Source organism: Pseudophryne corroboree, chromosome 2 (genome assembly GCF_028390025.1).
Source record: "Pseudophryne corroboree isolate aPseCor3 chromosome 2, aPseCor3.hap2, whole genome shotgun sequence".
Classification (NCBI taxonomy): Eukaryota; Metazoa; Chordata; class Amphibia; order Anura; family Myobatrachidae; genus Pseudophryne; species Pseudophryne corroboree.
The window spans coordinates 635456425-635600603 of NC_086445.1; the positions used below are offsets into that span (position 1 = coordinate 635456425).

Consider the following 144179-nt stretch of genomic DNA (forward strand, 5'->3'; position numbering starts at 1 on the left):
TAGAAGTTCTAGTCTGATACTTTGCACCATTGGTTCCAGTCAGATACCTTGCACCATCGCTACCAGTCTGATACCTTGCACCATTGGTTCCAGTCTGACACCTTGCACCATCGGTTCTGGGTTAATACCTTGTACCATCGGTATCAATTCCTGTGCCATCGGTTCCAGTGCGATTATCTAAACCATTAATTTCAGTCGGAACATCTGAGCCACTGGCCTCAGTACTGTTGGAGAGACCCTAACAGTCACACTGGGAGACCCAGCCAGTGGGCCTTGACCTGCACACTGGACACAGTGAAGCCCATAGTCCCTTGCGGGGGTCTCTGGAGAAGATTGCCTCTGTGTTTTGACTCCACGCCTCTGGTTTGGTATTAGCCGACTCCCCAGTGCTTGTTGGGAATCTCAGACCCAGAGTACTTCCTATGCCAATCCTCTCTTGGCTCCTGTTACTGAATCATCTACCAGTCTTTTTCAGCATCACAGCTGTGAATCTCCTTGTGCCAGCACATGCGCAGGAACTATAGAAGACCCTCTAGATTTCAGTCCTCAGATTCCACCACTGGCCCACTAGAGTCACAGTCAGGAACACAAAGCTGGGACCGGTGATGTCTCTGGGATGGGCTAAGACTCAGTGTATGGGCTAGGACCGGCTGTAGATATAGATACCGGGTTTGGACCAGCTATAGGTACAGATACTGGACTGGCACTGACTTTGATTCAGATGCTGGGCTGGGGCCAGCTTTGCTTCAGAATCCGGGCTGGGACTGGCTATATTTATACTGCTAGCAGGTTGGGACCGGCTTAGCTTCAGATAAACAGGTACAGGAATTGAAATTGCTGATAAGCTCAGATATTATAGGAGACTGTACTCTGACTGGATATAGATGTGCCTGGAAAGAACTAGAGTAATTACAGGATACTGAAAGATGTAGTCCGTGCTACTGGTTGCAGATGCTATGGCTGGAAGTAGAGGTAATATGCTTGCTGAATCTTATGACTGCTGGAAGGGGATTCAGGGCTTAACTGCTCACCAGGATCAAGGATCCCTGCAGCAGATTGGGGAATGCACTGCACCAGCACTTACTAGTAGGACTGTGATAAACACTGCAATCAGGATCCTGAAACTCATATGAACTCACAAGTGGATAATTAGCTGAGAGGGAGGCCTAGCAATCAGAGACACATGATTTTGCTGAATTGTGGAAGCTGCAGTCAAATGGTTTTGTATGCACAGCAGATTACTGAAGTCAGGGAACTATGGATGAATTCAGTAAAGAAATGCAAATGTAAGCTGAGTGGAACTCTGAAGACAATCATTAGCAGGTATCACAGGCGGCAATGCAGGAGTCTGTGGGAACAGGAGTGTGTATTCTACTACACTCTGGAGCCAGATACAACAGTACAGCTTACTGCAAGGAAGAGCTTGGAAAACAGGTTAATACTCAGGGATGAGACTTGTTGCTCTGGCCCTGAATGAATGACAAGAGAGGTATTGATAGGAGTTGCAGGTATATGATTGATTGCTGGTGTCAGCTGAGGTAAGGAGCACTCTAACTGGAAGAATGTAGTCAGCTGACATGTTCCAACATGGCGATGACTGTGCATTTGTTCTCAAACAAGGAAAAACCGGAAATCCTGACCTGCAGGACAGGTGGCAGAGGTAAGTCCCAAGACAAGTTACTTAGGACATGAATGAAGAAATTCAAGATTGTGACACACTCACCCTGGCAATCACAATAAGTACGGTATAACACATTTACCCTTATCATGCCACTCGCACTCAGTGTCTCTACCACTCTGGCACAGGGACCGTACCACTTTAGTCAGTCACTCAAACTCATTCTTTATCTCAATAAATAATTTTTATCACTGTCTATCACATCAATGTCCTGCCACATTTATACTCACACTCACATGGCACGCTCTGACTCTGAGCATTAAAGGCCTATGCACAAGACCCGAACATGTCAGGTAAGTGACAGTCTGCAGCTATTTGGGTGGCAAAGAAGCAACAACAACGAAGAGTATTTTTCAAAAAGGAGGCTTGACAGCCTCGTTTTTGCAGCACACCTGGGCCAGTGTCTTCATCTTCCTACACAGCTTCATTGCCCCAGCAGCATGAAAACTCCGGGGGTCTTTAGCAACCCGAGGATTTGTACTGTAGTAGCCTTTGCTAATTATGTATATTTTAGCACAACTGCTGCATACAAAGATGTGAGTAGCTGTGCAATACTGTCCATCTTTGAATCAGGCCTTAAATTTGATAATTTCTTGGGCTCTCTTCTGACGGGTTGGTGCTGAAGTGCCATTGGTCAGAATACCAATGGTGACATCCCGATGGTTAGAATCCTGACAGGGGTCGGGTAAATATGCTAACCCTCTCCCCTAACCCTCCTTTACCACAGCCTAAACCCAAGCCCTCCCCACAGCCTAACCCTAACCCTCTCCAGCGGTGTCTAAACCTAACCCCACCATCCCACAGACTAAACCTAACCTAACCCTCCCCCCTACTGCAGCCTAATCCTAACCCTTCTCGTGGGTGCCTAAACCTAACCTCCCCTCCACGCATCCTAAACCTAACCCTCCCCCCGCAACCTAAACCTCACAAATATTTAATAATTAAAAACAATTACATTTCAAATAAATTAACAATATAAATTTAATAAATATTAACAAGCCAATATTATTAGTAACCGAAAGGAGTAATAATACTTTATGATGAAGGTACATGCATGCTGCTCTTGTAGTGCCACAAATGTGAAATATAACAGGTGCCTCCATAATTAATGAATTAATTAATTAATATGTATACTTGTAGGTTTCAAATATATTTTGGGGAGCTTCTATATTTCACTCCATGTGATTAAACAGTGTTTTATTTATTTTTTGTAACATATTCATATTAGTTTTAAAAATAAAAAAGTATACATAAGCAATACTAAATAATCAATAAATGTAATATTAAAAATGTACATAACCACCATACTTTTGACCAGACCTCAGGTATACTAATATCACACATAGATGAGACCTGACAAAAAATTTGGGAGCAACTGAATTTGTTGATTACTAATTTCACTTATTTATACATATTTATATTTTTTTACCAGCTGTTACATTCTCATCAGCAACCTTGCCTTCAGACCTAAAAATAGTGCTACGCTAATTATATTGAGCTAGCATCAAGGTATGTAGATACTAGATTGCCTACTTATCTGTGACTCAACAGGTGCTTACTATATTTGTTTTATTCATTTTCACACTTTATTTTCCTATTTGGAATGTAAACAAGATAATGGGGCTAATTCAGGTTGGATGGCAAATCGCAATCCAATCGGAATTATTCGGATTGCCCCACGGTCGCATGCGCAGCACCTGTCCTGCGCATACGCCTGCACTTTCTGCGGGGGTAAAGGGGGCGCAGAAAAATGAGTTTTATGGTAAGAAATTACCTTTGTTAAAACTCTTTCTGCGAGGTACACTGGGCTCCACAAGGAATAGACATAGGGGTGTAGAGTAGGATCTTGATCCGAGGCACCAACAAGCTCAAAACTTTGACTGTTCCCAGAATGCACAGCGCTGCCTCCTCTATAACCCCGCCTCCCTGCACAGGAGCTCAGTTTTTAGTTAACCAGCCCAATGCAGTAGCAGGAAAAGAGAGGACAACGGTTAGTAGCCACATACACCACACTCTCACGACAGGAGAAGTGTCAGCGGCTAATGCCATACCAACCCAAAGAAGCTAAGTGCGTCAGGGTGGGCGCCTTGTGGAGCCCAGTGTACCTCGCAGAAAGAGTTTTAACAAAGGTAAGTTCTCACCATAAAACTCGGTTTCTGCTGCGGGGTACACTGGGCTCTACAAGGAATAGACATAGGGGATGTCCTAAAGCAGTTCCTTATGGGAGGGGACGCACTGTAGTCAGGCCCGGCGACAGGGGGGGTCAAAGGGGACACTGGTATGGGGCCCCAAGGATCAGGGGGGCCCCGAGCATCAGGGGCACAAAAAATGTGTAGGCAGCGCCTAAGAAAGCTGTGGCTCCCGTGCACTCTGGGACGCCCATACGTCAATTAACAGACAATTACTTCCCAATACAAACAACACCCCCGCCGCATACCCTATCACTTGGTCTGAGCTGGTCCCGTGCTGTGTTGCCAGTGTTGCGGCGTCACTACGCATGAACCCGCGCCAGCCCGTCCCTGCTGCTGCCGCTGACTCCGAGGAGCTGAGCGGCACAGCACTGCCAGGCACACTGACTGGGAATATCAGACAGCAGCCGACTGCAGCTTTACCAATGTGATGTCCCTATAGACAAGGTCAGTCCCTCCTGGGTCCTTGCAATCTCCCTCACCGTTGTGACAATCTGTGGGTCCAGTGGCGGATCTTGCCACGGGCAAGCAGGACTTTTGCCCGGGGCGCCGCCTTCCGGAGGGCGCCGGCGCCATCCGGAGGGCGCCGCACCATGGCAAGATCCTCCACTGTCAGTGTGCGCCCCCGCTGTGCCCCCCCTCCCGCTGTGAGAAGGGAACCAGACGCTAAGCGTCTGGTTTCCCTTCGTGGCGCTGGTCCTCCCCCGCTCTGAAGGGAATCAGACGCTAAGCGTCTAGTTTCCCTTCATGGAGAGGACCTTTGGTGTGCGGTGCGCGATGATGTCATCGCGCACCGCACAGCATTGTGGCATAGACGCTAGGGGTCATAATTGACCTCTAGCGCTTATGCTGTGCTATGGGAGAGACGTCATGACTGACGTCTCTCCCATAGATCCGAGGAGAAGAGCGGCGCCGGTCTGCAGGGTCTGGAAACAGGAGCGGGGTACAGTAAGTATACTTTTTTTTTTTTCCCCAGCGGCGCTACAAATGGGGGGCGTGACTGACCACGCCCCCATGTTAAGCCACGCCCCTAAATTTTGCCCGGGGCGCCGAAAGGGCAAGAACCGGCCCTGTGTGGGTCTGTGTCTATATATGTACGTTTTTGTCTGTGTAGTAAATGTACAAATCTGGAGAGGCTGTTTGAAGGACTGCCGCGCCCCTGAGAGCCGCAGTGGTGAAATCTACAGAGAGTCACTCACCTCCCTAACACAAGCAAATACACAAAATTTGAGAGATCACGTCTGCGCTCGTTGATATATATAAATAATAAAAAATAAAACGTATACAGTTACTGAACAGTAGTGTTAAAAGTGAGTAGGAAAGTCACGTAATGTCGTTTGAAACGTGTGGACCTTTTTGTGTGGTTAAGATAAATAACTGTCCTTAGTCACGTCCGCAACGAGAAGTCTTTCACTTTAGAGAAGTCTCAATTGGTCATTCTCCGAGTTTTCCCCTGTATAAGTGCCAAGGTATCGGGAACGTTCTTCTCCTCAGTAATTGAAGACAAAAGGGACAGAAAAAAAGTTCGCTAATGGTATAGTAGATGTATGAGAGGATGGAGACGTCTAAATATAAAATCTTTAACGAAATGGTAGCTGTTGGTTGCGTACCCGTACTCACGTAGAAAGACGTGATATGCCCTCGCGTAAAGGTATCTTTGGTATTCTTATGGATTTGTCCTCCTTCTCCAACCAGGATCCCTTATGATTCTTATCCTCAGGAGTAGAAGAAGAACAATTGATAGTGTAGTGAGTTGGGGGGTATAACCGCTCGAAGGTAAAGTACTATTCTAAAATTGCAATTTCACAGTGGGGGAGTGCATACCGTACTCACATCCATAATGGGGTGTGAAAAACGCATAAAGGTATCTTTAGCTTGGTATGTTGTCACACACGGTCACACTCACATACGTTAAGTAAATGAGGGGTGGGCGTACCCAACTCACACTGCTCAATGCGAAGACTTGTATGTAATGGTATCTTTGAGTGGTCCTGCAGGGTCTAAATAGTCCTTATTCTAGGGTCCGTTCCCCTCGTATGATACATGAAGAGAAATGAGGCAAGGTGTCATGGGATGACACATATACAATTTATTTGCACAAACGGTTTTTAAAACAACATATAAAAATAAATAAAAACAGCCAATGGACTTCAGGTAAAATAAGGGGGGTAAGCACAGGTGGAGAGATGTTGATATCCGGATTATTCTCACCTTAGTCAATACCGTCCCGAATCGGTCCCTGGTAGTCCTAGGCCCTCACACCAACGCGTTTCGACTGAAGAAGTCTTTCTCAAGGTGTGTGCTGAGGGCTCAGGTACCATTATTTATACCCCCTGACAGGAAGTCATGTGATAGGGGTGTGGTTCTGGATTAACCCACTGCATAATAATTCTCTTAAAAGTGACTAAAATCCATAATAGAAAATAGTGGGTAATGATGGAACAGCATAAATGAGCATAAAATGAATTTGTGCAGAGAAAAAACGGTGAGAATAGATTTAAAAAAGAATCGAATGGAAGCGCCGCGTCACTTCCGGTCTATGGAACGCATGTGGTTCCGGAAGTGACGTGGGGAGAAAATCCTGAATGGTGAAATGAATACATTGGATGGAGGCAGACGAGTACAGGGAGGTGTACTTGGACGCTGGGTGATAAAAGAATCATACCCAGCGTCCGGAGAGAAGCGCCTATGGTAGCGGCGGGTGGCGATGGTGGAACGCATGGACCGGAAATGACGTCATGCGTTCCACCGTAGACTTCCGCTTACGCGAGTGTGTATCTGGACGGGGGATGAGGTGGTGGAGCGCATGGACCGGAAGTTACGGTCATGCGTTTCACCCAGATATTAAAGTTAATAGGAGGTGGTGGAAAAAGCTTTCCTGGTGACGTGGGTGGAACGCATATAGCCCGGAAGTGACGGGCGGTCCTGAAACAGAAGTTCAATGAATTGAGTAATATGTATTATACATAAAGTGGCTGATGCATAATAATAAATTGAATGCTGCAGAACAATGCAACATTATAGTACAAATCAGATTTAAAGTACAGCTGGGTATTTAACAGTGGTGTATCTTTCACAGATATAATTGATGAAGCTTTAAACTGGTACTTAAGTAACGTCATAAAAAGTTCAGATGTTGGGTGGCTGATGCATATTAATAAATTCAGATAGTATAGAACAATGAAACATTATAGTACAAAGCAAATTTAGAGTTCAATTGGGTATTTAACAGTGGTGTATCTTGCATGGATATATTTAATGGATCTTAGAACTAGTACTTAAATCAGGTCACAAATAGTTCAGGCTTGGGGGTAGGGGCACATGGGATATATTAATGATAGTACTAAGATTGGATTATTAGGGGTGTGCCGTCTACACTGGATGCAAGAATGAGACCGGGGTGTTGTAATGAGTCCCTGATGGGTGGTGGAAGGAGGCCAATATGGTCGAATGGTGGCTTATATGGTTGAAGGGATGATCCTGGAGCTTACAGAAACCATTTGGTCTCAAATTCCAGGTTTAGGCCTTGAGGTTTTAAGGTGCCCAAATTGAAGATGCTTCGCATTTCGGTTTGGGCAAGTCTTTCTTCTGTGTTTCCCTTTCTCCAGTTCCCTGTCACCGCCTGGATGCCACAGAATGAAGTTATCTCTGATGGTTTACAGTCGTGTACTTCCTTGAAATGGGCCGAGATTCCATGAGTGGAAAGGCCCTTCTTGATGTTTCTGAGGTGTTCGCTCATTCTTTCCTTCAATTTTCTAGTTGTTCTTCCAACGTATTGTTTATTGCACTTACATTGTACCAGGTACACAACATTTTTGCTGTCACATGTTATGAATTCTTTAATGTCGTATTTTTTCCGGTTACTGGTGGATGTATAGCTTGTTATGGTGGATATATTGCTTTTGCAGTTGCGGCACATTTGGCACTGGCCGCACCTATAGAAGCCTTTGCTATTAATGGTGGTGGTTCTCTTGGGGATTTCTAATGCGCTTTTGACGAGATGTTTGCGTAGGTTGTTGGCTTTCCGGTATGTGAATCTTGGTTTTTCGGATATGTATTGCTTAAGTATGGGATCCTGAAGTAACAATCCCCAGTTTTTCCTTATGATATGTTCCAGCCCTTTATATTGGCTGTTATATCTGGTGATGAAGTTTACAGTATTAGCGTCATTTCTCTGTCCCAGTTCTTCCGTAGATGTAGTTGGTTGGATCATTGATTCTCTGTCAGTTTGTAAATATTTTTCAAATGGTGCATCCAGTAGTTTGGTTACGTACCCTTTTTTGCGGAATTGATTCTTCATTATATTGCCTTGATTGTGATAATCCTGTAGTTTGGAACAGTTCTTTCTTATCCTGTGAAACTGACTCTTAGGTACTGATGATAGCCAATTAGGGTGGTGGTTACTGTTTATCGGGATGAATGAGTTACAGTCCGTGGGTTTGGTGTATGTTTTGGTATGTATCGTCCCCTCTTCTATAAAGATGAATAGGTCGAGAAAATTTACCGATTCAGTACTCTTCTGGTAAGTGAGTTTTATATTCCTGTTGTTGGTGTTCAAAAAGTCACAAAAGACGTCCAGACGAGTTGGGTCGCCTTTCCAAATGAAGAGGATATCATCAATGTAGCGTTTCCATAGCACCAGGTTCGCCCCGAATTCATGGTCACTGAAGACTGATTTTTCTTCCCAATGAGCCATGAAGAGATTGGCGTAACTGGGGGCGAACCTGGTGCCCATAGCTGTGCCGTGTAGTTGGAGGTAGAATGAGTGGTCGAACCAAAAGAAGTTATGGGTTAAGATGAACTCAATACTGTCCAAAACGAAGGTCTTTCGATCAAGGTCAATGGAGTTTGCTTCTAAGAAATGCGATGTTGCTTCTAAGCCGTGTTGGTGACTGATAGCCGTATAAAGAGAGGTGACGTCGGCTGTAACAAGAATGAATTCTGGTGACCAACTGATAAGTTTCAGTTCCTGCAGGACTGCTGTGGAATCTTTAAGATAAGATCTGGTGTTTTGCGCAAGAGGCTGTAGGATATGGTCAATGTATTGAGATAAATTTGAGGTGATGGATTCTGTGCCAGCCACTATCGGTCGACCAGGTGGATGTGTATTATTTTTGTGGATTTTGGGAAGGGTGTAAATTACCGGTAGAGATGGATGTGGAATGATGATGAAATCCCGTTCTTTCTCAGTGATGACTTTTTTGCGTTCATATTTGGTGACAAGGTCTGTCATTCTTTTTGATGTTACTTCAGACGGGTTCCCTCTCAGTTTCTTATATGTGCTGCCATCGTTCAATTGTCTCTCGATTTCCCTTTTGTAATCTTCTACGTTTTGGATGACCACTGCACCCCCTTTATCCGCCGGTTTGATCACAATTGTATCATTGTTTTGAAGGCTCTTTAAGGCTTCTCTTTCTCTTTTGGTCATATTGGCTTTGGTGGTATTCTTGAATGTCGTGTTCTCAAGTTCATCTTTAACGATACGTTCAAAACTCTCAATAAAACAACCCTTCTTAAAGGAGGGAAAGAATGTTGACTTGGGTTTAAATGTGGTGGCGCCCTGATCATTGGAGGTGGTTGGGTTGTCCTGGTCGTGGAAGAATTTTTTCAATGTTAGCTTCCTTATAAATCTTTGCAGATCGATATAGGCCTCGAACTTATCCAGATTACTGGAAGGGGCATATTTCAATCCTTTCTTGAGGACGTTCTCCTCATCTTTGGTGAGAACGTGACTACTAAGATTATAAATCTTAGTGTATGCGATCTCATCGTTACTCTCTGCATCTTCGGTTTCAGTTACTTCATCCGTCCTAGTTAAAGAGGTGTTTCTGATTTTTTTATGGTAGGCTGATCGGTGTCTCTTGGATGAGTTCTTTCCTCGTCCCCCTCTCCTTGTTATCGTCTTATGTTGTGGTGGTCCCTGCTTATCCCTAAAAAAACCTCGTCATTGTCGTCATTCCTCCTGTTTGAATAGGATCTGTTGGGTGGTCTTCTCCTGGTCTCGGTACTTCTACGTCTCCTGGTGTGATCAGACGATCTACCTTCTCGTTGATACCTATCCTCGACGGTTCGGTTATGGAAGTTCCTTTGGTTATGTCTGTCCTGGTGATGTAATTCCTCTCGTGACTTTATCCTTCTCGAGTGGCTCCGTGGTTCGTATGGAGATCTGGCTCTATTTCTCGGTGTCCAGGTTTGGCCGTAAAAATTTCTTCGTGGACTGTTTCTATAGTAGGTCTGCTTCCAGTTTTTTCTCCATTCAGGGGTTCTCTGATTATCATTGCTTTCAAATCTGACCCTGTTCTGGGGTAGCTTATTTTTGAAGAAGTTCCTCTCCTTCCTGGTTTGTAGGTGTTGTACTCCATCCTTAAAATCGTTCAAATCTCTGATGTATTTCTTCTTTTTCTTTTCCATAAGTTCTTTCTCGTTGGTGGCAATTTTTTCTACAATTTCCTGTTCCATCTCTTTGAAGTCCGGTAGATTCGCCATGGGTTCTATAGTTTCTCTAAGTGTCTCTATTTCTGCTTCAAGTTCTTTTAGGTCCTTACTTCTCTCTCGGACTATGAGTCTCATTAGGGACATGGAGCAGGAATCGATGATACGAATCCATTCTTCCTCAAATGCAGGGGATTTGTTAGTGAAGGTGGGAAGTTTATCTATTCTCAACCCTCTGGGTATAATATCCTCCGCTAGGTATCTTTCCAATGCTACTACTTCCCACCATATCTTACCCTCTTTGATAAGGGCTTTTTCTAACTTGGACATAACATTCTCTAGATCTTCATCGACTAATTCAACAGAATCATGTTTGTTATTAAAGATATGGTCAAATTTATCTTTCCTCACATTTCTGTGGGAAAACATGATGTTACTGTGGGGCAGCAGTGGTCCTTCAAAATGAGTGGATGGCAAAATCTGGAGAGGCTGTTTGAAGGACTGCCGCGCCCCTGAGAGCCGCAGTGGTGAAATCTACAGAGAGTCACTCACCTCCCTAACACAAGCAAATACACAAAATTTGAGAGATCACGTCTGCGCTCGTTGATATATATAAATAATAAAAAAAAAAACGTATACAGTTACTGAACAGTAGTGTTAAAAGTGAGTAGGAAAGTCACGTAATGTCGTTTGAAACGTGTGGACCTTTTTGTGTGGTTAAGATAAATAACTGTCCTTAGTCACGTCCGCAACGAGAAGTCTTTCACTTTAGAGAAGTCTCAATTGGTCATTCTCCGAGTTTTCCCCTGTATAAGTGCCAAGGTATCGGGAACGTTCTTCTCCTCAGTAATTGAAGACAAAAGGGACAGAAAAAAAGTTCGCTAATGGTATAGTAGATGTATGAGAGGATGGAGACGTCTAAATATAAAATCTTTAACGAAATGGTAGCTGTTGGTTGCGTACCCGTACTCACGTAGAAAGACGTGATATGCCCTCGCGTAAAGGTATCTTTGGTATTCTTATGGATTTGTCCTCCTTCTCCAACCAGGATCCCTTATGATTCTTATCCTCAGGAGTAGAAGAAGAACAATTGATAGTGTAGTGAGTTGGGGGGTATAACCGCTCGAAGGTAAAGTACTATTCTAAAATTGCAATTTCACAGTGGGGGAGTGCATACCGTACTCACATCCATAATGGGGTGTGAAAAACGCATAAAGGTATCTTTAGCTTGGTATGTTGTCACACACGGTCACACTCACATACGTTAAGTAAATGAGGGGTGGGCGTACCCAACTCACACTGCTCAATGCGAAGACTTGTATGTAATGGTATCTTTGAGTGGTCCTGCAGGGTCTAAATAGTCCTTATTCTAGGGTCCGTTCCCCTCGTATGATACATGAAGAGAAATGAGGCAAGGTGTCATGGGATGACACATATACAATTTATTTGCACAAACGGTTTTTAAAACAACATATAAAAATAAATAAAAACAGCCAATGGACTTCAGGTAAAATAAGGGGGGTAAGCACAGGTGGAGAGATGTTGATATCCGGATTATTCTCACCTTAGTCAATACCGTCCCGAATCGGTCCCTGGTAGTCCTAGGCCCTCACACCAACGCGTTTCGACTGAAGAAGTCTTTCTCAAGGTGTGTGCTGAGGGCTCAGGTACCATTATTTATACCCCCTGACAGGAAGTCATGTGATAGGGGTGTGGTTCTGGATTAACCCACTGCATAATAATTCTCTTAAAAGTGACTAAAATCCATAATAGAAAATAGTGGGTAATGATGGAACAGCATAAATGAGCATAAAATGAATTTGTGCAGAGAAAAAACGGTGAGAATAGATTTAAAAAAGAATCGAATGGAAGCGCCGCGTCACTTCCGGTCTATGGAACGCATGTGGTTCCGGAAGTGACGTGGGGAGAAAATCCTGAATGGTGAAATGAATACATTGGATGGAGGCAGACGAGTACAGGGAGGTGTACTTGGACGCTGGGTGATAAAAGAATCATACCCAGCGTCCGGAGAGAAGCGCCTATGGTAGCGGCGGGTGGCGATGGTGGAACGCATGGACCGGAAATGACGTCATGCGTTCCACCGTAGACTTCCGCTTACGCGAGTGTGTATCTGGACGGGGGATGAGGTGGTGGACCGCCCGTCACTTCCGGGCTATATGCGTTCCACCCACGTCACCAGGAAAGCTTTTTCCACCACCTCCTATTAACTTTAATATCTGGGTGAAACGCATGACCGTAACTTCCGGTCCATGCGCTCCACCACCTCATCCCCCGTCCAGATACACACTCGCGTAAGCGGAAGTCTACGGTGGAACGCATGACGTCATTTCCGGTCCATGCGTTCCACCATCGCCACCCGCCGCTACCATAGGCGCTTCTCTCCGGACGCTGGGTATGATTCTTTTATCACCCAGCGTCCAAGTACACCTCCCTGTACTCGTCTGCCTCCATCCAATGTATTCATTTCACCATTCAGGATTTTCTCCCCACGTCACTTCCGGAACCACATGCGTTCCATAGACCGGAAGTGACGCGGCGCTTCCATTCGATTCTTTTTTAAATCTATTCTCACCGTTTTTTCTCTGCACAAATTCATTTTATGCTCATTTATGCTGTTCCATCATTACCCACTATTTTCTATTATGGATTTTAGTCACTTTTAAGAGAATTATTATGCAGTGGGTTAATCCAGAACCACACCCCTATCACATGACTTCCTGTCAGGGGGTATAAATAATGGTACCTGAGCCCTCAGCACACACCTTGAGAAAGACTTCTTCAGTCGAAACGCGTTGGTGTGAGGGCCTAGGACTACCAGGGACCGATTCGGGACGGTATTGACTAAGGTGAGAATAATCCGGATATCAACATCTCTCCACCTGTGCTTACCCCCCTTATTTTACCTGAAGTCCATTGGCTGTTTTTATTTATTTTTATATGTTGTTTTAAAAACCGTTTGTGCAAATAAATTGTATATGTGTCATCCCATGACACCTTGCCTCATTTCTCTTCATGTATCATACGAGGGGAACGGACCCTAGAATAAGGACTATTTAGACCCTGCAGGACCACTCAAAGATACCATTACATACAAGTCTTCGCATTGAGCAGTGTGAGTTGGGTACGCCCACCCCTCATTTACTTAACGTATGTGAGTGTGACCGTGTGTGACAACATACCAAGCTAAAGATACCTTTATGCGTTTTTCACACCCCATTATGGATGTGAGTACGGTATGCACTCCCCCACTGTGAAATTGCAATTTTAGAATAGTACTTTACCTTCGAGCGGTTATACCCCCCAACTCACTACACTATCAATTGTTCTTCTTCTACTCCTGAGGATAAGAATCATAAGGGATCCTGGTTGGAGAAGGAGGACAAATCCATAAGAATACCAAAGATACCTTTACGCGAGGGCATATCACGTCTTTCTACGTGAGTACGGGTACGCAACCAACAGCTACCATTTCGTTAAAGATTTTATATTTAGACGTCTCCATCCTCTCATACATCTACTATACCATTAGCGAACTTTTTTTCTGTCCCTTTTGTCTTCAATTACTGAGGAGAAGAACGTTCCCGATACCTTGGCACTTATACAGGGGAAAACTCGGAGAATGACCAATTGAGACTTCTCTAAAGTGAAAGACTTCTCGTTGCGGACGTGACTAAGGACAGTTATTTATCTTAACCACACAAAAAGGTCCACACGTTTCAAACGACATTACGTGACTTTCCTACTCACTTTTAACACTACTGTTCAGTAACTGTATACGTTTTATTTTTTATTATTTATATATATCAACGAGCGCAGACGTGATCTCTCAAATTTTGTGTATTTGCTTGTGTTAGGGAGGTGAGTGACTCTCTGTAGATTTCACCACTGCGGCTCTCAGGGGCGCGGCAGTCCTTCAAACAGCCTCTCCAGATTTTGCCATCCACTCATTTTGAAGGACCACTGCTGCCCCACAGTAACATCATGTTTTCCCACAGAAATGTGAGGAAAGATAAATTTGACCATATCTTTAATAACAAACATGATTCTGTTGAATTAGTCGATGAAGATCTAGAGAATGTTATGTCCAAGTTAGAAAAAGCCCTTATCAAAGAGGGTAAGATATGGTGGGAAGTAGTAGCATTGGAAAGATACCTAGCGGAGGATATTATACCCAGAGGGTTGAGAATAGATAAACTTCCCACCTTCACTAACAAATCCCCTGCATTTGAGGAAGAATGGATTCGTATCATCGATTCCTGCTCCATGTCCCTAATGAGACTCATAGTCCGAGAGAGAAGTAAGGACCTAAAAGAACTTGAAGCAGAAATAGAGACACTTAGAGAAACTATAGAACCCATGGCGAATCTACCGGACTTCAAAGAGATGGAACAGGAAATTGTAGAAAAAATTGCCACCAACGAGAAAGAACTTATGGAAAAGAAAAAGAAGAAATACATCAGAGATTTGAACGATTTTAAGGATGGAGTACAACACCTACAAACCAGGAAGGAGAGGAACTTCTTCAAAAATAAGCTACCCCAGAACAGGGTCAGATTTGAAAGCAATGATAATCAGAGAACCCCTGAATGGAGAAAAAACTGGAAGCAGACCTACTATAGAAACAGTCCACGAAGAAATTTTTACGGCCAAACCTGGACACCGAGAAATAGAGCCAGATCTCCATACGAACCACGGAGCCACTCGAGAAGGATAAAGTCACGAGAGGAATTACATCACCAGGACAGACATAACCAAAGGAACTTCCATAACCGAACCGTCGAGGATAGGTATCAACGAGAAGGTAGATCGTCTGATCACACCAGGAGACGTAGAAGTACCGAGACCAGGAGAAGACCACCCAACAGATCCTATTCAAACAGGAGGAATGACGACAATGACGAGGTTTTTTTAGGGATAAGCAGGGACCACCACAACATAAGACGATAACAAGGAGAGGGGGACGAGGAAAGAACTCATCCAAGAGACACCGATCAGCCTACCATAAAAAAATCAGAAACACCTCTTTAACTAGGACGGATGAAGTAACTGAAACCGAAGATGCAGAGAGTAACGATGAGATCGCATACACTAAGATTTATAATCTTAGTAGTCACGTTCTCACCAAAGATGAGGAGAACGTCCTCAAGAAAGGATTGAAATATGCCCCTTCCAGTAATCTGGATAAGTTCGAGGCCTATATCGATCTGCAAAGATTTATAAGGAAGCTAACATTGAAAAAATTCTTCCACGACCAGGACAACCCAACCACCTCCAATGATCAGGGCGCCACCACATTTAAACCCAAGTCAACATTCTTTCCCTCCTTTAAGAAGGGTTGTTTTATTGAGAGTTTTGAACGTATCGTTAAAGATGAACTTGAGAACACGACATTCAAGAATACCACCAAAGCCAATATGACCAAAAGAGAAAGAGAAGCCTTAAAGAGCCTTCAAAACAATGATACAATTGTGATCAAACCGGCGGATAAAGGGGGTGCAGTGGTCATCCAAAACGTAGAAGATTACAAAAGGGAAATCGAGAGACAATTGAACGATGGCAGCACATATAAGAAACTGAGAGGGAACCCGTCTGAAGTAACATCAAAAAGAATGACAGACCTTGTCACCAAATATGAACGCAAAAAAGTCATCACTGAGAAAGAACGGGATTTCATCATCATTCCACATCCATCTCTACCGGTAATTTACACCCTTCCCAAAATCCACAAAAATAATACACATCCACCTGGTCGACCGATAGTGGCTGGCACAGAATCCATCACCTCAAATTTATCTCAATACATTGACCATATCCTACAGCCTCTTGCGCAAAACACCAGATCTTATCTTAAAGATTCCACAGCAGTCCTGCAGGAACTGAAACTTATCAGTTGGTCACCAGAATTCATTCTTGTTACAGCCGACGTCACCTCTCTTTATACGGCTATCAGTCACCAACACGGCTTAGAAGCAACATCGCATTTCTTAGAAGCAAACTCCATTGACCTTGATCGAAAGACCTTCGTTTTGGACAGTATTGAGTTCATCTTAACCCATAACTTCTTTTGGTTCGACCACTCATTCTACCTCCAACTACACGGCACAGCTATGGGCACCAGGTTCGCCCCCAGTTACGCCAATCTCTTCATGGCTCATTGGGAAGAAAAATCAGTCTTCAGTGACCATGAATTCGGGGCGAACCTGGTGCTATGGAAACGCTACATTGATGATATCCTCTTCATTTGGAAAGGCGACCCAACTCGTCTGGACGTCTTTTGTGACTTTTTGAACACCAACAACAGGAATATAAAACTCACTTACCAGAAGAGTACTGAATCGGTAAATTTTCTCGACCTATTCATCTTTATAGAAGAGGGGACGATACATACCAAAACATACACCAAACCCACGGACTGTAACTCATTCATCCCGATAAACAGTAACCACCACCCTAATTGGCTATCATCAGTACCTAAGAGTCAGTTTCACAGGATAAGAAAGAACTGTTCCAAACTACAGGATTATCACAATCAAGGCAATATAATGAAGAATCAATTCCGCAAAAAAGGGTACGTAACCAAACTACTGGATGCACCATTTGAAAAATATTTACAAACTGACAGAGAATCAATGATCCAACCAACTACATCTACGGAAGAACTGGGACAGAGAAATGACGCTAATACTGTAAACTTCATCACCAGATATAACAGCCAATATAAAGGGCTGGAACATATCATAAGGAAAAACTGGGGATTGTTACTTCAGGATCCCATACTTAAGCAATACATATCCGAAAAACCAAGATTCACATACCGGAAAGCCAACAACCTACGCAAACATCTCGTCAAAAGCGCATTAGAAATCCCCAAGAGAACCACCACCATTAATAGCAAAGGCTTCTATAGGTGCGGCCAGTGCCAAATGTGCCGCAACTGCAAAAGCAATATATCCACCATAACAAGCTATACATCCACCAGTAACCGGAAAAAATACGACATTAAAGAATTCATAACATGTGACAGCAAAAATGTTGTGTACCTGGTACAATGTAAGTGCAATAAACAATACGTTGGAAGAACAACTAGAAAATTGAAGGAAAGAATGAGCGAACACCTCAGAAACATCAAGAAGGGCCTTTCCACTCATGGAATCTCGGCCCATTTCAAGGAAGTACACGACTGTAAACCATCAGAGATAACTTCATTCTGTGGCATCCAGGCGGTGACAGGGAACTGGAGAAAGGGAAACACAGAAGAAAGACTTGCCCAAACCGAAATGCGAAGCATCTTCAATTTGGGCACCTTAAAACCTCAAGGCCTAAACCTGGAATTTGAGACCAAATGGTTTCTGTAAGCTCCAGGATCATCCCTTCAACCATATAAGCCACCATTCGACCATATTGGCCTCCTTCCACCACCCATCAGGGACTCATTACAACACCCCGGTCTCATTCTTGCATCCAGTGTAGACGGCACACCCCTAATAATCCAATCTTAGTACTATCATTAATATATCCCATGTGCCCCTACCCCCAAGCCTGAACTATTTGTGACCTGATTTAAGTACTAGTTCTAAGATCCATTAAATATATCCATGCAAGATACACCACTGTTAAATACCCAATTGAACTCTAAATTTGCTTTGTACTATAATGTTTCATTGTTCTATACTATCTGAATTTATTAATATGCATCAGCCACCCAACATCTGAACTTTTTATGACGTTACTTAAGTACCAGTTTAAAGCTTCATCAATTATATCTGTGAAAGATACACCACTGTTAAATACCCAGCTGTACTTTAAATCTGATTTGTACTATAATGTTGCATTGTTCTGCAGCATTCAATTTATTATTATGCATCAGCCACTTTATGTATAATACATATTACTCAATTCATTGAACTTCTGTTTCAGGACCGCCCGTCACTTCCGGGCTATATGCGTTCCACCCACGTCACCAGGAAAGCTTTTTCCACCACCTCCTATTAACTTTAATATCTGGGTGAAACGCATGACCGTAACTTCCGGTCCATGCGCTCCACCACCTCATCCCCCGTCCAGATACACACTCGCGTAAGCGGAAGTCTATGGTGGAACGCATGACGTCATTTCCGGTCCATGCGTTCCACCATCGCCACCCGCCGCTACCATAGGCGCTTCTCTCCGGACGCTGGGTATGATTCTTTTATCACCCAGCGTCCAAGTACACCTCCCTGTACTCGTCTGCCTCCATCCAATGTATTCATTTCACCATTCAGGATTTTCTCCCCACGTCACTTCCGGAACCACATGCGTTCCATAGACCGGAAGTGACGCGGCGCTTCCATTCGATTCTTTTTTAAATCTATTCTCACCGTTTTTTCTCTGCACAAATTCATTTTATGCTCATTTATGCTGTTCCATCATTACCCACTATTTTCTATTATGGATTTTAGTCACTTTTAAGAGAATTATTATGCAGTGGGTTAATCCAGAACCACACCCCTATCACATGACTTCCTGTCAGGGGGTATAAATAATGGTACCTGAGCCCTCAGCACACACCTTGAGAAAGACTTCTTCAGTCGAAACGCGTTGGTGTGAGGGCCTAGGACTACCAGGGACCGATTCGGGACGGTATTGACTAAGGTGAGAATAATCCGGATATCAACATCTCTCCACCTGTGCTTACCCCCCTTATTTTACCTGAAGTCCATTGGCTGTTTTTATTTATTTTTATATGTTGTTTTAAAAACCGTTTGTGCAAATAAATTGTATATGTGTCATCCCATGACACCTTGCCTCATTTCTCTTCATGTATCATACGAGGGGAACGGACCCTAGAATAAGGACTATTTAGACCCTGCAGGACCACTCAAAGATACCATTACATACAAGTCTTCGCATTGAGCAGTGTGAGTTGGGTACGCCCACCCCTCATTTACTTAACGTATGTGAGTGTGACCGTGTGTGACAACATACCAAGCTAAAGATACCTTTATGCGTTTTTCACACCCCATTATGGATGTGAGTACGGTATGCACTCCCCCACTGTGAAATTGCAATTTTAGAATAGTACTTTACCTTCGAGCGGTTATACCCCCCAACTCACTACACTATCAATTGTTCTTCTTCTACTCCTGAGGATAAGAATCATAAGGGATACTGGTTGGAGAAGGAGGACAAATCCATAAGAATACCAAAGATACCTTTACGCGAGGGCATATCACGTCTTTCTACGTGAGTACGGGTACGCAACCAACAGCTACCATTTCGTTAAAGATTTTATATTTAGACGTCTCCATCCTCTCATACATCTACTATACCATTAGCGAACTTTTTTTCTGTCCCTTTTGTCTTCAATTACTGAGGAGAAGAACGTTCCCGATACCTTGGCACTTATACAGGGGAAAACTCGGAGAATGACCAATTGAGACTTCTCTAAAGTGAAAGACTTCTCGTTGCGGACGTGACTAAGGACAGTTATTTATCTTAACCACACAAAAAGGTCCACACGTTTCAAACGACATTACGTGACTTTCCTACTCACTTTTAACACTACTGTTCAGTAACTGTATACGTTTTATTTTTTATTATTTATATATATCAACGAGCGCAGACGTGATCTCTCAAATTTTGTGTATTTGCTAGTAAATGTACATGTACAGTATGTGTGCTTATATATATATATGTATGTTTGTGTATGTATATGTGTGCGTGTGTAAGTATATACTGTATATATATATGTGTGTATATATATATATACACACACACACATTTATATTGAGGGGAAGAGTTGAGGGGGTAGGGGGCCCCCAGAGATATCAGTGTATGGGGCCTCAAGATTTCTGTTGCCGGCCCTGACTGTAGTGGGCACAAGAACCCGGCGTCCAAAGGAAGCATCCTGGGAAGCGGCAGTATCGAAGGCATAGAACCTTATGAACGTGTTCACAGAGGACCACGTAGCCGCACAATTGTTCAAGGGTCGCACCACGGCGGGCCGCCCAAGAAGGTCCAACAGACCGAGTAGGATGGCCGTAATGTGAGCAGGAGCTGACAGACCAGCCCTCACATAAGCATGTGCAATCACCATTCTAATCCATCTAGCCAAAGTTTGCTTGTGAGCAGGCCAGCCCCGTTTGTGAAATCCAAACAGCACAAAGAGAGAATCAGATTTCCTAATAGAAGCAGTTCTCTTCACATAGATACGGAGAGCCTGTACCACATCCAAAGACCGCTCTTTGGGAGACAGATCAGGAGAAACAAGTGACGGTACCACAATCTCCTGGTTAAGGTGGAACGAAGAAACCACCTTAGGTAAATATCCGGGACGAGTCCTAAGAACCGCCCGGTCACAGTGAAATATCAGATATGGGGAACTACAGGACAAGGTATCCAAATCCGACACTCTTCTAGCTGAAGCAAGAGCAAGCAGAAACACCACCTTAAGAGAAAGCCACTTAAGGTCAGCTGAACCAAGAGGTTCAAACGGAGACTCTTATAACGCCTCCAAAACCACCAACAAGTTCCAAGGGGCCACAGGCGGGACATAGGGAGGTTGGATACGCAACACACCCTGAGTAAAGGTATGCACATCAGGTAAGGTTGCAATTTTTCTCTGAAACCACACCGACAAGGCAGATATTTGAACCTTGAGGGAGGCCAGACGCAGGCCTAAGTCCAGGCCCTGCTGAAGAAAAGCCAACAACTTGGTTATACTAAACTTGGAAGCGTCATAATCGTTAGATACGCACCAAAAAAAGTAAGAATGACAGACCCTATAGTAAATCCGAGCCGAAGCCGGTTTCCAGGCCCGTAACATAGTTTGAATGACCGCCTCAGAAAACCCATTAGCCCTTAAGACGGAAGCTTCAAGAGCCACGCCGTCAAAGACAGCCGGGCTAGGTCCTGGTAGGCGCAGTGGCCCTAAACGAGGAGGTCTGGGCATTGTGGAAGTAGAATTGCACGCTCTGACGATAGGCCCTGCAGGTCTGAGAACCAGTGCCGTCTGGGCCACACTGGAGCTATGAGAAGCAGAATTCCTATTTCTTGCTTGAACTTCCGAATTACCCTGGGCAGAAGTGACACCAGAGGGAACACGTACGGCAGCCGAAACCTCCACGGCACCGCCAGCGCATCCACGAATGCTGCTTGAGGATCCCTTGTCCTTGCTCCGAAGACCGGAACCTTGTGATTGTGTCGAGACGCCATCAGAGCTACGTCTGGAAGACCCCACTTTTCCACTAGGAGTTGAAACACTTCTGGATGGAGGCCCCACTCACCGGCATGCACGTCCTGACGACTGAGAAAGTCCACTTCCTAATTCAGGACTCCCGGAATGAAAATTGCCGATATGGCCGGTAGATGGCGTTCCGCTCAATGTAGAATCCGTGAGACTTCCTTCATTGCCAGACGGCTTCGAGTGCCGCCTTGATGATTTATGTAAGCCACTGTGGTGGCGTTGTCCGACTGCACTTGAACAGGACGGTTGTGAATGAAATGCTGGGCTAGGTTCAATGCATTGAAGACCGCCCACAATTCCAGAATGTTGATTGAGAGGAGGGACTCCTCCTTGGTCCACCGACCCTGAAGGGAGTGTTGCTCCATCACCGCGCCCCAACCTCTTAGACTGGCATCTGTCGTCAACAGGACCCAGTATGATATCCAGAAGGGACGGACCCTGCACAATTGTTGGTCCTGGAGCCACCAGAGGAGCAACAGACGGACCTCTGGAGTCAATGAGATAATTTGAGACCTGATCTGGTGAGGCAGGCCATCCCACTTGGCTAGAATCAGCCTCTGGAGGGGGCGAGAATGGAATTGAGCATACACCACCATGTCGAATGCTGATACCATGAGGCCCAGCACCTGCATCGCCGAATGTATCGACACTTGCGGACGAGAAAGGAAGCAACGAATCCTGTCCTGAAGCTTCAGGACTTTCTCCTGACACAAGAACAACCTCTGGTTGTGAGTGTCCAATAGCGCTCCCAGATGCACCATGCTCTGAGCAGGGATCAGGGAGGATTTCTTCCAGTTGATGAACCACCCGTGGGCTTGTAGAAACCGGACCGTCATATCTAGATGACGTAGGAGAAGTTCTGGGGAATTTGCCAGGATTAACTAGTCGTCCAGACACGGCAGTATCCTGATCCCTTGACGGCGGAGTACCACCGTCATCACCGCCATTACTTTGGTGAAGACTCGCGGAGCCGTTGTTAAACCAAAAGGTAACGCCTGAAACTGGTAATGGAGGTTGCCAATAGCAAACCTCAGGTATTGCTGATGTGACGCTGCTATAGGAATATGCAGGTAAGCATCCTGTATGTCCAGGGAGACCATGTAGTCCCCAGGTTCCAAAGACAGAACTATAGAGCAAAGGGTTTCCATACGGAACTTGGAAACCTTCACAAACCTGTTCAATGCCTTGAGGTTGAGAATGGGCCGGGAGGACTCATTCGGTTTCGGGACTAGAAACAGCGGAGAATAGTACCCCCGGCCCCTCTGCGCAAGAGGCACCTGTACCACGACTCCTGTATCCAGGAGGGTCTGTACCACCGAATGCAGAGTGTTTGCCTTTGTCTGGTCCAACGGGACGTCTGTCTGGCAAAATCAATGAGGGGGTCGGTTTTTGAAGGCTATGGCATAACTCTCGAGTGACGACTTCCCGTACCCAGGCATCTGAAGTGGTCTTCAACCATTCCTGGGTATACCCTAGAAGCCGGCCCCAATTCTTAGACAGCTCTGGTGCGAGGGGATAGCGAGCCAGCATCTTCTTTTGAGGCACAAACTTCGTACCCGGGTTTTCCCAGGGTTCCTGACGTATATCCACTAGGTGATCAGAGTGAGGTAAAACTTGTTTAACCACCTTCTGACGCTTGAACCTATCTGGTTTCTTAGGAGGGATGGATAGCCTCCAAAAGATCAGGAACATCCACATGTGAACTACCCTCCCCATCAGCTGTATCTGAGTCAGAACCTGTGGGGTCAGTGTAAGTGCCGTCTTCATCAGACGAGGTGTCAGTGACAGCAGTGGATTGTGAGGAGACAAGCGCTCGCTTAGAGGACCCCTTGGACTTAGGCGAGCGATGGTCAGACTTTTTAGTAGTCAGGGACTGGTTCAACTTCTTCAATTGAGCAGATAAATCGTCCGCCCACGGCGGGTTAGCTGCAGGGACCACATACGGTTTTACCGGCATTGGGGGTCCCATAGGGGGTTTGAGTTTATTAACTAGCGTATGCAGAAGCGTGGAAAAAGCGGCCCAACGTGGGTCATTATGTAGCTCCATTGCCACAGTCCCACTGGGGGGCAAGGAGCCCCCAGAACCAGAGCCCACAGCTGCTATATTCTCCTCACAGGGATCTGTGGCTTCAGCAACACCGGCAGTGTGTTCAGCCCCAGAACCGTTACCCTCATAAGCAGACATGATATAACTTGCAGTATCAGGTAACACAGTACAATTGGCAGCAGCACAATTCCTCTTACCCAAACCCCTGCGCAGTGTAGTCAGCACTAGCAGAGATAAAGGAGAGATATGGTGACTAAATCACAGAGAAAAATACGTATTAAAGTATATCTTTGTAAAAATCCTATATCAATATAAAACCTGACGCACCAAGCACCCTCAGGTTATAGAATATAGGGATAGCAAGTTGAGTAAAAGACACGAAATGGACACCACTCAGCTATCTAATGCACACACAGATAGTCACAGTTTGTACAATGCAGAGGTTATTACTAACAATAATACTGCACTGGACTAGCTTATATATATAGCTATATAGTCAATAGATATAACACTGCACAGTAAGAACTGGATGTATATCACAGGGTAATTGTACTAGAAAACCCTGACTAAATGCACTCTTCCTTAACTAGCACTGTCTAAAAAGGCAGGCAGAATACTTAAGTGTCATGTAAAGTCACAGCACTGACAACCAGGCGGCTTTACACAGGAGGATTTGCCCAAGCAGTCTCAGGAACAGTGAAGCTGAGAGATAATGGCGCCCAGACACTGACAGGGAGTGAGGGAGAGACAGATATGCAGCTCCAGGGCAGGAACATTAGCGGGAAATGGCGCCCTGGGGCTGGGGGAGGGGCTTCAGGTCTAAGCCTTATCCCCCTGCTGGCAAAACCACCGGGTACTGTGGGCTACTGAAAATGGTTTAGAGAGAAAACCTGACCTGCACCCATGCCCTGGTGATCTGATCTAGTGGGATCACCTGTACTGTCACAGTGTCCACCGCCAGCGCGCGCGGCCCGCCTCCCACTGACCTAGCCGGATCGCAATAAAGACCGGGTCCCGCAGGCGGGACCCAAACACCACCTCCCAAAGCGCGGCCACGCGATCCCGGAGAGCCCCCGTTGTGTGTGCCTGACGTGAAGAAAACCGAAGTCTCCTGCTGTAGTTACCCGGCAACCAGGGCCCGGGAGTGTACAGCGCCGCTGGAGAGAGCTGGAGCTGCAGCTGTGAATGTCTTTTGACATTTACCACCGCTACTGCCCTTAAAGTCTTCACTTTTTTCTTCAAAAAAAGCTCTTCTTAGGGCTGCCTGGAGCAGCCCCTCTGTTATGTGCCTGCTTACTGCAGCACCAACTACAAAACTGAGCTCCTGTGCATGGAGGCGGGGTTATAGAGAAGGCGGCGCTGTGCATTCTGGGAACAGTCAAAGTTTTGAGCCTGTTGGTGCCTCGGATCAAGATCCTACTCTACACCCCTATGTCTATTCCTTGTGGAGCCCAGTGTACCCCGCAGCAGAATTTGCAATCCTTACTGAATTAGGCCCAATATGCACTCATTTTAATTATGAGGATTTCTTTTAAAACAATATTGTGCAGCCTCTATACCCCAGTGTACTAATTCCAGTGTTCCCTGTGAATGAAATAGAAAACAATATTGTGCAGTACTGTAGCCTGAGCTGGATTTGGGTGAAATTGGCTGCGCCCCCCCCCCCCCCTTCCAAAGCACCACGGGAAAGGTCATGGCCACAGAATAGTAACTATTCACATTACACCGCACAGTAGTGTCCACAAGTCACATTATGCAGTACAGATGGTGTAATGGTTAGCATTACTGCCTCACAGCACTGAGGTCATGGGTTCGATTCTCACCATGGCTCTATCCTGTGTGGAGTTTGTATATTCTCCCCGTACTTGTGTAGGTTTCCTCCCACAATTCAAAAATATGCTGGTAGGTCAATTAGATCCCAACAAAAATGATCCCTAGTATGAATGTGTGCACGTGTAAATGTGGTAGGGAGTATAGATTGTAAGCTCCACTGGGGCAATGACTGATGTGAATGGCCAAATATTCTCTGTAAAGCTCTGCGGAATATGTGTGCATTATATAAATAACTGGTAATAAATAAATAAAATAATTATGCGACACAGTAGTACCCCTTATACATATTGCGCCAGGTAGAGCCCCCATCACACATTGTAGCAGGCAAAGTACCCTTTCACACATTACGGCAGGCAGTGTCCCCCTTTTTACACACTACGCCCGTCAGAGTCCCCTTTTTTACAAATTACGGCAGCAGAGTCCCCCTTTATACACATTACGGCAGCAGAGTCCCCCTTTTTACACATTATGGCAACAGAGTCACCCTTTTTACACATTAGGCAGGCAGTGTCCTCCTTTTTACACTACGGCAGGTAGAGTCCTCTTTTTTCACACTGGCAGGCAGAGTCCCCCTTTTTACACATTAGGCAGGCAGTGCCCCCCTTTTTACACACTACGGCAGATAGAGTCCCCCTTTTTACATATTATGGCAGCAGAGTCCCCCTTTTTACACATTAGGCAGGCAGTGTCCCCCTTTTTACACACTATGGCAGGTAAAGCCCCCTTTTTACACACATACCATTTTGTATGGAGTCCTCCTCAGGCCTCAGCCAGAGCCAGTGACAGCCCCACACCGCAGCCTCTCCCGTACTGTGTGTTCTGGCCAGCTCTTCAATGAGTACTCATGCAGGCTCTCTGGGTCGCGCTCAGATGTCATGTCACGTGACATGATGCCAGCGACCAGCGCACAGAGAGCGCACGAAGGCAGGAGCAGCGAGGAGGAGCGCCTGCACCGCTGCTGCTGATAGATGCTGTGCTCAGGGGCGGCTCTTTTTGCTTATACAGCAGCTGAACAATGTGGGTACACGGTCGGGGTCCGGGAAAGTCGGACATCAGTTTTTCCAATAGGGGGTGAGGATTGCCATGCCGCCCCCAGCAGGTGCCGTCCATAGGCACGTGCCTAGTGGAAAATCTGGCACTGACTGTAGCACTGTTATAACTTTTGCCCCACTAGGCTAGGGTATGAAGCTAAATCCAACAAGGGCTCTATATATGTGGAGTTTATGTGTGCTCCCCATGATTGTGCGGGTTTTCTCCAGGTTCACGTTTTTCCCCCTCAATCCAAAAACATAGTGGTAGGTTAATTGACTTCTGCCAGGAAGTAAACCCTAGCGTGTAGGTGTGTCATGTGGTAAGCAATATACAGTACTGTGAAAAAGTTTTAGGCAGGTGTGGAAAAAATGCTGCAAAGTAAGAATGCTTTCAAAAATAGAAGTGTTAATCGTTTATTTTTATCAATAAACTAAATGCAATGTAAATTAACATAAGAAAAATCTAAATTGAATCAATAATTGGTGTGACCACCCTTTGCCTTCAAAAGAGCATAAATTTTTCTAGGTACACTTGCACACAGTTTTTGAAGGAACTCAGCAGGGAGGTTGTTCCAAACATCTTGGAGAACTAACCACAGATCTTCTGTTAATGTAGGCTTGCTCAAACCCTTCTATTTCCTCATGTAATCCCAGACAGAGATGATGATGTTGAGATCAAGGCTCTGTGGGGACCATGGGTGTAATTCCAAGTTGATCGCAGCAGGATTTTTGTTAGCAATTGGGCAAAACCATGGGGGGGTCATTCCGAGTTGTTCGCTCGCAAGCTGCTTTTAGCAGCTTTGCACACGCTAAGCCGCCGCCTACTGGGAGTGAATCTTAGCTTCTCAAAATTGCGAACGAAAGATTAGCAGAATTGCGAATAGACACTTCTTAGCAGTTTCTGAGTAGCTCCAGACTTACTCGGCATCTGCGATCAGTTCAGTCAGTTTCGTTCCTGGTTTGACGTCACAAACACACCCAGCGTTCGCCCAGACACTCCTCCGTTTCTCCAGCCACTCCCGCGTTTTTCCCAGAAACGGTAGCGTTTTTTCGCACACACCCATAAAACGGCCAGTTTCCGCCCAGAAACACCCACTTCCTGTCAATCACATTACGATCACCAGAACGGAGAAAAAAACCTCATAATGCCGTGAGTAAAATACCTAACTGCATAGCAAATTTACTTGGCGCAGTCGCACTGCGGACATTGCGCATGCGCATTAGCGACTAATCGCTCAGTTGCGAGAAAAAAATAACGAGCGAACAACTCGGAATGACCCCCCATGTGCACTGCAGGGGAGGCAGATATAACATGTGCAGAGAGAGATAGATTTGGGTGGGGTGTGTTCAATCTGCAATCTAATTTGCGGTATAAAAATAAAGCAGCCAGTATTTACCCTGCACAGAAATAAAATAACCCACCCAAATCTAACTCTTTCTGCACATGTTATATCTGCCTCACCTGCAGTGCTGAGTGCACATGGTTTTGCCCAATTGCTATCAAAATTCCTGCTGCGATCAACTTGGAATTACCCCCCATATCACCACTTCCAGGACTCCTTGTTCTTCTTTACACTACATATAGGGGGTAATTCCAAGTTGATCGCAGCAGGAATTTTTTTTTAGCAGTTGGGCAAAACCATAAACCATGAGCACTGCAGGGGGGGGGGGGGGCAGATATAACATGTGCAGAGAGAGAGTTAGATTTGGGTGGGTTATTTTGTTTCTGTGCAGGGTAAATACTGGCTGCTTTATTTTTACACTGCAATTTAGATTGCAGATTGAACTCACCCCACCCAAATCTATCTCTCTCTGCACATGTTATATCTGCCTCCCCTGCAGTGCACATGGTTTTGCCCAACTGCTAAAAAATTTCCTGCTGCGATCAACTTGGAATTACCCCCATAGTTCTTAATGACATTGGCTGTATGTTTGGGGTCATTGTCCTCAACGTTGCCCATTTCTGTGTGCTTAAGTGCTGAGAAATACAGGCAGGTACTTATCAATCATGCAGTACCATCAGGGAGACGTCTGCTCAAAATTGGCTCAAAATTTATTCTGCAGCAGAACAACGACCCCAAACATCAGCCAATGTCATTAAGAATTATCTTCAGCATAAAAAAGAACAAGGAGTCCTGGAAGTGATGATACACTCAGAGCCCTGATCTCAACATCATTGATTCTGTCTGGAATTAGCCCCGATAAGCCGGCACAAGCTTCAGCTTACAGTATCTAAATTTTTCTGTTACTGCACCAGGTGCTGGCTCCTGACAGCTCTCTGTGCAGCACTGCACCTTAGCAACCCCCCCCCCCCCCCTTCCCCAGACACATGACCGCTCCCCCGTCATGTGACCACAGCCGGGGCCAGAGAAAAAGGGGGATCCTGGTCACAGCACTTCCCTGGCTTTCTCACCGGGGTCACACCACTGAGTGCCAGCTCCCAGACCGTGGCGCCCTCACTGCAGTCCCAGCCTGCTGCTGTTGCATCGGACATGGGACACTTCACTGAACCTGCCTGTAAACAAACATTGGTAAAACATCAGAAAAAAGTGCTAAAATCTGATGTTTTTCGCACCTGATCTTTTATGTCCTGTAATAGGATACCGCCGTAAATTTTACAATAGGAGAAATCACTAATTTTCGCCAGTACACCATGGGTATCAGCGACGGCTCCTACCTTTAAGGATGAGGGGAGCTACCATGGGCTAGGGAGAGGAGGGAAGCCCCTGCTGCTGCAATCCATAGAAGCTGGAGTTTGCGCATGCGCAGTCAAGCCACCGCTCCCAGGAGATTGCAGCCTGGTCTGGTAGTCCCGATGGGAGGAAACACCTCCCAATGGGACTGCCTGTACTGGGATTAACTGACAGGTAGGACTTATAATAAAAGTCATCACTGACAGTCACAGTATAGCCACAGCAGTCACAAAAATGCAAATCCTCTTGGCAGAGTGTACTGGGCTATCTGGTGCAGTAACGTCAGTCCACACACTTTGTGACTTAAACAGTAATGAAGGTTATTTAGTGTACACAGGTGACTGATAGCGGTAATCAGGAGCCCATATATCACACAAGGTAACAGCATTAGGTAGTGGTACTTATCAGGAGATGTCTGTGGTGGTGAAGCATGGAGGACTGCACAGCCGGTACAGTCTGACTCCCACTGTAGAGAAGATGATGCATGCACTGGAACACTGTGAGTCCCTGTAGCTGAGATCTGCTCCTAGTCTCAGCTCTGCACTCTTGTACACCAGGACTCTGTTTCTTAGTCTCTCTGTGTGTTTCACACTCTCCCCACTCTCTCACTGAGATGGAGGAACAGGAACTACATCATATGACTCCGCCTCTGAGTGACTCCTGGCAGTAGAGGTCTAACACTAGGGGATGCACCCATAGACTGATACACAGAAGGAGACAGGTACAGAGTGCACCATATCCTAACACTCCCCCTCGCTCAAGACTGTCTCCGGTCACAAGTTTAAAGAACATGACATTTTATCAAACAAATCAACAAAGTTACTCCTGTAACCGAAAACATAACAGTAAGAATAAATCAACATTAACCATATTCTAGTCCACATCCCATCAGGAATGCAAGTAGCAAGTGTGATGACAGTCCTTTTGTCAACATGGCAATATTTTCTAAACTTCCAACATATTCCACATTAACGGACTTGTTTTCCACCAACTCACGAATGGAATGATGTCTTATAGCAATGTGCTTAGACCGTTCATGATGCTTTATGCTACAAGAAAGATCAATTGCTCCCTTATCACACTTTATGTTGATGATCTCACTGTGGTAAAGAAGACCTAATTCGCATAAAGTCTCTCTTATCCAAAGAGCTTCTTTTGAAGTTTCTGTGAGCGCCATGTACTCTGCCTCTGTTGTAGAAAAAGCAACTGTTGGTTGTTTCCTACTTGCCCAGCTTACGACTACTCCTGCTAGTGCAAACAGGTATCCAGTATAAGAACGTCTATCATCCTCATCTGATCCCTAGTCAGCGTCACAGAATAATTTTAAGCTGGTATCTGATGATCTTGTAAATTTCAGCTTTAGTGAACTTGTACCTTTGAGGTACCTTAGTATTCTCTTTACTGCAATCCAGTATTGTCTCCCAGGATTATTTGCAAACTGGCTTGGTGACATGGCCTTGACCATCTTTGTACTTTTATCAATGGGAGTACTTACTGGTTTTGCATCTGTCATTCCATACTTGGAAATTATTGCCTCAATGTATGTTAGTTGGTCAATTGTAACAGTTCCCTCTTGCAGGTTTTGTACAGTCTCCATACCTAATAGATGATTTGCAGGGCCTAGATCTTTCAACTTGAATCTTTGTTTAAGCTGGTGCTTGACATCAGTGATGTGATCTTCTTGACCTGCGAAAAGTAAATAATTTACATAGACAGCTATGATGAACAACTTTTGATGGTTTTGTGGTATAGGCAGTGATCAGTCTCTGACCTACTGTAACAAAGTTAATTTCTAGTAACGCTGCATCCAACTTTACATACCAGCAATAACCACTTTGCTTGAGGCCGTATAGCGACTTCTTTAAGAGACAAACTTTCCCAGTTTGGAATATGTCCATATAATAATGTTCAGGTGGTTCCATATAAATTTCCTCAATCAATTCTCCATTAAGGAATGCGGAAACAAAGTCTAGTTGATATAACAGTAGATCATGTAGTGTTGACAGTTCTGTATCTATTGCTGACTTCCACTCTGTCCAATCACTGCTTGACTTTGCTTTCTGTATGTTTTGAGGTTCACAGTAAGCTATGTATGCATACTCCTCACTGTATTTCTTAGCTGGAATACCTTTATTGCTCCTTGTGGAACTTCTGTTCTCTGACTTGTTGTCTGCTTTGACACTCTCAGATTCAGACACGCTTCCTGCTGCCTGTACATCCAATAATACACTGCTCCAGTTAGTGGTGCTGTCTCGTGGAATTCCACATCTCTGGATTTAAGAAGATGTTTACTTGTAACATCCCAAAGTCTGTATCCTTTGCTTTCGTCGCAGTATCCAAGCATTATACATTCTATGGATTTTGGATCTAGCTATCTCCTTTTCTCCTTTGGTATATGTGCAAAAGCTTTGCTCCTGAAGACACAAAGATGACTGATACTTGGCTTTTTACCTTTGACGGCCACTGTAGGTGCACAATTCTTTAGGTATACTGCAGTAGATACTGCTTCTGTCCAAAACTTTTTTTCCAGGCCAGCATCACTTAGCATAGCCCATGCTCTCTCAACATTTGTGTGGTTTGCCCGCTCACTCACGCCATTCTGTTCCCGTGTGCAGGCATTTGTTAGCTGATGCTTTATGCCATATTTTCTAAGGAATGCGGCTAAGATTTTGTTATCATATTCTCCACTGTTGTCTGATCTCAGGATCTTTAGTTTTAGACCTGTCTGATTCTCCACCAGGTTTTTGTACTCCACAACTTTGTTGACCACTTCACTCTTCTCTTTAAGGAAGTACACGTATGTCATTCTTGTGGTGTCATCAATGAGAGTCATGAAATACCTGTAGCCACTGATTGATTCTTCCTCCATTGGACCACACACGTCTATGTGCACTAAAGCTAACGGTGTCTCTGCTCTGTTAACTGACTGTGGAAATGGGTTGCAAGTTTGCTTGCCTTTTATGCAACTCTCACACATGGGTCTTTTAGCGTTGCTCACGGTGATCCCTGTTACCATTCCATCAAGCAGTTTCTGTACGTTGTCATATTCCAGATGATCCAAGCGTCTGTGCCACAGCACCATTGACTGTTTTTCCTCAGTAGCCATCATTGCAGTACACTCCTCAGTGTCCAGGACATATAATTGGTTGCACCGGGTTGCTGAAGCAATAACAGTCCCTCTTTTATTCTGCACCATACACTTGCCCTTCTGAAATTGGACTTTGTAGCCTTTTTTCTCTAGGACGCTGATAGCAATGAGATTACTTCCTAAATCAGGCATGTACAACACATCTTGGATATATGTAACAACTGTCTCACCTCCAATTATTAAACATGCTGTGATTGTCCCAGCTTGTAATGCAGTAAGGGCCTTATTTCCTATCCCTGTAACTGTAGTGGGAACACACGGTGTTAGAGAATTGAACCAATGCTTATTGCAACTGAAATGTCTAGTGGCCCCCGAGTCCATGTACCAGCAATCCTTCCTGTGACTGCTACATTCAATGCTGACTCGTCTGGCTTGTCACGCTGCTTCTGCGCACCACTGGAATTTCTCATCTTGCAATCTGAAGCTTTATGTCCTATCTTGTGACATACAAAATACATAAATTTGTGCTTTTTGGACTTTGTGCCCTTTTGTGATCAAGGCAGAACCCTCAGCTATGGTCTCGACGGGAATACGTTCTTGGAACTGCAGCAACTTGGTTCTTACAATCTCTGTTGTCAGTTTAGTGTCATTTGACTAACGCAACCACCGAAAAAATAAAATTCTGGCATCAGATTCTGTAACATAGCCATTGCGACTTCTTCCTCATCCACCTGTGCCTCCACAGATGCCAACTGCTGAGCTATCGACAATAATTTATCAATGTAATCGTTCAAGTCTTTGCAGGCACTCAGTTTCGTTTCATATAGCATGCATCTTAAACTTATCCTTCTCATTAGACCTTTATCTTCAAATGCATTTTGCAGGGCTGTCCACGTGTCCCTAGCTGACACTTTCCCACTGACTATTGAATAGACATGCTGCTCCACAGCTAAACTTATCGTCCCGGGTCTATAGTAACCTTCCACAACTTTTCCCACTTAAGCTGCATCTTCATGGCAAACTTCCATGTAGCATAGTTCTCTGAACCTTTCAGCTTAGCAAAGCTCATTCTGTGTCCTGTATTATACATCCATTCTGCACTTGTATAAAATGTCACTTTAAACTGTGTCACTGTGATTATACAACAGCACTTAGAGAGTTAATCTTCAAGTACACACGGGTCTGGGTGCAGGACTGGGCCCATAACCTGTTGGCAGAGTGTACTGGGCTATCTGGTGCAGTGACGTCAGTCCACATAGTTTGTGACTTAAACAGTAATGAAGGTTTATTTAGTGTACACAGGTGACTCATATGTAACACTGATAGCGGTAATCAGGACCCCATATATCACACAAGGTAACAGCATTAGGTAGTGGTACTTATCAGGAGATGTCTGTGGTGGTGAAGCATGGGGGACTACACAGCCGTACAGTCTGACTCCCACTGTAGAGAAGATGATGCATGCACTGGAACACTGAGTCTCTGTAGCTGAGATCTGCTCCCAGTCTCAGCTCTGCACTCTTGTACACCAGGTCCCTCAGTCTGTGTGTGTCACAGGGCGGGATGTACTAAAGGGAAAATGCAATAAAAACCCCATTTACGGGGATTTTATTGCATTTTCGTATGTACTATCACTCAACCGACGCGTTTTCACCCATGAGGATATCGCCATCTCTGGATGGTGATACCCTATAGGAGCCTATGGGCTTCTTTTCACCAGCCGCCACCTCCGCCGCCCCCCCCCCCCCCGCCGCCCCCCGCGGCAGACGCCAACCCTTGTCCTCCCCCGGCATACCTTCCTCCAGGAAGCCTTGATCCGGAAGGTAATCTCCTCCCCCTAGCAATGCAGCCGGTGGTCCTTCCAGCTGCATGGGGGAGGAGGAGGTGTCGGTGACAGCCTGCTGCCTGCTTCCCAGCAGGGGAGCAGGTAAAGAGCCCAGGGAGGTGATGGAGTCCCCACGCACACCACCTCACAGGTATCGTGGGGGGCCTCTGTCACGCACTGCGATATTGATCATATATGTTAGTACATATGCAATCAACATCGCTGCGATAGGCGGCCATGTATGTTGATACATCTCGCCCACACTCTCCTCACTCTCTCACTGAGATGGAGGAACAGGAGCTACATCATATGACTCTGCCTCCAAGTGACTCCTGGCACTAGAGGTCTAACACTAGGGAATACACCCATAGACTGATACACAGAAGCAGACAGGTATAGAGTGCACCATATTCTAACAAATCCGCCACTGATGGGAATGGTCAATTTACAAAGGTTTGCTTTTTGCCACTTCTGTTAAACAATATTATTACCCCCAATACTATCTTCTTGCCTCCCCCCCTCCCCCACCCAGCTAGGGTTCATGCTTAATAACGGTGATGCTAATGTGCCCTTGCTGGACAATACTGGACTTTTGTTTTACAGTAACTACTGTATTTGAAATTACATGAAAACAACTAGTTATCTCTTGGTTTACACCTGCAGCATTCACATAGACATGTTTACTTAAACAACCTAGCCTGTTTGATTGGATTGGTTTAAAGCTACTCACATGCTCTACATGATAAGTTATATTTGGTTATATTTGTGAAACTTGGAGTAGAACTTGATGCAGTTCGGCTCATCCCCGTAGCAATGGCATATTATAGGAATAAGATGATGTGGATGTTGGTTACTCTGCTACTCTCTGTTGCGATAGTACAGTCTGGACTTATCTTTAATCTGGTAAGGTGAACTTTGCAGTAGATATTAATATTTAAAGACTGTATATATAAAATGAACATACACAAATAGTTTTAGAGTTATTCAATTTGAAGAGATATCTACTTCATTAGGCTAAATGCAGACCGCATTTGTATTTAAATAATAAAAATATTAAATAATAATTTTCCAGTATTTGCAATAGAGACTGAGGTCTGACTCTTAGCTTTTTGGAATTTGGCCCTTTTTTTTGCAAACACGACTTGGCTTCCATTAGCTATCATTATCTTTGCATTGCTGCATTCTTTGTTGGAGAGGGATCCCAAAGACCGCGCATACGCATACTGCAGGAACTGCTTGCTGGCAACTTTAAGAGAATTGATAATAGCAGTGAAAGCATATTCCAAATTGCCAGAATATACAGTGATATGGAATATTAGTATTCTAGGACTCATTGATAATCTTTATAAATTGCCATTATTCTTATACCTGAAGAATTATGGGTTTGTAAAATATGACCAATTATGGAACATAGGGTTACATGTATTATGCTTTGTTATTTGGGGAGAAGTGGTATCAGTGCAGGTTATGCGCACTGATACCGCTTTCCCACATGTAAGACTGCGGTGGGGTGTGTCCAGTGACAGGGGCGCTATGCTGACCATTTAGACAGCTGCAGCTTTCATTGCTCGGTGCACAGCACTGTCCCCGGCTGTCGGCTCCGACAGCCAGGGACTGCATATACATTACGTAAAACTATAACCTTTTTTATTTATTTTTATAACAAATGCCATAGGGGGAGCTGGGGGATTACTGACTGGTGCATGTGCAGACAATATGCAACACCGGTCAGTGGGAGCAGAGACAGCTGAAAGAGGGAGAGTGTACTACGACGCACAGGTACTTTAACATTCTCCCTCCTCAGCAAACATGTTTTTAGTACATGCTAGGGTTATGTGGACCCGCATCATCGCGAACCAAAGGTGAAGCAGGTCCTTACATATAATTGGTGAAACATGTACTGTATTTCAAAAATCTACCCCCTAGTTCTAAAATAGATTTGAATTTTGCTACAGAAATGTATCATTGTTATTATTAATTATAAGGTGTTACAAGGGTTCTGTAGCACCATACAAGGTAAACGGACAAGATGCATAAGTACAGGCTAATACAGACAGTATATAAATTCACATAGTAAAAGAGAGCTGCTGCACCATACAAACATTGGAATTATAATACATTTAATACATCATAGCTGAGGTTTTTGGTATAAAATTAGCCAATATTATGAACCTGCCCACCATTCGTAAAGGTTGACCTCATCGGGCAGGTCCCTTATATTATAGCGAAAGATGTGTGAAAACGTTACATAAATAAAAAACAAATATGTAACGTTTTCACACATCTTTCACTTTTGTGTCAGTGTTTTTTCCATTTCGTTCTTTTTGTTAACAACGTATTGATCTACCATAAAACTTTATAAATAGGCTCCCACATGCAAAACGATAGGGAATTATACCACTAACAACCACTTGCAATGCTTACCCCTCATTAATGCTGGATTCAAAGCATTCTTTCTGTGCCCGATATTTCTGGTTGGAGCAAAAATCTGGTAACGTATGACAATCAACTATTTATTTATTTATTATCAGTTTCTTATATAGCGCAACAAATTCCGTTGTGCTTTATAATTGGACACAATGATAACAAAACTGGGTAATAACAATCAGTCATAGAGGTAGGAAGGCCCTTCTCGCAAGCTTACAGTCTATAAGGAATTAGGCATTGATACATCGTGCATGGGAGCGAGTAATGAGTGTGGATGAGAGACGTAGAGATTTGAAGAGCGGAGAGGTCAGGTTGGGAGATATTTTGAGATAAGTGAAGAGATGTACATTGGTGTAGTTTGGTTAATGGCCTTGTGTGTGAGCAAAAGTATTTTATATTGAACACGGTAGAACACAGCTAACCAATGGAGGGACTGACAGAGTGGATCAGCTACGCAGCTGCATTCAGAATGGATTGTAGTGGTGAGAGTCTCGTTTTGGGAAGACCAGTTAGGAGACTATTGTAATAATCAATGCTGGAGATAATGAGAGCATGGATCTAATTGTAAAGCGCAACAGAATATGCTGTTAATAACTAAATAATGGATAGGAGTTTTTGCAGAGTCTTGTGTAAGGTATGGTTGTATTTTGGATATGTTTTTTTAAGGCATTTGCTCCCAAAAGCCAGAAAAATTGGCAAAAATGGTCTTCCGGATAAATTGGTTAAGTCAAATGGATTTAGCAAATTTGTCTGAATGTCCATTTTGCCTGTTTTCCAGTGTTTGTGAGCAAATGGTCACTTGTCATTAGCTCCCATATATTACCAGCTTTTAGTTCCAACCAGAAAGTTTGGACAAATAATCTTATAGTAGTTAAACCAAGCTAAAAATGGCTCTTTATCCTTTGATAAATATAACCCTAAAATGTACAGCATGTAACAAGAGTCCCTGAGATATTCATCACAAAAGAAATAATAGTAACACCATCTGTCTCCACACCTCTGCAACTGAACTGTGCTGACACTACTGCAGCCTATATATCGTGACCCACTAACAGTCCAGATTTTAGTGCTATCCATGCTTGATTATAGATGGTTCAGTCAAAACAAATGAGGTACTAATTAAGACACTTGTGCACAGATATGGTTATCCTGAAAACCTGGTTGGTGTGCCATGAGGACCGTGGTTTTTGAACCCTTGCACTAATATTTACATGGGGGAGAAACAAGCAAAGTCCATGCACCTAGGCTATACTGATGTAATGATTGGCCTAAGATTGATGCCTCCAGCAGTTGGAAAAAGGCTATGTTTGAGGTCTAGTGGGTCTAATGAGAATACTGGCCTTCTGCAGGGAAGGGATGGATCTCACCATATGGAATCCTTGAAATGACCCTCAATAGGAAAAAGCTAACTTCACATGAATTTAAGTAAATACTCAGGCCAAGGTCAAAGCATGCTGAAACTATGTAACTGGTCCATGTCAGGGTCACAAGCAATAATCAGGGTCTGAGTCCGGATCTATAGGTCAGACAAAAATAATGCTAAAACAACATATTGCCACAATATGGTTAAGATACTGGCTATCGGGATCCCAGCAGTCTGAATACCGATGCCAGAATACCGACATCCATCAGAATGCCAACGCCGGAATCCTGACAGAGTCAGGAGACCGACACCAGAATCTCAACAGCCGGCATCCTGACTATAAGTATAGCAGGTGGGTTCGGGCCAGGGGGGAAAAGGAGGTTGTGTTTAGGAGCGACCCGGGGAGGGGGGGTTGGGGTTAGACTGTGTGTGTGTGGGGGGGGGGGGGGGGATTTAGGGTTAGGCACCACGGGGGTAGGTTAGGTTTAAGCACTAAGGGGGAGGATTAGGGTTAGGCTGCAGGGAATGGGGGTTAAGTTTAGGTACAGCTGTGTGGAGGTTAGGGTTAGGCTGTGGGAAAGGAGGGTTAGGATTAGGGGGGTAGGGGACAGCGGATAACATACTTACTGTACCTTGCCCCTGTTGGGATTTCAAAGATTTGGATGCTGTAGTCGGTATTGTGACCTCCGGCATCCCGTCCGCCATTCAAACATACCGAACCCATATTGCCTAGTCACCAGAGATAGCCTGAGTTTAAATATCCAAATGCGCCACACTTACACTTCACACACTTCAGGATGCACAGACAATTAATATTTATATAATCACCTATTGTGGGTGTTTACACTTTATATTACTAGCACAGAGCCTGAAATGCAAATAATGAGCAGGTTTGTTATATTGTAGCTACAATAATATTGATTGTAGTGAGAAGAGTCTGCTTAGTCTTCAATTCCTAGGTTACAGGCTCAGGAAAACACAAGGGTTCTTTCTTTCTTGTCTCCAAGTTTTTGACTATTCAGTAGTGCCTTACTGTAACCCAGGTGTACCACCAACTAATTATTACCGGCAATTCCAGCGTTTGGAACACTTTAAGTTGTTTTTTTAGAATATATTGATAATTCATACTATACCCATTTAAGTTTTTTTGTGCAGACACACAACTATATTACTATAGAAATATGCATACACTCTAGTACATTTCTGGCTTATCTAGATCAATATTTTACACAAATAAATAACAAGTCATCTATAATATATCCTTATATTTGTACGGCAGTGATGGACTAGTTATATTAACTATAATGCTTGCCTATGCACCATAACCCTGAATATCTTTATCCAATAGGAATTTATCTAACCCATTCTTAAAGGTGTTGACTGAGTCCGCTGTTACTACTCTCTCAGGCAGGGAATTCCAAACACGTAGTATGTAGGTGTAATTTTTGGTCTTGCCCCCACAGTGCATTACATTACACTTGTCTGTGTTGAATCTCATTCTCCATTTTGCTGCCCATGCTTCCAGTTTAGTTAAGTCGTTCTGAAGAGACTCAGCATCCCCCTCCGTATTTATAAACTTACACAATTTGGTATCGCCTGCGAAAATTGACACCATGCTTTCTAGACCTACTGTTAGGTCGTTGATGAAAATGTTGAACAAAAGTGGTCCAAGTACAGACCCTTGTGGCACACCACTTAGTACTTTAGTCCAATTTGAAAATGATCCATTGACCACAATGCGCTGCTCCCTATTATCTAACCAATTACTGACCCAAGTGCATATTGTGCTCCCTAGCCCTATTTCTTGTAGCTTATAGATAAGACGCATGTGTGGTACAGTGTCAAAAGCTTTGGAAAAGTCTAAAAAGATTACATCCACCTCCTTACCCTGATCGAGGTTCGCACTTATTGTTTCATAAAAGCCAAGTAAGTTGGTTTGACATGATCTGTCCTTCACAAATCCATGTTGGTTCCTTTTAATGACCTTATTTGCTTCAAGGAACTTTTGAATACTGTCCCTTAGAATACCTTCCAATACTTTCCCCACAATAGATGTAAGACTAACTGGTCTATAATTACCTGGTTCAGCTTTGATTCCCTTTTTGAATATCGGCACTACCTCCGCTATATGCCAGTCTTTGGGAACCATACCCGATTTAACCGAATCCATGAAGATCGAAAATAGAGGTCTTGCTAGTTCAGCGTGCAACTCCATAAGAACTCTCGGGTGAATTCCATCTGGACCAGGTGACTTATTAATCTTTAACTTTTTTAATCGGTCACAGACTACCTCCTCACATAAATAAGCATTTAGCAGTGGGACATTAACTCTGCAATCACCCCTACCCCACAAGCTCGCTGCCTAGGTGTCATTCTTGACTCTGAACTGTCCTTTGTTACCCACATTCAATCTGTCTCAAGATCCTGTTACATACATCTAAGAAACATATCCAAAATACGTCCTTATCTTACACAAGACACAGCAAAAACTCTAATCCATGCTCTCATTATCTCCCGCATTGATTATTGTAATAGTCTCCTGACCGGTCTTCCCAAACATAAGCTCTCACCACTACAATCCATTTTGAATGCAGCTGCGAGGCTAATCTTCCTTGCCAGACGTTCATCGTCTGCAGATCCGCTCTGTCAGTCCCTCCATTGGTTACCGGTATTCTACCGTATTAAATATAAAATACTTTTACTCACATACAAGGCTATTAACCAAACTGCACCAACATACATCTCTTCACTCATCTCAAAATATCTCCCTACCCGACCTCTCCGCTCTGCACAAGACCTACGTCTCTCATCCACACGCATTACTTGTTCACACTCAAAATTACAGGACTTTATCCGGGCTTCACCCACTCTGTGGAATGCCCTCCCACGCACAGTAAGACTCGCCTCTAGTCTCCAAACCTTTAAATGTTCCCTGAAAACTCACCTCTTCAGACAAGCCTATCAAATTCCAGACCCACCCACATAACCTTCAGTGCTTCCCTATCTAATTACATCCTCTGTAGAGTATTCATAACATCACATATCTTGTCTTTCTTTAGTCTCACACCCTCCTGACACTTGGATAACTTTGTGGGGTATCATCATACAACCCATTAAGAACCTAGCAATCTGGTGGACCATTATGCAATAGGTAGCATCAATCCTTGTGTATCTATGCCTATTTCCCTATAGATTGTAAGCTTGCGAGCAGGGCCTTCCTACCTCTGTCTGTCTGTTTTTACCCAGTTTTGTTCTATTACTGTTGTTCTAATTGTAAAGCGCAACGGAATATGCTGCGCTATATAAGAAACTGTTAATAAATAAATAAATAAATAAATAAATCTTTGTTGAGATTTTGTGTTAGACCCGGCATTTGGTCCTCTTTGGTAAATACCATTGAAAAAAACTTGTTTAGTTTGTTTGCTATGTCATTATAATTTTTGATTAAGACTCCCCTCTTGTCCTTTAAAGGGCCTATACTCTCCTTCTTTAGTCTCTTGCTGTTGATATACTTAACATTTTTTGGGGGATTCGCTTTGCTTTCCTTTACTACTACAACTGCAGTATTCCACTGTAAATTCCCAGTCCAGTGAAACACATACACAAAAGAAAACCTGACAATCACTATGCACCACTTTTTAGTTTACACTTATTTTTATGTAAACTTTGAAAGCTTCTTATGCCAAATATATTACTATACGCCGCCAGCCACATATGCCAAACATGCAATAAATAGCAAATTTAACTCCTCACGGCAGCACTCCAACCTAAGCCAAGCTTACATCCTATCTGCTCAGTTGTTCCATCAAATTACAATGAGAAAAGTTTGGACTCATTTACAAACCTAGGGCCCAGGCTACTGTTCCAAATACCAATATCGGGGATACTGCACTATAGATTATTTCCACATATGGAGGCTGATGGTGCTGCTTCCATGTTTGTGTCTTTTGCCAGTGTTACGTGTGCAGATTAATGCTGATACTGCTACAAGCCCTTCCCTTGCACACATCTTTGTGTCTGCAAGTGCAAGATCTAAGACTCCCATTTTGAGCATCTCTAGACACTGTAACACTGCTTGGTGGATCTTTAGACACAGCCTTTGGTCACAAAATCAAAACATGCACCAGTCCCATGCTAAATGTAGAATCTCTGTTTGGGTACAGCCTCCATTATTGTATGTGGAATTAACCATGTGAGCTCACAACAATTTCAGTGGTACACCTGCAACACTTACATAACACACCCATAATATGATCCATCTTCATGTGTTTGAATAGCCACCTCCTAATCGCTGTCTGGGAACACACATTATATCTCAAGACACTTCGGATACAGTGCATCTCAGTCGCAACTGCGCTTCTGCACAGCGTACATACTATGGAATGCAAGTGCTTTGTGACCTTTGGTGATTTAGTTGCATGCACACTTAAAAACACTGACCATTTCCACAAATGCATGCGACTCAGAATCAAGTCCTTGATTTTCATTCTTTCATTTTATAAACTCTCTTACATCTTCTGGCTTTATGTAACTATTTGTAATAAAAGCAAAGTGCTTATAGTTTTCTCTGTTTTAATTTTAGGATACTGGAGAATTATGTGTTCAAAGTGCTCAGTGCAAGAGCAGCTGTTGCCACAGGGACAGTGGTGTGAGCCTTGCACGATGTGCCCCCAAAGCACCTGACAACCAAAAATGTTCACCTTTGGTGAGTATTTGAAAAGAATGATGCCCATTGTTGGTCTTCAGGTTGGACTAATTAGTATTGGTATCAGGGGCGTAAGTTCCTCACACTCACTGCCTCATATGCACACACATAACCACAGCCCTGGGCCACACACAGTAGCGAGTTCCCTGCATGGGATGCCTCCTGCTCAGACGCCCCTGGAGACCTGAACCCCCCCAATTCCCTCTTACCAATGGCCAAACACCACACAGTGAGGAGCTCCATGGCCGCGGGCTGCAGCACCTCTCCCAGTGTTGAGAGCGCCGGACGCTGATTCCCACATTCACTGCCAGCCGCTGCCCCTATTGCTGCCAGCCCTGTCAGTGTCACCAGGCTACAGGAGGATACAGCGCAGGACCGCAGCGCTCCCGGAGCTCACGTGAAGTACAGCAGAGGGGAAAAGAGGGGGAGGTTGGTTTGCCCTGCGTGCAGGAGCCAGGGTGTAAGGGGCGGGCGCTCTGCTGCTCAACACTGCAAGGTAAACCCCGCCTCCCCAGACATGGACTTGAGAGCTGCAGTGATTATCATTGCAAACAGGATTGGTATTCTGTTTTCACATACAGGGACATCCTACCCTCCAACATTTTAAACATAAAAACTGGTACAAATTAGGAAAGGGGCGAGGCCATGGGTAAAGGGGCGTTGTCATGCCCCTTTTCTTATACCTTCAATGGAAGTTTGGAGAGCCAAAAATCGGTACAGACCATAAAAAAAAAGGAACTGTACCTGCCAAAAAAGGTACAGTTGGAAGGTATGGGACATAATAACTATATGGAGAGAAGGTATGCTATAGAATGATGTAGAGATGATAGATATTATATACACTACATAGCTAAAACATGTAAACACCCAAACATCACAGGAACAGGGCCGGATTAACAATGGGGCTGATGGAGCTGCAGCTCCAGGCCCACCCTCTAAAATAGGCCCACAGGATCAGAGATCTCTGTGCTGCAGTAGACAGGAAATAAACTTTCCTTCTACTGCAGCCTCCTAGGCGGGCATCGCCCCCCTCCTCCCTCCACATCCTAGACCCCCTTCCAGCGACCGCGACGCTGGTGAAATAAATGGCGCTGCTGAAAGACAGTATAAGGCTTTCCCATCCTTCCCCCGCACTGCAAAATACAACTGCTGGAACTGTGTGTGCTTCCTGGTGGCTGGTCCTTCCCCCAGGGCCCAGCCACCAATGACGTGCTGTGAGGAGGCCTCTCTTTCCCCTGTCCTGTGCTGCAGCTGCACAGTCAGGAGAGGCACTAAGCTAAAGACAGATACATTGCATTAGTGGCGATATGTACGTAACTGGAGAGGGGGGAGGGTGTATAAAAGCAATCTGTGGGTGGGGTAGTGGCTTATTAAAGTTATGGAAGTGTATAAATGTTATCCTGTGTTGTGTATTATTGATTGTGGGGTGCATTATTGGGTGGGGGTGTATAAATGTTATCTGTACGGTATATTATGTGGGGTGCATTATTGTGGGGGGGTGTATAAATGTGAAGAGGGTTGAGGTGTATTAAATGGGGAGGGCGCTTTTTTATATGATTTGAAGGATGTGGGTTGTATTATTATGTGGGATGGGGGTGTATTAATGTTATCTGCGGGTTGATGTGTTTAAATGTTATCTGAAGGGGTGTAGTATGGTGTGCCGGTGGCCGGGCTCCCGGCGACCAGCATACCGGCGCCGGGAGCCCGACCGCCGGCATACCGACACTGTGGTGAGCGCAAAGGAGCCCCTTGCGGGCACGGTGGCACGCTACGCGCGCCACTCTATTTTATTCTCCCTCCAGGGGGGTCGTGGACCCCCACGAGGGAGAATAGATGTCGGTATGCCGGGTGACATTCGGCATACCGGCATACTGGAGACCACCCATCTGAAGGGTGCATCATTATGAGGCATGTGGTGTATTTAAGTTTTGGTGTGTATATTAATGATATCTTGGAGGAAAAGGGGTATTTTGCAGTAGTACTACATATGCTATCCTGGAGTTTGGGATGCCGCAATCAAAATATCGGCTGCTGCATCCCGGCGCTGGGAATCCCAACACCTTTGGGAAAAGGTACCTATCCCTAACCCTCTCTCCTCGAAGCCTAAACCTAACCATCCTCCCCCACACCCTAACCCTAACTCTCCCCGGGGGTGCCTAACCTCAACACCCCATCCTCCTATTGCAGCCTAACCCTAACCCTCCCACCCCTGTAGCCTAACCCTAGCGGTGGCACTGCAAAATTTTGTTAAGAGGGTGCTAGCTGTTCAAACATCAAAAAAGTGCCATCCGGCCACAACAGCACCCGGACTCCAAAATACAGCCCAGGGCAGGGCACTGATATCTTGGTAGTGCCAGGATCCCCTATGCAGCAGCTCCTTGAAGGTCCCCCAGACTGAGGTGAGGTATCAGACTGACGTGGCATACTAAGGCACTGTTAAATACAGTATATATATATATATATATATATATACACCTGATGTTTCCTGATACATGCATTTGTTGACATGTGCATTATTGTGGCTGCATCCACACTATTTGGGACCATTGAACAGTTTATTGGATGCCTTGTCCCGTTTCTTTGGCCAGTAGTTGGCAGTTTTGCTGATGGGTCTATATGAATTATTTACCCAGCAGATAAGAAGTTGTCTTCTATTGTTACATGTGAACTGCTAATCCGATGTACCACCTGTCTTGGGAAAGGTCTGTTATCAGACCGAAACGTCGACATTAAAACTTGGTGGTCAAGACACGTCTATGGCTGATTGATTTTGTTATAGCGAGAGTGCACCTTCCATATCATGGAACTTTTGTATATATATACTTGGATGTCCAGCACTCCCTTTAAGCAAAAATACAGACTCGGTGCCCTCCGTGGAGATGGAACAGCACAGTAGCAAATAAGCGTCTGCACTCCTGGGTCTTTTAGTGAAGCAAATAGTGTATTTCAAAATATCACATCAAATTCCAACGTTTCGAAGGCCGAAGCTCCTTTGTCAAGGCGTGATAAGATCACACCCCCACCATGATGGTCATACCCCCTGCAGCGGCACACAATAGGCCCTTAATAAATTTCAGCTCCAGGCCCATCAGGACCTTAATCTGGCACTGCACAGGAATATGTGTTTTTTGAACATCTCATTGCAAACCATGGGCATTAATAAGGAGTTGGACATCCTTTGTTGCTACGATAGCCTCCATTCTTCTAGTGTACATTGGTTTTCAATCCATTTAGTCACAATATAATTAATGAGGTAGGGCACTGGTGTTGGGCAGTAAGGCCCGGCTTGCACTCGGCGTCTAATTCATCTTAAGGTATTCAATAGGGTTGAAGTCAGGGCTCTGTGCAGGGCAGTCAAATTACTCCACACCAAACTTGACACAATGGGGGTAATTCTGAGTTGATCGCAGCAGGACATTTTTTAGCAGTTGGGCAAAACCATGTGCACTGCAGGGGAGGCAGATATCTAAATTGCAGTGTAAAAATAAAGCAGCCAGTATTTACCCTGCACAGAAACAAAATAACCCACCCAAATCTAACTCTCTCTGCAAATGTTATATCTGCCCCCCCCCCCCCTGCAGTGCACATGGTTTTGCCCAACTGCTAAAAAATTTCCTGCTGCGATCAACTTGGAATTACCCCCAATATATTTTAATGGTTCTCACTTCGGTCCTAAATTAATTTAGCTGTGGATGGAGGTGCAACGCATGCCGCAAAGTATCGATGTTCGGTACAGGTATGTGACATTGTGTTAGGCGCCGGGGTCCGCTCGTCGGTGCGGCCCGGCGCCTAGCAACCAGGGACGCCGTGCGCGTACAGCCGCCGGCTCCCTGGCAACGCTAGACGCCGGGCGCACGGAGCCGCTCTGACCCTAGCAACGGGGACGCCACGTTCGGGCCGCGTTCCCCGTTGCTGGGTCTGTTCTAATTGTATCATGATGTGCTGATTGTATCATGGTGTGCTGGCCGTGCAGCATGCAAGCTGCACGGCATTAATTGTGATGACCCAGTTTGGCTCCTGATTGGGGAGCTCACACTTATAAGCACCCTTTGGACTTCTCACAGACGCCGGTGATAGCTTCCTGTTTGCCTTTGTCAGTTGCAGAGAGTTTCCAGTCCTGCTCAATCCGGTTGTTCCTGTCCTCAGTGGTCCTGTACTCGGATATTTGTCATCTATTCCTGGAGTCTGACCGAGCACCTTTAACATCCTGTGGTGTTCGTGAGTCGCGGCGCAGCCGTGTGTTGCGGCTTGTCCGCTTACTGTTTATTATTTAGTTTATTTGTGTTCTGGAGCTTTTGCGGAGGATTCCGCTCCCACAGATCCACTCTGGTATCCAGCGGTGCTGGATAGGAGTAACGGATCAGTGGATCTTTGGTTGTCCTTTTCCCTGGCGGCTAGTCCGCACATACCTTGGTTTAAGTTAGTTAGCTTGTAACCCCTGGCCTGGTTGCTTAGTCAGAGGGCCCCTTGTTATCACCCTGTCTCGGATTTCCCTTTGTCTCCCATTAAGACCTGAGGGGGCATCGGGGTTGGGCAGACATAATCCGCCCTTCGAACGCGGCTGCCATGGGCTCAAGCAACCATAGTCTCGCAGGGGATTTCTGATAACACGGGCGAGACAACGGAGTTAGGGCGCCAGGGGTTACTAGGCTCTCCTGCTCCCACAACCAGCAAATCTTCCCAGTACTCAGACCTCTGCCATTAGATCTCCTCTGGTCTGGAGTACGGGAATCATAACATTATCACCGGCCAGACAAAAAAGAAAATTAAAATTAACAGGAGTTGATTTTTTTTTACTTATTCAGTTGGGAGATTTTTGTCGGCCTCATGAATCCCACCGGTGTTGGGCCAAATCCTGGCCAGCTTCTAGTTAGTCAGATTCAAGAACTTACTCAGATGGTTCAGGATCTGTCCCTCCGGGTGAGGTCACAGGAAGATCTGTTACGGACTTCCCCGAGGGTCATTCCTGAACCAAAGATGCATCTGCCTGACCGTTTTTCTGGGGATAGAAAACAGTTTTTTAATTTTAAAGAGTCTTGTAAACTTTATTTTCGTTTAAGACCAGTCTCCTCAGGTACGGAGGCTCAGCGGGTTGGAATTATTATTTCTCTGCTTCAGGGGGATCCTCAGACCTGGGCTTTTGGTTTAAAGACAGACGATCCAGCCTTATTGTCTGTAGACGCCTTTTTAAAATCGTTAGGGCTACTGTATGACGACCCTGATAGAGAGGCGTCCGCTGAGAGTCAGTTGCGTGCTCTCAGACAGGGTAGGAATCCCGCAGAGATTTATTGTACGGAGTTTCGCCGTTGGTCGAACGACTGTGGATGGAATGACCCAGCCCTGCGCAGTCAGTTTCGCCTCGGCTTATCTGAATCTATTAAAGACAGTCTCCTTCAGTATCCCGCTCCTGAGACTCTCGATAAACTCATGGAGCTCTCTATTAAGATAGATCGTCGGCTCAGAGAGCGGAGGGCTGAAAAAGGAGCGTCTGTCGGGTCTACTCCTTGTGTTTTTTCCATCCCTGTGGACATGGAGGAGCCTATGCAGATAGGTCTCTCCAAATTGTCTCCTGAAGAAAGAACCAGGAGGCAAAATTCTGGTCTTTGTTTATACTGTGGAGGTAAGGGACATTTTGCCCGTAGTTGTCCGAACAAGTCGGGAAACTTCCTGACCAAGTGAGTTGTGAGGGGGTTCACTTTGGTCTGCAGCTTATCTCCTCAAATAATTCACTGTTAGTTCCTGCTAAAGTTTCCTTTGGCAGCCTCTGTTCCTCGGTCTCTGCTTTTGTGGACAGTGGAGCTGCAGGGAACTTTATGGATTTAACATGGGCCAAGGCCTTAGGTATTCCTCAGTTAACCTTGGGTAGGTGTGTCACCATGCATGGTTTAGATGGGAGTCCCTTGTCCAATGGGGTTATTTCTCTCTGTACACCTCCTGTTTTACTTTCGGTAGGAGCTCTACATTCTGAAAAGATTGAGTTTTTCCTTACCCATTGTCCAGCAGTTCCTGTGGTTCTGGGTCACCCTTGGCTGGCCTTTCATAATCCCATCATTGATTGGCAGTCGGGGGAGATCTTACAATGGGGTACCATCTGTAATAAAGAATGTATTATGCTTCCTATCCGAGTAGCTGCCGCCGTTCCCGCACCCATTCCTGTGGAATACCAGGATTTTGTTGATGTATTTTCCAAGGGCAATGCGGATATTCTGCCTCCCCATAGGCCTTATGATTGTGCCATTGAGCTAATTCCTGGTGCCACGTTGCCTAAAGGAAGGTTATATGCATTGTCTGGTCCTGAAACTGTGGCCATGAATGAGTATGTGAAAGAAAGCCTTGGGAAAGGATTTATCAGGCCATCCAAATCCCCTTTAAGTGCAGGTTTCTTCTTCGTAGAGAAGAAGGATGGTTCTCTCAGACCCTGCATTGATTTTAGAGCTTTGAATAAAATCTCAGTAAAGAATACTTACCCTCTGCCGCTGATCTCTGTCCTCTTTGATCAGCTACGTTCGGCTGTGATTTTTTCTAAGATTGACCTGAGAGGAGCATATAACCTCATCAGAATCAAGTCAGGGGATGAGTGGAAAACGGCATTCAGTACTCAGTCAGGCCACTATGAGTATCTGGTCATGCCATTTGGCCTGTCTAACGCTCCGGCAGTCTTCCAGGATCTCAATAACGATGTGCTCCGTGAATTTCTTGGAAGGTTCGTTGTAGTCTACTTAGACGATATTTTGATATATTCTGATTCTGTAGAACAACATGTTACCCAGGTGCGTCAAGTTCTAAAAAAATTACGTGAAAATCACCTGTATGCCAAGCTGGAGAAGTGTGAATTTCATGTTACGGAGGTATCCTTTTTAGGGTACATTATTTCCCCTCGGGGATTCTGTATGGAACCAAAGAAGCTCCAAGCCATCCTTAGTTGGGCGCAACCCACCAACTTAAAAGCAATTCAGCGCTTTTTAGGGTTTGCGAACTACTATAGAAGATTTATTCACTCTTTCTCTGACCTAGTTGCTCCCATTGTGGCACTAACTAAGAAGGGAGCAGATCCTACCAATTGGTCACGTGAAGCTGAGTTATCTTTTCAGGCCTTGAAACAAGCCTTTGTCTCAGCCCCTGTCCTCAGACATCCCAACCCAGAATTGCCTTTCATTGTTGAGGTTGATGCCTCGGAGGTTGGAGTGGGGGCTATCCTATCTCAGAAGGATCCGGATTCCCTTGAATTACATCCTTGTGCCTTTATGTCCAGGAAATTCTCATCTGCAGAATCCAACTACGATGTTGGTAACCGGGAATTGCTGGCTATTAAATGGGCTTTCGAGGAGTGGAGACATTGGCTTGAAGGAGCGACTCATACTATTTCAGTTTTGACTGATCACAAAAATCTTCAATACATTGAATCAGCTAAGCGACTGAATGCCCGGCAGGCTCGTTGGGCTTTATTTTTTACTCGTTTCAAATTCATTATCACCTTCAGGCCAGGTTCCAAGAATACTAAGGCAGATGCCCTGTCACGCAGTTTTCTTCCAGTTCAAGACAACAGTCCTGTTACTCCCATACTGCCGTCCTCAACCATTCGGGCAGGCCTCACACAGGATGTATTTACCCAGTTAAAGCTGCTTCAACATCAAGCTCCTAGAAATACTCCTGCTGGTCGTCTTTTTGTCCCTGAGTTTTTGAGAGCAACTGTTTTGACGGAGTTTCATGATAGCAAAGTTGCCGGGCATCCGGGAATCGCTAAGACTTTGGAATTAGTCTCCCGCTCAGTATGGTGGCCTGGTCTTTCCAAAGACATTAAAGAGTTTGTTTTTTCGTGTCAGGTCTGTGCACAGCATAAAGTTCCCCGTTCTTTACCCATCGGTCAACTTATGCCCTTGAATGTTCCTCTTAGGCCATGGTCGCATATCTCTATTGATTTTGTGGTGGACCTCCCTCTGTCAGCCGGATGCCGAGTCATATGGGTGGTAGTGGACCGTTTTAGTAAAATGGCCCATTTCATTGCTCTTCCCCGATTGCCATCTGCCCAGGGATTGGCAGTCTTGTTCCTCCGCCATGTTTTCAGACTCCATGGCTTACCCACTGATATTGTTTCCGATCGGGGTCCACAATTCATTGCACAATTTTGGAAGTCTTTTTGTGCTTCATTAAAGATGAAGTTATCTTTAACGTCCGGCTATCATCCCCAATCCAATGGGCAGACTGAGCGAGTTAATCAATCTCTAAAACAATATTTGCGTTTGTACTCGGCCAAACTCCAAAATGACTGGTCGGAGTTTCTTCCATTGGCGGAGTTTGCTTATAATAATGCCTGTCATTCTTCCACCAATGTGTCTCCATTTTTTGCAGTTTTTGGTTTTCACCCCAGAGCTAATTCATTTTTTCAACATTCCTCTGTCTCCTCACTGGCCCTGACCTCTCATCTTAAACTTATTTGGAGAAAAGTGCACCTGGCTCTCAGAAAAGCGGCATTCCGGGAAAAAAGATTTTCTGACAGGCTCCGGCGGCCGTGCACTTTTAAAGTAGGAGATAAGGTGTGGTTGTCGACTCGCAACATTAAACTTCGACAAACCTCAGCCAGATTGGGTCCTAAATTTATTGGACCATTTCACATTATCAAAAAAGTCAATCCAGTTGCTTTCCGGTTACGTTTACCAAAAACTTTACGGATCGGAAATACCTTCCATTGCTCATTGCTGAAACCATATGTTTCGTCCAGTAGATTTCCTCGTAAAATATCTCAGGGGAGATCACCTATAAATGTACAGGGTCAGCAGGAGTTCTTAGTGGAGAAGGTTCTCGATTCCAAGTTGTCCCGGGGTCGGCTTTATTTTTTGGTACATTGGAGAGGTTATGGGCCAGAGGAAAGGTCTTGGGTCCTGGATGAGGATCTTCATGCCCCGAGGCTCAAAAGGGCATTTTTTCGAGAATTTCCTCAGAAACCTGGCTTTAGGGGTTCCTTGACCCCTCCTCAAGGGGGGGGTACTGTTAGGCGCCGGGGTCCGCTCGTCGGTGCGGCCCGGCGCCTAGCAACCAGGGACGCCGTGCGCGTACAGCCGCCGGCTCCCTGGCAACGCTAGACGCCGGGCGCACGGAGCCGCTCTGACCCTAGCAACGGGGACGCCACGTTCGGGCCGCGTTCCCCGTTGCTGGGTCTGTTCTAATTGTATCATGATGTGCTGATTGTATCATGGTGTGCTGGCCGTGCAGCATGCAAGCTGCACGGCATTAATTGTGATGACCCAGTTTGGCTCCTGATTGGGGAGCTCACACTTATAAGCACCCTTTGGACTTCTCACAGACGCCGGTGATAGCTTCCTGTTTGCCTTTGTCAGTTGCAGAGAGTTTCCAGTCCTGCTCAATCCGGTTGTTCCTGTCCTCAGTGGTCCTGTACTCGGATATTTGTCATCTATTCCTGGAGTCTGACCGAGCACCTTTAACATCCTGTGGTGTTCGTGAGTCGCGGCGCAGCCGTGTGTTGCGGCTTGTCCGCTTACTGTTTATTATTTAGTTTATTTGTGTTCTGGAGCTTTTGCGGAGGATTCCGCTCCCACAGATCCACTCTGGTATCCAGCGGTGCTGGATAGGAGTAACGGATCAGTGGATCTTTGGTTGTCCTTTTCCCTGGCGGCTAGTCCGCACATACCTTGGTTTAAGTTAGTTAGCTTGTAACCCCTGGCCTGGTTGCTTAGTCAGAGGGCCCCTTGTTATCACCCTGTCTCGGATTTCCCTTTGTCTCCCATTAAGACCTGAGGGGGCATCGGGGTTGGGCAGACATAATCCGCCCTTCGAACGCGGCTGCCATGGGCTCAAGCAACCATAGTCTCGCAGGGGATTTCTGATAACACGGGCGAGACAACGGAGTTAGGGCGCCAGGGGTTACTAGGCTCTCCTGCTCCCACAACCAGCAAATCTTCCCAGTACTCAGACCTCTGCCATTAGATCTCCTCTGGTCTGGAGTACGGGAATCATAACACATTGGATACAGATCACCAGCAGATTATCAGTGGTTGACAGTCTGCTGCCAATTGAGGGCGGGGAGGGGCAGCAACAGCCTCCATTTCCCAAATCGGAGGCATGTCGCCACCATTGTGGGGGTGTGAGCAGGCCAGGATCTCCATCAGATATTCACTGGCTTCTTTGTTGGATCTGTGGCAGCCACGTTGGTCATGCAGCCAGCCGAGGGTGTCGCAGATGGTCCGATGCTGCATCCCAGGATGCAGCTTGGATCACTAATGTAATCAGAAGGCACGATGCATCATGCTGCATTAACATTTGTTAACAACATCTGAATCATATACTTTGTGCACAGGGATATGATCATGCTGAAATAGGAATAGGCCTTCACAAACTGGAAAAACATCATTTTCTATAATGTCATTGCATGCTGCAGTATTAAGATTGTACTTGGAAACTAAAGGTCCAAAGTCAAACCATGAAACATAGCCCCAGGCCATTATTCCTCCTTAATCAAACCGTACATTTGACATTGCACATGGTGATCTGAGGCTTGTGTGCTCTTCCATAGAAATCCAATCCATGAAGCTCCCATCAATGATTTTTCTGCTGATCTTGCTTCTAGAGGCAGTTTGGAACTTGGTAGTGAGTTTAGCAAAAGGGGGCAAAGACTTTTCCATTTACAATAACAATATTGTCAGGAATAGTTTCAAACTTACAGTACACAGGAACGACACAGTATCACAACTCATCAGAACTAATTATCTTGAGCTCATTCCATTCAGTGCTAGCTCAGGGGCCATTCAAGCAGAACAACTGATCAGGGGTGCATCCCCATTAAGGGTGCAGTGTGGCCAGCCAGGCAGTATCAACACTGAGATCATCCCCTTAGTTTCCAGTTAGTCCACCTCTTCCCTCCCCAAAGCTCTTCACTGTCTGCCCTTTCCCACCCCAGCCCTTCTAAGCTCGCCTTCTCCCTGTCCAATTCTCCACAGCAAGCCCTTCTTCTCTCCTTACCAGTCTCCACAGTAAGTTGACTTCTCTCTGTCCCATCCCTTCAAAATCTGCCTTCTCTCCATTCCATTCCCCACAGCAAGCCAGCATCTCTATGTCCCATCCCTACTACAGATGTAGCCACGCTCATCATGGCTACCTCTGCCATGTACAGGCACTCCCGGCCTAGCCGTGCAGAGCTGCCTCTTTTGCCATCCCCATTAATGCGAATGGGGTGCGTGGGCATGCAGTTGTGGCAAACGATGAGCATGGCTACATCTGTAAATCTGCCTTCTCTTTATCCCTGTCCCCACAGCAAGCCCGTCTTCTTCATCCCAGTCCCCACCTGGCTTCTCCACCAGAATAACATGTAGCTGTATGTTACGTTTGAGAAGCTGGTCACAAATGCTTCATCTTTAGCTCTTAAACTAGGTACACACTGTGCAATTTTTTCGGTCAAACTGAAAAATAGGCCGGTCTCTCTGCCACTGGAAGGTCCCAATATCTGCGCTAACATTACGCAATTTTTGTTACGTTTCAACTTTTCTGCCACAAAACACTGAATTTTTTATATACCCACCCACAAGGAAGATGAGGTATTCAAGACAAACCAAAGGAAATATGGCCAGATTATCAAGCCCACACACTGAGCCTGATTCATAGCTTATAGATTCACTGCTAATGTTTTTGAATTAAATGATCATTGGTGGTTTTTGCATGTGTCACTGACGCAACGTGCATGTGTGGCGATTGATTTATGATTATGGTTCAATGAGGATTCATTCGCAAGTGATTGACATGGAGCACCCATTTTGTGGGAGGTAACAGAGTGGCGCCAAAAAATGGGGGCATTTCGGGGCCATTTTGGGGGAGTGTATCGGCCTCCAACTGCTATCCTGTACACAGAATACACGTCTCCAGAGCCTGAGTTGCAGCGGGCATTCAACTTGACCATAGACTCACTCAGGGAGTCAATGTTTTCTGGATCTGCTGTGATGCTGCGAATGTGTATGCAGTTGTGGGCCTATGCAAAGGCTCTGGGGGGCTCCTCTATGTAAATCTTGGCAGATGTTACATCTTCTGAGTCGAAAATTGCATTTGCGGCAGCGTTAGTGTACAACTATGAATCAGGCCCACAGCACAATATGGGGACCCTTTGAACAATATTTTCTATTCAGGTCAACCGATTGGATGATTGAAATGAAGTGTTTCTCTCTGGTTTTTACTGTTTTATCAGCATTTAGCTAAAACACTAATGCCTACGCACTGCGTGATTAAACGGGCTGATTACCTGATTATTGGCAAATTGGACTAATAATTGTATGGTGTATACCTAGTTTTACAGGTTGTCAGTAATATGGTTAAGCCAGTCTGTTATTGCTCGCTTTAACCAGGCTTATCTAGATTAATATTTACTATTCTGCCTGTTATTTTAATGACTTTAGCAGTGGCGTGCGGTGGGGTGAGGAAGGTGAGGCAGAGGGGAGATTTCAATTACTGGCAAAAAAGCGTTTGTGAGGTAAAAAGACTTAAATTTAAATTCGCCAACTCTGAGCTAGAGATGAGCGGGTTCGGTTTCTCTGAATCCGAACCCGCACGAACTTCATGTTTTTTTCACGGGTCCGAGCAGACTCGGATCCTCCCGCCTTGCTCGGTTAACCCGAGCGCGCCCGAACGTCATCATGACGCTGTCGGATTCTCGCGAGACTCGGATTCTATATAAGGAGCCGTGCGTCGCCGCCATTTTCACACGTGCATTGAGATTGATAGGGAGAGGACGTGGCTGGCGTCCTCTCCATTTAGATTAGGGTTGAGAGAGAGAGAGAGAGATTGACCTGAGGCTGTGATACTGTAGAAGAGAGTGCAGAGTTTAGTGACTGACGACCACAGTGACCACCAGACAGTGCAGTTGTTTGTTTTATTTAATATATCCGTTCTCTGCCTGAAAAAAACGATACACACAGTGACTCAGTCACATACCATATCTGTGTGCACTGCTCAGCCCAGTGTGCTGCATCAATGTATATATATATCTGACTGTGCTCAGCTCACACAGCTTATAATTGTGGGGGAGACTGGGGAGCACTGCAGTGCCAGTTATAGGTTATAGGAGGAGCCAGGAGTACATAATATTATATTAAAATTAAACAGTGCACACTTTTGCTGCAGGAGTGCCACTGCCAGTGTGACTAGTGACCAGTGACCTGACCACCAGTATATATAATATTAGTAGTATACTATCTCTTTATCAACCAGTCTATATTAGCAGCAGACACAGTACAGTGCGGTAGTTCACGGCTGTGGCTACCTCTGTGTCGGCACTCGGCAGCCCGTCCATAATTGTATATACCACCTAACCGTGGTTTTTTTTTCTTTCTTTATAGTCATACTAGTTACGAGTATACTATCTCTTTATCAACCAGTCTATATTAGCAGCAGACACAGTACAGTGCGGTAGTTCACGGCTGTGGCTACCTCTGTGTCGGCACTCGGCAGCCCGTCCATAATTGTATATACCACCTAACCGTGGTTTTTTTTTCTTTCTTTATACATACATACTAGTTACGAGTATACTATCTCTTTATCAACCAGTCTATATTAGCAGCAGACACAGTACAGTGCGGTAGTTCACGGCTGTGGCTACCTCTGTGTCGGCACTCGGCAGCCCGTCCATAATTGTATATACCACCTAACCGTGGTTTTTTTTTCTTTCTTTATACATACATACTAGTTACGAGTATACTATCTCTTTATCAACCAGTCTATATTAGCAGCAGACACAGTACAGTGCGGTAGTTCACGGCTGTGGCTACCTCTGTGTCGGCACTCGGCAGCCCGTCCATAATTGTATATACCACCTAACCGTGGTTTTTTTTTCTTTCTTTATACATACATACTAGTTACGAGTATACTATCTCTTTATCAACCAGTCTATATTAGCAGCAGACACAGTACAGTGCGGTAGTTCACGGCTGTGGCTACCTCTGTGTCGGCACTCGGCAGCCCGTCCATAATTGTATATACCACCTAACCGTGGTTTTTTTTTCTTTCTTTATACATACATACTAGTTACGAGTATACTATCTCTTTATCAACCAGTCTATATATTAGCAGCAGACACAGTACAGTGCGGTAGTTCACGGCTGTGGCTACCTCTGTGTCGGCACTCGGCAGCCCGTCCATAATTGTATATACCACCTAACCGTGGTTTTTTTTTCTTTCTTTATACATACATACTAGTTACGAGTATACTATCTCTTTATCAACCAGTCTATATATTAGCAGCAGACACAGTACAGTGCGGTAGTTCACGGCTGTGGCTACCTCTGTGTCGGCACTCGGCAGCCCGTCCATAATTGTATATACCACCTAACCGTGGTTTTTTTTTCTTTCTTTATACATACATACTAGTTACGAGTATACTATCTCTTTATCAACCAGTCTATATTAGCAGCAGACACAGTACAGTACGGTAGTTCACGGCTGTGGCTACCTCTGTGTCTGCACTCGGCAGGCAGTCCATAATTGTATACTAGTATCCATCTCCATTGTTTACCTGAGGTGCCTTTTAGTTGTGCCTATTAAAATATGGAGAACAAAAATGTTGAGGTTCCAAAATTAGGGAAAGATCAAGATCCACTTCCACCTCGTGCTGAAGCTGCTGCCACTAGTCATGGCCGAGACGATGAAATGCCAGCAACGTCGTCTGCCAAGGCCGATGCCCAATGTCATAGTACAGAGCATGTCAAATCCAAAACACCAAATATCAGAAAAAAAAGGACTCCAAAACCTAAAATAAAATTGTCGGAGGAGAAGCGTAAACTTGCCAATATGCCATTTACGACACGGAGTGGCAAGGAACGGCTGAGGCCCTGGCCTATGTTCATGGCTAGTGGTTCAGCTTCACATGAGGATGGAAGCACTCAGCCTCTCGCTAGAAAAATGAAAAGACTCAAGCTGGCAAAAGCAGCACAGCAAAGAACTGTGCATTCTTCGAAATCCCAAATCCACAAGGAGAGTCCAATTGTGTCGGTTGCGATGCCTGACCTTCCCAACACTGGACGTGAAGAGCATGCGCCTTCCACCATTTGCACGCCCCCTGCAAGTGCTGGAAGGAGCACCCGCAGTCCAGTTCCTGATAGTCAGATTGAAGATGTCAGTGTTGAAGTACACCAGGATGAGGAGGATATGGGTGTTGCTGGCGCTGGGGAGGAAATTGACCAGGAGGATTCTGATGGTGAGGTGGTTTGTTTAAGTCAGGCACCCGGGGAGACACCTGTTGTCCGTGGGAGGAATATGGCCGTTGACATGCCAGGTGAAAATACCAAAAAAATCAGCTCTTCGGTGTGGAGGTATTTCACCAGAAATGCGGACAACAGGTGTCAAGCCGTGTGTTCCCTTTGTCAAGCTGTAATAAGTAGGGGTAAGGACGTTAACCACCTCGGAACATCCTCCCTTATACGTCACCTGCAGCGCATTCATAATAAGTCAGTGACAAGTTCAAAAACTTTGGGTGACAGCGGAAGCAGTCCACTGACCAGTAAATCCCTTCCTCTTGTAACCAAGCTCACGCAAACCACCCCACCAACTCCCTCAGTGTCAATTTCCTCCTTCCCCAGGAATGCCAATAGTCCTGCAGGCCATGTCACTGGCAATTCTGACGAGTCCTCTCCTGCCTGGGATTCCTCCGATGCATCCTTGTGTGTAACGCCTACTGCTGCTGGCGCTGCTGTTGTTGCCGCTGGGAGTCGATGGTCATCCCAGAGGGGAAGTCGTAAGCCCACTTGTACTACTTCCAGTAAGCAATTGACTGTTCAACAGTCCTTTGCGAGGAAGATGAAATATCACAGCAGTCATCCTACTGCAAAGCGGATAACTGAGGCCTTGGCATCCTGGGTGGTGAGAAACATGGTTCCGGTATCCATCATTACTGCAGAGCCAACTAGAGACTTGTTGGAGGTACTGTGTCCCCGGTACCAAATACCATCTAGGTTCCATTTCTCTAGGCAGGCGATACCGAAAATGTACACAGACCTCAGAAAAAGAGTCACCAGTGTCCTAAAAAATGCAGCTGTACCCAATGTCCACTTAACCACGGACATGTGGACAAGTGGAGCAGGGCAGGGTCAGGACTATATGACTGTGACAGCCCACTGGGTAGATGTATGGACTCCCGCCGCAAGAACAGCAGCGGCGGCACCAGTAGCAGCATCTCGCAAACGCCAACTCTTTCCTAGGCAGGCTACGCTTTGTATCACCGGTTTCCAGAATACGCACACAGCTGAAAACCTCTTACGGCAACTGAGGAAGATCATCGCGGAATGGCTTACCCCAATTGGACTCTCCTGTGGATTTGTGGCATCGGACAACGCCAGCAATATTGTGTGTGCATTAAATATGGGCAAATTCCAGCACGTCCCATGTTTTGCACATACCTTGAATTTGGTGGTGCAGAATTTTTTAAAAAACGACAGGGGCGTGCAAGAGATGCTGTCGGTGGCCAGAAGAATTGCGGGACACTTTCGGCGTACAGGCACCACGTACAGAAGACTGGAGCACCACCAAAAACTACTGAACCTGCCCTGCCATCATCTGAAGCAAGAAGTGGTAACGAGGTGGAATTCAACCCTCTATATGCTTCAGAGGTTGGAGGAGCAGCAAAAGGCCATTCAAGCCTATACAATTGAGCACGATATAGTAGGTGGAATGCACCTGTCTCAAGCGCAGTGGAGAATGATTTCAACGTTGTGCAAGGTTCTGATGCCCTTTGAACTTGCCACACGTGAAGTCAGTTCAGACACTGCCAGCCTGAGTCAGGTCATTCCCCTCATCAGGCTTTTGCAGAAGAAGCTGGAGACATTGAAGGAGGAGCTAACACGGAGCGATTCCGCTAGGCATGTGGGACTTGTGGATGGAGCCCTTAATTCGCTTAACAAGGATTCACGGGTGGTCAATCTGTTGAAATCAGAGCACTACATTTTGGCCACCGTGCTCGATCCTAGATTTAAAGCCTACCTTGGATCTCTCTTTCCGGCAGACACAAGTCTGCTGGGGTTGAAAGACCTGCTGGTGACAAAATTGTCAAGTCAAGCGGAACGCGACCTGTCAACATCTCCTCCTTCACATTCTCCCGCAACTGGGGGTGCGAGGAAAAGGCTCAGAATTCCGAGCCCACCCGCTGGCGGTGATGCAGGGCAGTCTGGAGCGACTGCTGATGCTGACATCTGGTCCGGACTGAAGGACCTGACAACGATTACGGACATGTCGTCTACTGTCACTGCATATGATTCTCTCAACATTGATAGAATGGTGGAGGATTATATGAGTGACCGCATCCAAGTAGGCACGTCACACAGTCCGTACTTATACTGGCAGGAAAAAGAGGCAATTTGGAGGCCCTTGCACAAACTGGCTTTATTCTACCTAAGTTGCCCTCCCACAAGTGTGTACTCCGAAAGAGTGTTTAGTGCCGCCGCTCACCTTGTCAGCAATCGGCGTACGAGGTTACATCCAGAAAATGTGGAGAAGATGATGTTCATTAAAATGAATTATAATCAATTCCTCCGCGGAGACATTGACCAGCAGCAATTGCCTCCACAAAGTACACAGGGAGCTGAGATGGTGGATTCCAGTGGGGACGAATTGATAATCTGTGAGGAGGGGGATGTACACGGTGATATATCGGAGGGTGATGATGAGGTGGACATCTTGCCTCTGTAGAGCCAGTTTGTGCAAGGAGAGATTAATTGCTTCTTTTTTGGGGGGGTCCAAACCAACCCGTCATATCAGTCACAGTCGTGTGGCAGACCCTGTCACTGAAATGATGGGTTGGTTAAAGTGTGCATGTCCTGTTTTGTTTATACAACATAAGGGTGGGTGGGAGGGCCCAAGGACAATTCCATCTTGCACCTCTTTTTTCTTTTCTTTTTCTTTGCATCATGTGCTGATTGGGGAGGGTTTTTTGGTAGGGACATCCTGCGTGACACTGCAGTGCCACTCCTAAATGGGCCCGGTGTTTGTGTCGGCCACTAGGGTCGCTAATCTTACTCACACAGTCAGCTACCTCATTGCGCCTCTTTTTTTCTTTGCGTCATGTGCTGTTTGGGGAGGGTTTTTTGGAAGGGACATCCTGCGTGACACTGCAGTGCCACTCCTAGATGAGCCCGGTGTTTGTGTCGGCCACTAGGGTCGCTAATCTTACTCACACAGCTACCTCATTGCGCCTCTTTTTTTCTTTGCGTCATGTGCTGTTTGGGGAGGGTTTTTTGGAAGGGACATCCTGCGTGACACTGCAGTGCCACTCCTAGATGGGCCCGGTGTTTGTGTCGGCCACTAGGGTCGCTAATCTTACTCACACAGCTACCTCATTGCGCCTCTTTTTTTCTTTGCGTCATGTGCTGTTTGGGGAGGGTTTTTTGGAAGGGCCATCCTGCGTGACACTGCAGTGCCACTCCTAGATGGGCCCGGTGTTTGTGTCGGCCACTAGGGTCGCTAATCTTACTCACACAGCTACCTCATTGCGCCTCTTTTTTTCTTTGCGTCATGTGCTGTTTGGGGAGGGTTTTTTGGAAGGGACATCCTGCGTGACACTGCAGTGCCACTCCTAGATGGGCCCGGTGTTTGTGTCGGCCACTAGGGTCGCTTATCTTACTCACACAGCGACCTCGGTGCAAATTTTAGGACTAAAAATAATATTGTGAGGTGTGAGGTATTCAGAATAGACTGAAAATGAGTGTAAATTATGGTTTTTGAGGTTAATAATACTTTGGGATCAAAATGACCCCCAAATTCTACGATTTAAGCTGTTTTTTAGTGTTTTTTGAAAAAAACACCCGAATCCAAAACACACCCGAATCCGACAAAAAAAATTCGGTGAGGTTTTGCCAAAACGCGTTCGAACCCAAAACACGGCCGCGGAACCGAACCCAAAACCAAAACACAAAACCCAAAAAATTTAAGGCGCTCATCTCTACTCTGAGCAGGTGATAAACTTCGGGAAAATCCCTATTTTCAGTTAAAAATGTCAGGATTTGGTTCTGAACCCCTGGGACAACCCCCTGAATGACTAATTAAGCACTTAGAAGTTTTTCATTATTTTTAATTGGCCAATAATGACATGTCATTTTTAGGGTGAAAAAGTGTAAAATGATGGAAATTGGGGTACAAGGTATGGGACAGGTATATTGGGGTGCTTTATGAATTGCAGATGGCAGTAATCGGTCTGTTTCTACTTTTCAAAAATTACCCAAATATATACTTACACCCATTTTTATGTACACAAGTTTAATTTTAGCACTGATTTTGCTGGAAAAAATAGCTTTCTATAATTTTTTACATAAAAAAAAAAATGCATATATCATCCATTTGACCCAATTTAAGTATCAGAAATATTTTTATTGTAACCAATAATAAACTTTTATACTGTTAAGCAATGTTAGCTTAGCTTTTTTAGGGGGTATGGACAGATATACCTATTTTTCACTTTCGGTACCAATTTTCGCAGCATTCCCTTTTTCGCTAATTTGCATATGTATAGGGCCAATTGCGGGAGCGTGCACACCCGCGAAAACAGCCTTTTCACGGCAAATATGACAAAAACGGCAATAGGGGTAAATTGCTGTGATTTCGGCGATAATTGAATACCCCCCAGAGCCTTTCCTGTCATACTAACATTTGCACAAGAGTTTTGACTGTATAAAGTATATGAAAAATACAAAGAATATGTTAGAAATATATTTTTTTGTATTATTCTGATGATTTTTATAGTCAAAACTCTGGAGTAAAAAGTCTATGACACACATCTCTGATCAAAAAAAGTCTATTTCCACACATCTCTGATCAAAACTCACCAAATTTGCAGGACTTTATACTGCTGCACCTGTGTATAATGCCCACATGCACCCTTTGGCTCATACAGTATATTGGGGGTCATTCCGAGTTGTTCGCTCTGTCATTTTCTTCGCATCGCAGCGATTTTCCGCTAACTGCGCATGCGCAATGTTCGCACTGCGACTGCGCCAAGTAAATTTGCTATGCAGTTAGGTATTTTACTCACGGCATTACGAGGTTTTTTCTTCGTTCTGGTGATCGTAATGTGATTGACAGGAAGTGGGTGTTTCTGGGCGGAAACTGGCCGTTTTATGGGAGTGTGTGAAAAAACGCTACCGTTTCTGGGAAAAACGCGGGAGTGGCTGGAGAAACGGAGGAGTGTCTGGGCGAACGCTAGGTGTGTTTGTGACGTCAAACCAGGAACGACAAGCACTGAACTGATCGCACTGGCAGAGTAAGTCTCGAGCTACTCAGAAACTGCACAGAGAAGTCTTTTCGCAATATTGCGAATCTTTCGGTCGCAATTTTGAGAAGCTAAGATTCACACCCAGTAGGCGGCGGCTTAGCGTGTGCAAAGCTGCTAAAATCAGCTTGCGAGCGAACAACTCGGAATGACCCCCATTGTGTCATACTTGCCTACTTTTGAAAAAGCATTTCAGGGAGAGTGTGAAAGTAACACCTGTCAGCACGGACGCGTACTGCTACATCTGAGAGGCGTGTCATAAACATGACTTCTATCCAAATGTAAATGAGCCCCAAAGTTAGGAAGATCTACTTGTTGAAGAAAAGACACTGATATTTTCCAGGATTTGTTCGTGTATTGGTGGTCATTCCGAGTTATTCGCTAGCTGCTTTCGTTCGCAGCAATCAGGCAAAAAAGCGGCACTTCTGCGCATGCGTAAGCGGCGCAATGCGCACGCGCGACATACCTTCCCAACAGCCGAAGTAGTTTCACACAAGGTCTAGCGAAGCATTTCAGTCGCACTGCTGACCGCAGAGTGATTGACAGGAAGTGGGTGTTTCTGGGTGTCAACTGACCATTTTCAGGGAGTGTGTGAAAAAACGCAGGCGTGCCAGATAAAAACGCAAGCGTGACTGGTGAAACGTAGGCGTGGCTGGCCGAACGCAGGGCGTGTTCGTGACGTCAAAACAGGAACTAAATAGTCTGCAGTGATCGCAAGCTAGGAGTAGGTCTGGAGCTACTATGAAGCTGCACAAAATTATTTTGTAGCCGCTGTGCGATCCTTTCATTCGCACTTCTGCTAAGCTAAGATACACTCCCAGATGGCGCCGGTTTAGCATTTGCACGGCTGCTAAAAGCAGCTAGCGAGCAAACAACTCGGAATGAGGGCCATTGTGTTTTACAAGAGGTTCCATCTACTGTAAGTGGCCACGAGAAACCTTATTTAAAATGCATGTAGTCATAGGGATTTCTTTTCCCCCCCAAGAATATAACAGCTGCATAATGAAGATAAGGTGCAATGAGGGAGATTGATGGACTATTCAGGGAGTGCGGGAGATTGCTACTATTTCAGGGAGTCTCCTGCAGAATGCGGGAGGGTAGGCAACTATGTATTGTGTGTAAATCTGGCTTTTGTGCTAGCCAGTGCCTCTTGAGCCATTTACCTCACCGCATGTCCCTGGACTTTAGATTGTTTATAATTTCTCTATCTGCCCTGACCAAATTGTTCATTGTTTACTCTCTTTTGCTGCCAGACAGGGCAATGGCAGATAGAGAAATTATAAACACATGCAGATCCCATCCTGCGGGATTGGCTGCGAACACCTCTGCCTGATTGACAGGTATAGGGCGTTAGAGGGCAGGCAGGGTGCGCCGACGGATCGTTGCAGGGGTGGTGCGGTGAAAATGGGGCAGATCTGCAGCATTTTTGGGGTGGCTTCATGACATCACACGCAGACGCTCTGATCAAAGAAATGGCGGCAGACCTCCTGCATACGCAGCCTAGCTGCTGCAGGGGGTCGTCCACAGTTGCTGCGACTGCAATTAAATGAAATTGCGGTTGCTGACACTGGGCAGGCCATTTAGCATGCTGGGCGGCAGTATCTGCAATCTTTACTGAATAACCCACTTAGTTCCATGCATACAGTGCAAATATAAATGCGGCCAACGTGCATGCAACTATGAATCAGTCCCAGTGTGTACACCCTTATTCACTTAAGCACCTCAGTTCCTCAATTGACTCAATTTGTAAAGGAGAGAGAATATACAAATATATCTTATATTAATATGTAAAAATGAAAAGTTCCTAACAAAGGTATTTAACAATCACTCTGAACCTGTGATTTGCAAATGTGTGCACCTCAGAGATAAATATGCAATATATCATTAAGACATTACAAAAACCTTGCTATTATTCAAAAATGTTAGCCTTGTGGGGAATTGTCACCAAAAACCCTGCCAACAAACAAACAAACAAAAACAAACAAACGGACAAGCTCAGCACTGTTCTTCCATTCCAAAGCATGGTTTTCACAGCTAAAATAAGACGTCATGTGTGTTACCTAGACAAAATATGAATTTTACTCATCATTTTTGGGATCTTTTTTACAGTCTGCATCATGCAAAGTGCAGTGTCCCTAGATACACACTGTATGTACACATTGATCTAATTAAACACTTCAATAATGTATGTAATATAGTATTTATGTATACAGATAAGCTTTTTACAGACCCCCAAAGCTAAGTATGTAGTATGTGTTTTTCTTTAACGAACTGACAGGCCAATGCTTTTGTCACTAGATGGTCCTGACGGGTGGTCTTCTGTTTGCCGGCGGTCGGGCTCCCGGCGCTCAGTATACCGGCGCCGGGAGCCCGACAGCCGGCATACCGACACTTATTTTCCCTCGTGGGGGTCCACGACCCCCATAGAGGGAGAATAAAATAGTGTGGCGCGCGTAGCGCGCCACCGTGCCCGTAGCGTGGCGAGCGCAGCGAGCCCGCAAGGGGCTCATTTGCGCTCGCCAAGCTGTCGGTAAGCCGGCGGTCGGGCTCCCGGCGCCGGGATGCTGGTCGCCGGGAGCCCGACCGCCGGCCAGCCGTAGTGAACCCGGTCCTGACATCTGTGCTACACATTAAGTGATTTTTTTTTTAAGGTTGTGATTTTCTGTCACACCACACAGAATTTGCTTGTCCGCCTACAAGGAGGATAAGCGAATCAGGATAAATCATAGGAAATATGGCCAGATTATCGAGAATGCACACACACTGCATAATATTGGGACCTTTTGGACGATATTATCTGTCAGGGCCAACCAATCGGATAATCAAATGCAAGCTCATGCCTACACACTACACAATAAAACAGTCTTATTATCTAATTATTAGCAAATTGGACCAATAATTGTATAGTGTGTACCTAACGTAACAGTGTATGCTTTCCAGATCTCCTAGTTGGTACACATATGTATCCATTGCTGACTGACACATTTTAAAAGTTCCACTCAGGTGGTGCTAATAATTTCAGATCTGACACTGAAAACATGGGGTAGATGCAGACCAAGGGGTTGATGTATCAAGCTGTGAGATGAGTGAAAAAGTGAATCAGTGGAGAAGTGGCTAATAGCAACCAATTAACTTTGAGGCAGCATTTATCAAGTACATTCAATAAAATGTTAGATGAAAACCATACCTCCCAACTTTCTTGATAGGGAAGTCGGAACTCCCGCTTGGCAAAGTAGCGCTGGCAACAGGAAAGGGGGCATGCCCTCAGTAAATGGGTGTGGCCTTGTGGGAATGCAGCATTTGCGAGCCACGCCTCCCCACTCAGTGAACTGCTGGCATGCCCCTAGTCCTTCTGACTGCGTGAATAGATGCTGTGCGTCTATTCACCACTGCTCTATAGCTGAGCAGTGAGTGATAGAGGGCCTCCCAAATGCTGCCCCCCGCCCCACCGCATGACACTGCGGCCCGAGGGTGGGACAGCCCCAAAAAGAGGGGACTTGTCTCGTGAACATCGGGACAGTTGGGAGGTATGTGTAAACTGATGAGTTGCTAAGTGCAGCTTCTCAACTGGGCCACCTCTTCCTTCTTCACTGCTTGATACATCAACTCCCAAGTTTAGGATAAACTGGTCCAGAGCCGGCCATAATCAATATGATGCCCTAGGCAAGATTTTGGCTGGTGCCCCCTAGCACCGCCACTAGTTCTGCCTCTGACCCTGCACCCTGTCAAAGTAAAAAAATATTGCAGTACACACATCACGTACAAACTACACATAGATGGCCTCCGCGCGTGTACTTGTTCTGCCGTCCGTGCGCATATCCACAATTTGCGTATGGTCGCTCCCGCGGTCCTGCGCATTAGAGCGTGGTATGAGTATTTACGGTAGAGTTTGTGAACGCATGGAAAGCTATCAAAACACATTACATATTTAATCCAAATAGTGCACAATGTACACATAGTCTCCCTGCACCACATCAGAAAGTTACAGCAGTTTAAATGGTAACAGAACAAAGGGATTCACCTTTACAGAATAGGAGGGGACAGAACAAGGTTATAAGGTGGTGTTTGGTATCCAGCTACAGGGTATTTTAAAAGTAACATTCCGGTGTTGGTTTGAGAAAGATCGCATGTTCCTGCGGATAGTTATGTGCAGGAGCAGAATATAGATATAAACTGTATTTACTGTACATTATGTATGCGGCGGGAATCCAGAGGAGACCACCCACAAGAGCAGTTGGAACAGACATCGCCTACCTATTCAAACCGACCTATGACCTCTCCTGTACTGTAAATGACCATCCCTGTGTCCAATGGACAAAGAGATTACAGTATCCATTTGTGTTATGTTTTGGATGAATTGTATAAAGAGAGCCTGCAGCAGGCCTGGTCAGACACAAGACTCACAAAGTTATCTATTAGATGACCGAGGACCGGACCGGGTAGCGTGGCGAATCCAATCACGTATGTACCATTGAATGTAGCCATTATTCTGTTGTATTGTATTGTTTATTTTGAAACCCCCTTTCAGCAATAATACTCTGTGGTGTCGGAACCCAGTGGTTTAACTACAGACTGGTGTCGTGTCTTTCTTTCCCAGCTAAGGTTTAAAGTGTAATAGCATCGCACTGCATTGCTGCATAAGGTTTAAAGTGTATTCATTGGGTGTGTACGCGCTGTGTGTACCTTGTACCATCAGCGCGGCGTTTGTACGCAAAGTCCGTACACGGTACAGGACTCTGTACGCTAACAGCGTAAAAGGTGCGTAGAGTGTGTATTAAGTTTAGCGGCCGCATCGGCTCCATGGTAAAGTGTATTTAAAGTGTGTATAAGGTATAGCTTTTCATTCCTGTATATAAATCAGCATTATCAATTGGGGGCTCCGTCCGGTTTTCCACATACTCACAGCCTAACAGGTCACAGCAGACTTAATCTATCAGCAAAAGGGTGGACAGAAAGTATCCTACGTATCCTTTTCCTGGTCGATGGATATACTGAAAACCCTACTTATTTGCTGATTAGATGGCGTCTGCTCTGTATGGTTTGTAGAGATGCTGGTAGAACCCGTAAGGTAAACAGAAAAAAAAGCTATTTAAAAATCTGTGAATTTTTTTTTGGGCACCAAAAGCATACACAGCACCCATACTCTTTGTATACCCTCACATTGTTGGCATAACACTCAGATTGCTAGATTCATTTAGACCTGTGTGAAACCGGAGATATTTGTTGCTATATAGTTAAAACTAAAATAAATATTTAAGGAAGTAAGTGTAAAGCACAAACACAGTCTGGCCTAGCTGTAAAGGTTTATACAGAAAGAAACTGTGTTGTGTCTAGTGGGCAATAGTAGTTTTATTGCTCACATTTATAGAGTTGTATGATTTGTGCTATTGCGGACGTACGGTTTTGTACACGTGTCTCGGACAAAGTACGGAACTGCACACGCGGCGTAAGAGACATGCACGGTCGCGTGTTTACGCAAACTGCGTAAGAGTATGGGCGCTAAGTACAAATTACACAATAGTTCGTTAAGTTTAAAGGTGGGACAGTAGCCACGCTACAATAGCACAAAACTACCCGGTTTCTAAAAAAAATTAATACAAAATTTAGTATAAATAATTTTATTTAAATTGCCTCTGGGAGTAAAGCTGCCAACCTGAATGAATCCAAATTTTCTGTACAGAAAAACAAAGTATATGTGAGTGAGCGAATGTAAGAGTGAACGTATTGAACTCTGGAAATCGGGTCCCGTGGTACACCAAGTAAGTAGAGGCTTGGTGGCGTGAGGCGGCTGACTCACGTTAATATAGATTGAAATACGCAAATCGTGAGGTGATTTGTAGAGGAGCGTGATAGTGCATTGTATTGCGAAGTATTGAAGTAAAAAGTTTTTACGCTCCGGACTGAGGGTCCCAGTTTGTACAACGACTCGTGGTCGTACGGCAAGTACCTATATGCTGTGCGATTGGACTGCGCATTTGTGGGTGCGATATATATAGCGCAACTTGATACCCCTTTACGTGCTTTTGTGTAAAACCGCGGTATCAGTAGTGCTGTATAGAGCATACGCAAGTGTGATTTGTGTATAAGGTTATAGGGAGTTTTCGCTGGTCTCTCTCAGGAAAATCTCCAACGACCGATACTTTACTGGAAAGGGTAAGTTATTCCTAAAAACTTCCAGTAAATATAGGTCAGATAGGGCCCTAGGTTGGGTACATTGCCTTCGCTATCGACAGTGTATGGTAGTACTGGCCAACGTGGGCGTGAGCGAGTGAAAGCGCTAGGTGTCTTTCACTGTTTATCTGCGGTGTGCATTGGGGATTGCGTTTATTGGCAAAAAGTCAGCGATGGGATCCAATTGCACAAGCAGTGGGCGTTCAGTAGCCAGGGTTCAGGCTGAAGAAGTGGGACCGAAAAGGTCAGATTTGCGACCGAGAGGGTCAGCAAGGTTTATTATGTGTGAAAAGTATGGTTCACACACGGAGGCTTTTTGCAATGAATGGGTATGTATGACTTACAAAGATAGGGAACCATTCCATAGGGTGGGCAGCTTTGAACCAGAGGTATTACAGAACTTAAGGATAAGGATATGTCTGATAAAATCCAGAAAACAAAAGGATTAGACATAATGATTGTTTAATTTTATGGCAGCAAGAGGGGGATATGCAAAGGGAACAAATTCGCAAAACAGGTTCAAAACCTAGCGGGAATGAGAACACAAACACACCATTGTCGACACAGGTCGAAGGGGAAGAGATGGCTACAGTCAATAGTATATCGGTAAATGATAGTAGTATGCAAAAACAATGTATTAACCCTAATTTTTGCAAGATGTATCCTGTTTTGAAGTCTTTTCAAGGTTATAGGTCACAAGAAGATGAAGGATCCAGCCAAATTGCAGCTCTCCTCCAAGCAGTCACCTTGCAGGGAACTCAGGTGGGGCCTGTCCAACCAGGTAGAGCAGTAACAATATTCCCCAATGAAAGAATTGGTGAGGTCACAGCTACCGGTAAGTGTGAGACAGTTCATTGCACAGAGACAACAACACCTCACAGTAAACAGATTAGGAACGGAATGGAAGAATTACACCCTGTCTTGGAAATAGTAACTCCCAATGGGGGAACCGATAGTCAGGGAGTAGTCCTCACCAGGAATAATGCAATGTATTGCCCGTGGCCTGCGGTCAATCATTTCAGAATTCCCCGACCCTCGGAAGCATTTAGCCAGATGTTAGAAATTTATCAGAGATCTGGGTAATGCGTATGAACCGACAAACAAACACTGGCGGATATTTTTGGAAGCGTGCCTACCCCCTATTGACACCCAAAAATTTATCACTGATTGTAGATTAGAGTCGGATAGTCATATGACTGACAAACACTATCAGGAGAACTTAGAGCAAATTAACATGCAACTAGAGTTGTATTTCCCCACAACTGTTAAGTGGAGAAGAATTTTCTCCATAAAACAGAGGGAAAATGAAATGACATCTGAATATTTCCATCGGGCCCTGCAAATAATGGACAGATATATTGGGGTATCAGATACAGGGAAGGATGCGAATTACAGGGAGGTGGCTGTCTCTGTGCTAATGGACGGACTCAATAAGACGGTAAGGGACAGGGTACAAACATCTTTGCCTAATTGGAGAGGGGTCACAGTAGCTTGTCTTAGAGAGTGCGCAATTGAACACCACAAGAATATTGTTAGGCATAGAAAACAACAGGAGGAGAGGCTGAGGATTGAAAGTATACAGGCTCTTACACCAAAGTCTCATCAGCCTAAACACCAAAACCCTGATAGTAAGAAAAGACCTAGGATATGTTACACTTGTAGGAAGGAAGGGCATTTTGCCAGAGATTGTCGGTATAGTAGAGCACATAGCCAATATAGACCCCTAGACAGAGAAAACAAGCCATGTTACTAAACACATAGACGGGATCAAGGGACATATAGTAAGGAATCACGAGCCATATAGAAAACACAGATTCGGTTAATGGGAAGAACAGAATAAATGCAACTTTACCCTTTTGACAGAACTTGCTGGGGTTAGCAGGAGGCCTCTAAACTTTTGCCTCTCTCTCTAGCAGAAGTGACCTCTAATTAACTTAACAGAAGTTTTGTTAGAGATGGTATACATATAGAGTGCTCCCGCCCAGGAAGCACAAAGTATGTTGGATACCCACGAAGACTAATGTTGCATTTCACTGTTTTAGATGCATGTCTATCACAGGTAGAGGAAATTATCTCAAAGATACCGGGTTCCCTATGAACTTAGAATGGATAGGACACTGGATTGATGGCTGGGATAGTCCCAGTAAAGATATAACACACATAGAATTTTTTTAGGGAACAGACCGAGTAGAGAATCATTCCCCCGTAGTGCCCAATCCAGATGTCAAATTTTGTAAAATATTTTTTCTCTAACGTCCTAAGTGGATGCTGGGGACTCCGTAAGGACCATGGGGAATAGCGGCTCCGCAGGAGACTGGGCACAAAAGTAAAGCTTTAGAACTACCTGGTGTGCACTGGCTCCTCCCCCTATGACCCTCCTCCAAGCCTCAGTTAGGATACTGTGCCCGAACGAGAAGGGTGCACACTAGGTGGCTCTCCTGAGCTGCTTAGTGAAAAGTTTAGTTTTAGGTTTTTTATTTTCAGTGAGACCTGCTGGCAACAGGCTCACTGCATCGAGGGACTAAGGGGAGAAGAAGCGAACTCACCTGCGTGCAGAGTGGATTGGGCTTCTTAGGCTACCGGACATTAGCTCCAGAGGGACGATCACAGGCCCAGGCATGGATGGGTCCCAGAACCGCGCCGCCGGCCCCCTTACAGAGCCAGAAGACAGAAGAGGTCCGGAAAATCGGCGGCAGAAAATGTGCGCCATTGCTCTCAGCACACTTCACACTCCGGTCACTGAGGGTGCAGGGCGCTGGGGGGGGGGGGGGGCGCCCTGAGACGCAATAAAAACACCTTGGATGGCAAAAAATGCATCACATATAGCTCCTGGGCTATATGGATGCATTTAACCCCTGCCAGAATACATAGAAAAACGGGAGATAAGGGCGCCGATAAGGGGGCGGAGCCTATCTCCTCAGCACACTGGCGCCATTTTCCCTCACAGCTCCGTTGGAGGGAAGCTCCCTGGCTCTCCCCTGCAGTCACTACACTACAGAAAGGGTTAAAAAAGAGAGGGGGGGCACTAATTACGCGCAGTATTAAAGATACAGCAGCTATAAGGGGAAAAACACTTATATAAGGCTATCCCTGTATATATATAGCGCTCTGGTGTGTGCTGGCAAACTCTCCCTCTGTCTCCCCAAAGGGCTAGTGGGGTCCTGTCCTCTATCAGAGCATTCCCTGTGTGTGTGCTGTATGTCGGTACGTTTGTGTCGACATGTATGAGGAGAAAAATGATGTGGAGACGGAGCAGATTGCCTGTAATAGTGATGTCACCCCCTAGGGGGTCGATACCTGAGTGGATGAACTGTTGGAAGGAATTACGTGACAGTGTCAGCTCTGTATAAAAGACAGTGGTTGACATGAGACAGCCGGCTACTCAGCTTGTGCCTGTCCAGACGTCTCATAGGCCGTCAGGGGCTCTAAAGCGCTCGTTACCTCAGATGGCAGATATAGACGCCGACACGGATACTGACTCCAGTGTCGACGGTGAAGAGACAAATGTGACTTCCAGTAGGGCCACACGTTACATGATGGAGGCAATGAAAAATGTTTTACACATTTCTGATAATACGAGTACCACCAAAAAGGGGTATTATGTTCGGTGAGGAAAAACTACCTGTAGTTTTCCTGAATCTGAGAAATTAAATGAGGTGTGTGATGATGCGTGGGTTTCCCCCGATAACAACTGATAATTTCTAAAATGTTATTGGCATTATATCCTTTCCCGCCAGAGGTTAGGGTGCGTTGGGAAACACCCCCTAGGGTGGATAAAGCGCTCACACGCTTGTAAGGGCTCTACCCTCTCCTGAGATGGCCGCCCTTAAGGATCCTGCTGATAGAAAGCAGGAGGGTATCCTAAAATGTATTTACACACATACTGGTGTTATACTGCGACCAGCAATCGCCTCAGCCTGGATGTGCAGTGCTGGGTTGGCGTGGTCGGATTCCCTGACTGAAAATATTGATACCCTAGATAGGGACAGTATATTTTTGCCTATAGAGCATTTAAAAGATGCATTTCTATATATGCGTGATGCACAGCGGAATATTTGCCGACTGGCATCAAGTCTAAGTGCGTTGTCCATTTCTACCAGTAGAGGGTTATGGACACGACAGTGGTCAGGTGATGCGGATTTCAAACGGCATTTGGAAGCAACATGAGAAGACGCCGTATTATCAGGCGCAGTCTTTTCGTGGACAAGCGGGCAAAAAGGTTCCTCATTTCTGCCCCGTGACAGAGGGAGAGGAAAAAGGCTGCAGAAATCAGCCAGTTCCCAGGAACAGAAACCCTTTCCCGCCTCTGCCAAGCCCTCAGTATGACGCTGGGGCTTTACAAGCAGAATCAGGCACAGTGGGGGGCCCGTCTCAATGAATTTCAGCGCGCAGTGGGCTCACTCGTAAGTAGACCCCTGGATCCTTCAGGTGATATCTCAGGGGTACATATTAGAATTCGAGACGTCTCCCCCTCGCCGTTTCCTAAGTCGGCTTTACCGATGTCTCCTTCTGACAGGGAGACAGTTTTGGAAGCCATTCACAAGCTGTATTCCCAGCAGGTGATAATCAAGGTACCCCTCCTGCAACAGGGAACGGGGTATTATTCCACACTGTTGTGGTACCGAAGCCGGACGGCTCGGTGAGACCGATTCTAAATCTAAAATCTTTGAACACTTACATACAGAGGTTCAAATTCAAGATTGAGTCACTCAGAGCAGTGATTGCCAACCTGGAAGAAGGGGACTACATGATGTCTCGGGACATCGAGGATGCTTACCTTCATGTCCAAATTTACCCTTCTCACCAAGGGTACCTCAGGTTTATGGTACAGAACTGTCACTATCAGTTCAGACGCTGCCGTATGGATGGTCCACGGCACCCCGGGTCTTTACCAAGGTAATGGCCGAAATGATGATATTCCTTCGAAGGAAGGGAATTTTAGTTATCCCTTACTTGGACGATTCCCTGATAAGGGTAAGATCCAGGGAACAGTTGGAGGTCGGTGTAGCACTATCTCAGGTAGTGTTGCGGCAGCACGATTGGATTCTCAATATTCCAAAATCGCAGCTGGTTCCGACGACTCGTCTTCTGTTCCTAGGGATGATCCTGGACACAGTCCAGAAAAAGGTGTTTCTCCCGGAGGAGAAAGCCAGGGAGTTATCCGAGCTAGTCAGGAACCTCCTAAAACCGAGCCAAGTCTCAGTGCATCAATGCACAAGGGTTCTGGGTAAAATGGTGGCTTCCTACGAAGCAATCCCATTCGGCAGATTCCACGCAAGAACTTTCCAGTGGGACCTGCTGGACAAATGGACGGGTCGCATCTTCAGATGCATCAGCGGATAACCCTGTCACCAAGAACAAGGGTGTCCCTCCTGTGTTGGTTGCAGAGTGCTCATCTTCTAGAGGGCCGCAGATTCGGCATTCAGGACTGGGTCCTGGTGAACACGGATGCCAGCCTGCGAGGCTGGGGAGCAGTCGCACAGGGAAGGAATTTCCAGGGCTTATGGTCAAGCCTGGAGACATCACTTCACATAAATATCCTGAAGCTAAGGGCCATTTACAATGCTCTAAGCTTAGCAAGACCTCTGCTTCAAGGTCAGCCGGTGTTGATCCAGTCGGACAACATCACGGCAGTCACCCACGTAAACAGACAGGGTGGCACAAGAAGCAGGAGGGCAATGGCAGAAGCTGCAAGGATTCTTCGCTGGGCGGAAAATCATGTGATAGCACTGTCAGCTATTCCGGGAGTGGACAACTGGGAAGCAGACTTCCTCAGCAGACACGACCTCCACCCGGGAGAGTGGGGACTTCACCCAGAAGTCTTCCACATGATTATAAACCGTTGGGAAAAACTCGACAGGTATTGCGCCAGGTCAAGGGACCCTCAGGCAATAGCTGTAGACGCTCTGGTAACACCGTGGGTGTACCAGTCAGTGTATGTGTTCCCTCATCTGCCTCTCATACCCAAGGTACTGAGATTGATAAGATGGAGAGGAGTAAGCACTATATTCGTGGCTCCGGATTGGCCAAGAAGGACTTGGTAACCGTAACTTCAAGAGATGCTCACGGAGGATCCGTGGCCTCTACCTCTAAGAAGGGACCTGCTCCAGCAAGGACCCTGTCTGTTCCAAGACTTACCGCTGCTGCGTTTGACGGCATGGCGGTTGAACGCCGGATCCTGAAGGAAAAAAGGCATTCCGGATGAAGTCATCCCTATCCTGATCAAAGCCAGGAAGGATGTAACCGCAAAACATTATCACCGCATTTGGCGAAAATATGTTGCGTGGTGCGAGGCCAGTAAGGCCCGACGGAGGAAATTCAACTGGGTCGATTCCTACATTTCCTGCACACAGGAGTGTCTATGGGCCTGAAATTGGGGTCCATTAAGGTTCAAATTTCGGCCCTGTCAATTTTCTTCCAAAAAGAACTAGCTTCAGTCCCTGAAGTTCAGACGTTGTAAAAGGGGTACTGCATATACAGCCTCCTTTTGTGCCTCCAGTAGCACCTTGAGATCTCAATGTAGTTTTTGGGTTCCAAAAGTCACATTGGTTTGAACCACTTAAATCTGTGGAGTTAAAATATCTCACATGGAAAGTGGTCATGCTGTTGGCCCTGGCCTGGGCCAGGCGCGTGTCAGAATTGGCGGCTTTATCCTGTAAAAGCCCTTATCTGATTTTCCATTCGGACAGGGCGGAATTGAGGACTCGTCCTCAGTTTCTCCCTAAGGTGGTTTCAGCGTTTCACCTGAACTAACCTATTGTGGTGCCTGCGGCTACTAGGGACTTGGAGGACTCCAAGTTGCTAGACGTTATCACGGCCCTGAAAATATATGTTTCCTGGACGGCTGGAGTCAGAAAATCTGACTCGCTGTTTATCCTGTATGCACCCAACAAGCTGGGTGCTCCTGCTTCTAAGCAGACTATTGCTCGTTGGATTTGTAGTACAATTCAGCTTGCACATTCTGTGGCAGGCCTGCCACAGCCAAAAATCTGTAAATGCCCACTCCACAAGGAAGATGGGCTCATCTTGGGCGGCTGCCCGAGGGGTCTCGGCTTTACAACTTTGCCGAGCAGCTACTTGGTCAGGAGCAAATACGTTTGTAAAATTCTACAAAATTGATACCCTGGCTGAGGAGGACCTGGAGTTCTCTCATTTGGTGCTGCAGAGTCATCCGCACTCTCCCGCCCGTTTGGGAGCTTTGGTATAATCCCCATGGTCCTTACGGAGTCCCCAGCATCCACTTAGGACGTTAGAGAAAATAAGAATTTACTTACCGATAATTCTATTTCTCGTAGTCCGTAGTGGATGCTGGGCGCCCATCCCAAGTGCGGATTGTCTGCAATACTGGTACATAGTTATTGTTACCAAAAAATCGGGTTATTGCTGTAGTGAGCCATCTTTTCTAGAGGCTCCTCTGTTATCATGCTGTTAACTGGGTTTAGATCACGAGTTGTACGGTGTGATTGGTGTGGCTGGTATGAGTCTTACCCGGGATTCAAAATCCTTCCTTATTGTGTACGCTCGTCCGGGCACAGTATCCTAACTGAGGCTTGGAGGAGGGTCATAGGGGGAGGAGCCAGTGCACACCAGGTAGTTCTAAAGCTTTACTTTTGTGCCCAGTCTCCTGCGGAGCCGCTATTCCCCATGGTCCTTACGGAGTCCCCAGCATCCACTACGGACTACGAGAAATAGAATTATCGGTAAGTAAATTCTTATTTTTACCTCTACAAACTTATCTGTTACTAAATTCTATGAGATTTGTCTTCAAAGTTTCCTCTTCATCTCTTACGTTCACCGACAGGATTACAGTTCAAACACCACATGCCTACTCGGTCTTTCAGAGCTCTGCCCAAATCCAGTATATCTCACCAGCATAAGGACATAAGGACAGCAGTATTTCTCTGACGTCCTAGTGGATGCTGGGAACTCCGTAAGGACCATGGGGAATAGCGGCTCCGCAGGAGACTGGGCACATCTAAAGAAAGCTTTAGGACTATCTGGTGTGCACTGGCTCCTCCCCCTATGACCCCCCTCCAAGCCTCAGTTAGATTTTTGTGCCCGACCGAGCAGGGTGCAATCTAGGGGGCTCTCCTGAGCTTCTTAGATAAAAGTTAGTTTTAGGTTTTTTATTTTCAGTGAGACCTGCTGGCAACAGGCTCACTGCATCGAGGGACTAAGGGGAGAAGAAGCGAACCTGCCTGCTTGCAGCCAGCTTGGGCTTCTTAGGCTACTGGACACCATTAGCTCCAGAGGGATCGAACACAGGCCCATCCTCGGAGTCCGGTCCCAGAGCCGCGCCGCCGGCCCCCTTACAGAGCCAGAAAGAGGTCCGGAAAATCGGCGGCAGAAGACATCAGTCTTCATCAAGGTAGTGCACAGCACTGCAGCTGTGCGCCATTGCTCCTCATGCACACCTCACACTGCGGTCACTGATGGGTGCAGGGCGCTGGGGGGGGCGCCCTGAGCAGCAATATTAACACCTTGGCTGGCAAAAATACATCACATATAACCCCCAGGGCTATATGGATGTACATTAACCCCTGCCAGAATCCATAAAAATGCGGGAGAAAAGTCAGCGAAAAAGGGGCGGAGCTATCTCCTTCAGCACACTGGTGCCATTTTTCCCTCACAGTTCCGTTGGAGGGAAGCTCCCTGGCTCTCCCCTGCACTTAATACACTACAGAAAGGGTTAAAAAGAGAGGGGGGGGGGCACAATTTAGGCGCAGTATACAATATATATGCAGCTATAAGGAAAAACACTTTTTTATAGGTGCTATCCCTGTGATATATAGCGCCCTGGTGTGTGCTGGCATACTCTCCCTCTGTCTCCCCAAAGGGCTTTGTGGGGTCCTGTCCTCTATCAGAGCATTCCCTGTGTGTGTGCTGTGTGTCGGTACGGCTGTGTCGACAGGTATGTGGAGGATAATGAGGTGGAGGCGGAGCGAATGCCTGTAAATATGTTGTCACCCCCTGCGGGGTCGACACCGGTGTGGTTGAACTTATGGAAGGATTACGTGAAAGTGTCAACTCCTTACATAAAAGGTCGACGACACGGAACAGCCGGCTACTCAGCTTGTGCCTGTTCCAGAGTCTCAAATGTCATGGGGGGCTCTAAAATCGCCCGCTACCTCAGATAACAGACACAGATGTCGACACGGATACTGACTCCAGTGTCGACATCGATGAGACTGGTGTACCCTCCAAATAGGTCCACCCGTTACAGGATTGAGGCAATGAAAAATGTATTACACATTTATGATTATACCCCAGGTACCACATAAAAGGGTATTGTGTTTGGTGAGAGAAAACTATTAGTAGTTTTTCCTGCATCTGAGAAATTAAATGAGGTGTGTGAGGAAGAGTGGTCTTCCCCCGGTAAGAAATTGGTAATTTCTACAACGGTTATTGGCAGCGTACCCTTTCCCGCCAGAGGATAGGTCACGCGGGGAAACACCCCATAGGGTAGATACAGCGCTTACACGCTTATCAGAAAAGGTGGCACTACCGTCTCCGGGTACGGCCGCCCTGAAGGAACCTGCTGATAGAAAGCAGGAGATTACCCTATAAGATATGGTCACACACTAGGGCATTATATTGCGACCAGCCGTTGCTTCGGCATGGATGTGCAGTGCTCCCGCTGCGTGGTCAGATTCCCTGTCGGAAAATAACTATGGATAGGGACAATATTTTGCTGAAAATAGAGCATATAAAAGACGTGGTCTTATACATGCGTGATGCACAGAGGGATATTTGCCGGCTGGCATCAAAAATAAGCGCTAGGTCTATTGCCGCCAGACGGGGGTTATGGACTTGGCAATGGTCAGGCACATGGGAGTTGCCCTATAAGGGGGTAAAACTGTTTGGGGATAGTTTTTCAGACCTCGTTTCCACAGCTACTGCTGGGAAATTGATTTTTTTGCCACAGGCTACCCCACAACAAAAGAAAGCACCGTATCATCAAGTACAGTCCTTTCAGCCCCAGAAAAGCAAGAGGGCTAGAGGCTCATCCTTTCTGCCGAGAGGCAAAGGTAGAGGAAAAAGCTGCAACACACAGCTAGTTCCCAAGAGCAGAAGTCCTCCCTGCGTCCGGTAGGTCCACAGCATGGTGCTGGGGCTGCTCAGGCGGACCCGGGTACGGTGGGGGCCCGTCTCAGATATTTCAGCGGACAGTGGGCTCTCTCACATGGATCCCTGGGTCCTTCAAGTAGTATCTCAGGGGTACAGGCTGGAGTTCGAGACGTTCTTCCCCCCGCCGTTTCCTAAAATCTGCCTTACCGGCACCTCCCTCTGCCAGGGAGATGGTGTTGGTGGATATTCAACACTATAATCACAACAAGTGATTGTCAAGGTGCCCCTCCTTCAGCAAGGAAGGGGTTACTATTCCACAGTGGTTGTGGTACCGCAACGGTTCGGTGAGACCCATCTTGAAATTAAAATACTTGAACTTTTATATCAGAAGATGCAAGTTCAAGATGGAATCGCTCAGGGCGGTTATTACGAGCCTGGACGAGGGGGATTACAGGGTCTCCCTGGACATCAAGGATGCGTACCTGCATGTCCCCATTTACCCCCCTCACCAGGAGTACCTCAGATATGTGGTAAATGACTGTCAATATCAGTTCCAGACGCGGCCGTTGGAGTTGTCCACGGCACCGAAGGTCTTTACCTAGGTAATGGCCGAAGTGATGATACTCCTTCGCAAGAAGGACGTTTTTATTATCCCGTACTTGGACGATCTCCTGATAAAGGCGAGGTCCAAAGAACAGTTGGTAGTGGGGGTAGCACTCTCTCGGGAAGTGCTACAACAGCACGACTGGATTCTCAATATTCCAAAGTCACAGCTGGTCCCGACGACACGTCTTCTGTTCCTGGGAATGTTTCTGAACGCAGACCAGAAAAGAGTATTTCTTCCAGTGGAAAAAGCCGAGGAGTTGTCATCTCTAGTCAGAGACATCCTAAAACCAGGACAGGTGTCGGTACATCAATGCACACGAGTCCTGGGAAAAATGGTAGCTTCGTACGAAGCATAATTCCATTCGGAAGACTCCACGCAAGGACGTTCCAGTGGGACCTGTGGGACTAATGGTCCGGGTCCCATCTACAGATACAACAGCGGATAACCCTGTCAGCAAGAAACAGGGTGTCGCTGCTGTGGTGGCTGCACAGGGCTCATCTACTAGAGGGCCGCAGATTCGGAATACAGGACTGGGTCCTGGTGACCACGGATGCCAGCCTTCGGGGCTGGGGTGCAGTCACACAGGGAAGAAATTTCCAAGGAGATTTCGCTTCACATAAATATTCTGCAGCTAAGGGCCATTTACAATGCCCTAAGCCAAGCAAGGCCCCTGCTTCAGAACCAGCCGGTACTGATCCAATCAGACGACATCACGGCGGTCGCCCATGTAAACAGACAGGGCGGCACAAGAAGCAGGATGACGATGGCAGAAGCCACAAGGATTCTCCGATGGGCGACCTACACCCAGGAGAATGGGGACTTCATCCAGAAGTTTTCCAAATGCGGGTAAACCGTTGGGAATGACCACGGGTGGACATGATGGCGTCCCTCCTCAACAAGAAGTTGAAAAGATATTGCGCCAGGTCAAGGGACCCTCAGGCGATCGCTGGGGACACTCTAGTGACACCGTGGGTGTACCAGTCGGTTTATGTGTCTCCTCCTCTACCTCTCATACCCAAGGTACTGAGAATAATAAGAAGGCGAGGAGTGAAAACCATACTCGGGGTTCCGGATTGGCCATGAAGAGCTTGGTACCCGGAACTTCAAGAGATGCTGGCAGAGGACCCTTGGCCTCTGCCGCTCAGACAAGACCTGCTGCAGCAGGGACCCTGTCTGTTCCAAGACTTACCGCGGCTGCGTTTGACGGCATGGCGGTAGAACACCGGATCCTAAAGGAAAAGGGTATTCCGAAGGAAGTCATCCCTACCCTGATCATTGCCAGGAAGGATGTCACCGCAAGACATTATCGCCGCGTTTGGCGAAAATTTGTTGCTTGGTGGGAGGCCATGAAGGCCCCGACGGAGGAATTTCAACTATGTCGATTCCTGCACTTCCTGCAAGCAGGGGTGACGTTTGGGCCTCAAACTGGGGTCCATCAAGGTCCAGATTTCGGCTCTGTCGATTTTCTTCCAGAAAGAACTGGCTTCACTGCCTGAAGTTCAGACTTTGGTTAAAGGAGTACTACATATTCAGCCTCCTTTTGTGCCTCCTGTGGCACTTTTTGGATCTCAACGTGGTGTTGGATTTCCTAAAGTCGCATTGGTTGAGCCACTTAAAACCATGGAGCTAAAGTATCTCGCGTGGAAAGTGGTCATGCTGTTGGCCTTGGCCTTGGCCAGGCGTGTGTCAGAATTGGCGGCTTTGTCATGTAAAAGGCCTTATCTGATTTTCTATATGGATAGGGCAGAGTTGAGGACTCGTTCTCAGTTTCTCCCGAAGGTGGTCTCAGGTTTTCACTTGAACCAACCTATTGTGGTGCCTGCGGCTACTGGGGACTTGGAGGATTCCAAGTTGCTGGACGTAGTCAGGGCCCTGAAAATTTTATTTTTCCAGGACGGCTGGAGTCAGGAAAACTGACTCGCTGTTTATCCTGATGGCACCCAACCAGCTGGGTGCTCCTGCTTCTAAGCAGTCTATTGCGCGCTGGATTTGTAGCACTATTCAGCTGGCGCATTCTGCGGTAGGATTACCGCAGCCTAAATCAATAAAAGCCCATTCCACAAGGGCGGTGGGCTCATCTTGGGCGGCTGCCCGAGGGGTCTCGGCTTTACAACTTTGCCGAGCAGCTACTTGGTCAGGGGCAAACACGTTTGCAAAATTCTACGAATTTGATACCCTGGCTGAGGAGGACCTGGAGTTCTCTCATTCAGTGCTGCAGAGTCATCCGCACTCTCCCGCCCGTTTGGGAGCTTTGGTATAATCCCCATGGTCCTTACGGAGTTCCCAGCATCCACTAGGACGTCAGAGAAAATAAGAATTTACTTACCGATAATTCTATTTCTCGTAGTCCGTAGTGGATGCTGGGCGCCCATCCCAAGTGCGGATTGTCTGCAATACTTGTACATAGTTATTGTTAACTAATCGGGTTCTTGTTGTGAGCCATCTATTCAGAGGCTCCTCTGTTATCATGCTGTTAACTGGGTTTCATATCACAAGTTGTACGGTGTGATTGGTGTGGCTGGTATGAGTCTTACCCGGGATTCAAAATCCTTCCTTATTGTGTACGCTCGTCCGGGCACAGTATCCTAACTGAGGCTTGGAGGGGGGTCATAGGGGGAGGAGCCAGTGCACACCAGATAGTCCTAAAGCTTTCTTTAGATGTGCCCAGTCTCCTGCGGAGCCGCTATTCCCCATGGTCCTTACGGAGTTCCCAGCATCCACTACGGACTACGAGAAATAGAATTATCGGTAAGTAAATTCTTATTTTATGCAGTGTGCCTGGTCATGCACAAAGGGTGGAGAATGAGAATACTGGTGAAGGGAGACTGTGCATAGACACCAATATGCATGATGTTGTGACAGCCTGATGGTGAACGCAAATCTGACAAATTTTCTTTTTATTATTTCCCCTCTCTTTTCGCTTTCCACAGACAGTTTACTTCACACAACTGATAAAACACAACAGTTAAACGCATTGAAATGCAAGATTTGTGTTCTTTACAGGAAAAGGCAGTCTGTAGGTCAAAGGGGTATGGCCAGGAGTCCTCAGGACTTTGGACAGGTGGACACGGTAAGCCAGTAGCCCCCAGAGCATCTCTTCCAAGCCTAGCTGAGGCGGCACACGTCTGACTCATCTGGGTAAAGAGGGTATGTGTAAGCTGGTGAGAGCCTACTGGTGTGCGCCAGGATTCTCTTCTCGTGCAGGTAAGAGAGCAATGACATGTTTTACTTGCTTGAGGAAGAATATTGGAAAGTCAATACCAACAGAGCCATCCCATATCCCTCCGACAGACGGACCTTTTCAGGTAATACAAATCGATTTCATACAGTTACCACCCTGTAGGAATTTAAAATATGTGTTAGTTTGTATCGATGTATTTTCCGACTGGGTAGAAGCGTTCCCTGCTGCCACAAATACTGCTACGTTCACTGCAAAGAAAATTGTGCAGGAATTTGTGTGTAGATATGGTAACCCTAGAATAATTGAAAGTGATAGGGGTACCCATTTTACAGGTGAAGTCTTTCAGGTCATGTGCAAGCTGATGGGAATTAATAGCAAGCTGCATACTCCGTACCGTCCACAGGCGAGTGCAAAGGTGGAGAGAGTGAATAGCACTATTAAGAACAAGCTGAGCAAATTAATGGCTGAAACTGGATTGTCGTGGCCAGAAGCTTTGCCACTAGTATTGTACAGCATCAGAACCACTCCCAGGTCTCCCCTTAACCTATCACCCTTTGAAATTCTTTTGGGTCGACAACCTCATGTAATGATAGACCCCCAGGATGATTTGAAATGTAATAATGAAGTGACTGTGAAATATTTGGTTGGGATGAGCCAGCAGCTGAGAAATCAACAAAGAAATTTAAAGCTGGTGATTCCTGACCTACCGAACAGTAATTGTCATGACATTGAACCTGGGGATTATGTGATGATTCGAAATATCTTACGCTCAGGTTGCCTCATAGACAGGTGGGAAGGACCATATCAAGTCTTGTTAACCAGCACAACAGCATTGAAGGTCGCCGAAAGAGAGACTTGGATCCACTCGTCCCACTGCAAGAAGGTCGCTGACCCGGAGAGAACTCGTGACAAAGAGCAGAGTGTAGAGAATCTCGTATCACTGGAGTGTCTGTTCCGGGAAAGTTGAGAGGCAGGACTGTTGAAAGGCATCTGAGCACAGAGAGTAACAAGAGCTAGAACGGTTGTCGTACCACTTTCTTTTTTCACCTCCCCCTGCATTTTTCCTTTCTTTTCTCCTTCTTATTTTCCTCCTTTCCCCTAACGAAATGGATCGATCACAAGAGACTGAGTTTCGGGTTCTGTTAGTAATTCTGGTTTTGATAAAGACAGTTTGTTTTGGTGAGGGTCCCAGAGAGGTCGAGCAGGGATCTGGAATGGGTTCTGATGGCAAGTATGAATTTGTAGGATCTCAGGATCAGCGCATCACTTTAGTAAAGGCTGGCATCAGTAAGCGCTCTGGTAGTCAGGGAGCCCAGAGGCACTGTGAGGGGTTATTGTCTGATGAATATTGTATTTGTAGGAATTGTGAGAATATAGTTGAGGATGGGTGCATCCAGAGATGTCAGTTCAACCTTAATATCGACATGGACCGTCATCCGTTGAGTGATTACCACTCACTAGTGGGTAAGGTCTTAAACCAGACAATGCTGGGTGTGCTCACAGGTACCTCAAGGTCAGAGCAAGTCAGGATTAGTACCGTACCCTTTAGCAATAGATGAGGTACTCGAATTATGGGGTGGGAGACCGGTGGACAAGAAATTCAATATCTCTAGGCCCCCTAGTTTGAAGCTCCACCAGTATCATGTAGACAGGTCCTTATTGTGTTTTAATATTTCCAATTACCAAAAACCGGGAAATTGGGAAGTGACGTGGAATAACCAGACAATGACCTTTTCACACAGAGCTGATAGGATACCCATAGACTCTGAACATGTACGCCAAATAGCCAACAGTGGGAGGTATTTTCGGTATAGGTATACTCGTGGAAGCAAGACCATGTGGGTTGGAAAAGTATCGCCAGGGTATTGTGCTCATATCATCCAGCCCGATACTTTTACTGAGCAGATGGGAGAACTAGGGATTGGTTTCTTCACTTGGAAAGTTTGTAATATGGTGAGGTTATATTTTGTCCCCTATGTTCTCCCAGATGATGCATATTTCATATGTGGGAGGAAGGGGTACAAGTGGCTTGCCCCGAGCTCAGAGGGGTTGTGTTTTATTGGGAGAGTACTGCCAGAGGTCATGACCATAACCCATGATAAGATTAAAGACGTTCACCGCAGTGCTCAGGCTCCTTATACTCATACTCACTATGAACACATCATCAAGAGACACCTCATAGATAGGACAGAGCACGCAGTCTCTGATTTAATCCACGAATCCACCGGGATTCAATTCCTTCTCGCATTAGACATCACTCATACTGCCAGAGGAATTATAAATTATAGGTATATCCATGCGCTAGCGAACTTGATAGATAATATCACTGAGATGTATGACGACACCTTCAGGTATACGGGAAGGCAGTTACAAGCTTACAAGAAGGAACTGATTCAGCACAGGATGGTCCTTAATTATATCACAGCCATGACAGGTGGGTACTGTGTTACTCTGGCAACTCAATATGGTGTGAAGTGCTGTACGTATATTACGAACAGTACTGACGACCCCACGGTGAGCGTCGATCAAAAGATGGACGATATCTTGCAGTTGAAGTGGGAGTTCAGGAGGAAGCACAACCTTACCTTAGCGACTGTGAGTAATGAACTGACCGGCTTGGTCTCATGGCTGAACCCACAAAATTGGTTCTCAGGGTTAGGAGAGTGGGCTCAAAATGTCATTATGAGTGTAGGGAAGCTTCTCCTTTGTATCCTGGGAGTTGTCATAATTATTGGTTTGATATTTAGGTGTGTTCGAATTCTGACGCGGCGCAAGCACGGCACAAAGTTGATGAGTCTAAGGAGCGAGGGCGCTGTTATAGCAGCAGATTTAATTTATGACCCATCCATACAGACAGTGTTATGATAAGGATTGCAAATTAATTTCATGGCCTGTTTCTTTCACCCGTTTTTCTTTTGTTTCCCCCTCTGCCCAGATACATCCATCCGGAAAAGACATCAGCCCTACCCAAAATGTTTATGTGAATGTATTTTAGATATGTGTCTTATCTTCATCTCTGCAACCTCCAGTTAACAGCACACATAGCCAACAGGTGATATCCACATATACTAGCACTCACATATGTTCCCCCTCCATGTATCATCAACTAAATGTGCACCCCATTTGTTGGAACAAGAAGCCGAAAAGAGCTCGGTAGTGTTTGTTGGCCCATTTACAGACCCTTAGTACGGGATGAGAAGGATTTAATGTATACTTCGCAGTACCTCGAAGCTTATTTATAACATATACAGCACGATGATACATGCCCCTCAGACATGGATTCATACATACATGCTTTGTACTATCCCACTAGGTCATACATTTCCCACCTACAACTCTCCCCGGTCATCAAAGCTTCTGTATATATTGTATAGATATTTTTCTGTTTAGTGATTAGATAGTGGCAGTTATTGGTGACTGCCAAAGGGTGGACTGTCAAAGTCGAAAAATATTGCAGTACACACATCACGTACAAACTACACACAGATGGCCTCCGCGCGTGTACTTGTTCTGCCGTCCGTGCACATATCCACAATTTGCGTATGGTCGCTCCCGCGGTCCTGCGCATTAGAGCGTGGTATGAGTATTTACGGTAGAGTTTGTGAACGCATGGAAAGCTATCAAAATACATTACATATTTAATCCAAATAGTGCACAATGTACACATAGTCTCCCTGCACCACATCAGAAAGTTACAGCAGTTTAAATGGTAACAGAACAAAGGGATTCACCTTTACAGGATAGGAGGGGACAGAACAAGGTTATAAGGTGGTGTTTGGTATCCAGCTGTAGGGTATTTTAAGGGTAACATTCCGGTGTTGGTTTGAGAAAGATCGCATGTTCCTGCGGATAGTTATGTGCAGGAGCAGAATATAGATATAAACTGTATTTACTGTACATTATGTATGCGTCGGGAATCCAGAGGAGACCACCCACAAGAGCAGTTGGAACAGACATCGCCTACCTATTCAAACCGACCTATGACCTCTCCTGTACTGTAAATGACCATCCCTGTGTCCAATGGACAAAGAGATTACAGTATCCATTTGTGTTATGTTTTGGATGAATTGTATAAAGAGAGCCTGCAGCAGGCCTGGTCAGACACAAGACTCACAAAGTTATCTATTAGATGACCGAGGACCGGACCGGATAGCGCGGCGAATCCAATCACGTATGTACCATTGAATGTAGCCATTATTCTGTTGTATTGTATTGTTTATATTGTAACCCCCTTTCAGCAATAATACACTGTGGTGTCGGAACCCAGTGGTTTAACTACAGACTGGTGTCGTGTCTTTCTTTCCCAGCTAAGGTTTAAAGTGTAATAGCATCGCACTGAATTGCTCCATAAGGTTTAAAGTGTATTCATTGGGTGTGTACGCGCTGTGTGTACCTTGTACCGTCAGCGCGGCGTTTGTACGCAAAGTCCGTACATGGTACAGGACTCTGTACGCTAACAGCATAAAAGGTGCGTAGAGTGTGTATTAAGTTTAGCTCCCGCATCGGCTCCATGGTAAAGTGTATTTAAAGTGTGTATAAGGTATAGCTTTTCATTCCTGTATATAAATCAGCATTATCAACCCCTTTCCCATCACCATCACCCATTGCAGTTCTCATTTTGGTTTCTCCTACCCCCTATATTTTAAATAGAAACAGTGCGCATATTCGGTGCCCAGGCCAAAATGGGGCGTGTTTTTGCTGGGAAGGGGCATGACCACACAATAGTACCCCCAGTTCAAATTAAACCACACAGTAGTGCAACTTTATTTACATTATATCATGTGATAGTGTCCCTTATTAACGTTACATCACACAGTAGTACCACTTTACGTTAATAATATGCTAGTCCTCAAAGTATTGTCCCTTATTCACATTACATCCCACCATATTGCTCTTTATTCACATTAGATCACACAGTAGTGGTATTTTTTATATGTTATGCCACACAGTAGAGCACCTTATACACATAATGCCACACATTAGTAATGCATTTATACATGTACCACACAGTAATGCCCTTCACACATTTGACACACATTAATTATGTCCTTATAAACATAATGCACACATTATGCCAACCTTTATTAATGCCCTTATACACATACTGAGGCAGATGTATTAACCTGGAGAAGGAAGTGATAAACCAGTGATAAATGCAAGGTGATACACCCACCAGCCAATCATCTCCTAACTGTCGATTTGCATATTGGAGCCGATTGGCTGGTGTGTTTTTCACCTTGCATCTATCACTGGTTTATCACTTCCTTATGCCTTCTCCAGGTTAATACATATGCCCCAATGTCCCTTACACATATGCCCCACATTATTAATGCCCTTATACACATAATGACACACATAATGCCCCTTACACATATGCTACAAACAGTGGCGTGCGGTGAGGTCACTGGCTGGGGAGGCACATTATTTTTATATATATATATATATATATATATATATATACATACAATATATCTCCTCCCTGTCCCTGCCCTGCAGCCCAAGTGATCTGGGGTTGAGTTGCCCAATTACTTCCCACTCAGCCCTACTGCCCCCCTCTCTCACCTTGGCCCTGGTCCGGGAAAGTATAAATGCCGGTGATGCTGCTGGCTAGGACAGGAGGACAGAGGAGAAGGAAGGAGCGGTAAGCGCTGGACGCCGCTGCCGCACGCTCTCCAGCTCAAGGGTTCCTCTGAAGCTGACGCTGCGCTAGTGACAGGCAGCTTCATTACTAATGCCGGCTCCCGCTGCCTCTTCATCCCGCCGCGCTACTGTAGTCACAGTTCCACAGTAGCGCCGGGACCCACCGTTGTTTCACCCCGCTGCGTATGGGTGATTGGACCAGCGGATCCAGCGCTGGATCCGCTGTCCAATCACATCTGCCTCGTTGACAGGGGCGGGTTTTCCCTGTCAACGAGGCACTTGTATAAGTGCCGCTTCCCCTCTGGTTTTTAATGGGCTTTTACAGCCCAGTGCTTGCCCCCCCCTCTCCCCACTTTAACCTGTTCCTATTGATAACGGGAGGCACTGCTAGCAGTGCCTCCCAAACTACATTACAGCATTAAAATGGTCAGAATAATATAAAGAAATTACTTATGACACAGAATATGTGTCATAAGTGTCTTCTTTATATTATTTGAATCATTAATGACAGGGGAGGCACTGCCTCCCCTGACTGCACGTCCCTGGCTACAAATTAATAATGTCCTTATACACATAATTACACACATATGCCGAATACTATTGCACAACTAACCCACCTGCTCACAGCACTCACACTGCCGCTAACACTGTGACTCTGCTTGGATACAGATGTGTCCTCATACATCTTGCCTTAATACGCCATGCAGCAGGAGAAGCCTGATGTGAGTCCGCTGGCAGCTCCCGGCCAGCTCCTCTAATGTCAGGTGCATTTTTTTTGCCGTAAACGCGTCTTATTTGCATTGCTATGTGTATCTGCATACAAAATGCTATGTTACAGTGATTTCCAGTCGTATGCAAATACAGCCACAGTCACACACAGAATATGGGCATGCCACATATCATTTTAATCAGCAGAAGCTGCTTGTGCACCTAGGCATTCCAAATGCCCTAGGCATTTGTCTAGTTTGCCTATGCCTAGGGCCGGCTCTGCACTGGTCTATAATATAGGCTGTAGGGAAATTTAAAAAAAGTTACATTTCTGTATCAAACTCGCTTATGTCATATAAATAACGTAGTCATAAAAGGATAAAATAAATATGCATATATAGTATTTCCAGTACAAGACACAACTGAAATATTATTCACACATTTTGCCCACCTCATGTTAAGATGCCTGTCTCCTCTTGCTGGCAGCTGCTGTCAGGTCTCTGGTCCAGCACACCGATCCAGCACACCGATTGAGCACTCAGATCCACACACTGCAGACTTGGTAGGAAAAACTGCTGCCACCAGGCATGCAGAGCAGCTGTGTATCGCCGCTTATACTGCATGTTGTGACTGCAGCTATAGTAAAATTGTATTATGAGGGTTATTCAGGTCTGTTAGCAGACCAAAAAAGCACACTAATGGGCAAAACCATGCTGCACTGCAGGGGGGGCAGATATAACATTTACAGAGAGAGTTAGATTTGGGTGGGTTATACTGTTTCTGTGCAGGGTAAATACTGGATGCTTTATTTTTACACTGGAATTCATATTTCAGTTTGAACACACCCCACCCAAATCTAACTCTCCCTCTGCACATGTTACATCTGCCCCACCTGCAGTGCAACATGGTTTTACCCATTAGTGTGCTTTTTTGATTTGCTAACAGACCTGATTATGGCCCTATATAATATTGTGATTTGAGCTGCTGAGGGAGTTTCGGGCAACTTAAAACCGCCCCTGCATTTCCCTATGAGAATAAAATGTGATAGATCATTTGTTTCATATTTTTCAATAACATTATTGCATCTTTCTCTTTAGCATCTTTATGGAGTCTACTATTACTGCCCATGTGAAATTGGTTTGACTTGTGAAGTGGACAGATCTATTGTCGGGACCATCACAAACACAGATTTTGGATACTGCAAGGACCGAAATAATTGAGCAAGATAAACTTCAGAACATCCTGTTACAGCTGTGGAAATATAGCACATGTTTGTATTTATAAATATGCTTTAAAAATATGACCAATAAACTTTAAAGCATAGCTCTGTCAATGCAACATAAATAATATTTCTTCCCATTTTCAGAAGATTGTCTCCTCTTGTTCTTACAGCTCTTGCAATTCCCTTTTACTGCTACATACTGTATTTTGGAACCGCCCAAATCTAATTGTGTAATGTTAGCAGTCCTATATTGTTAAATACATTTAATAGACTTTAGGTGTTTTTATTAAGAACTTCACTTAGGTTGATTCACCTGATTCAGAGATGGACGCAATGTCGATGTTGTACGCAGTGGAGCAATTTTTTTTTGCTACTGCATGTGCATCTGAGTTGCGCTGTGCTTGTGCCGAGATGGTCTTGCAACAGCGGCCGCAGTGAGGATTTATTTTCAAAGTGATTGGCAGGCGGGGATCATTTGTGGAAGGTATTTTGGGGGGGGGGGGAGTGGAGACCCAAATGCAGGCGTGTTGTTTCAGGGGTGTGTCACAGCTTGCCACTGCGCCCCCATAGGCCGCAAACATGGCTGCTGTGCGACCATCGGCCAGGGAACTCAGAAGGTTAATGATCATGCGATGTGTGCCCGATGGTTGCATCTTAGTACACAAGGGGCAGATCTCAGTTGCCTCCAGTGGGTGTCTTAGTACAAATCCTGGCAGATGCGTCATTTGGATATTTTCACACAGCCACTGCGTATGGTAACACAGCTGTGAAGGCATCTGCATAAATCTCTGAATCCAGCCCTCAATGGTTATTTTATTACCACCATTTTGATGTGTTCATTTTATATATTTATTTTATTGTCAAAACAAGGTGAGTGCATGCATCCAGTCCTGGTGAGTGCAATCCTACTGGTTTAGACTTGGCCGAATGATGTGTAAATAATTTCACAATATGTAGTTTCAATATTTCTATTTAGATATAAGTAAAACGTTATTTAAATGGCATTCCTAACCAACATGTAAGGGAAGCCTCTTTTTCTTTATAAATACATATATCTATTAATTAAATAATTACTTTACACCAAACCACAGCAATAAGCTACAGTCTACTTTATAGTGCTACAAAATCTATATTCTAGTTTTATTTACTGTCATTTTGTCATTCACATGGGTGAAGATCTTTTCATTGACTATGTCTGAAATGTTAAGACTTCAGCCTTCCATTCTTTTGCCATAACTCAAATTTTTATAAGTGTGTAATCATCATCATCATCATCATCATCATTAAGAAGTCCTGGCAGTCGGCACAGGAAAAGACAGAGTGAGTGACAGACTGTGTGAGATTGTGGGAAGAGCCAAATACTACCCAATCTAAAACTGGGTACACACTTGTCCAAATCTCAGGAGATCCGACTCCTGACTGACCAGTTGGTCCGACAACATGCTTAAAAACCAGGAGACCTGACCGCTGACCAGCCAGCCAATTGTGTAGTGAGTAGGGTGCTGAGAATGGAGCTGGCAACCGCTATCTGGTCCTGGCAACTCAGCACGCCATCTGTAGTCAGATGTTGTGGAAGTGACAGATCTGGAGGGCTCATGGCACAGCCCCTCAATACTGCAGGACCTGGTGGAGGCAGTTGGTCTGGATACTGAAGCATCCAATCCCCATCAGCCATAACTGCAGCGTTTGGCAGCGGGCGAAGGGCAGTGGTGGTGCATTTCCACCTATGCCCTATGGGCACCATAGCAGTGTATCCAGTTTTAAAAATGGTAACACAAGCTGTGATCGGCTTGAGAGCAACAACTTTTTAAAGTTCAAGATGGCCGCAGTGGGCCAATTGTGGTTTGCTGCATCATTGCCCTGTCGTCTTGAGCCAGCTAATATTAGCCAGTATGATAAAGTGGCTGTCAGTCCAATGGTGGGGAAAGAGCAAGCAAGAGCTCCTAAAGGCAGAAAATCCCGGGGAGGTGGTAGCCATGCAAAAGAACTTAAAGACCATCTCTCCCAGGTGTAGCTACTGTCCAATAAATAATTACAACATTCCGTATCTTGTGTTCATTTTAATATTTTCTTTATATGTGCACTACAGATGTCAACAGGCACTTAATGTCTGGGCATGCTAGCACTTGTTGGGGTTTACTAGCTGGGACCAATAGGCTGCCTGTAAAGAACAATATTAACATACAGTACCATGAACCCAGCACCCACTGCCACCATACTCCATTTTTATTTTGGAATTCCTGCTTTCTAAGGAATTCCAGCCTGGGGCTGACCAGTTTGGGGGTGGTTAATGTGATGGCAAGAGGACCACATACTGTGTGTCTCATTCCTATTGCATTATCACCCCTGTGTCACGATCCGGGTATCTGGACGCCATTTCTTACCCATCAGATGCCTCCTAAGGCTGGCTCAGCGCTCCAGGACCGGATCCCATCTGTTATCCTAATGTTCACATTCCTGCATCCTCTCCTGTCTCTCTGAGACGCTGTCACAGTAACGCCTTATTACATCTGGCATGGCGTCTCCCGCGGCCTCCGCCGCCGTCCCTGAGCTTCTGCATGCAGAGTGTCAGAGTGGCGATTACGTCAGCCGCGGCCTCCGCTGTGTCCGCGTGGTTGGATGTGCACTTGTCAGCCTGGCGTCTCCTGTCTCCAGTGGCCGGCGCCACCATTACTGTTTTCATTACCACATGGATTACAAACCAAACTTCCCTCCAAGTGTCTGCATGGGCGCAGCCATCTTGGATTCTGTCAGCTGATCATTTCCTCCAATCTGTTGTCAGTATTGTTAATCTGCATAATTGCCTAGCCAATCCCTTCCTTGCTGCAGGTATAAATACACTGTGCCTGAGCAAGGAAGGCGTCAGTGCTTTGGTTGTCAAACCTAGTTCCTGTTTGTCTCTCTCCTATGATTGTCTTCCAGGTTCCAGCTCCTGTCTCAAGACTTCCACCATAGAGACCCGCACCAGCATTCCACCTGCGGTGTAGCCTGACTCTCCAATCCATTGTGGATTCATCTGTTTCCAGCTACAACATTACCTGCTTCCAGCTCAGCTTTCAGCAGAGTACAGCTTCCCTTAAAGGGCCGGTGTCCTTTCTACACTTTACCACTCTCCACCGGTATTATTATTTCTCCGCTCTCAAGTTCTACATTTCAGTTCATATTTCATCGCTCCCAAGTTCATCTATTATTTAACTGGTTCCAGCCAGTATCCACTCCGTGCTAACAACAGTCTGGTTCCAGCCAGTATCCACAGCAGCTGTTTTACCTTCAGCAACCCAGCTTTTCCTGGAACACCAGCTGGCACAATCCTGGGTTATCTCCATTGCTACAGTCGGGCCTGGTAAGGACTTTCCATCTAGAAGATCATAAGAACTATCTCACACTACCAGTGCCCTGTGGCTCCTGCCATCCTGTAGTACCCAGGAACTGTATTTATTATTTGCTGACTTTTACGTTTTCTTTTACTGCTGCTGTGTTGCGGAGTTGTCATAATAAACATCATTGACTTTTATCCAAGTTGTCGTGGTCACGCCTTCGGGCAGTTATTATTTATGTTACTTACATGTCCAGGGGTCTGATACAACCTCCCAGGTTCCGGTACATCTCAGCCCCTACAACTGAGGCTGCCTCCCGTCAGCTCAGGCCCTCAGTTGTGACAGTAAGCACTGACCAAATGAATCCAGCCGGAGACCAGGATCAAGCGGCTAGGCCGATGCAAGAACTGGCAGCCCGACTAGAACATCAGGAGGCTGCACAGGGCCACATCATCCGCTGTCTCCAGGATCTCTCTACTCGGCTGGATGGGATTCAGACAACTCTCCGTGGATCAGGCGCGTCTGGTGCGTCAACCACAGTGACTCCAGCTATAACCCCACCCACCTTACCCATTTCTGCTCCACGTCTTCATCTTCCAACGCCAGCAAAATTTGACGGATCTCCAAGATTCTGCAGGGGATTTCTCAACCAGTGTGAGATTAAGTTTGAGCTACAACCTGGCAATTTTCCCAGTGACCGTACAAAAATTGCCTACATTATTTCTCTTCTTAGTGGCTCAGCCCTTGATTGGGCATCACCGTTATGGGAGAGGTCCGACACCCTGCTATCTTCCTACACTGCCTTCGTGTCAACATTCAGGCGCATCTTCGACGAGCCAGGCCGGGTAACCTCAGCTTCATCCGAGATTCTCCGTTTACGCCAGGGGTCACGTACTGTAGGACAATATCTGATACAGTTCCAGATCCTGGCATCCGAACTGGCATGGAACGACGAGGCCCTGTATGCTGCATTCTGGCATGGCTTATCTGAGCGTGTTAAAGATGAGTTAGCTACCAGAGACTTACCTTCTAAGTTAGATGAGCTAATCTCACTCTGCACGAAAGTTGATTTACGTTTCAGAGAGAGAGCAACTGAGCGTGGAAGATCATCTGCTCCAAAATCTTCTGCTCCTCCTCCTCGTCAACTGTCACCATCTAAAGATGAGCCCATGCAACTTGGTCGTTCCCGTTTAACTCCTGCTGAGCGCCGAAGACGCCTCTCCAAGTCTCTTTGTCTTTACTGTGCAGCTCCGTCTCACACCATCAATGCCTGTCCCGAATGTCCGGGAAAACTCCAAACCCTAGCTCGCCCAGGAGAGGGCCGGCTAGGAGTAATGATCTCCTCTCCATCTCCTCATGATTGTAATCTCCCAGTGTCGCTCCAAATTGCTCAACGTTATCGGAACGTCATTGCCCTCCTTGATTCCGGAGCAGCTGGGAACTTTATTACCGAAGCCTATGTTAAACGGTGGTCCCTACCCACCGAGAGACTTCCTTCGTCCATTTCTTTAACTGCCGTGGATGGCAGCAAAATTTTTGATGCAGTTATTTCTTTAAGGACTCTGCCAGTTCGTCTGAGAGTGGGAGTTCTTCATTCCGAATTTATTTCTTTTTTAGTGATTCCAAGAGCCACACATCCTGTGGTCCTGGGCCTTCCATGGCTCCGTCTTCACAATCCTACAATTGATTGGACGACTACGCAAATCCTGGCATGGGGTTCCTCCTGTGCTGAGACATGTTTGTTTAAAGTATTGCCTGTCTGTTCTTCCTCCCCCAGGTCGTCTGATTTTCCACCTCCTCCATATCAAGATTTCACGGATGTGTTCAGTAAAGCTTCTGCTGATATCCTTCCTCCTCATAGAGAATGGGACTGTCCGATTGATCTCGTTCCAGGGAAGGTTCCACCTCGAGGCCGAACTTATCCATTGTCTCTGCCTGAGACGCATTCTATGGAGGAATATATTAAAGAGAACCTAGCAAAGGGGTTCATTCGACCTTCTTCTTCTCCAGCCGGCGCAGGCTTCTTTTTTGTAAAAAAGAAAGATGGTGGTCTGCGGCCGTGCATCGACTACAGAGGTTTGAACGACATTACCATCAAGAACCGTTATCCTTTACCCCTGATTACTGAGCTCTTTGACAGAGTTAGCGGAGCTACCATCTTTACAAAGCTGGACTTGCGAGGTGCATACAATCTCATCCGGATCCGTGAGGGTGACGAGTGGAAGACCGCCTTTAACACCCGTGACGGACATTATGAGTACCTCGTCATGCCCTTCGGATTGAGCAATGCTCCAGCTGTCTTCCAGCATTTTGTCAATGAGATCTTCAGAGACATTCTATACCGTCATGTCGTGGTCTATCTAGACGATATCCTCATTTTTGCCAACGATTTAGAGGAACATCGTTTTTGGGTTAAAGAGGTTCTGTCCCGTCTCCGTGTCAATCATCTCTATTGCAAATTAGAAAAATGCGTCTTTGAAGTCAAGTCCATTCCGTTTCTAGGGTACATTGTGTCCGGTTCCGGACTAGAGATGGATCCTGAGAAACTACAAGCAATCCAAAATTGGCTGGTACCCTTAACCCTCAAAGGGGTCCAGAGGTTCTTAGGGTTCGCCAACTATTACCGAAAGTTTATATGAGACTTTTCCACCATTGTGGCGCCTATTACTGCTTTCACTAAGAAGGGTGCTAACCCGTCCAAGTGGTCTGAAGAAGCCATGCAAGCATTTCATCTTTTAAAACAAAGGTTCATCTCTGCGCCTGTTCTGAAACAGCCTGACATCGACTCTCCTTTCATCTTAGAGGTGGATGCCTCCTCCGTTGGAGTAGGAGCGGTGTTATCTCAGAGGGCTAAAGATGGCCATTTACACCCTTGCAGTTTCTTCTCCCGGAAGTTCTCCCCAGCTGAGCGCAACTATGCCATTGGCGACCAGGAGTTGCTAGCCATCAAGCTCGCTCTAGAAGAGTGGAGGTATCTGTTGGAGGGAGCTTCTCATTCAATCACCATACTTACAGACCACAAGAACCTTTTATACCTGTAAGGGGGCACAATGTCTCAACCCTCGTCAGGCCAGATGGGCACTTTTCTTTTCCAGGTTCGACTTTAAACTCCAGTTCTGTCCGGGCTCTCAGAATCGCAAGGCCGATGCCCTTTCCCGCTCATGGGAGCAAGAAAATGAGTCAGAGTCTTCAGACAAGCATCCTATTATAAATCCGTTGGCATTCTCCACGGTAGGGATGGACTCTACGCCCCCATCAGGGAAAAGTTTTGTGAAGCCGATGCTAAGGAAGAAGCTCATGCATTGGGCCCATGCTTCCCGTTTTGCCGGACATACAGGTATCCAAAAAACCCTGGAGTTTATCTCTAGGTCCTATTGGTGGCCAACTCTGAAAAAGGACGTCTTGGAGTTTATTGCATCTTGCCCAAAGTGTGCCCAACATAAAGTATCCCGCCAGTCGCCTGCGGGGCAACTGGTTCCACTATCCGTTCCCCGTCGACCATGGACCCACTTGTCGATGGATTTCATTACAGACTTACCCATGTGCAACAAGTTCAATACCATCTGGGTGGTAGTTGACCGGTTCACCAAGATGGCACACTTCATTCCTCTCACCGGTCTTCCGTCAGCTTCCAAGTTGGCTCAAGTATTCATACAAGAGATCTTCCGACTCCACGGTCTTCCTGAAGAAATTATCTCAGATCGAGGAGTTCAATTCACAGCCAAATTCTGGCGAAGTTTATGTCAAGTCCTCCAAGTCAAGCTAAAGTTTTCCACGGCTTACCATCCTCAGACCAATGGTCAAACTGAGAGGGTGAATCAGGACTTGGAGGCCTTCCTCCGCATCTATGTGTCCTCCTCTCAAGATGACTGGGTTCAATTACTTCCCTGGGCCAAGTTCTGTCATAACAACCAGTATCATTCTTCATCTGCTTCAACACCATTCTTCACTAACTTTGGATTCCACCCTAAAGTCCCTGAGTTCCAACCGCTTCCAGCAACTTCTGTTCCCGCAGTGGATATCACCTTGCATCAGTTTGCCAATATCTGGAAGAGCGTACGATCAGCTCTGCTCAAGGCATCGTTCAGGTACAAGAAGTTTGCGGATAAGAAGCGTCGAGCAGTTCCTGCTCTCAAGGTGGGTGATCGGGTATGGTTATCCACGAAGAATCTGAGGTTAAGAGTTCCCAGTATGAAGTTTGCACCTCGCTATATCGGTCCTTTCAAGATTGAACAAGTCATCAATCCTGTTGCTTACAGACTTCAGTTGCCTCCCTTCTTAAAAATACCCAGGACATTCCATGTTTCCTTGTTGAAACCGCTGATCTTGAATCGGTTTCATTCCTCACTTCCTCCAACTCCGAAAGTCCAAACTCAACGAGGCGTTGAGTATGAAGTGGCCAAGATCCTGGACTCACGTCACCGTTACGGTCAACTACAGTATCTTATTGACTGGAAGGGTTACGGCCCTGAGGAACGTTCATGGACCAATGCTTCTGATGTCCATGCTCCTGCCTTGGTCCGGAGATTCCATTCCAAGTTTCCTCAAAAGCCAAAGAAGAGTCCTGGGGCCACTCCTAAAGGGGGGGGTGCTGTCACGATCCGGGTATCTGGACGCCATTTCTTACCCATCAGATGCCTCCTAAGGCTGGCTCAGCGCTCCAGGACCGGATCCCATCTGTTATCCTAATGTTCACATTCCTGCATCCTCTCCTGTCTCTCTGAGACGCTGTCACAGTAACGCCTTATTACATCTGGCATGGCGTCTCCCGCAGGCCTCCGCCGCCGTCCCTGAGCTTCTGCATGCAGAGTGTCAGAGTGGCGATTACGTCAGCCGCGGCCTCCGCTGTGTCCGCGTGGTTGGATGTGCACTTGTCAGCCTGGCGTCTCCTGTCTCCAGTGGCCGGCGCCGCCATTACTGTTTTCATTACCACATGGATTACAAACCAAACTTCCCTCCAAGTGTCTGCATGGGCGCAGCCATCTTGGATTCTGTCAGCTGATCATTTCCTCCAATCTGTTGTCAGTATTGTTAATCTGCATAATTGCCTAGCCAATCCCTTCCTTGCTGCAGGTATAAATACACTGTGCCTGAGCAAGGAAGGCGTCAGTGCTTTGGTTGTCAAACCTAGTTCCTGTTTGTCTCTCTCCTATGATTGTCTTCCAGGTTCCAGCTCCTGTCTCAAGACTTCCACCATAGAGACCCGCACCAGCATTCCACCTGCGGTGTAGCCTGACTCTCCAATCCATTGTGGATTCATCTGTTTCCAGCTACAACATTACCTGCTTCCAGCTCAGCTTTCAGCAGAGTACAGCTTCCCTTAAAGGGCCGGTGTCCTTTCTACACTTTACCACTCTCCACCGGTATTATTATTTCTCCGCTCTCAAGTTCTACATTTCAGTTCATATTTCATCGCTCCCAAGTTCATCTATTATTTAACTGGTTCCAGCCAGTATCCACTCCGTGCTAACAACAGTCTGGTTCCAGCCAGTATCCACAGCAGCTGTTTTACCTTCAGCAACCCAGCTTTTCCTGGAACACCAGCTGGCACAATCCTGGGTTATCTCCATTGCTACAGTCGGGCCTGGTAAGGACTTTCCATCTAGAAGATCATAAGAACTATCTCACACTACCAGTGCCCTGTGGCTCCTGCCATCCTGTAGTACCCAGGAACTGTATTTATTATTTGCTGACTTTTACGTTTTCTTTTACTGCTGCTGTGTTGCGGAGTTGTCATAATAAACATCATTGACTTTTATCCAAGTTGTCGTGGTCACGCCTTCGGGCAGTTATTATTTATGTTACTTACATGTCCAGGGGTCTGATACAACCTCCCAGGTTCCGGTACATCTCAGCCCCTACAACTGAGGCTGCCTCCCGTCAGCTCAGGCCCTCAGTTGTGACACCCTGCTGGTTCAGCCTGGTGCTGGTTATTAAAAAATAGGGGAAAACCAACACTTTTTCCCTTGATTTCCATTTCCAGATAAGGCTCAGTGGTCCATGACTGGTTATTAATTTTTTCGGGGACTCCACTTTCTTTTACATGGGAAACAAGTGTTAATTATTAAAAACAACCCTGTCCATATTCCTCAACCACAATGATATTAATAGATCTCATCCTACCCCCCCTTCAACATTGTCATAAATATAAATATATTACTCTCCTTCCCCCACCACATTATCATTAATAAATCCCCATTCTCCCCAACCAAATTTATTCTTTCAGCAGTTTGCCTCAGCAGACGCAGATTGGAGGTCTGCTGAAAAATTGGACATATGTGTATGCATAGATTGGATGCAGAATCTGCGGCCAACTCTGCTGTAGGATTGTATATAAACAATCTGACCCTGCACCCTTGTTTATGCACCATTGGATGACAGCAAGAGATAGTAAATAAGAAATGCAGGGTACTGGTATTAGAAAAACAGGATGACAATGCTTTGCAGTGATTTATAACTATGCATCTGCAAACAGGCTCATGTATGGCACATCATAACAATAACAAAAATCACAATCATTACTACTAAGCATACTGCAAGTGTAGACATTTTTTACAGAATATGTATTATTTTTTTATCACTACTTTGTCCTTCCTCCACTTATAAATATATGTTCCTTTTTATATAAATACAATAGGGAATTACATTCCTACAATACTTTATAACAAAACATTAAAATAGTACGAGGCTCTGTTCTTTACAAACACATATAATGATCAAAGACTGAGTTATGGAGAAAGTGTAAGTGGAGAGCGACAGTTGGGCAGGATGGAGAGCAACTGAAAGGGAAATTAAGAATTAAATAGAAGCCAGATAATGCTAGTCATTATAGCTAGTTCCTTATATTTCTGAGTTCATGCTATGCTTTCTATTGATGTCACTAAGCAGGATAAACTTACCACCCATACGCATTACTCATCCTCCCAGACACGCTGTCCCCAGTCCTCCTATAGAAATACTGCACCATAGATACACTGGATATAATTCAGAAGTGGTGTGGTGCATGATACAAAGTACCAATGTTTGTACTGCACATGTGCAGTACGGGTCTGCAACTCGAATGCAGATTGGCAGCAGACTTCCAGTGATTGACAGTCTGCTAACATTTGGGAGCTGATAGGGGGCAGCCAAGGCCTCTGTTTCCCAAAATGGAATCGTGTTGCTGCTGTTTTGGGGGGAGGGAAGAGGCCAGGATCTTCGTTGGAAGATGGAGATTTCCTAGCCTATTTGTTGGATCTTCAGCATCCGCCTTCTTTGTAAGCAGCAGTGATAGCAACCCCAGCTATGACATGGGCCTCCTAGACCTCACCCATCCGGCATTGGGCAACCTCTAGCCTCCAGATAGAAATGCTGTTTCTCGGACTGTCCGAAGAAATCCTGGACAGCTAGCATTCTTACTTCTAAAGAAGGATTGTTAGACTTGTTGATACTTGGATTTAGCTCCTTGACAGGCCACTATCATCATTTAACACTTCTAAGAGTAGTAGTTTATAAATGATTCTAATACTCAGTATTATGCCAAACAAGGGAGGGCTGAGCCAGGATATAGGAGCACGTCTGCCCGACAGACTGGTCCCATAGACTGCATTAAGCTGGGCCACCTGTGTTATCTATGTCTTCGTTTTAATGGCCCATCTGTCTGCCGGGTCTTGAGCAGCATTGTGAAACAGACAGCATCTGCTTCCTGGCTGCTGCCATTGTTTATATGCAGTTATTAACTAGTATACTAGTGATGACAATGCTGAAATATTACCAAAATTCTGCAAAATTATTGTCAAATGCTTTTCATCCTATGTGAGACAAGATGTGTATTGTGGGATTGCCTATCCAGACCAAATATCAAAACTTTGAGGCAGTTATGGGAGCTGAAGCTATTGACCTAGGATGACAAACCTTCGGCAATGAATTACTACCATGGGGTTGAATATTTTCCATACCCAAGCATTTTTTATTTCTAAAATTAGCCATTTTCACTAGACCCTAACATGTATCCAAAGAGAAGTGATTTTGTTAGTAATACAACACTGTATCCATAGTCAGGGGTGCAGAGAAGGGGGGGGTGGGTACAAATTACCCGGGCCTAGGCTGCAGAATGGGCCCAAGGGGGGCCGGGTTCGATACAGGTGGTTCCATCTTTACAGCGATCTCTTTGGGAAGACGGCCACCACACATAGAAAGCAAAGACTCTGGCACTGTGCCAGAGTCTTTGCTCTCTTGTTTCCAGTGTCATCTTTCCAAATCTCACTGGGAAGATGGCGCTGGCCGGGGAGGAGGGACCAACTTCCGGATAAAAGTAAGGTAGGAAGCAGATGCCCTCCCCTGTGCCCCCCTGTATCAAAATAGCTCCACCTTGTGGAGCGCGCAGACCCGTGATATTATTATGTAAATGTTTTATTAGTAAAGGGGGGCGTTATGCCCCCTTCTTTGACCTTTACTGAAACCCTGTGTTGCTCTCTACGGTCCTATCCATAGTGTAGCTACTTCTGTTACATCAATCAAATTCTACTAACTCACACTTATCCGCCATTTATACAGTTTTTTTCCCAAAAGATAAATAAGTCACCATACCATTATTAGAACTACCATTGCTGCAGCCAGTGCATTGCTCCAGGGCACGCGTCAGAGAGAGGGTCCACAGCTGGCGATATTACTTGTACTAATAATGAGTTAAAGTGACTCATTATAGTATGCTGTGGGCCTGAAGGCACGAAGGCAGTAGCCTGGTTGGAGTAGAGCGGGGGCCTGGGGGGTGAGGAGGAGCCTAAGACAAATACTGCAGTACCTACCAATCATGACCTGTTGTTTCACTCTATTCTGCTCCATCCCATCCATAGGGCCATGCTCACCCGTTTCTTCCTCTCAGCCCACCCCTCTACCTTGCTCTCTTCCATCTGTAGGACCAAGCCAGCCCCCTTCACTCCCTTAGCCCTTCCCCTTCTACCCCTCTACATTGCTCCCTCCTGTCCATCTGACCAGGCCTGTCCCCTTCTTCCCCTCAGCCCGTCCTCTTCTTCCCCTCAGTCTGGTGCTCCATTGGGGAGAGGACTCATGATGAGTTCATTTAGAGAGAGGAAATAAGATGTTTTAATTTTATAGTGAGGCATGTAATGCAGTGTAATAATGTAGTATGTGGTATGGCGGGGTATAGTGTAGGTATGTAGTACAGCATATATGGGGTTTGTAATGATGTAGTGTGGGCTGTAGGGGGGATGCAGTGTAGAGATATAGTGCAGCATGTAGGGAGGGTATAGTGTGGTTATGTAGTGTGTCGTATAGGGGGTGTATAATAGGATTTTAATACCTACCGGTAAATCTTTTTTTCCTAGTCCATAGAGGATGCTGGGGTCCACTTCAGTACCATGGGGTATAGACGGTTCCGCAGGAGCCATGGGCACTTTAAGACTTTTCAAGGGTGTGAACTGGCTCCTCCCTCTATGCCCCTCCTCCAGACCTCAGTATAGGAACTGTGCCCAGGGAGACGGACAGTTGGAGGAAAGGATTTACTTTTAAACTAATGGTGAGATTCATACCAGCTCACACCTCAACCATGCCGCACAACATTACCAAAAGAACAATACTTTGAAAAATTGTGCGCACTAGGTAGAAGTGCAGCTAAACAATTCACACATAAATGTGCACCCAAAAACACATTTGGAATAGCAAATTTGGAAGAAGATAGTGTGAACAGATAATAGCGCTCTCCAACCACCATGAAAAAGGAGAAGACCTTTTATCAGTGCAACAATAATAATATAAAAACAAATCACCCTAATAATGGATGAAATAAATGCCAGTGGAATGGTCAGAGGCATCCAGCTCAGTCCTTTTAGAATAGTCGATCATCCGTTCTTATATCTTTTCTGAATAACCGTGAACACCTGAAAAAAAAGTATCTCTCTAGTCCCTGTTGCAGGGGACAAAATTGAGAGATACTTATAAGGAACAAATATAGTGTAGACGTCCTTAAAATAAAGACAGCTTTTTATTCTTTCAAGGTTCCACTTACAGAAAGACAAAGTTAAAACAGCATAACATATACTCAGTGGGGTATATCACCAATCCAGATGGCACAAAAAGGGGGGGAAACCTCTGACACCCGATGTATGTGGTGAGGATGGGTCCTCGTTTCGGACCGTTGGTCCTTCGTCAGAAGCGTGGTTTACAATGGCTCGAGTCCTCTTATTTAAACCCTAAAACAGAGTGTCCTCAGCTGGGGTTCATTGCCGCTAATCGGAAAAAACCCGGTGACGCACTTCCGTTATCGGACGCGTTGCCGTAAGCGGAAGTCCTCTGCGGTCCATATGCGTTCCACCAGGCACCAGGTTCGCCCCCAGCTATGCAAATTTGTTCATGGCCTACTGGGAGGAAACATACATCTGGCCCGGTGGCGAGCTGGGGTCGGGCCTGGTGTCATGGCAGCGTTGTATTGACGACGTGTTTTTTGTGTGGAGGGGGGATAATGCTTCCCTTCAACTTTTTTGTGATGAGCTTAACACTAATGACATGTCAATCAAGTTCACCTTCACCATCAGTGACATGGAGGTTTCTTTTTTGGATTTGAGTATTTATATTGCCAATGGGAAGGTCAACACCAAAACATATAGGAAGAGCACAGACTCAAATGGCTTTATAGATAGAACGAGTGAGCACCATGCAAACTGGCTGGATGGGATCCCCTTCAGCCAGTTTGCAAGAATTAAAAGGAATTGCACGGATATACATATCTGTGATCAACAACTTGATGAGTTTTCGAACCGTTTCATCAATAAAGGCTACTCCACCAGTTTATTGGATAAAGCAAGATCAAGAGCATCCAATATAGAGAGAAACACTTTATTGGAAACCAAAAGCAAATCAAAAGAGTTGAGGAATGGAAAATTCCAGTGGGCCTTCATGCTGTTTTAACTTTGTCTTTCTGTAAGTGGAACCTTGAAAGAATAAAAAGCTGTCTTTATTTTAAGGACGTCTACACTATATTTGTTCCTTATAAGTATCTCTCAATTTTGTCCCCTGCAACAGGGACTAGAGAGATACTTTTTTTTCAGGTGTTCACGGTTATTCAGAAAAGATATAAGAACGGATGATCGACTATTCTAAAAGGACTGAGCTGGATGCCTCTGACCATTCCACTGGCATTTATTTCATCCATTATTAGGGTGATTTGTTTTTATATTATTATTGTTGCACTGATAAAAGGTCTTCTCCTTTTTCATGGTGGTTGGAGAGCGCTATTATCTGTTCACACTATCTTCTTCCAAAAATGCCGCACAACATGGCATTCAACTTAACACATACCAACGGGCATGAACAATTGCAGCAACATGCTGAAAATAATCGTAACACATACTCGTGTAACTACAAAACAAACAACTGCAGGTAAAGTATGCACTGGGTCGGGTGCCCAGCATCCTCTACGGACTAGGAGAAAAGGATTTACCGGTAGGTATTAAAATCCTATTTTCTCATACGTCCTAGAGGATGCTGGGGTCCACTTCAGTACCATGGGGTTATACCAAAGCTCCAGTATGGGCGGGAGAGTGCGGATGACCCTTCAGCACCGATTGACCAAACTTGAGGTCCTCATCGGCCAAGGTGTCAAACTTGTAAAACTTTGCAAACATGTTTGCCCCTGACCAAGTAGCTGCTCGGCAAAGTTGTAATGCCGAGACCCCCTGGGTAGCCGCCCAGGATGAGCCAACCTTCCTAGTAGAATGGGCATTTACTGACTTCGGTATCGGCAATCCTGCCGTGGAATGAGCATGCTGAATCGTCCCTCTGATCCAGCGCGCAATGGTCTGCTTAGAAGCAGGACACCCAATCTTGTTGGGAGCACACAGGATAAACAGAGCCTCTGTTTTCCGAATCCTAGCTGTTCTTGTGACATAAAATTTCAAAGCCCTAACCACATCAAGAGACTTTGATGCAGTGAAGGTGTCAGTAGCCACTGGCACCACAATAGGCTGGTTTATATGGAAAGACGAAACCACCGTCTGAAGAAATTGTTGGCGAGTTCTCAACTCTGCCCTATCTTCATGGAAGATCAGATAAGGGCTCTTGTGAGACAAGGCCCCCAACTCAGATACCCTCCTTGCGGAAGACAAGGCCAATAACATGACCACTTTCCAAGTGAGAAACTTAAATTCAATCTCCTGTAGAGGTTCAAACCAATTTGATTGAAGGAATTGCAACACCACATTAAGGTCCCATGGTGCCACTGGAGGCACAAATGGAGTTTAGATGTGCAGCACCCCTTTCACGAACGTCTGAACTTCTGGAAGAGAGGCCAATTGTTTTTGAAAGAAAACTGATAAGGCCGAAAACTGGACCTTGATTGAACCCAATCTCAGGCCCGCATCCACACCTGCCTGCAGAAAATGGAGAAAACGTCCCAAGTGAAACTCCTCCGTAGTGTCAGGTCCGGGTGTTTTTGAGAATCCGTTAACCCGGGACCAACCACAGGTGTAGGTGCTGGGGTATGAAGAAAGCAGGGAGGACGAAGAAAGTTCCATTCCATATATTTATTGAAATTAACAATTCCAGTAAAGAGTTAAATGACAAGTTGTTAATCATCATATCATACTGAAGAATTGCAGGAATGGCAGAAATAATATGCAGGATAAATCTCAAAGACAAATAAAAGAAATATTCATGGTACTGTATATAAAACAAGCTGATGAATAAATGTTGAATTGTCCAAATATAAACAAGCTTTGATGCTGAACTGCAGAATGTGATTAACTGGATAATGCAGACATGAAGAAATAACTGTAAGGATTTGCAATGGAGTTTTGAGAGTTAACTGAGAGACTGTGAAGAATTATCCTTGTTATGACAACATAGCAAATATAAAGTACTGAATAGGGTTACTTGCGGGTTCCGGAGATCACTGTGAAACTGTAGTAGATGACAAGGTGATGAATGGGTTAAATGCAGAGTTGAACAAACGAACAGCTGAGGGAAATGGAATCCTCCAAACTTTGAATGGTAGGCCGACAAGGTAACCTCATGCAAGACTCTGGGAATTTAACTGTTTCCAGTAGGTGAGCAATTAACTGACAGCACAGCGGAGAGCTGGTGGATCTTTCAGCAGTGAAGGCTGCAGACGGACCTCTGGGAACGGAGGCGATATCTGGACCACGGGAATCACACAGGAATGCACGGAGAGAGCTCAGAGCTAGAGCACAGCGTTGATACAACAAAGCACTGGCCCAGAGTAACATGATCCCAGCCTACTTAAAGGCAGCACACGCACGGGATTGGCTTACACCTGCCCACAGGTGTTTTCACAAGTGCTCTGTATTACCTATTTGGTCTCCAACATGGCCACCTCCAATACAGCAGACACACCGCAGTGCCTTAGGCCATTTGGTCCCCGCACTCCCAGTTCCCAGACTCTGCATTACCTGTGCCACTGATCACGCCGCGTCCCCACACGGGCGCACAGCACCGCGAGCAACCGCACTGGCAACGGATGAACCCCAGAACCCGCAGAGGTGAGAGACCGGTTCGTGACACGTAGGAGCCTTCTTGGATTCACACCAAGACACATATTTTCTCCAAACACGGTGATAATGTCTAGACGTTACTCCTTTCCTAGCCTGAATAAGAGTGGGGATGACTTCTTTGGGAATAGCCTTACGGGCTAGGATCCGGCGCTCAACAGCCATGCCGTCAAACGTAGTCGTGGTAAGTCTTGATACACACACGGCCCCTGTCGCAGCAGGTCCTCACGAGGAGGAAGAGGCCGAGGATCTTCTACGAGCAACTCCTGAAGATCTGGATAGCACGCCCTCCTTGGCCAGTCTGGGACAATGCGGATCGCTCGAACCCTTGTTCTTCTTATGAGCTTGAGAACTTTCGGTATCAGTGGAAGTGGAGGGAAGACATACACCGACCGAAACACCCACTGTGACACCAGTGCATCCATTGCTATTGCTTGAGGGTCTCTCGACCTGGAACAATATCTCTGAAGCTTCTTGTTAAGACGAGATGCCATCATGTCCACTTGAGGAACTCCCCAAAGGCTTGTCACCTCTGCGAAGACTTCTTGGTGGAGCCCCCACTCTCCTGGATGGAGATCGTGTCTGCTGAGGAAGTCTGCTTCCCAGTTATCCACTCCCGGAATGAAAATTGCCGACAGAGCTCTTGCATGTCTTTCTGCCCAGAGGAGGATCTTTGTCACCTCTGCCATTGCTGCTCTGCTTTTCGTTCCGCCCTGACGGTTTATGTACGCCACTGCTGTTACATTGTCTGACTGGATCTGCTCGGGTTGATCTTGAAGAAGACGCACCGCTTGTAGTAGGCCGTTGTAAATGGCTCTCAATTCCAGAACGTTTATGTGAAGACAGGATTCAGGACTTGACCATTTTCCTTGGAAGCTTTTTCCCTGTGTGACTGCTCCCCAGCCTCAGAGACTTGCATCCGTGGTTACTAGGGCCCAGTCCTGAATCCCGAACCTGCGTCCCTCTAATAGGTGAGAACTGTGTAGCCAACACAGGAGCGAAATCCTGGCTTTGGAGGACAGGATTATCTTCTGGTGCATGTGTAGGTGGGATCCGGACCACTTGTCCAACAGGTCCCACTGGAATACTCTGTCATGAAATCGGCCAAACTGTATGGCCTTGTAGGCCGCTACCATCTTTCCCAACAACCAAATGCATTGATGGATCGACACTCTTGTTGGTTTCAAAATTTGTTTGACCATTCCTTGATTTCCAGAGCCTTTTCTACTGGAAGAAATACCCTCTGTACTTCTGTGTCCAGTATCATCCCCAGGACAATCTTGTCATCAGTTCCAACTGCGACTTTGGAAAATTCATGATCCAACCGTGTTGTTGGAGTACTGACAGGGAGAGTGCAATGTTCTGCACCAACCGTTCCCTGGATCTCGCTTTTATCAGGAGATCGTCCAGGTAAGGAATTATATTGACTCCTTGTCGTCGAAGGAGGACCATCATCTCTGCCATCACCTTGGTGAATACCCTCGGTGCCGTGGAGAGTCCGAACCGCAACGTCTGGAACTGGTAATGGCAATCCTGTACTGCGAATCTCAGATAAGCTTAATGAGGAGGATTATGGGAACATGTAAGTAAGCATCTTTTATGTCTACTGACACCATGAAGTCCCCTTCCTCCAGACTGGAAATCACTGTCCTCAGAGACTCCATCTTGAACTTGAATCTTTTCAGGTAGAGATTCAGAGATTTCAGGTTTAAAATTGGTCTGACCAAGCCGTCCGGCTTCGGAACTACGAAGAGGCTTGAATAAAACCCTTCTCCCTGTTGTGACAAGGGTACTAGGACAATGACTTGATCCTGACATAATTTTTGAATAGCAGCTGTTACTACTTCTCTGTCTGGAAGAGAAGCTGGCAAGGTCGATTTGAAAAATCGGCATGGGGGGACGTCTTGAAACTCCAGTTTGTATCCATGGGACACTACTTGTAAGAACCATGGGTCCAGGCCAGATTGAACCCAGATCTGACTGAAAAGTTTCAGACATGCTCCCACCCGAGCGGACTCCCGCACGGGAGCCCCAGCGTCATGCTGCAGACTTGGCAGAGGCAGGGGTTGATTTCTGCTCCTGCGTTCCTGGAGAAGCTGTGGACTTTTTTCCTTTTCCTATCCCTTTACCTGCAAAGAAAGGGGAACCTTTACCCTTTTTGTACTTGTTGGGCAGAAAGGACTGCATCTGAGAGTGATGTGTCTTTTTTGTTGGTGCAGGAGCATAAGGCAAGAATGTCGACTTACCTGCGGTAGCCGCAGAGACCAAAGCATCCAGCCCATCTCCAAACAAGGCCTCACCTTTATACGGGAGCGTCTCCATATTTCTTTTGGAATCTGTGTCAGCATTCCACTGGCGAATCCACAACGCCCTCCGAGCTGAGACTGCCATAGTAGCGGCTTTTGAACCCAAAAGGCCAATATCTTACATGGCTTCTAACATGTACGCAGCAGCGTCTTTAATATGGCCTAAAGTTAGAAGTATCTCTTCTCTATCTATCGTGTCAATTTCAGATGACAAGTTGTCTGACCATTTTTCGATAGCTTTACTCACCCACGCGCAAGCAATGGTGGGCCTGAGTAGAGTACCATTGGCCACATAAATAGATTTTAACGTAATCTCTAACTTGCGGTCCGCCGGCTCCTTTAGTGAAGCCGTCCCAGGTGCAGGGAGAATAACCTTTTTAGTTAAACGTGACAGGGCACTGTCTAAAATTGGGGGTGACTCCCACCTTTTCCTGTTCTCTGCCGGGAAAGGATAAGCAACCTGAATTCTTTTGGGAATTTGAAATTTCTTTTCAGGGTTTGCCCAAATTCCCTCAAAGAGAGTATTTAGCTTGTGAGAAGGAGGGAAGGTTACGTTAATTTTCTTTTACTTATAAAAATAAGCCATCTCCTGAGGTAAAGGTGGGGCTTCCGTAACTTCTAAGACCTCCTTTATAGCAACAATCATTTGCCAATTTAGGATCTATTTCCCTGGACTCACTAGTGTCCACACAGGAATCAGAGTCTGTGTCGGTATCAGTTTGTACTATTTGTGCAAATGGCCTCTTATGTGACCCAGAGACATTCTCTGTCTGTGATAAGGCAGAACTATGAAAAATCACATCTTCCACTGATTTTCTCCAGTTTTCTGCATGAGACTCAGATCCAATCTCTTACTGATATGATTCACACTATCACGTAATTCTTTCACCCATTCAGGCTCTTAGTACCACATTACAACTCTGTGTCCCTAAAATGGCTCCCTCAGGGGAAGATCTCCCTGCCTCAGACATGTCACACATGTGCACAACCATACCACAGTCACTCCGGGACTTATAGGGGACAGACCCACAGTAGAATCTGTCAGAAGGACACAGAGAGGATTTGCCAGTTTACAACCCAGCACCAGTGATAAGATTTCTGTGTAACACAAAATGCCCACAGAACAGTAGCGCTTTTATAATGTTAAACACACAAAATAGCACCAAATTACACTGTGCCCCCCTGTTTTGCACCCTGATACTTGTTTCAGAAGTGGAGGAGGACCTGCGTTCTTCTCTGCAGTCTGCAAGGAGATAAAATGGCGCTGAGCAGTGTGCTGGCTTTCTGAAAAAAAGTGGTGTGGTTGTTTCAAGATAATAAGGAAGCATTTGAAGAAAAATGGGCTGCATGGTCGAGTCGTCAGAAGAAAGCCATTACTACGCAAATGCCACAAAGCATCCAGCTTACATTACTCCAAACAGTATGAATGCCAAATTAATTTCTCACAAATATTTAAAATGCCCGCTCTAATATATATTGTAAACGCTTGCACCTCTTATTACCATATCCCATGAATGTGCGCTATACATCGCAAAACACTGCATCCCATAAAAGAAAACAATACACCCACACATTATCTGAGTTCCAAAGCTCATTGATGTATATATTTGTTATTAAAAGGATATGGATTCAATATATATTACAAAGTACAGTATACCTATAGTTACATGATTACAACTCACACAGTAAGCAGTTAAAACATACAGTTACATACAATTACATACAGTAACAGGCCAGCGATACAATTACCATTCCCTCCAATGCATCTTATGTCTCTCTCTCTTTGTAAATAAATACAGGAACTGATCTGCCAGCAAGTCCATCATCGTCTCAGACCTTACAGCCACTCTGAGACCAAAACAAGAACTTACTTCCTGTGTGATCAGCAATGTGTTATCTAGTTTGGGGGAGGGGACTCTCTCTCATTCATGATGGGTCACTAGTTTCTTTGTATATGCTGAGCAGGTTCAGCCTTGGGGACGTCCAAAGGGGCTGGCCTGAGTTTCCTGTCCACTGTCCTAATAAGAGTGATTTTAGCTTTTATACATCCAGTCATAACTATCCGCTGCAATGTCCCACAACTTCACAACAAGCATCAAATGAATCTACACATCAATCTGGTTGCCTCAATAGTAAACATGACCGGTCTATCTGGTTTCGTTCAAATAATACACATACATGACATTACTTCAATATATATAATTTTAAATCATCATGATGTCTGGCGCTTGATATTATTATAATTATGTACTGTATGAAATAAGTGTCGAATCCATCTCTGTGGCATGTCCGTGTAAATGCGTGTGTTACCATATATGGCTGTGCTCGCTACGCGTATTTGCAAGTATAGGGACTTTTATGTGTGTAGTTTGTATGTTCTCTTTATGTAATATTTTTTTGACTTCGACACACAGAGACAAGCCTCAAAACTTCTGGAACAAAGTCATTTGGAGTGATGAGACCAAAATTTAACTTTTTGGCCACAACCATAAACGTTACATTTGGAGAGGAGTCAACAAGGCCTATGATGAAAGGTACACCATTCCTACTGTGAAACACGGAGGTGGATCGCTGATGTTTTGGGGATGTGTGAGCTACAAAGGCACTGTAAACTTGGTCAAAATTGATGGCAAGATGAATGCAGCATGTTATCAGAAAATACTGGAGAAAAATTTGCACTCATCAGCCCGGAAGCTGCGCATGGGACGTACTTGGACGTTCCAACATGACAATGATCCAAAACACAAGGCCAAGTCGACCTGTCACTGGCTACAGCAGAATAAAGTGAAGGTTCTGGAGTGACCATCTCAGTCTCCTGACTTCAATATCATTGAGCCACTCTGGGGAGATCTCAAACGTGCAGTTCATGCAAGACAGCCCAAGAATCTACAGGAACTGGAGACTTTTTGCCAAGAAGAATGGCCAGCTTTAACATGTGAGAAAATAAAAGAGCCTCATCCACAACTACCACAAAAGACTTCAAGCTGTCATTGATGTTAAAGGGGGCAATACACGGTATTAAGAACTGGGGTATGTAAAAATTTGATCAGGGTCATTTGGGTAGTTTCTGTTGTCATTATGATTTAAAAAGAGTAAACACAGTTGTTTAACAATAAATGGCTCCACCCAACCACTAACCATGAGTGAAAGAAAAGTTTGTAAGTTATAATTCATATTCTCTGACAAATGGTCAGAAAATCACAAATTCTGCTAGGGTATGTAAACTTATGAGCACAACTGTGTATGTATATATATATATATATATATATATATACACACACAAATAAATATATATATATATATATATATATATATAGTCGAAGTCAAAAATATTACATAGAGAGAATATACAGACTCCACACATTATGAGTCGCTATGCTTGCAAATACGCACCGCGAGCACAGCAATATATGGTAACATATGCATTTACACAGACATGCCACAAAGATAGATTCAACACATATTTCATACAGCACATAATTATAACATATCAAGCGCCAGACATCATAATGTTTAAAAATTATATAATGGAGTAACGTCATGTATGTGTATTATTGGAACGAAGCAAGATGGACATGTTGTGTTTGGTATTATAGCAACCAGATTAATGTGTATATCAATTTGATGCCTGTTATTAAGTTGTAGCTCATTGCAACAAGTAGATATGATTAAATGTATGAAAGCTAAAGTCACTCTTATTAGAACAATGGATTTCCTGGAAGACAGCATGCCTGACCACTGGCTATCTCCTGTGATTACACCATCAAGGCTGGGCCTTGCTTGCATATGAAGTGACCAGTGACTCATCATGAATGAGAAAGTTCCCTCCCCTAGACTAGTCTGTGCACTCCCCCATACTACATAGTATATAGCTGATTGCAGACACAAGAGCTGGCTGTTCTCTTTGTCCCAGATGATGATGGAGATGCTGTCTGTCCAGTGGATGCATGATTTTACAGAGAGAGAGAGAGAGAGAGAGAGAGAGAGTGATATGGAATGGAGACTTTATTACAGCTAAATATGGTAATTGTATTGCTGGCCATTTATGTATTTGAATTAGTTTGTATTAACTGCTTACTGTGTAAATTGTAACCATATAACTATATATATATATATACAGGTTGAGTATCCCTTATCCAAAATGCTTGGGACCAGAGGAATTTTGGATATCGGATTTTTCCGTATTTTGGAATAATTGCATACCATAATGAGATATTATGATGATGGGACCTAAGTCTAAGCACAGAATGCATTGATGTTTCATATAAACCTTATACACCCAGCCTGAAGGTAATTTTAGCCAATATTTTTTATAACTTTGTGCATTAAACAAAGTGTGTGTACATTCACACAATTTATTTATGTTTCATATACACCTTATGCACACAGCCTGAAGGTCATTTAATACAATATTTTAAATAACTTTGAGTATTAAACAAAGTTTGTGTACATTGAGTCATCAAAAAACAAAGGTTTCACTATCTCAGTCTCACTCAAAAAAGTCCGTATTTCGGAATATTCCGTATTTCGGAATATTTGGATATGGGATACTCAACCTGTATATATATATATATATATATATGCCAAGAGATTGAAAAAGCAGGGAGCGCCAATAGTGCATTAAAAGAGTACAGCAATTTTATTTTAAAAATCCAGATTGGTCACAAGTATAAACCCGTACCATAAAAGGCGGTCAAACCACCGCTCGTATAACCAGCATATGATTTTACCTCACTGTGCAAACCAGCATTCTCAGTTCCAAATCCAAAACGTTAGACCACGCCCATACGCGTTTCGTCATTCGACTTCGTCAGTAGGCTTGGTCTGAAGTCACAAAAACATTGTTTAAATACACACGTCACTGTTCTATTTAACCCATGCAACTTACATTCAAAATGGGTTTAAACATGACATGGAATACAATATTCAAATCTCTCTAGTGCACAGATAATTAAGAATAGTGAATATTATGCATCCACATAAAAAATAATTATTACAGAGAAATTCATCAAGGCATCAGATATACAAATGAGTGGCAATAAAATACATAAAATACATTAAATTCAATTATGCAAATGAGCACATCAATGTCAACAATGGTGGCAAACACAATAGCTCAACTGGCTGTTCAACACCTATATATTATGTATTTTATTGAAATCCTGCTAAGTACCCGACCTGCAATTAACTCCTGCTTTGCTATATATATATATAGTATGTCCAAATGCCCGGCACTCCTCACTGGGTAATCTATATACTTGCCGCGGTGCCCTCTTAAGCCCTTTGTGAGTTACTGTAGAAGAGTTGGATAAGCGGCACTCACCAGTCTTTCTTAGGAATAAAAACGTCCTTTATTGAGATCCTACATTTCGGGGACGGACCCCGTCATCAGGGACAACATAACCATTACTGTGTTACTGTTTTTATAATTTTAATAAATTGTTATATTTACTTGAATGATCCGTAGTCCGTACACATTTCTATAGATACATATGTGCGCCGGGGTCCCCCCCCCCATCATATATCTATTACTGTGTTTAGAGGAGGTGTGAATTTATGGGGGTCAGAGAAGTGGATCTGGTATTTCTTGCATATGAAGAATCAATGTGGCTTTTCCTATGTATATTATGGATTATTGTCTTCGGGGGGGGGGGGGGGGGGGACACACATACATACATATATTTATCTAAATATAAGGGGGGGGAGGGGCAACTGGCATGAACTTGCCTCCGGGCAACTGGGACGAACTTACGCCACTGGCCTGCAGTGCCGGCTACTTCTCTATGACAGGAGCTGGGTGCTACAGGAGAATGTCACACTGCAGCACCCAGCTTCTGCCACTGTGGAGAAGCCAGCATTTTGGGAGGCTGGCACCCAGGTGTCACTCTCCGAGGGTAACACCTGGGTGCGGGCCGCACCCCCCTTCTGATGCCACTGCAGCCACCATAGGTAGCATTTCCCTCATCTTTCATTTAAAACATAATGCCATCTTTGCAAGATTATGTTTTCCATAAGTACTCTCACCATTACATCATTGAAATCCTTTACTGCGCATGCGCAGACTAATTGCATGTGCATGCACAGTCTAAAATTGCCAGGTAAGGCCATGCATGCGCAGTACAAAATGGCTAGACTGTTTTGTGCACATGTATTGCCTAACCTGCTCGAGCATGTGCAATATACAGTACATGGAAGGAAAAGGTTTGGAAGAAAATAACTCGTTAGTAGGTTTATACGGGACTTTTCTGGTGGGTGCTACATTACTAAATACAGAGAAATTTGGGTTGTGAAAACTGCCAATACTTTACAGACAATAAATGCAACATTCCTAAAATAGATCACTGTATCTATTATAAAATGTATACTGTTTTTTCAGGTGATCGTAAGAACTATCCTAATATGATCTGTGTGTGTTGCCATCTAGTGGCAGTGGATGTGTCGACCAGGATTCTGAATGGAAGTGTGATTTTATATGAATTCTGGTGAAATTTATTTTATTATGAGATGTATAAATATTTTTATAATATTTGTCTTGATGAACATTACATACGTGGGTTGTACTGTGTTGTTGAGTAATGTATAGGTTTTAAGGATTATTATTAGAGATGTGCAGGGAATGGTTTTCAGAACACCGTGCCTATCCGAACTTCACGGCACTGAGCAGTTCCAATCCTGGGGTCAGGGTTTTCCACCAAGATCAGATTCCAAAACAAAGCAAAACATTATCTTCCCAGCATCTGATCTTGCATGTTTTGAATTTGATATAAGTCCTTCGGACGCAATTTCACACAGGCTCATATGTCCCTTATATGCCATTATATATATATATATATATTAGTGATGAGCGGGTTCGGTTCCTCGGAATCCGAACCCCCCCGAACTTCACCCATTTTACACGGTTCCGAGGCAGACTCGGATCTTCCCGCCTTGCTCGGTTAACCCGAGCGCGCCCGAACATCATCATCCCGCTGTCGGATTCTCGCGAGATTCGTATTCTATATTAGGAGCCGTGCGTCGCCGCCATTTTCACTCATGCATTGGAGATGATAGGGAGAGAACGTGTGCAGCGTCCTCTCAGTTGTGTTCAGTGTGCTGCAAATATCTGTGGTCAGTGTGCTGCAAATATCTGTGCTCAGTGTGCTGAAAATATCTACGTCTCTGCCTGAAAAACGCTCCATATCTGTGCTGCATTGTAGTATATAGTAGGAAGACAGTGCAGAATTTTGCTGACCAGTGACCACCAGTATTATATCAGTACGGTACAGTAGTCCACTGCTCTACCTACCTTTGTGTCGTCAAGTATACTATCCATCCATACCTGTGGTGCATTTAAGTTTTGCGCAGTATATATATATAGTAGGAGGACAGTGCATAATTTTGCTTACCACCAGTATATAATATATAGCAGTACGGTACAGTAGTCCACTGCTCTACCTACCTCTGTGTCGTCAAGTATACTATCCATCCATACCTGTGGTGCATTTAAGTTTTGCACAGTATATATATAGTAGGAGGACAGTGCAGAATTTTGCTGACCACCAGTATATAATATATAGCAGTACGATAGAGTAGTCCACTGCTCTACCTACCTCTGTGTCGTCAAGTATACTATCCATCCATACCTGTGGTGCATTTAAGTTGTGCGCAGTATATATAGTAGGAGAACAGTGCAGAATTTTGCTGACCACCAGTATATAATATATAGCAGTACGGTACAGTAGGCCACTGCTCTACCTCTGTGTCGTCAAGTATACTACAAAAGTTCAGTAAAATGACGCAAAAATCAAAATTAAAAGCGTCTGATGAGAAGCGTAAACTTGCCAATATGCCATTTACGACACGGAGTGGCAAGGAACGGCTGAGGCCCTGGCCTATGTTCATGGCTAGTGGTTCAGATTCACATGATAATGGAAGCACTCATCCTCTTGCTAGAAAACTGCAGTGCCACTCCTGGATGGGCCAGGTGTTTGTGTCGGCCACTTGTGTCGCTTTGCTTAGTCACACAGCTACCTCATTGCACCTCTTTTTTTCTTGGTATCATGTGCTGTTTGGGGACTATTTTTTAAATCTGCCATCCTGTCTGACACTGCAGTGCCACTCCTAGATGGGCCAGGTGTTTGTGTTGGCCACTTGGGTTGCTTAGCTTAGCCATCCTGCGACCTTGGTGCACCTCTTTTTTTCTTTGCATCATGTGCTGTTTAGGGACTATTTTTTGAAGTGCCATCCTGTCTGACACTGCAGTGCCACTCCTAGATGGGCCAGGTGTTTGTGTCGGCCACTTGGGTTGCTTAGCTTAGTCACACAGCTACCTCATCGCACCTCTTTTTTTCTATGCATCATGTGCTGTTTGGGGACAATTTTTTAAATCTGCCATCCTGTCTGACACTGCAGTGCCACTCCTAGATGGGCCAGGTGTTTGTGTCGGCCACTTGGGTCGCTTAGCTTAGTCATCCAGCGACCTCGGTGCAAATTTTAGGACTAAAAATAATATTGTGAGGTGTGAGGTGTTCAGAATAGACTGGAAATGAGTGGAAATGATGGTTATTGAGGTTAATAATACTATGGGATCAAAATGACCCCCAAATTCTATGATTTAAGCTGTTTTTGAGGGTTTTTTGTAAAAAAAAAACACCCGAATCCAAAACACACCCGAATCCGACAAAAAAATTTCAGGGAGGTTTTGACAAAACGTGTCCGAATCCAAAACACGGGCGCTGAACCGAATCCAAAACCAAAACACAAAACCCGAAAAATTTCCGGTGTACATCACTAATATATATATAGATTTATAACTGATAAGGAGCTCCAACACTATGTGTGTGAGACCCTTAAAGCCCTTAAGAGGCTCTTCTGCCAATAACAACCCCCCGCTGTTCCCTTAGTGCTCGATATGCACACTGGTACTTAGAGGACTCCCTTGACTTAAACCTCCAGCAGTAGGGGCTCATTCAATAAGCTGGAGACCACAAGATGATTAGCATGGAGTGTAGCAGCTGGCAAGGCAAGGGTTTGTTACAGACAAACTGGACACAGGATAACTTGGCAAGACTCGGGTTAATAACAACAGACTTTGACATGGTTGGTGTCACAGGAGACTGCAGGACTTGATGAAATGGTAACAGTGCAGACAGTCTTGACAATATATGATGATAGAAGATTGCAGGATTGAATATGCACAGGTAACTGAACAATGATAACTAAAGTAATGAGGTGGTTAACTGATGGGAACAACCAGGTACTGAGTGTGTGCAAGTTGACTGAAAACTGGCACTTTGAACTTTGAAGCAGAGAGACTTGCTAGATGATTAGTGACTAGGCTGCAGTCTGTAATAACACACAGTTGCGAGGGGATCCGGTCTGAAGATCGACAGTGTCTAGGTCGACAATGTTTAGGTCGACCACTATAGGTCGACAGTCACTAGGTCGACATGGATGGAAGGTCGACAGGGTTTCTAGGTCGACATGTGCTAGGTCGACAGGTCTAAAGGTCGACATGAGTTTTTCACATTTTTTTCTTTTTTTTAATTTTTTCATACTTAACGATCCACGTGGACTACGACTGGAACGGTAAAGTGTGCCGAGCGAAGCGGTAGCGGAGCGAAGGCACCATGCCCGAAGCATGGTGAGCGAAGCGAGCCATGCGAGGGGACGCGGTGCACTAATTTGGGATCCCGGTTACTCTACGAAGAAAACGACACCAAAAAAAAAAAAAATCCTCATGTCGACCTTTAGACCTGTCGACCTAGCACATGTCGACCTAAAAACCCTGTCGACCTTCCATCCATGTCGACCTAGTGACTGTCGACCTGTAGTGGTCGACCTAAACATTGTCGACCTAGACACTGTCGATTTGATGAACCACACCCGTTGCGAGATGTAGCCTGAATACTAGATATGCTGCAGGCTTGTGACTTACAGGCATGGCTGGAGTGAATATACTTTATTGCAGAAGGCAGAGGCGGAACTACCGCCAGTGCGACCAGTGCGTTGCACTGGGGCCCGCCTCTGTCCAGGGGCCCAAAGCATGTGCTGAGTCAAACTGACTCAGCACACAGCCGCCCGGACAGGAGAGGAGCAGCGGTACGGGGGAGAAGCAGGAGGAGGGAGGTGGAGGAGGGAGCCGCAGCAGCGCTTTGTTACTGGTTGAGGCGCTGCTGCTGCTGGCCCTCTGCTTCACTATAGGCTGTCTTCCGAGAACAGCCTATAATGAAGCAGAGGGCCAGCAGCAGCAGCGCCTCCACCAATAACACAGCGCTGCTGCGGCTCCCTCCTCCACCTCCCTCCTCCTCCTACTCTCCTGCCCGGGAATCGTGAGTGACCAGAAGCTGCACCGAGGAGCCTGAGCCAGCGGAGAGGGTAAGTATAATTCTTTCTTTCTTTCTTTCTTTCTTTCTTTCTTTCTTTCTTTCTTTCTTTCTTTCTTTCTTTCTTTCTTTCTTTCTTTCTTTCTTTTCTTTTCTTTCTTATCTTTCTTTCTTTCTACAAAAAGAGGGACTGTCTGCCACAATGTGTAAAAAGGGGGAATCGCAATGCCGCAATGTGTAAAAAGGGGGAATCTGATGCAATGTGTAAAAAGGGGGAATCTGCTTGCCACAATGTGTAAAAAGGGGGAATCTGCTTGCCGCAATGTGTAAAAAGGGGGAATCTGCCTGCCGCAATGTGTAAAAAGGGGGATGCCGTCTGCCGTAATGTGTAACAAGGGCACGCTGTCTGCCGTAATGTGTAAAATGGGGACGCTGTCTGCCGTTATGTGTAAAAAGGACACGCTGTCTGCCGTTATGTGTAAAAAGGGCACGCTGTCTGCCACTATGTGTAACAAGGGCACGCTGTCTGCCGCTATGTGTAAAAAGTGTACGCTGTCTGGTGCTATGTTTAACAAGGGCACGCTGTCTGCCATTATGTGTAAAAATGGCACGCTGTCTGCCGTTATGTGTAAAAATGGCACGCTGTCTGCCGTTATGTGTAAAAAGGGGACGCTGTCTGCCGTAATGTGTAAAAAGGGGACGCTGTCTGCCGTAATGTGTAAAAAGAGGAATCTGTCCGCCGTAAGGTGTAAAAGAGTCTCTACCTGGTGTAGTGGTGCTACTGTGCGGCGTAATTTGAATAATGGAGACTACTGTGCACCGTTTTATGAATTGGTATTATTTTGTGGCCACACCCCTTCCCCACGAAGCCACACCACTATGTATTTTTGCGCGCGCCTACGGCGCGCACTGCCCCTGTTTTCCATGCAGGGGTGGGGCTCCGATGCCGTTTCTTGCACACAGTGCTAAAATGTCTAATTACGGCACTGTTGCTAGGTATCTATTTCTCTGGCCCTGAGCAGGTCCCCCTCACCAGATCCTCTCCAGGGGTGAGGGGGTGGACTTGGATGGGATGGGGGGCCTAAAGCATTTTGTCGCACCTGGGCCCACCGCTCGCTAGTTCCGCCACTGGCAGAAGGCATCTACTATGGACAGCGGCATTTCTAGAGAGGAGGGGACCCGTGTGCAGACTCCGTATGTGGCCCCCTCCTCTTCTTTAGCCGTCACCGCCGCTTCTATCGCTCTCAGCGCTGAGACTCTGGCACAGTGCCAGAGTCTATAGCGCATGCGCAGGACTCTGAAAAATGGCTGCCGCGCCATTTTTCCGCAGTCTTGCGCATGGGCTGTAGACTCTGCCACTGTGCAAGAGTCTCTAGCGCTCAGTGTGCTAGCAGCGGCGGTGACGGCTACAGAGGAGGAGGGGGCCCACACACAGTCGCCGATAGATGACGGAAAGGTAAGTGAAGAAGAAATGGTGCAGTGTGTGTGGTGTGGGCCCCCTCTGTACCCAGGGACCTGTGTGCACCGCACACACTGCACCCATTATAGATACGCCAGTGACTAGGGACGTACTGAGGGCCAAAATCGTCCCTGGCATGTGTGTGCATGTGCGCACTGTGCACATGATATGGGCAAGCATGCAGCAAAAGGGGGCGCTCAGACACTACTGACAGGGGCGTGGCCTTCCCGGCTCTCTGTGTGACAAGACTGGCCACCGGCCCTTCTGGCATTTGCCAGAAGTGCAAGATGGACAGTCCGGTCCTGGCATCCACAGACACACAGGCTGGATGTGCATGGAACCAGGACTTGAAGGATACATTCGCAGAGACTTGACAAGAGCTTGGATGTAGTGTAAGATCATGCATGAGAATAACTGGAATGTCACAACAAGACTAGGACCTGGAGCAGGAATGAACACAGGATCGCAGGTACAGTGCAGGATCCAACAGGGCATGGGTGCAGGACTAGCAGAATCAGCACACTGAGGACTGTAGCAGGATACAAGCTGTAGGACTCAGACAAACAGATTAGGACACAGGAACAATCTTTTCTGAGGGAGTTAATAAGGTAACCTTAATACATTAAGGGCATTGGGAGAGGTGTGCATTGCTATTTGGAGGAGGCTATCCTTACACACATCCTATCTAATGCCCCCTACACATTAGGCGACCCGCAGCCAAGTTGCCTGATGGCGGATACGGCCGACGGGCGATCCGGCGGCAGGGGGGGGGTGATGTGGGGAGTGAAGTTTCTTCACTCCCCCAGTCACCCGGCTCCATAGCAATGCATGCTAATATGGACGAGATTGTCCATATTGGCTTGCATGTTTAAACGAGCCGGCCCCAGCGATGAAAGAGCGCGGGGCCAAGCATCGTTCATCATTGGTGCCTATACACTGAAAGTTATGAACGATATCTCGTTCATTAATGAATGAGATCGTTCATATCTTTCACTGGTATCGGCCAGTGTGTAGGGCCTATTAGAGTGAAATGTTTTCTCACATGTGGTGAATTGAAATCTTATAAAAGCAGTCTATACTATGAAAATATCCTTTTGCTTTTTTTGAGAAACAGAAGATCATTTTAGAGCACCCCACTCCAAGGAATTCTTTAATTGTGAATTTGTATATTTGATAACGGTTGTATTCTCTTTGTTTCTTTGGAGGCTGCATTTTATTTGTTTGTGAATGCTGTGTAACACAAATATATTTAAATTGTGAGTACGGTTGTTATTTTAATATTCTTTTTGCAGGAGGTCTAGAGGTAAGAGCGGGCTCTTAATGCCCCACATGCTGGTACTTGTGGTTCTCCAAGTACTGGCATGCAGTGGGGAGGCTTGCTGGAACTTGTAGTCCTCCTGTAAAAGACAATATTATTTTTCTTTAACTTTGACTGATTGCTATCAACTTGGTAGGGGTGACGGGGTTTGCCCCAGCTGCACCCTACCCCTGGGGCTTCCTCGGGAATCTCTTTATTGGGGGGTCCCATCTTTCCAAGGAATTCCAGGGCTGGTGTGACTAGTTGGGGGGTGAATGCTTTGGCCGCGGTGACCACTGAACTGTGTCCTGCCCTGGCTGTGGCATTACTCCTCTTCTGTATTTAATGAACAGGCCAGTGCTGCTTCATTAAATACATTAAATACAGGGGTTACCTACACATTTTGTCCTGTGTATCGGTTAGCTTAAAGTGCTTGGGAATGAGGGGGAAGGGGGGTTGCCCCGCACATATTTACGTTGCCCCGCACTTATTTTTGTTGCCCCACACATATTTTCTTTTTCTCTTATGTCCCAGAGGATACTCGGGTCCACATTAGTACCATGGGGGTATAGACGGGTCCACTAGGAGCCATTGGCACTTTGGGTTTTTTAAGAGTTTGAGAGTGTGGGCTGGCTCCTCCCTCTATGCCCCTCCTACCAGACTCAGTTTAATAAATGTGCCCAGAGGAGCCGGTCACAGCTAGGGAAGCTCCATAGGAGTTTCTTTAGTTTTAGTTTTTTTAATTAGAGTTTAGGCACAGGGAGGCTGCTGGCAACAGCCTCCCTGCTTCGTGGGACTAAGGGGGGGGGAGTAGTTTCCGCCCTGAGGAGTCTGAGCCAATATATCAGCTGACAGGACACTGAGCTCCTGAGGGGATCGATCGTTCCCCGCTACATGGGATCGCTCACCCCAGCAGCATGCCGCCAACCCCCTTACAGAGCCAGAAGACGTCGGTGGCGAGTTAGTCGCCGTCACCCCTGACAAGCGGGGAGCCGGTGTGAAGATGGTGGCAACAGGGTAGGGGAGCGCAGTACTAACTGCGCTCTGGGGCTCAGCGGTACATGGTGCAGCGCTGTGAGGTGCGCCCTGAGCCAGCACCTACACCCTACACTGGTCGGCAAGCCTGTCGGGGACCCCAGATCACCGTCAGCACAATTCCTCAGGCCAGTATAAAATTCAAACAGAGCGGGAAGCAGCGCCAGAAAAGGGGGTGGAGCTTCTCCTCAGAGCGGACCCAGCAGCGTTCAGCGCCATCTTTCGCGCATGCAGAGACGCTGACAGGAGAGAGCTGTCCCTCCACATCAACTCCAGCTATCTGTACGTTACCAGGGGGTTGTAGAAGGGGGGGGGGGGGGGGAAGGCTGTGCAATAGACTGTGTATCCTATAAAGGTACACAGCTGGCACTGGTAAAGGGTGTCCTTTATATCCTAAAGCGCTGTGTGTGGGTTGGCTCCAGACTCTGTGTCCCTCTTGGCATTCTTAGGGGGGAAACTGTCTGCCATTTCGCTGTGTGTGTGTGTGGGGTGCTTGCTGTCTCACATAAGCCATGTCTAGAGATTCTGTGTCATATGCTGCAGAGAATGTGTCCTCTAAGGATGATCCCATTCCATGTAATCAGGATTGCTCTGGTTTAGCACAGATTCCAATTAGAGAACCTGAATGGTTAAGCTTTATTAAGAGTATGATTTCTCAGATTTCTACTAGGGTAGCACAGAATCAAACTGCAACTCAGGTTTTACAAAACTCTATGACTGTTTGGTCTGGGTCGGCACCTTCAGAGCCCCCTTGCACTCACTCTCAAAAACGTGCTCTTTCCCAGATTATGCAAGACGACACAGATACCGACTCTGACACGGTTGACGGTGATGGGGACATGCTGCGGGGGGCCGCATCTCTTGCAAAAGGGGTGTAGTTGATGATTGAAGCCATTAGAGATGTGTTAAATATTGCTGAAGCAATACTTGAACAGGTTGAGGGGGATTACTTCACGAATAATAAGAAAGCCTTGCTAACCTTTCCTGCATCTAAAGAGTTAAATGCTATATTTGAAAAATCCTGGGAAAACCCAGAGAAAAAATTCCAGATCCCAAGAAAGGTTCTGGTTGCATTCCCCTTCCCTGAGGAGGATAGAAAGAAATGGGAAAACACACCCATAGTTGACGCATCTGTTTCCAGACTGTCAAAAAAGGTGGTTTTACCTGTCCCGGGATCTGCTGTGTTGAAAGAATCGGCTGATCGCAAAATCGACACTACGCTCAAATCCATATACACGGCTTCGGAAGCGATATTATGGCCTACTATTGCCTGTGCATGGATTCCTAAGGCTATAGTAAAGTGGTCTGGCACGTTACTTGAGGAATTGGATACAATGGATAAAAGTGACGTTGAATTGTTCTTACATAACATTCAGGATTCTGCGGGATTTACGGTGGAATCCATGAAAGACCTGGGTTCGATGGCTGCAGGGACATCTTCTATGTCGGTCTCAGCTCGTAGAGGACTCTGGCTGCGCCAACGGTCTGCCAACACGGAATCCAGGAGAGGCGTGGAGAACCTACCCTACACAGGTCAGGCTCTATTTGGGGAAGCACTAGATGCGTGGATTTCCATTGCAACTGTGGGTAAGTCACCTTTTCTTCCTTCAGCTGCGCCTGCTACGTAGAAACCCTTTTCTTCAGCTACGTCACAGTCCTTTCGGACTCCTAAAAAAATAAAAAACAAGCTGCATAACACCTTCTTTAGAGGAGGGCAGGCAAAATCCAAAAAACCTGCTACTGCAGGCTCCCAAGACCAGAAGCCTGCTTCTGGTACATCAAAATCCTCAGCATGACGGTGGACCACACGGCCTGGAGGTGGAGCCGATGTTGGCGCAGTTTAGACGATTCAGCCATTCAAAAATTGGAAGGGTTACAGGTCATTGTCCCAGTTCCACCTCATATGCACAACAAGAGTTACTATTTTTTTTTTTTATGCAATATTTTTATTGAAAAGAAGTCGAGTAAATCAATACAGATCAAACAAGAGGTGATGACACCCAATAAATACAAAAGAGCATACATGATATCCCGTAGGATATGTAAAAGCATAAAAAGAAGAGGGGTGCATCAGCAGTACAAACTAAATATCAACAACAATTTTTTTGTAATTTTACGAGTCGAGAGGAGAAAGAGAAAGGAAAGAGCAAGGATGAAAAGAGGAGGAAGGGGAGAAGAGGGGGGTTGGTAAGGGAAGGGGAGACCACTAAGGAGGGTATCCATGGTTCGCTTGCGGGGTTTGACACCTGACCAATAAAGCTTCGGCAGAGTGTATCACACCCGGACAATAGAGGTTTTAGCATAAGTGAACCAGGGTTCCCAAATCCTCAAATATTTATCCGATCTATCACGCAAGGATGCTGTAATTTTCTCCATCGTGGAGATATACCATAGTTTGGACAGTAACATGCTCATAGGAGGGACTGTGGGCTTCTTCCAGCACTTAGCTAGCACACATCTAGCTGCGTGAAGAATGTGGAGTACAAGACTATTCGCATGGCTACTAATATTAGACAAAGGAAGGCCCAGAAATGCTGTCCAGGGACCCAATGTGACTTGGGTGCCAAGAACAGATCCAATCAATTGCTCCACTTGGACCCAGAAGGAGCGGATTTTGGGGCAGGACCACCAGATGTGTTTGATGTCGCCAGTCCGACCACACTCCCGCCAGCACAGTGGGGAGGACCCAGGGAAAATCCTATGCAATGTCGCTGGGACCAGATACCATCTGGTATATACTTTATAGGAGTTTTCCTTAACTAGCGAGGATATAGAGGATTGGGCGACATTCTGTCTAATGATTTCCCAGGAATCCTCCCCAGGGGGGGGGGGGGGGCCCAAGTCCTGCTCCCACTTACTTTCATGTGGCAGTGTGTCTGCTGATTTTAGGGAGCGTAACAAACTATACAATATAGAGATAATACCCTGTCGCATAGGAGAGTAGACACAGAGTCGTTCAAAAGGGGTAAGTTGGCGGATAACCTTGGCTTTTGGAAGAGAATTTAAAAAAGAGCGGAGTTGTAGAAATTCGTATAGAGCAGGTTGGGGGATATCAAATTTGTCACTTAAAGCGTTTAGAGAGCGCCACGAAGAACCATCAATAAAATCAAAAACAAGTTCCGGACGTGGGTTCAGGTGAAACCACGAATGGGAACATAAGGCGGAGCCAGGGGGGAAATCCTGGTTATCCCAAATAGAGGTGATGGGGGATGGGGACGTAGAGAGACCATAATGTCGAATGCAGAAAGACCATATGGAGCAAGTGAGTTTTGTAGTGGGAGCGCACGATTGTATCTTCTGATTAGGTTTAACTGGTGCAAGTAAGGAAACCAGGGTGGAAACCTTGGCTGACAAGAGTTCAATTTGTATCCAAGGTAGGTGGGGTGTTTGGGAGAACCAGGCAAGAGCCTGGCTCAAGTGAGTGGCATGATAGTATTTGCGAATATCCGGTAAACCTCTGCCACCCGCCACCGGATCCCTTATCAGGGTGGAGGTCCTAACTCTGGGGGGTTTGTTGGCCCATATAAATTTTAGGAAGAGTTTCTGCATTCGACACAGAGCCGCTGCAGGGATGCGTACCGGTATCGTTTGGATCAGATATAAAAGCCTGGGTAAAATGTTAATTTTCACTGAGACTATACGTCCAAACCAGGTCATTACCTGTTTGTCCCAAGCTCGTAAATCTGATTCAATATACTTAAAAAGGGTTGGGAAATTTTCTGAATACAGGGACCCATAGGAATTCGTGATAAACACACCTAAGTATTTAATTTTCTTGGAGCGCCAAGTGAAGTTAAAGTTAGCGGCAAGGAGGGACCTGGTCTCCTCGTTTATATGTAGGGGAAGGGCTTCCGATTTGGAGTAGTTAATGCGGTACCCCGAATAAAAAGAATATGATGACAGAGTTCGGAATAAGTTAGGGATAGATGTATGGGGGGAGGAAAGAGTCAACAAAACATCGTCCGCAAATAGTGATAATTTAAACTCCACATCTTCGACCAGTATACCCTTAATATCGGGGTTTGCTCTAATCATACACGCCAGGGGCTCCATAGTCATAGCAAAGATCAATGGTGACAAAGGACACCCCTGGCGCGTACCGTTGGTAATTTGGAACAGACAAGAGTCCTTGCCATTTACCCGAACTCTGGCCGAAGGGTTGGAATAAAGTGCCTGGATACCCTGGAGTAGGCTTCCTCCCAGGCCGAACCTGCGCAGGGTGGCAAACATGAAGGGCCACAGGATTTTATCAAAAGCTTTCTCCGCATCAAGCGAGAGAAGGATAGAAGGCATTTTGACTTTATTAATGAGGTGAACTAAATTAATAGTTCTTCGGGTATTGTCTCTAGCTTGTCGGCCTGGGATGAAGCCCACCTGGTCAGCATGAATCAATTGCGGGAGAACTGAGTTCAGTCTCAAAGCTAGAATCTTGGCGAAAAGTTTAATGTCATTATTTAGCAGGGAGATGGGGCGATAATTAGAACAAGAGTTGGGGTCTTTTCCTGGTTTATGGATTAAAACAATCCGAGCCTCCAAAGTACGCGGGGACAAAGATTCACCCTTAAGGAAACCACTAAAGAGCCTGCAAAGATGGGGCAGAAGAATCCCCTTAAATTTCTTAAAATACATAATAGACATGCCATCAGGTCCCGGGGCCTTGCCTGGCTTCTGGATCTTAAGAGCATTGTCTATTTCTTCAATAGTTATCTCCGATCCCAACTGAGACACCACAGAGCTACTCAGCGATGGTAAATTGCATTTATCTAAAAGGGACTCAATCCCCTTGCTGAATCTCAACGAAGGTGAGGAAGCCGCATCCGCATTGTACAGCGATTTATAATATTCCTCAAATTCACTAAGAATGTGGTCAGGCTCATGTGTTAATACCCCTTGTTTAGTGCAGATAGACAGAATGTTCTTGGAGGAAATATGGGCTCTCAGTTTCCTGGCAAGAAGTCTGTCTGCCTTGTCCCCTTTTTCGTAATACATCTGATTGAGGCGCCTAAGGCATTGTTCCGTCTTGTGAGACAACAACATATTAAGTTCACCCCTAACTTTAAGTAACTTATCAAAGTCCGCTGGGCGTAGGGAAGACTTGTGAGCTTCCTCCAGACGATGGAGTTGGTCAGTCAACTCCAGAATCTTTTGGGAGAGTTGTTTGGTGAGTCTAGCTGCGATTTGTATGAAGTGGCCCCGAAGGACCGCCTTGTGAGCTTCCCACAAGGTCATATCGGACATGCCAGGGGTCTGATTCAAACTAAAGTAATCAGTCAGTACCTGAGTGACTTGCAGCAGCACAGCGGTATGTTGGAGAAGAGCGTCATTAAGGGACCAGGAGGGAGAGGAAAGGGTGCGGGATAAACCAGAGAGAGTCAATGGTACCGGGGTATGGTCAGACCATGTAATTGGAAGGATAAGACATTTTTGGATCTTGGAGGTTAAGTCTCTCCCAATCATAATCATATCAATCCTCGTATAAAGATTATGCACCGGTGAGAAAAAAGTATAGTCTTTGATTAACAGATCTAAAGCTCTCCAAGAATCAAAGAGTAAGTGGTTTTTAAGTAAAGACAACAGGGCTCTGGAATTACAATTGCTGATATGGGACTAGGAAGGTGGGAGGGAATGGGAGCGGTCGAGGCTGTGGTGGAGTATGGTATTGAAATCCCCTGCCATTAAAATATCGCCCTTTCTATATTGGGCTATCTTGGAATCTAGGGAAGCGAAGAATGAGGCCTGATTAACATTAGGGGCATAGACATTAATCAGAGTGATAGGAACATTATTAAGCCTGCCCACAATAATGAGAAAGCGACCCCTTTTGTCTCTGATGATTTTTTCTGACTCTAAGTGTAAATGGGCGGGAATCAGTATTGCGACCCCCCGCTTCTTCTGAGTACGATCGCATGCATGTATAACTACCGGGTGGCGTCTAGATCGTAATTCGGGGTGGGAGGTACCTCTGAAATGCGTCTCCTGAAGGAACACCAGATCTCCCCTAACCTGTTTTAGAAAAATAAATAATTTAGTCCTCTTTTGGGGGCTATTAAGGCCCTTCACATTGTAAGTTATAACATTACCCGACATAACAGTGTATATGAGCACAGAGCTATAGCATCCCTAGAAACCCATGGTTGGCCTCCCGTGGAAGCAAAGGGAAGGGAAGAGGGGGAAGGCGGGAAAAAGAAAGAGAGAGGAGGAGAAAAACATTGAGAACAATACAAACAGAACAAATATAACAATAAACCGAGCCAAAGACCCACTGTACTCGCCGTGCAGGTCCACATGTTTGAGCTCCCGTATGGGGTACCAAGGGAGAGAATGTCTCCCCTATGCTCAAAACCGGCTATAATGGCTCGGTGGAGGGCGTGGCGTCACATGTCTATGAACCTACGGGAAGAAGACAGAAACACACACAAAAAAAAAACGGAGAATGAATGGGGCGACCATGGGGGGTCGGAGCAACATTTGATAACAATGAAACACATCAGAACCTGAGGAACAGTAACAATATAGGCTCAAACAGAGAAGCTCAGGAGAGAGAAAACAGAGAACTTCTAAAATGCAAAACACAGTAGTATGCAGTAATATACAGTAACCCATTAAAGTAGCACGTGGAGTAAAGTTCACGGAGGGTCACATCTGGAAGAGGCTTTTGGCGTGACTGTCGACCAAAGACGTCGGGGTGCTCGCTGCGGGAGGGGTGAGCTTGGGGTGCGTGGAGGACCCGGTACAGCCTGTGGGGGAGAAGGCTTGTCAAGTGCCGGGGGGGGGGGGGGCAAGTTCAGTTGCAAAAGAAGCCGGTGGGCATCCTCCTTGGATCGCGCCAGTAGTCACTTCCCATCAAGCTGCACTATCAAGGCAAAAGGATAACCCCACCTGTACCTGATTTGATTCTCCCTGACGATCTGGGTGTACTCCTTCAAGTCGAAGCGCCTCCTGAGAGTAATAGGGGATAAGTCCTGGAACACCAGCAACTTGTGCGTTTCAAACAGACACACGTCCTTGTTGCGGGCAGTAGTCAGGACTCTGTCCTTAGTTTTAAAATAATGACAGCGTAACACCACATCACGTGGAGGGGAAGATGAAGAGGGTTTTTGGCGTAGGGAGCGGTGAGCCCTATCCAAGAGGAAAAGCTCAGGCGGAGTGTCCGGCAGGAGATATTGAAAGAAGCGGATGAGGAAATCCTCCAGTTGGGCAGGTTCCACCGACTCCGGAATATATTTAATGCGGAGATTGTTACGTCTGGCGCGATTATCTGCGTCTTCCTGTTGATCTTGAAGTAGGTAAATGTCCTCCTGCATAGCATAGACAAAGTGCTCCATCTCCTGCTGGAAGTTGATTACCTCGTCAGTTTTCTGTTCAACGTCATTAGTACGAGCACCAAGGTCCGATATCTCATCTTTGAGACCAGAGATGGCCTTATGGATCTCCGAGTGGAAAGCCTGTTTCAGCGACTTCATCTCGTTAAGGATAGAGGAAATGCAGTCTTTCATGGAAGAGTCAAGCACAGGTGTTTCTTCCTCAGATTCTGAGATCGGAGCAGGTTGTGAAGCGGATGATGGTTTAGATGAATTAGGCTTCATTTTAGAGATAAAGGAGGTCAAATCCGCGGATGGCGCTGATTTTTTGGACCGAGGCATGGCGTATGACAGTCCCGGAAGGGAGGAAAGAGCAAAAATCAAAACTGAGCAATAGCGTATAAAGTTAGTGTTCCATTATATTACGTGAGATGAGAGTGGACATGAATCCCCCAGCGCAGCAGCCATTACACTTTAGCAGAGCATTCCCCTGCGTAGCAGTAACATAGAGGGCTGAAGCATGATGCAGTCGTAGTAGACTGTACTAGCCAGGAGATGGTGCACCCTGACCCTGAAGTATAATGTGATGAGGTCTAAAGCCTTAATAATATATTAGGAAGTCTCAGCAACAAATAGCACCACGGAGATGGGGGCCCAGCAGTGACAGCCCATGCAGAAGAAGGTACAGGTGAGCCCAGTGAGTAGGTGCAAACGCTGGTGCAGTGAGAGGTGAGAAAAGATGTCTTACTTGTGGGTGTAGGAAAATGGCCGCCAGCAGGGAGCCCCTCCAGGGTAAACAGGAGATAGCAGGCCTTCCAGTAGCTGTGGAGGGGGGTCTTGAAGCTCAGAAGCACCCCTAGGAGCTGGGGGCCACCCAGCAGCACGCAGAGGGAAAGGCTGGGGTCCACAGAGCGTTCAGAAGGGTCCGTCATGGCCGCGGGCCGGTCCCGGAGCTCACGGCCAGGCTGTCCCCAAACTCGAGGTCCTGGCTACAGGGAACGTAGTAGGCCGCGTCGGCCGGAGGCAGCAGGGGGCCGCAGGTCCGTCAATCCAGCCACACAACCCCGCCGGAGGGACCCACGGGGGGAGATCGGCGCGGCAGGAGGCTGCAGCAAGCGGTCCGGAGGGGGGGGAAGGAGTCCCGGCACCCGCGGTCAGCTCCGTCCACGGGCCCCGCAGAGCGCCAAAATCGAGGCCCCGGCTTCACAGGAGGGGGGAAGGCCGCAATCCGCAAAGGCAGCCGGAGCTGCCTCCCGACTCCGCAGCACACTTCTCCGGGTCAGGTGAGAAGAAGCAAAGGCTGTGGGCAGAGAGCAGGGGGGTCCAGGGCACGGAAAGCAGGGTTATCAGGCTTTTTAGGGACCAGCCAGCAGGAGCCCATATAAAGTGCAGCTTCTCCTACTGCCAGCTAGGCCACGCCCCCAAGAGTTACTATTTTAACCTTTTCGTGGTACCGAAACCGGATGGTTCGGTCAGGCCAATTTTGAATTTGAGATCGTTAAACCCCTATCTGAGGGAGTTCAAATTCAAAATAGAATCTCTGAGATGGGTAATTTCAGGTCTGGAGGAGGGGGAGTTTCTGGTATGCTTGGATATCAAAGATGCGTACCTCCACATTCCAATTTGGCTGCCGCATCAGGCTTATCTCTGATTCGCACTGTTAGACAGTCACTTTCAGCTCCAGGCACTGCCATTCGGTCTCTCCATGGCACCGAGGGTGTTCACCAAGGTGATGGCAGAGATGATGGTTCTCCTCCGCAGGCAGGGTGTGAACAGAATTCCATGCCGGGACGATCTATTGATAAAGGCATTGTCCATGGAGAGGTTATTGCAGTCCATCACTCTTACGACTCAACTACTCAGGAATCATGGTTGGATCCTGAACCCTCCGAAATCACATCTGGAGCCAACAAGGAGATTGTCTTTCCTGGGAATGGTCCTCGACACGGAAGTGCAGAGGGTGTTTCTTCCAAGAGAGAAAGCGTTGGTGATACAATCCATGGTCCGGGATGTCTTGAAACTTGGTCGGGTATCGGTTCATCAGAGCATTTGCCTTCTGGGGAAGATGGTTGCCTCCTACGAGGCTCTACAGTATGGGAGATTCCATGCTCGACCCTTCCAACTGGATCTCCTAGACAAATGGTTGGGATCTCATCTGCACATGCACCAGAGGATACGTCTCTCACCAAAGGCAAGGCTTTCGCTCCTCTGATGGTTGCAAATGCCTCACCGTCTGGAGGGCCGCAGGTTCTGAATCCAGAACTGGATCCTTCTGACCACAGATTCAAGTCTCAGAGGTTGGGGAGCGGTCACCCAAGGGGAAACCTTCCAAGGAAGATGGTCAAATCAGGAAGCCATTCTTCCAATAAACATTCTGGAACTAAGAGCCATGTACAATGGTCTTCTCCAAGCGGCTCATCTTCTACAAGATAGGGCCATTCAAGTACAGTCGGACAATGTGACGACGGTTGCCTACATAAGCCGACAGGGAGAAACAAAGAGCAGGGCTGCAATGTCAGAGGTGACAAGAATCCTCCTCTGTCAGTAATCTTCCTTCCAGGAGTGGACAACTGGGAAGCAGACTTCTTCAGCAGACACGATCTCCATTCAGGAGAATGGGGCCTTCGTCCGGAGGTGTTCACAGACGGGACCAGTCATTGGGGCGTGCCTCAAATAGACATGATGGCCTCATGTCTCAACAAGAAACTCTGGAGATACTGTTCCAGGTCGAGAGACCCACAAGCAGTGGCAGTTATGCCCTGGTAACTCTCTGGGTGTCCAAGTCAGTGTATGTGTTCCCTCCACTTCCACTCATTCCAAGAATTCTAAAGCTCATAAAGAGAACAAGGGTTCAGGCAATTCTCATTGCTCCAGATTGACCAAGGCAAGCTTGGTACGTGGATCTTCTGGATCTACTGCTGGAAGAACCGTGGCCTATTCCTCTTCACGAGGACCTTCTGCAACAGGGGCCGTTCGCTTATCAGGACTTACCGTGGCTACGTTTGACGGCATGGTGGTTGAATGCCAGATTTTAGCCCGTAAGGGTATTCCGAGCATGGTTATTCCTGCCCTGATACAGGCTAGGAAAGGGCTAACGTCTAAACATTACCATCGCATTTGGAAACAATATGTGTCTTGGTGTGAATCCAATAAATTTCCTACGGTGGAGTTTCAACTTGGACGGTTTCTCCTCTTTCTGCAAGCAGGTGTGGATATGGGTCTGCGTTTGGGATCCATAAAGGTCCAGATTTCGGCCTTATCTATTTTTTTCCAGAAACAATTAGCTGCCCTCCCTGAGGTTCAGACCTTTTTGAAAGGGGTTCTGCACATCCAACCTCCCTTTGTGCCACCGACGGCACCCTGGGATCTTAACATGGTGTTGCAGTTCCTGCAATCAGATTGGTTTGAGCCTCTACAGGAGGTTGAGGTCAAGTTTGTCACGTGGAAGGCTGTCACTTTGTTGGCCTTAGCTTCTGCTTGACGTGTGTCGGCATTGGGGGCTTTGTCCTGTAAAAGCCCCTTTTTAATCTTCCATGAAGATAGAGTTGAGCTCAGGACGCATCAGCAGTTCCTTCCAAAGGTTGTGTTGGCTTTTCATATCAACCAACCTATTGTGGTGACAGTGGCTACTGACTCCTCAATTCCATCAAAGTCCTTGGACGTGGTGAGGACTTTGAAGATCTATGTGAAGAGGACTGCTCGCCACAGAAAATTGGACTCTCTGTTTGTTCCCTTATGATCCCAAGAAAATTGGATGTCCTGCTTCTAAGCAGACGATTTCTCCCTGGATTAGGTTCACTATCCAGCATGCATATTCTACGGCAGGATTGCCGTGTCCAAAATCTGTTAAGGCCCACCTGGGCGGCTACCTGGGGTGACTCGGCTTTACAACTTTGCAGAGCGGCTACTTGGTCAGGGTCGAACACGTTTGCTAAGTTCTACAAGTTCGATACTATGGCCTCTGAGGACCTAAAGTTTGGTAAGTCAGTTCTGCAGGAGCCTCCACGCTCTCCCTCCCATTCTGGGAGCTTTGGTACATCCCCATGGTACTAATGTGGACCCCAGTATCCTCTAGCACGTAGGAGAAAATAAGATTTTAATTACCTACCGATAAATCCTTTTCTCCTAGTACGTAGAGGATGCTGGGCGCCCGCCTAGCGCTTCGTGATCCTGAAGTGGTTATCTGGTTCAGTTCAACTTTGTTCTTGGTTGAGTACTGCCTTTGTTACTTGGTTAAGTGGGATCAGTACGAAATACCGCCGGACGGGATCCCGGCGGTTGGAATACCGACACCGGGATCCTGACTGGCACAATCCCGACAGGGGGGCGAGCGCAATGCAGCCCCTTGCAGGCTCGCTGCGCTCACCACGCTGCGGGCACTGTGCCTCGGTATGCTCGGCACACTAATTTATTCTCCCTCTATAAGTGTCGTGGACACCCACAGAGGGAGAATATGTCGGGATTGTGACGGTCGGGATCCCGATGTCGGGATTTCGACCACCGGGATTCCGTCCGGCGGGATCTTGGCCACATCCCAGTTAAGTAATGTTTCAGCTTTTGCTGAGTTTCAAACTCGTTAGCTTGGTTTGCCTTGTATGTGTGAGCTGGTATGAATCTTGCCACTATCTGTGTATAATCCTTCTCTCGAAGATTTCCGTCTCCTCGGGCACAGTTACTAGACTGAGTCTGGTAGTAGGGGCATAGAGGGAGGAGCCAGCCCACACTCTCAAACCCAAAGTGCCAATGGCTCCTGGTGGACCCGTCTATACCCCATAGTACTAATGTGGACCCCAGCATCATCTACGGACTACGAGAAAAGGATTTAACGGTAGGTAATTAAAATCCTATTTTTTTTTAACACTTTCACTACTTTTACATAGAGAAGCGCTACAAAGATCACACTGATCTGTACAGGTTTCGCAAAACACGCTGCTCAGCTGGACGCCTATTTCTAAAGTGTATTTTGGCCTGAGTTTGCCTATTTCTCGGGTGTGTTTGTAAACATGATTCTTGGTAAATTTCTGTGCTGTTGTTTCCTATGGAAAGTACTTACTAAATTGGCTGATGGTGTATTTGTTATTTCACCCAAGTTTTAAAGTTCGAATCAATGCAACCCTCCTGTGTCTTTCTTTAGTAAATGTCCTTGTTAGAAATAATGGGCAAATACACCCGATAATGCAATCTTGACCAATATGGTTTTTAATGGTGCCACACCCCTAACACATCTCTCTCTTTGTTATGGTGATTTTATTTTTTATATTTATTATTTAATTGTTTTATCTCATGATTTGTTATTCACATATATGTTTGTTCCCTAAAAATCAACCTACTTGTTACATCATGTGTGTATAACTGAAATAAATAATAGTGGGAGGATATTTTAATGAAGACAGGTATCACTGAGACCAACATGAAGCAGTAAATGGTTCACTATAAAATATTTAAATGTTATTTATTTTTTTGTTTATTTCATTTTTGTCAAAAAAGTAGATTACAAACAGTATTGATAAACAGTTTTAAAGTATTTAATCACATACAATGACCACTGCCCATAAGAGCTTGTCAACAGAGAGGAAAAACTGTGAAACAGTTTGTGAACAAGAAAACAGAACAGAGAAAAAACAGAGAGAACAAGAAATAAGAGAGTGGTGTGGCGAGCTGCAAAGTGTGAAAACAAAATTGGGGAAAAGAGAAGAGCGAAAACCAGACAAACTGTCCCCTTAACTTGGGTAATTACAAAGAAAATGTAATGCACGCATGGAAGTGTGTGGACCATGGTTCCTAGACTTTTTTAAGTAGTTTATTTTTGAAGACAATATTTCTGTGGGAGCTGAAGACTGAATCTTAGGGGACAGAGGGGCAGATGTGCTTAGCCTTTGAGAGTGATAAAGGGCCTAATTTAGGGGGTAATTCAGACCTGATCACTGCTGTGCATTTTCGCACATCGTGCTATCAGATCTGAACTGTGCATGCGTATGCACCGCCGACGGACTGCAGCAACAGGGATCACCAGTCAGTGACGGGATGGTGCGATAAATCCGATCACACGGGTGTTTGCAAGGTGATTGACAGGAAGAGGCCATTTGTGGGTGGCAACTGACTGTTTCCAGGGAGTGTCCGGACAAACGGTAGACGTGTCAAAGCGTTTGAAGGGAGGGCGTCTGACGTCAGCTCCGGCCCCGATCAGCAAGAACGAATCGCAGCAGCTGAGTAAGTCCTGGGCTGAGCAGAGACTGCACAAAATCAGTTTGTGCAGCTCTGCTACACATCCGAACGCACACTTGCACAGCGAATTCACCCTCCCCCTGTAGGTGGCGACTATCTGATCGCAGGGCAGCAAAAAACGCTACCCAGCGATCAGGTCTGAATTACCACCTTAGACATGATTGCACCTCTGCGAATTTGCAGAGGTCTGCGATCAGATAGTCACCACCCATACAGAGTAAATAACTGCCCCGTGCAAGTCTGCGTAAAATCTTTGCAAATGCCAGCCAGCTGCAAATCCGTTTGCAACTCACTCACCGTCTAATGTTTTCTCCAGTCTGTGCGTAGCCCAGGACTTACTCCTACAGTGCGATACAAACATGCTGATCAGGGGTGGAGCTGACGTCACACACCCTCCCTGAAAACGCTTGGGAATGCCTGCATTTTTCCTGACACTCCCAGAAAGCAGCCAGTTACCACCACCCAATGTCTGCTTCCTGTCAATCAACCTGCGTTCGCCTAGCGATCAAGAAAGATGCAGAATTTCTTTGCAGTTTGGCCTTGCTCCTGCAATATTGTTCTATAATTCAGACCTGATTGCAGCAGCAAATTTGTTAGCTAATGGGCAAAACCATGTGCAGTGCAGGGGGGGCATATACAGCATGTGCAGAGAGAGTTAGATTTGGGTGTGGTGAGATCAAACTGAAATCTAAACTGCAGTGTAAAAATAAAGCAGCCAGTATTTACCCTGCACAGAAACAAAATAACCCACCCAAATCTAACTATCTCTGCACATGTTATATCTGCCCGACCTGTAGTGCACATAGGGGGTCATTCCGAGTTGATCGCTCGCTAGCAGCTTTTAGCAGCCATGCAAACGCTATGCCGCCGCCCACTGGGGAGTGTATTTTAGCTTAGCAGAAGTGCGAACGCATGTGCAGCCGAGCTCTGCAAAAACAGTTTGTGCAGTTTCAGGGTAGCTCTGAACTCAGCGCTTGTGATCACTTCAGCCTATTCGTGTCCGGATTTGACGTCATACACCCACCCAGCGAACGCCCAGCCACGCCTGCGGTTTTTCGGGCACGCCTGCGTTTTTGCAAACACTCCTTGAAAACGGTCAGTTGACACCCAGTAACGCCCCCTATCTGTCAATCTCCTAGCGGCCGCATGTGCGAAGAAAAACTTTGCTAGAACCTGAGCACAACCACAAAGGACTTTGTACCCGTACGTCGAGCATGCGCATTGCGGGGCATACGCATGCGCATAAATGCAATTTTTTCACCTGATCGCTGCGCTGCGAAAATTGGCAGTGAGCGATCAAATCGGAATGACCCCCAAGGTTTTGCCCATTAGCTAACAAATTTGCTGCTGCAATCAGGTCTGAATTCGGCCCGCAGTGCAAATTCACACAACAGCGATCAGGAGAGATAAAGTACCAGCCAACCAGCTCCTGTCATGTTACAGGCTGTGTTTGAAAAATTACAGTTAGGAGCTGATTGGTTGATACTTATCTCCACTTTAACACTCAGGGCCGTTTCTAGACAATTTGGCTCCCAGTGCGAGATTTCAAAATGCGCCCCCCCCCCCCCCCCCTATTGCTCTAAAAAAAAAAAAAAAAGTGTGCCCCCCCATATAGCCATAAAAAGAAAAAGTATGCGCGCGCCGTAGGCGCGCGCGCTCCCGACAAGGGTGTGTGGCCTGATTAAAATGGGCGTGGCCTCATCTGATATCATCACACCCACCACAGAACGGAAAAAATAAAAATGTCCCCTTTTTACACATTACAGCAGGCAAGTGTCCCCATATTACACAGCGCGGCAGGCAGGTGTCCCCATTTTACACAGCGCGGCAGGCAGGTGTCCCCATTTTACACAGCACGGAAGGCTGGTATCCCCATTTTACACAGTACGCAGGCAGGTGCCCCCATTTTACACAGTACGCAGGCAGGTATCCCCATTTTACAAAGTGCAGCAGGCAGGTATCCCCATTTTACACAGCGCGGCAGGCAGATATCCCCATTTTACACAGCACAGCAGGCAGATATCCCCATTTTACACAGCACGGCAGGCAGATATCCCCATTTTACACAGCACGGCAGGCAGATATCCCCATTTTACACAGTACGCAGGCAGATGCCCCCATATTACACAGTACGCAGGCAGATGCCCCCATATTACACAGTACGCAGGTAGGTGCCCCCATATTACACAGTACGCAGGCAGATGCCCCCATATTACACAGTACGCAGGCAGATGCCCCCATATTACACAGTACGCAGGCAGGTGCCCCCATATTACACAGTACGCAGGCAGGTGCCCCCATATTACACAGTACGCAGGCAGGTTCCCCCATATTACACAGTACGCAGGCAGGTGCCCCCATATTACACAGTGTGGCAGGCAGGTATCCCCATAGGCAGGTGCCCCCATATTACACAGTGTGGCAGGCAGGTATCCCCATAGGCAGGTGCCCCCATATTACACAGTGTGGCAGGCAGGTATCCCCATAGGCAGGTGCCCCCATTTTACACAGTGCGGCAGCGGCAGGCAGTGCCGTTTCTAGGGGCGGGCGAGCCGTGCAACTGCACGGGGCGCCCGCCGCGGCACTTAGTTACTCCTTCTTGCCTCTCCCGAGCGCTCCTGCTCGGGGGCGGAGTTTCGCGGAATGACGCGTTGCGTCGTGACGTCGCGACGCAAACGCGTCATTCCGCAAAGCCCCGCCCCCCGAGCAGGAGCGCTCGGGAGAGGCGAGAAGGAGAAGCAAGAAGGAGGAGGCGGCCGGCGCGGGACGTGAGGCGGCGGGACCGAAGAGCGGGAAGACGTAAGTATTCTCTCTCTCTCCCCCTTCCTTCTCCTCAGCTTGAAACCTGCCTGCCGCTGCCGCACTGTGTAAAATGGGGGCACCTGCCTATGGGGATACCTGCCTGCCACACTGTGTAATATGGGGGCACCTGCCTATGGGGATACCTGCCTGCCACACTGTGTAATATGGGGGCACCTGCCTATGGGGATACCTGCCTGCCACACTGTGTAATATGGGGGCACCTGCCTGCGTACTGTGTAATATGGGGGAACCTGCCTGCGTACTGTGTAATATGGGGGCACCTGCCTGCGTACTGTGTAATATGGGGGCACCTGCCTGCGTACTGTGTAATATGGGGGCATCTGCCTGCGTACTGTGTAATATGGGGGCATCTGCCTGCGTACTGTGTAATATGGGGGCACCTACCTGCGTACTGTGTAATATGGGGGCATCTGCCTGCGTACTGTGTAATATGGGGGCATCTGCCTGCGTACTGTGTAATATGGGGGCACCTGCCTGCGTACTGTGTAAAATGGGGATATCTGCCTGCCGTGCTGTGTAAAATGGGGATATCTGCCTGCCGTGCTGTGTAAAATGGGGATATCTGCCTGCTGTGCTGTGTAAAATGGGGATATCTGCCTGCCGCGCTGTGTAAAATGGGGATACCTGCCTGCTGCACTTTGTAAAATGGGGATACCTGCCTGCGTACTGTGTAAAATGGGGGCACCTGCCTGCGTACTGTGTAAAATGGGGATACCAGCCTTCCGTGCTGTGTAAAATGGGGACACCTGCCTGCCGCGCTGTGTAAAATGGGGACACCTGCCTGCCGCGCTGTGTAATATGGGGACACTTGCCTGCTGTAATGTGTAAAAAGGGGACATTTTTATTTTTTCCGTTCTGTGGTGGGTGTGATGATATCAGATGAGGCCACGCCCATTTTAATCAGGCCACACACCCTTGTCGGGAGCGCGCGCGCCTACGGCGCGCGCATGCTTTTTCTTTTTATGGCTATATGGGGGGGCACACTTTTTTTTTTTAGAGCAATAGGGGGGGGGGGGGGCGCATTTTGAAATCTCGCACTGGGAGCCAAATTGTCTAGAAACGGCCCTGGCGGCAGGCAGGTTTCAAGCTGAGGAGAAGGAAGGGGGAGAGAGAGAGAATACTTACGTCTTCCCGCTCTTCGGTCCCGCCGCCTCACGTCCCGCGCCGGCCGCCTCCTCCTTCTTGCTTCTCCTTCTCGCCTCTCCCGAGCGCTCCTGCTCGGGGGGCGGGGCTTTGCGGAATGACGCGTTTGCGTCGCGACGTCACGACGCAACGCGTCATTCCGCGAAACTCCGCCCCCCGAGCAGGAGCGCTCGGGAGAGGCAAGAAGGAGTAACTAAGTGCCGCGGCGGGCGCCCCGTGCAGTTGCACGGCTCGCCCGCCCCTAGAAACGGCACTGTTAACACTTTTCAAGGCTTAGTACATCTGCCCCAGAATATGGTCGATTTTGAAATGGTTTATTTCTGTGGATAATATTTCTGTGAGAGGATTATTTGAATTGAATACACATGACAATGATATTATATCATAATTTAAAAGTGGCATTGTAAAAAGAAGATTATGTACACACCCCACTCTTGCAACAGTAATTTAGGCATCAAGAGAAAGTCCAAGACTAGGAAATGGACCTTACCATTCAGTAGAATTATAAAGGAAACCCTTATTGACATCTACTGTATACACCTTTCCTAACCTAATAAATACTGAGTACTGGCTCTCTATAGTATTGGACACACTTTAGAGAGCCAGTGCTCAGTATTTATTTCTATACCTGTCTAACATGGAATTCTAGATAGAGCCCAAAAGTTACAATTGTTTCTGACACTGATACTTTATAACAAACACTTTAGAGCAAATCAATTTTCTAGTGTCTGAATATAATACACAAAGTATACAATGTCCATACTTTAAATTTTAAGTTATAACATTCATGATTTTATTCATGATGTTATTCATGACTAGTTATATTTCTTTTGTTACAGCCTGCTTCGATAATTTCTACACTTCCGGCCCAGTGCTAGGGTGTTAGGCGTCCCCCTGCAAACTATACATTTGCGCCTTCCCTCCCATACTTCACGACACAAAAAGGGTGTGCTCTCACAAGAAAAGGGCGTGGCCACAAATTAGTACCACCAATTCAAATTATGCCACACAGTAGTGCCCCTCAGTCACATTACACCTCACAGTAGTGGCCCTTATTCACGTTACATCACACGGTGTTGCCCCTTATTCATGTTACACCACATGATAGTGCCCCTTATTCACATTACACCACACAATAATGTCCCTTATTCATGTTATTCATGTTGCCCCTTATTCATGTTATTAATCTGGGACAGAAGATGGGGGGTTGTGACACAGTGATAAGACATCGGGGGTGACAGAGTGACAGGACACGGAGGGGTTATGACACAGTGACAGGACACCAGGGGGTGACACAGACAGAACACTGGATGGGGATGACACAGTGACAGGACACGGGGGGGGGGTAACACAGTGACAGGACATGGGGGATGACACAGTGACAAGACATGGGGGGTGACAGAGTGACAGTACACTTGGGTGACACAGTGACGGGACACGGGGGGTGACAAAGTGACGGGACAAGGGGGGTGACACAGTGACGGGACACGGGGGGTGACACAGTGACGGACACTGGGGTGACACAGTGATGGAACACAGGAGGGGGTGTGACACAGTGACAGGACATGGGAGGGGGGGTGACACAGTGACAGGACACAGGAGGGTGGATACCGCGTATCTGGCTCCTGTATGTGCGCACGGCGGCCACGAGAGCATGTTTCCTGTAGTGCGCTGACAAGGATTCTGGGGGGGGGGGTAATTGAGAGAACATGGGGGGGAGGGGAGGGTGACACAATGGCTGGGACTGAACATGCGGCGGGTGACACAATGGCTGGGACTGAACGGGGAGGGATGGAATAGTACAGAACATGGGGTGGGTTTTACATAATGGCTAGGACAGAATATGGGGTGGGGGGTTTGAAACAGTGACAGTACATAAAAATCACTGATGAGAGTCTCAGTGGTTATGCTAATCCTTGCGCCCCCGTGCCCACCCACAGCCCTGTGACCTGAAGTGCTGCACAGCTCAGAGCTGTGTCCATGCACTCAGGATGCTGACTTACTGGCTCCGGCGCTGTTGTGACTGGGGTCCAGGAGAGCGCGCTTCTTCTTAATATGCGCTGCTGGGGGCTGCGCTGCTGACAAGGGAGTGGGACTGTGGGGGCAAGGCGGGTCGCAACAGCAGTATGATGACACACTGCAGGGCATAAGGGGCGGGGCTTAAAGGCGTACCATGCGCTCCGGGGGAATTTGCTGCCTCCTGGATCACTCCATTCTAGTGCCGAAGAGGGGCCGCACTTTAATCCACAGTTTTTACACAGCTGCCGGCGCCGCTGCCTGTAATACAGTATGAAAGGCGCAGCGGCAGCCGGCAGCATCAGTCGTACTCGTACAGCATCGGGGATGCAGAGCAGGTAGAGTACCTCTCTTGCCCGGCGCCTACCTGCACTGCATCCCTTTGCTGAGCGGGTACCGCCGGGCCTGCTCCCCCATAATATGAGTGAAGGGAGGTTAACAGGTCCTTTCGCTAAGCGACCTAATAAGGTCATTTGCTCTCATTTATAACCAGATTTTCATTCCAACCACCCAGATCTGACAATAAATCTTTAGGTGTATGGCCAGCTTAATACTACAACTACTACTACTACTTTATTATCATTAATAGTTCACATACATGAACAACCAACAAAATTAAAAAGCAAGCAAGTACAGAAGCCATTAGAACTAAGAGAACTCTCCAACCAGTGACACCCCCAGTTATCTTAAATTTGTCCTATTTAACATGTTTATTGCAGTTGGGGAAAAGCTACCCCTTAACCGGCTAGTCTGACAAAGAATAGATCGATAACGCTTGTTAGATGGCAACACAGTAAATATCCCCAAATTTGGATACAATAAGTCTCCTAGGATGCGTTTCACTTGGTGAGAAGCCTCCTTTCATATATATATCCCGGATACTGGGCAAGCTAACTCCAATAGCAGTTTTTACCACCGTCTGAAGAGACTTACGTTCTGCTGCAGTGCAGGTTCCAAACCATACCACAATTCCATATGTAAGAATACTCTCTAAAACAGCCGAGTAAAAATTGACCAGGATTTCCTTACATATTCCCGACATTCGCATTCTCCTCA

At 46.0% G+C, this 144179-nt stretch overlaps 1 protein-coding gene across 1 annotated transcript; it reads left to right on the forward strand.

The window, feature by feature from the left end:
* The first annotated feature begins 1170 nt into the window (after positions 1-1170).
* On the forward strand, positions 1171-90883 carry LOC135051040 (colipase-like). Its single transcript, XM_063957231.1, has 3 exons — positions 1171-1434; positions 42434-42556; positions 90271-90883. Exons 1-3 carry the CDS (start codon positions 1339-1341, stop codon positions 90391-90393), a joined length of 342 nt encoding a protein of 113 aa, XP_063813301.1. The 5' UTR covers positions 1171-1338; the 3' UTR covers positions 90394-90883.
* The last annotated feature ends 53296 nt before the right edge of the window (positions 90884-144179 follow it).

Coding starts and splice junctions, on each gene's coding strand:
- LOC135051040 (XM_063957231.1), top strand. CDS start 1,339: ATGCAGGAGTCTGTGGGAACAGGAGTGTGTATTCTACTACACTCTGGA. Junction 1,435..42,433: donor AGGAAGAGCTTGGAAAACAG/GTTAATACTCAG, acceptor TTTTAATTTTAG/GATACTGGAGAATTATGTGT. Junction 42,557..90,270: donor ACCAAAAATGTTCACCTTTG/GTGAGTATTTGA, acceptor CTTTCTCTTTAG/CATCTTTATGGAGTCTACTA.